At 45.0% G+C, this 144,179-nt stretch overlaps 1 protein-coding gene across 2 annotated transcripts; it reads left to right on the forward strand.

Moving 5' to 3' along the window:
* The first annotated feature begins 15,353 nt into the window (after nucleotides 1-15,353).
* Nucleotides 15,354-111,639, forward strand: VEZF1 (vascular endothelial zinc finger 1). Of its 2 annotated transcripts, none has more exons than XM_077295337.1 (7): nucleotides 15,354-15,975; nucleotides 71,635-72,356; nucleotides 84,113-84,176; nucleotides 99,109-99,295; nucleotides 106,427-106,477; nucleotides 108,899-108,952; nucleotides 109,114-111,639. In XM_077295337.1, exons 1-7 carry the CDS (start codon nucleotides 15,943-15,945, stop codon nucleotides 109,542-109,544), a joined length of 1,542 nt encoding a protein of 513 aa, XP_077151452.1. In that variant the 5' UTR covers nucleotides 15,354-15,942; the 3' UTR covers nucleotides 109,545-111,639. The 2 variants fall into 2 exon arrangements, with proteins under 2 accessions (XP_077151452.1, XP_077151451.1); XM_077295336.1 differs by lacking the exon at nucleotides 15,354-15,975 and adding an exon at nucleotides 42,835-42,939.
* The last annotated feature ends 32,540 nt before the right edge of the window (nucleotides 111,640-144,179 follow it).

Here is a 144,179-nt window from a genome sequence, read left to right on the forward strand (position 1 = left end):
CTCTCCACTCCAGACCGAGATAACAACGCACAAGACAGAAGCTATAATCGGCGTCTCCCAATGAACAGGAGAACTATTTAAAGGCCATGGGAATGGCCCAGCTTCCAATCCGAGGACTAGGCAAATTAACCCCGGAACAGCCAGACAAAATCCAGCAGACGCCAATGAGCAAATAGTGGTCAAAAGCGGAATTACCGCTGTCTGTCGGACGACCTGCTCTGAACAGTGTCCGACATGACACACCTGCATCAAATTAGATCTGCTTGTTAGTCTGCATCTAAAAAGGAGTGATCACACCTTGGAGAGCTGTTGCAGCAAGTGGACTGACATGAATCATGGCTCCAACATGAGAGATGTCAATTGAAACAAAGGAGAGGATTATCAAACTCTTAAAAGAGGGTAAATCATCACACAATGTTGCAAAAGATGTTGGTTGCTCACAGTCAGCTGTGTCTAAAATACAAACAACATGAGAAGGTTGTTAAAGGCAAACATACTGGAAGACCAAGGAAGGCATCAAAGCGTCAAGACTGGAAACTTAAAGCAATATGTCTCCAGAACAGGAAGTGCACAACAAAACAAATGAGGAATGAATGGGTGGAAACTGGAGTCAACGTCTGTGACCGAACTGTAATAAACCGCCTAAAGGAAATGGGATTTACATGCAGAAAAGCTTAACGAAAGCCATCATTAACACCTAAACAGAAAAAAAACAAGGTTACAATGGGCTAAGGAAAAGCAATGGTGGACTGTGGATGACTGGATTAAAGTCATAATCAGCGATGAATCGCGAATCTGCATTTGGCAAAGTGATTATGCTGGAACTTTTGTTTGGTGCCGTTCCAATGAAATTTATAAAGATGACTGCCTAAAGAGAACATGCAAATTTCCACAGTCGTTGATGATATGGGGCTGCAAGGCAGGTAAAGGCACTGGGGAGATGGCTCTCATTACATCTTCAATAAATGCACAAGTTTATGTTGATATTTTGGACACTTTTCTTATCCCATCAATTGAAAGGATGTTTGGGGATGATGAAATTATTTTTCAAGATGATAATGAATCCTGCCATAGAGCAAAAACTGTGAAAACATTCCTTGAAAAAAAGACACATAAGGTCAATGTCATGGCCTGCAAATAGTCCAGATCTCAACCCAATTAAAAATCTTTGTTGGAATTTGAAGAAAATGGTCCATGACAAGGCTCCAACCTGCAAAGCTGATCTGGCAACAGCAACCAGAGAAAGTTGGAGCCAGATTGATGAGAAGTACTGTTTGGCACTGATTAAGTCCATGCCTCAGAGACTGCAAGCTGTTATAAAAGCCAGAGGTGGTGCAACAAAATACTAGTGATGTTTTGGAGTGTTTTTTTGTTTGTTTATTTTTTATGATTCCACAATTATTTCCTCAGAATTTAGTGACTCCATAATTTTTCCCTATGCTTGGTTAAAAAAGGTAACCATTACTGACTACCACATTTTTTGTTCTTGATTTCTTTTAGTGTTTCTTAAAGCCAGAAAGTTGCCATTTGAAATGACTTTAGTTTTGTACCATGTCTGTGATCTGCTTTTTTTCTACAAAGCTAAACAACTAAATGAACATCCTCCAAGGCTGTTGATTCCATAATTTTTGCCAGGGGTTTTATAATAACCAACATCCTCCAGCCATGCGGCATAAGCTTGCTCTGACAATGAATGCTAGGCAGTGCCTAGTTTATATAGGAGATGGGAGTGGTTAACAGTGTACAACTGAGAGCCTAAACGCTCCAGGAGCTCTCAACAGAGCAGGTTAACCCCCGCACTGCCAAAACAAATTTACATAGTTTAATAAGAAGGTGAAGTTCTTCTAATCAGTGCAGAAGTAGGAGAAATCAGACGCTGTGGTTTTCTTGCTCCTCTCTGTTGCGGTAAACCCGTGACACCATGTGCATAGAACCACAAGTACCAGTGGTTGCTATGGACAATAGCTGAGGCCCCCTGCAGTATGAAGGGCATTCTGGTGTATTGAAAACATCCATCAGGTATCAAGAAGTCTGGCTTCTCCTTGGCACTCTGGGATATGGGATCTGCCAGTAGCCCTTCGTCAGGTTAAGGGTTGCAATATACCTCACGGGTCCAAGTCTCTCAATGAGTTCATCAATGCGGGCATCAGATACGCGTCAAAACTGGACACCTCAATCAGCCTGCAGTAGTTTCAAAACCGCCACTCACCTTCGGGCTTCAGCACAAGGACGATGAGACTTGACCATCCACTTTTTGACTCCTCTTTCAGGCTGAGGTCTAGCATTCTCTTCATCTCGTTTGATATTACCTCACCACGTGCTTTTGGAATTCTATAGGGCTTAAGGTTCACCCTTATATACTGCTCTGTTAAACCATCATGCTCCACCACCTAAGTATGCCCTGGCAACTCTGAGAACAGATCACGGTTCTGCTGCAGTTCTCGACACTGTGGTGTCTGGACCGGTGATAGTCTCTACAATTGTGACAGCCTCCACTTTGGTTTCAGAACGGGCTCCCAGGAAAGGAGATTCCAGCGATAAATCTTGCCACACCTGAGCAAGTTAACGTGTTGTACTTGTTGCGGCTTCCTTTGACCTGGCTGGTGTACCTCATAATTAACCTTGTTCAGTTTTTCCACCATCTTTATTGGGCCTTGCCATTTGGCTAGGAACTTGCTCTCAACTGTGGGGATAAGCACCAGCACGATTAGTGAACGTGGTAGGCCGCTCTGAACAAATGTGTTTTGAGCGAGCGCCTAAAACTATGCAAATTGTGGATGGTCCTAATATCTTGGGGTAGAGCATTCCAGAGGATTGGCACAGCACGGGAGAAGTCTTGGATTTGGGAGGTACGGATTAGTGCAGAGGTTAGTCGAAAGTCATTTGCAGAGCGCAGCGGTCGGTTAGGCCGATAGACAGAAATGAGGGAGGAGATGTAAGGGGGTGCCGCACTGTGGAGAGCTTTGTGGGTGAGAACAAGTACTTTGAATTGTATCCTGTAATGAATGGGCAGCCAGTGTAACGACTGGCGAAGAGCGGACGTGTCCGAGTAATGATTAGAAAGATGGACGACCCTGGCTGCTGCATTAAGGATGGACTGGAGAGGGGAAAGTTGAGTGAGGGGGAGGCCAATTAATAGAGCGTTACAGTAGTCCAGGCGGGAGTGGATCAGGGCGACAGTGAGGGTTTTTGTTGTTTCCATGGTGAGATAAGGGCGGATTCTAGAGGTTTTCTTTAGGTGTAAGCGGCACGAGCGGGCAAGAGATTGTATATGGGAGGTGAGGGAGAGATCGGAGTCAAACATAACACCCAGACAGAGCCCCTGCTGCTGGGGTGTTATTATGGTGCCACCCATGGAGAGGGAAATGTCAGATTTAGGAGGTTAGTAGATGGCGGGAGCAGAAGAAGTTCAGTTTTGGAGAGTTTGAGTTTAAGATAGAGAGCGGACATGATGTTGGAGACTGCAGACAGTCTGGCGTTCTGTAGTACAGCAGGGGTAAGGTCAGGGAATGTTGTGTAAAGTGTGTGTCATCAGCATAAAGATGGTACTGAAAGCCAAATCTGCTGATGGTCAGTCCAATTGGGGCTGTGTAGGGGGTGTTTGGGGCTGTGTAAAGGGAGAAAAGAAGGGGGCCAAGGACTGAGCCCTGAGGTACCCCGACAGTGACAGGAAGAGATGAAGTGGAGACAGAGAACAGAACACTGAAGGAGCGGTCAGAAAGATAGGAAGAGAACCAGGAGAGAGCAGTGTCCTTAATGCCTAGTGACTGGAGCCTAGAGAGTAGGAGGGTGGTCAACAGTGTGGAAAGCTGCAGAAAGGTCGAGAAGAATGAGCAGAGAGTGGTCACCGTTACGTTTTGCTGTCAGAAGGTCATTGGTCACTTTGATGAGTGCAGTTTCTGTCGAATGTAGGGGGCAGAAACCGGACTGTGGTAAGGCGGGAGTATATCAGGCGCTTCAAGAGTTTAGAGATGAAGGGGAGATTGGAGACTGGTCTGTAGTTGTTTGTGCAAGATGGGTTGAGAGCGGGTTTCTTTAATAATGGAGTAATTATAGAGTGTTTGAAGGAGGAGGGGAAAATGCCAGAGGAGAGGGAGAGATTAAAGATTGTAGTTAGGCGAGTTGTGACGACTGGATAGAGAGACTAGAGAAGGTGTGAGGGAATGGGGTCGATGGTGCATGTAGTCGGACGAGAAGAGGAGAGGAGCCTGGAGACTTCTTCTCCTGTGATGGGATCGAATGTGGAGAATGAGCCAGGGGAAATGCAGGGACGGATGGGAGTCACTGAACTTGGTGATTGGGAGTGGATTTCCTGACGGATATTGTCTATTTTCTCTATAAAGTGGGAGGCCAGGTCATCAGTAACAAATGTCTGTGATAGGGGCTTGTGCTTTTGGCCTGAGGAGTGAGTGAAAAGTGTCAAAAAGTTTCTTGGGGCTTGTCGGATAGTGAGATCAGGGTGGTGAAGTAGGTCTGTTTGGCGAGGTGAAGGGCAGAGTTATAGGTCCTTAACATAAATTTGAAGTGTATGAAGTCTTCTGGTGTGCGTGTTTTCCTCCATAAGCGTTCAGCACACCTAGAGCATCGCTGGAGAAATCGGGTTTGCGATGTGAGTCAGGGCTGTTTCACTGTGTTTGGAGGTTCTGAGGGTGAGGGGAGATACTTGGTCAAGGGTGCTTCTAAGAGTGTTATTGAAGTGATGTACAGCCAGATCAGGACAGGAAAAAGAAGAGATTGGGGACAATGATGAGTGTAGGGAGTCTGAAAGTGTATGAGGGTTAATGGCTTGTAGATTTCTGAATGTATGGTAGGTAAGAGTGTGCTGGGGTGGGTGAGGATTTGTGAGTGTGAAGGATCATCATTGGCGATGTCTAGGAACCATTGCGGATGTCGACCATACAGGAGCTCGAATGGAGAGAAGCCAGTCAAAGCTTGAGGAACTTTGAAAGAGGAGAGCAAAAATGGAAGCAGATAGTCCCAGTCTCAACTGTCCTTCTCAATGACCGTCTTGAGCATGGCCTTTAAGGTCTTATTGAAAAGTTCTACTAGACTGTCTGTCTGCAGATGGTAGACTGAGGTTCGCTGCTGGGCAATCTGGATTACCTTACACAGCTCCTTCATCACCTTGCTCATGAAGGGGGTTCCTTGGTCCATCAAGATTTCCTTTGGTAGGCCTATCCTAGCAAAAATATTGACAAGTTTCCCAGGCTATAGACTTGGCAGAAGAGTTTCTTAGTGGTACTGATTCAGGGTACCCGGTCGCATAGTCCATTAGCACAAGAATGTATTGATGCCCCCGTGCAGACTTAACTAAGGGACCTACTAGGTCAATGGCAATTCTCTCAAATGGGACCTCTATCACAAGTAACGAGACTAGGGGACTTTGAAAGTGAGAAGAGGGAGCGGTTGTCTGGCAGGTGGGGCAGGACCTACAATAATTTAGAATCTTCTGGTTACATCCCGGCCAATAGAACTTCCACATTATGCTCTTCTGAGTTTTCTTTACACCCAGGTGCCCCCCCAAAACATGTGAATGGGCTATGCCTAAAACCCTCCTCCGGCAGGGTCCTGGAACCAACAGTTGCTCCACTATCTCAACTCCCTTCAGTTTTGTCACCAGATATAACTCCCCATTAACTGCAAAGTGTGGGAACCTGGTGTCTGCGCCAGGCTCTTGAGCAACCCCGTTACAGATAGTAACATTGTCAACCGCCCTCTTTAAGGTAAAGGCCCTAATTCTAGCAGTCCCAAAGTTATTTTCAGACACTTCTAACTAAGGCAGGTTGGACTTCTCGGTTACCATCTCATCCTCTTCTCCAGCAAAGACACACAGGGGAAACCTCCTCCATCATGGATTTAGATGGTATTTCTTCCCGATTGATCTGGATTCTGTTCGAGACACTCGGTACAGCCCCCCTTTGCCACAAGTCCCCAAATAAGGAAAAATCTCGCCCCAATCTGACTAGATGTATCAAATGCTTTAGTACTCCGAACTTATAGGACTTGGTACTGAAGTCAATTCCCATGTTCCGCATTCTGTTCCCATGGTCACTCTGGACACAGGGTAGTCCTTAGCATCTCTGTGTATGCAGCGAACAGCCACAAACTTGTCAGGAATCAAATGGTGTGGAAGTGTAACATAGATCGGGGTCACCAGACTTCCAGAGTCCAAAAATCCAATTACCAGTACCCCATTAACTGACACGGTACATGTCAGTGGCTCCTATAGTCTACACTACAGGCCTGATAGGCGTAATAGGAACAACTCAGGCCTACGCTGCAGTCCATTAGTTCAGGGGACATGACACCGGGCAGCTACGTGTCCAGGATTGTGACATCTCCAACAGACCATGTCCTTAACAACAGCCTTTGGAGGACCCTCAGCAGGATTGGGAAGCCTTCCGTTTGTGGCTCTAGACCCCGTCTGTGGTGAGTCTGCTCCATTTCGGTATTCCAGTATGGGGAAGTGACAATGTCCAGTTTCCCAAGGCATTTCTCGTTAACCTGGCACCTCTCTACTAGGCTAAGCAGGTCGTTCGTGATCCGAGGGTCGCCCTGAGTAACCCAGGTCTATATTGGCCTGGTAAGGGAGTGGATAAATCTGTCCATCACCACACGCTCAACCATCTGGGCAGAAGTGGAAGATTCTGGCCGCAACCACTTTTGGATTAGATGTTACAAGTCAAACATCTGCGAGCGAGAGGATTTGTCGCCAGAATATGCCCAGTGGTGGACTCGTTGGGCTGTAACGGACATAGTAACTCCCAGGTATGCCAAGATTTCTGTCTTTAACTTGGCTTTTTCCTTGGCATCCTATAGTGCTAAGTCATAATAGACTTTTTGGGGTTTGCCCATCAAATATGGTGCCAGCACCTCCGCCCACTGCTCTGGCGGATGTTTCTCCCAATCAGCCACCCTCTTGAAAAACATGAGAAAAGTCTCCGCATCATCTCCAGGGGTCATCTTCTGCATGGCCCATCTTACTGCTTTCCAGACGTGGGAGTCATCAGCTGGACTTGGGGGAGGGGCGTTCGACATGCACTGAATCGCACTAGCCAGAAGCTGCATCTGTTGCCGCTGCTCCTGCTGTAGCAGTAGCTTGCTCATCTCCTGCTGCTGCGACTAGACCAGGTGTTTGATTATGTTTTCCATGCCGCTGGACGGCTCTTGCTGGATGGCGGCCTTCACCCAGGAAATATAACGTTCTTTGTAGCAGCTATACGTGTTTCTGGAACGTTGCCCACATTTGAAATACCAACTGTGACAAATTGGCTCACTCAGCTGCTCTCAGAGGTAGACACAGGATCACTGCTTGGGGTTAACCCCTTCCCGACCTGTGACACAGCGTATGCGTCATGAAAGCCGGTGCCAATCCGACCTGTGACGCATATGCTGTGTCACAGAATGATCGCGTCCCTGCAGATCGGGTGAAAGGGTTAACTCCAATTTCACCCGACCTACAGGGACAGAGGGAGTGGTACTTCAGCCCAGGGGGTAGCCCTCGTGGCTACGATCGCTCTGATTGGCTGTTGAAAGTGAAACAGCCAATCAGAGCCATTTGTAATATTTCACCTATGAAAAGTGGTGAAATATTACAATCCAGCCATGGCCAATGCTGCAATATCATCGGCCATGGCTGGAAACCCTGATGTGCCCCCCGCCACCGATCTCCTCCCCAGTCCTCCGTTCTGTCCTGTACTCCCTTCCGTCCGCTCCCCCATCCTCCTGTCCGCTCCCCCCGTGCTCCGATATCCCCCTCATACTTACCGAGCCTCCCGGTGTCCGTCCGTCTTCTCCATGGGCGCCGCCATCTTCCAAAATGGCGGGCCCATGCGCAGTGCGCCCGCCGAATCTGCCAGCCGGCAGATTCGTTCCAGGTACATTTTGATCACTGTGATAAAACTTATCACCCCCATAGGTAGGGACAATAATAAAATAAAGAATGTTTTTTTTCTGCACTAGGGTTAGGGCTAGGGTTAGCATTAGGGTTAGAACTAGGGTTAGGGCTAGGGTTAGAATTAGGGTTAGAATTAGGCTATGTGCACACGGTGCGGATTTGGCCGCTGCGGATTCGTAGCAGTTTTCCATCAGGTTTACAGTACCATGTAAACCTATGGAAAACTAAATCCGCTGTGCCCATGGTGGTTTACCCCCACATATGGTGTATCAGTGTACTCAGGACAAACTGGGCAACAACTATTGGGGTCCAATTTCTCCTGTTACCCTTGTGAAAATAAAAAATTGCTTGCTAAACATCATTTTTGAGGAAAGAAAAATGATTTTTTATTTTCACGGCTCTGCGTTGCAAACTTCTGTGAAGCACTTGGGGGTTCAAAGTGCTCACCACATATCTAGATAAGTTCCTTGGGGGGTCTAGTTTCCAAAATAGGGTCACTTGTGGGGGGTTTCTACTGTTTAGGCACATCAGGGGCTCTGCAAACGCAACGTGACGCCCGCAGACCATTCCATCAAAGTCTGCATTTCAAAAGTCACTACTTCCCTTCCGAGCCCCAACGTGTGCTCAAACAGTGGTTTACCCCCACATATGGGGTATCAGTGTACTCAGGACAAACTGGGCAACAACTATTGGGGTCTAATTTTTCCTGTTACCCTTGTGAAAATAAAAAATTGCGGGCTAAAAAATAATTGTTGAGGAAAGAAAAATGATTTTTTATTTTCACAGCTCTGCGTTATAAACTTCTATGAAGCACTTGGGGGTTTAAAGTGGTCACCGCACATCTAAATTAGTTCCATGGGAGGTCTAGTTTCCAAAATGGGGTCACATGTGGGGGAGCTCCAATGTTTAGGCACACAGGGGCTCTCCCAAACGCGACATGGTGTCCACTAACGATTGGAGCTAATTTTTCATTCAAAAAGTCAAATGGCGCTCCTTCCCTTCCGAGCCCTGCCGTGTGCCCAAACAGTGGTTTACCCCCACATGTGAGGTATCAGCGCACTCAGGAGAAATTGCCCAATAAATGTTAGGATCCATTTTATCCTGTTGCGAATGTGGAAATGAACAAATTGAGGCTAAAAGAAATTTTTTGTGAAAAAAAAGTACTTTTTCATTTTTACGGATCAATTTGTGAAGCACCTGGGGGTTCAAAGTGCTCACCATGCATCTAGATAAGTTCCTTGGGGGGGTCTAGTTTCCAAAATGGGGTCACATGTGGATGAGCTCCAATGTTTAGGCACACAGAGGCTCTCCAAACGCGACATGGTGTCCGCTAACGATTGGAGCTAATTTTTCATTCAAAAGTAAAATGGCGCTCCTTCCCTTCCGAGCCTTGCCGTGTGCACAAACAGTGGTTTGTTACCACATATGAGGTATCGGGGTACTCAGGAGCAATTGCCCAACACATTTTAGGATCCATTTTATCCTGTTGCCCATGTGAAAATGAAAAAATTGAGGATAAAATAAATTTTTTTTGAAAAAAAAGTATTTTTTCATTTTTACGGATCAATTTGTGAAGCACCTGGGGGTTCAAAGTGCTCACTATGCATCTAGATAAGCTCCTTAGAGGATCTAGTTTCCAAAATGGGGTCACTTGTGGGGGAGCTCCAATGTTTAGGCATACAGGGGCTCTCCAAACGCGACATGGTGTCCGCTAAAGATTGGAGCCAATTTTTCATTGAAAAAGTCAAATGTCGCTCCTTCCCTTCCGAGTCCTGTCGTGCACCCAAACAGTGGTTCCCCCCAATATGGGGTATCGGCGTACTCAGGAAAAATTGTACAATAACTTTTGGGGTCCAGTTTCTCTTTTTACCCTTGGGAAAATAAAAAAATTGTTGCTTAAAGATCATTTTTGTGACTAAAAAGTTAAATGTTCATTTTTTCCTTCCATGTTGCTTCTGCTGCTGTGAAGCACCTGAAGGGTTAATAAACTTTTTGAATGTGGTTTTGAGCACCTTGAAGGGTGCAGTTTTTAGAATGGTGTCACTTTTGGGTATTTTCAGCCATATAGACCCCTCAAACTGACTTCAAATGTGAGGTGGTCCCTAAAAAAATGGTTTTGTAAATTCTGTTGTAAAAATGAGAAATCACTGGTCAAATTTTAACCCTTATAACTTCCTAGCAAAAAAAAATTTTGTTTCCAAAATTGTGCTGATGTAAAGTAGACATGTGGGTAATGTTATTTATTAACTATTTTGTGTCACATAACTCTCTTGTTTAACAGAATAAAAATTCAAAATTTGAAAATTGCAACATTTTCACCAAATTTGCATTTTTTTCACAAACAAACGCAAAAATTATCGACCTAAATATACCACTAACATGAAGCCCAATATGTCACGAAAAAACAGTCTCAGAACTGCTAGGATCCGTTGAAGCGTTCCTGAGTTATTACCTCATAAAGGGACACTGGTCAGAATTGCAAAAAAACGGCCAGGTCATTAAGGTCAAAATAGGCTGGGTCATGAAGGGGTTAATGTTCAGCTGGTTTAACAAAATACAACATAAATCAGTGCAGGATTTTACAAAATAAACATGGCCTTTTTGGCATAATGGCAAGGCAAAAGAAAACTTAGAGCACAGTCCATCTGCATGTGGGATTCGCTGGCAGGGACACAGTAAACCTCAGCTTCCACTGGAGCTACCAACTGGAGACCTTGTTGTCTCTAAAACCATAACAGAAAAAAACCCTCAGTAGCTGAACATTTAAATTCGCCAACCACACTCTTGGGGAGGAGATATGGGGAGTGGACATCCCTTCCATCTCTTACAGCCACTCACAAAAAAAAAACCAATCCTGTCATGGCTGATTAACCCCTCAGCACATAAAATGCTGGAAATAAACTTCTGGGTTTCATCATGGAAGATGACAATCTTCGTGACACTTATCTCCCCTCATATAAATTGCCAGTGACCCTGTCACAATATATTTATATATTATGAGGTCACTGCCAGACACATAGTTGATGGGAGGTATGTATCACGGAGACAGTTGTCCTCTGTGGTGTACACCTGGAAAATACTCTAGTGCACATAGTACTAAGAGGCAGGGGCGTAACTACCGCGGTCGCAGGGGTCGCCAGTGCGACTGGGCCCGGCAGGTCAGGGGCCCGGGCCCGGCAGGTCAGAGGCACCCAACACCATGTTGCAGTGCAGGAGATTCCTCCTGCACGGCAACAGTCCGAGGCGTATCTAGGGGGAGGGGGCAGCCGGGGCACGTGAGAGACAGGAAGCAGCTCCAGTCATCACGGTGAGACAGCTTCTCCTGCTCTGCAGCCCCGGGACAGAAGGCTCTGCAGGGGGGAGGTGCGGGACAGAGCCGCAGTCAGGAGAAGCTGCAGCCGATTTACATCAGCCACCCCTGTAACAGAGAGGAGATTGTGAGTTGTGTATATGAGCTGGTATCTGGTGTGTGTGTGATATCTGTAGTGTGTGTGTGATAGCTGTAGTGTGTGTGATATCTGTAGTGTGTGTGTGATATCTAGTGTGTGTGATATCTGTAGTGTGTGTGTGTGTATGTGTGATATCTGTAGTGTGTGTGATATCTGTAGTGTGTGTGTGTGATATCTGTAGTGTGTGTGTGTGATATCTGTAGTGTGTGTGTGTGTGTGTGTGTGTGAGGCAGGGACGTAATTACCACAGTCGCAGCGGTCGCCGCTGCAAGCGGCTCTGGCAGGTCAGGGGCCCGTGTGTCCCCTTGAGCCTGTCTCCCTTGTCCCCTTATGCTTGTGTCCCTTGTCCCCGTGTGCCAGTCTCCCTTGCCCATTAGTCCGTGTCCCCATGTGCCTGTCCCCTTTGTCCCCTTGTGCTTGTGTCAGTCTCCCTTGCCCACTAGTCACTGTGTGTCAGTCTCCCTTTCACACTTGTCCGTGTCCCCTTGTGCTTGTATCCCTTGTCCACTAGTCCCCGTGTGCCCCTTGTGTCAGTCTCCCTTTCTCACTTGTCCCCGTGTGCCCCTTGTGTCAGGCTCCCTTGCCCACTAGTCCCCTTGTGTCTGTCTCCCTTGCCCACTAGTCCCCTTGTAACCTTCTCTCCTGCCTCCTAGCCCCCATGTGTCCCCTTGTGCCTGTCTTCCTTGCTCCCTAGCCCCCATATGTTACCCTTGTGCCTGTCTCCCCTAGCCCCCTTGTGCCCTCTCCCCTAGCCCCCTTGTGCCCTCTCCCCTGCCCCCTCGTCACCATTTGCTTGTCTTTCTCACTGCCCCTGTATGGAGGGGCTACATTATACTATGAGGGGGGCTGCGTTGTATTCTATGGGGGTTACATTGAGTTGTATGGCAGGGCTGCAGGGGGGGGGGGGGGCCCATTTGGAATTTCGCACCGGGGCCCATAACTTTGTAGTTACGCCACTGCTAAGAGGATTGTTTTGTGCATGTGGGCTAGGGTTAAGGGCAGTCTGAGAGATGGGTGGGTCAGGCTGCCCACATATCCCACCCCTGGTGTGGTTCACACTGCAAAATGGAGTCTGTTTGACACATGGTCTGTATGTGGAAGTAAAAAGACCTCCTGTGTGATGTCTCCAAACTGAGTCAGTATATTTGAATCTATCTAGCCTGTGTGTCCTGGACTGTCTCTAAAGTGATTTTGTTAGAACTGTTTATTTTGTTTTGCCTTCACTGAAAGGCCATGTATTTTCTTTTGCTTGTGGCATGGTTTATGAGTCACCAATAAACCAGGCTGGCCATTTTAATGGAATCGGTTCCTGTGGTACCTCAAAACCATCAAAAAACCTTTAAACATTAACAATTTTGTTACATATATTTAAAAATGGAAAATATTCCAAGACACGCAAAAAAACCAACAAAGATAGAACAATGACCAATTAAAAGATGCCATAGGTAGCCCTGTCTTCTGGGTCTACTTCCACCACAGAGTAGCAGGCAGTCAGCTTTCTCCACACACAGGGACTAGGCACTAGCAGGCAGTCAGCTTCCTCCACACACAGGGACGAGGAACTAGCAGGCAGTCAGCCAGCTTCCACCACACAGGAACTAGCAGGCAGTCAGCTTCCTCAGCACACAGGGACTAGGCACTAGCAGGCAGTCAGCTTCTTTCGCACACAGGGACTAGCAGGCAGTCAGCTTCCTCCACACCCAGGGACAAGGAACTAAAATGCAGTCAGCACTCACCACACACACAGGGACTAGCAGGCAGTCAGCTTCTTTCGCACACAGGGACTAGCAGGCAGTCAGCTTCCTCCACACACACAGGGACTAGCAGGCAGTCAGCTTCCTCCACACACACAGGGACTAGCAGGCAGTCAGCTTCCTCCACACACAGGGACTAGCAGGCAGTTAGCTTCCTCCGCACACAGGGACTATCAGTCAGCTTCCTCCATACACAGTGACTAGCAGGCAGTCAGCTTCCTCCACACACAGGGACTAGCAGGCAGTCAGCTTCCTCCACACACAGGGACTAGCAGGCAGTCAGCTTCCTTCGCACACAGGGACTATCAGTCAGCTTCCTCCATACACAGTGACTAGCAGGCAGTCAGCTTTCTCCACACACAGGGACTAGCAGGCAGTCAGCTTTCTCCACACACAGGGACTAGCAGGAAGTCAGCATCCTCCGCACACAGTGACTAGCAGGCAGTCAGCTTCCTCCATACACAGGGACTGGCAGTCAGCTTCCTTCGCACACAGGGACTAGCAGGCAGTCAGCATCCACCACACACAGGGACTAGCAGGCATTCTGCTTCCTTCGCACACAGGGACTAGCAGGCAGTCAGCTTCCACCACACACAGGGACTAGCAGGCAGTCAGCTTCCTCCATACACAGGGACTGGCAGTCAGCTTCCTTCGCACACAGGGACTAGCAGGCAGTCAGCATCCACCACACACAGGGACTAGCAGGCAGTCAGCTTCCTCCGCACACAGGGATTAGCAGGCAGTCAGCTTCCTTTGCACACAAGGACTAGCAGGCAGTCAGCTTCCTTTGCACACAAGGACTAGCAGGCAGTCAGCTTCCACCACACACAGGGACTAGCAGGCAGTCAGCTTCCTCCATACACAGGGACTGGCAGTCAGCTTCCTTCGCACACAGGGACTAGCAGGCAGTCAGCATCCACCACACACAGGGACTAGCAGGCAGTCAGCTTCCTCCGCACACAGTGACTAGCAGGCAGTCAGCTTCCTCCACACACAGGGACTAGCAGGCAGTCAGCTTCCTTTGCACACAAGGACTAGCAGGCAGTCAGCTTCCACCACACACAGGGACTAGCAGGCAGTCAGCTTCCTCCATACACAGGGACTGGCAGTCAGCTTCCTTCGCACACAGGGACTAGCAGGCAGTCAGCATCCACCACACACAGGGACTAGCAGGCAGTCAGCTTCCTCCGCACACAGTGACTAGCAGGCAGTCAGCTTCCTCCACACACAGGGACTAGCAGGCAGTCAGCTTCCTTTGCACACAAGGACTAGCAGGCAGTCAGCTTCCTCCGCACACAGGGACTAGCAGGCAGTCAGCTTCCTCCGCACACAGGGACTAGCAGGCAGTCAGCTTCCACCACACACAGGGACTAGCAGGCAGTCAGCTTCCTCCACACACAGGGACTAGCAGGCAGTCAGCTTCCTTCGCACACAGGGACTAGCAGGCAGTCAGCATCCACCACACACAGGGACTAGCAGGCAGTCAGCTTCCTCCGCACACAGTGACTAGCAGGCAGTCAGCTTCCTCCACACACAGGGACTAGCAGGCAGTCAGCTTCCTCCACACACAGGGACTAGCAGGCAGTCAGCATCCACCACACACAGGGACTAGCAGGCAGTCAGCTTCCTCCGCACACAGTGACTAGCAGGCAGTCAGCTTCCTCCACACACAGGGACTAGCAGGCAGTCAGCATCCACCACACACAGGGACTAGCAGGCAGTCAGCTTCCTCCGCACACAGTGACTAGCAGGCAGTCAGCTTCCTCCACACACAGGGACTAGCAGGCAGTCAGCTTCCTTTGCACACAAGGACTAGCAGGCAGTCAGCATCCACCACACACAGGGACTAGCAGGCAGTCAGCTTCCTCCGCACACAGGGACTGGCAGGCAGTCAGCTTCCTCCGCACACAAGGACTGGCAGGCAGTCAGCTTCCTCCACACACAGGGACTAGCAGGCAGTCAGCATCCACCACACACAGGGACTAGCAGGCAGTCAGCTTCCTTCGCACACAGGGACTAGCAGGCAGTCAGCATCCACCACACACAGGGACTAGCAGGCAGTCAGCTTCCTCCGCACACAGGGACTAGCAGGCAGTCAGCTTCCTCCGCACACAGGGACTAGCAGGCAGTCAGCTTCCTCCACACACACGTCTCGTAGCTTCCTTCTCACTTTCTCTTCCAGTCATTAACATAACCCGCAGCCGGCTCGGGGTGAGAGAATCTGCCCGCAGGGCACGACATGTCGGGTGGGAGGAGGAGAAGGCGGGGAACACATTAAGACAATAGGCGTCTAGAAAATGGCAGCCTATTAATAGCGCGGGAGAGCCGGGCGCAGACTTGTGGCTTTGTCTCGGAGGTTGCAGCTGTGCGTGAGGTAACTCCGCGGCCGCCTCACCGGCCACTCCAGGGGCTTCCTCCTCCGCCAGCGCGCAGGAGGACGAGGCCCGCGACTCATTAGCGCGGATTATTGCGCGCACGTATTATTAGCAGCTCGTCTCCTGTCGCTTGTCTCGTACTCGACGTCCACGGAGGCGGGAGGAGCAGGGGAGATGTGAAGACATGGTTTCCACCCACAACCCCCCTCGCCGGTCACCAATGACAGAGGGTGCAGAAGCCGCACTATCCCGCTGCCCATTCCCCCTCCTCCTTCCGAATGGTCTCTCCCAGAGGTTACCGGAAGTTGTGCGGCGCTGCCATGTTTTTAGCTGCTTTGTTGTAGGTTTCATGTAGGATCCTGCGCTTTTTTTTTTTTCTTTTTTTTTTCTCCTTGCTTTTTTTTTTGTCCCCCTTGTTGTACGAGAGGCGCTCTCCTCCTCCCTCCTCCTTCCTCCCCGGGATCGCCATGGAGGCCAACTGGACGGCTTTCTTGTTCCAGGTAAGGGCTATCTCCCGTCTTTATCTGTGCCCGGGACAAGCGGCAGAAGGGCAGCCGTGACCTCCCCCTCCCTAGCAGTAAGGCAGCCGCCTCCCTCCTCTCCCCTCCCCGGGAAGCGGGGACACCCGGGAGCAAACATCCCCCTCCTTCACCTCCTCCTCCCTCCACATCCTCCTCCTTTCCCGGCCGCGCAGCTCCAGCAGAGCCGCACACATAGCGCAGGAGCCGGGCTGTGCCACCCCACAGCCACCCGGGCTGTGCCACCCGGGCTGTGCTCCTGCTCCCAGGACCCGCTGCTCCCCTCCGGGAAGGCTCCGCTCACCCCATCGGGCCCGGGCGGTAGCGATGTGACGCCGTCTGCTATGGCGGAGCTTGCGCTGTCATTGCCGAGACCCCGGGCTGTCCCGCCCCTCCCCCACCGCACCGGATTATGGCGGGCTGCGGCGGCTATTTTCTGCCTCACTTTTCCCTCTCCCTTGGATGTTACGGGGAGGCGGGATCTCCAGCCTGAGGTAATAGCGGTCCGCTTCTTCCTGCGCCCGTTATCACCTCGGGATTTCTCTGAGTCTAGAGCGGTAGAAGCCATGAAGTATGGAGTCTGGCTGTACTCTGTAGGAAGCGGCCGGGAGCCGAGTGTGAGGCGACCAAATGGCCACCGTGACCCCACAGAGGGCAGTGAGTGGCGCCCGGGGCTCCGGAATGACATGGAGCTTTACTCCTGCACCCAAAGGAGAAAAGTTGGTGGAATGTTTCCCCTGTGCTCCCCCGCCGGCACACACTGTCCGCCACACACGTAAAGCATGACTGACATAAGTGGGCGCCATTCCCCCAGCCGTCCCGTCAATCCGAGTGCGGTGTGGAGAAGGCGGACATCACGGAGCAATGATGGTCAATTGAGCTTAAGATGGTTTTTTTCTCTGCCCCTGGACCAAATGTCTGCCTGACGAAAAAATCTGTTTTAGTTTTTTGAACCGTATAGATGAGGCCGAAGTTGGTTTCTTATTCGTCCAGTTTCTTCAGCTATTTTTTTCTTAAGTTTTTCTTTATAGGTTTAGCAACAAAAATTAATCATCACAATAATAACACACAAAGCAGCGAGGTGCCCTGATGTGAATACACTTAACAGCCCAGTCATTTAACCCCTTAAAAATATCAGTTACTTATTCAAATCTGTGAAAATCGGCTTTGCCCACTTTGATGCCAATTCTGGTGCCCAAAACCCATTTGGGCCTGTCTGGAGGGACCTGTGTTTGATGCATGGCATCACTATCTGTGTATTCTTACAGGAAAGAAATATATCTTGGTACCGTGTTAGCCAGTAGATGGAAAAATATTTAGAACTAGCTGAAGAGCCCGGCGTTTCCTGGGCATAGTAAATATCTGTGGTTAGTTATAGCACCTCACTTCTCTCATTTTCCCATCACGCCTCTCATTTTCCCCCTCACGCCATACATGTTTGTCATCTCCCTTATATATAGTATACACCTGTATGTCATCTCCTCCTGTATATACTATATACCTGTAGGTCATCTCCTCCTGTATATACTATATACCTGTAGGTCATCTCCTCCTGTATTAGACCTCGTTCACAAGTCATTTGGTCAGTATTTTTACCTCAGTATTTGTAAGCTAAATTGGCAGCCTGATAAATCCCCAGCCAACAGTAAGCCCACCCCCTGGCAGTATATATTAGCTCACACATACATATAATAGACAGGTCATGTGACTGACAGCTGCCGTATTTCCTATATGGTACATTTGTTGCTCTTGTAGTTTGTCTGCTTATTAATCAGATTTTTATTTTTGAAGGATAATACCAGACTTGTGTGTGTTTTAGGGCGAGTTTCGTGTGTCAAGTTGTGTGTGTTGAGTTGCGTGTGGCGACATGCATGTAGCGACTTTTGTGAGAAGTTTTGTGTGGCGACATGCGTGTAGCAACTTTTTGTGTGTCGAGTTGCGTGTGACAGGTTAGTGTAGCAAGTTGTGTGCAGCAAGATGTGCGCATGGCGAGTTTGGCGCGTGGCGAGTTTTATGTGGTGCCTTTTGAGTATGTGCAAGTTTTGTGTGAGGCAACTTTTGCATGTGTTGCAACTTTTGTGCATGTGGCAATTTTTCCACGTGTGCAAGTTTTGCGTGTGGCGAGTTTTCCATGAGGTGAGTTTTGCACGTGTGGCGAGTTTTGCATGTGGAGAGTTTTGCGCGTGGTGAGTTTTGAGCGGCAACTTTTGTGTTTCGACTTTTATGTGGCGAGGTTGGTGTATGTGTGGTGAAATGTGCGCTGAGGGTGGTATATGTGTTCGAGCACGTGGTAGTGTGTGGCGCATTTTGTGTGTGTGTTCATATCCCCGTGGTGGTGTGGTGATTATCCCATGTCGGGGCCCCACCTTAGCAACTGTACAGTATATACTCTTTGGCGCCATCGCTCTCATTCTTTAAGTCCCCCTTGTTCACATCTGGCAGCTGTTAATTTGCCTCCAACACTTTTCCTTTCATTTTTTCCCCATTATGTAGATAGGGGCAAAATTGTTTGGTGAATTGGAAAGCGCGGGGTTAAAATTTCACCTCACAACATAGCTTTGACGCTCTCGGGGTCCAGACGTGTGACTGTGCAAAATTTTGTGGCTGTAGCTGCGACGGTTCAGATGCAAATCCCGGATATATATATATATATATACATACATACATACATACATACATACATACATACATACATACATACATACATACATACATACATACATACATACATACATACATACATACATACATATTAGATTGAGAGACAATACAATGTGGCAATAAATTTTTGTCTCCCAAATCATAATATTATGGACCTGAAATTACGTGTTAGAAGGTATCTTCAAATCTGAGAGACAAAAGAGTCTGGGAATAAAAACTGATGAGCTTTGAGAGTCTCACTGCAGGAATGAATGTGTCGCATGGATTTATGTCTTTACATCAACCAAGGAACTTGCCCCTCAGACCATGTGGGGTCATCACAACAGAACCAACCCCAATCAGAGGACAATAAAACATTCCTTATCTAAGAACTGGTCCAATATTTATGGACATAACTGTTTATCACTCATGGTAATTCTGCTTCATGTCACCTGTCTTATCCATGGTTTTTCCTTTGTGTTTTTTTTTTTTTCTGTGCTATGTTGTGCATAAAAATGTGATTCTTCAGAATTTCTTTTAGTCTTTGCCTGATGAAGAGACCTGTGTAGTCTCGAAAGCTTGCAATTTGTTAACATCTTTTCAGTTAGCCATTAAAAGGTGTCAACCACTGAGGACTCTCAATTCTAAATATTTGTGTATTCTTAGGCCATGTGCACACGCTGCGGATTCCATTGCAGAATTTTCTGCAGCGGTTTTGATAAATCCGCAGTGCAAAACCGCTGCGGTTTTTACTGCGGATTTATCGCAGTTTTTATTGCGGTTTCCGCTGCGTTTTTTCACCTGCAGTTTCCTATTGGAGCAGGTGAAAAACCACTGCGGATTCCGCACAAAGAATTTCCGCGTTTTTTTCCGCAGCATGTGCACTGCGGATTTCATTTCCCATAGCATTACATGGTACTGTAAATGCATCTGAAACCGCTACGGATCCACAGCTGCGGATCCGCAGCAAAATCCGCAGCATGTGCACATACCCTTAGTGTGAGATCAGTGGCCCAAAGTCATTTAACCCCTTAAAACATCAGTTACTTATTCAAATGGCCAAAATCGACTGCCCACTTTGATGCCAATCCTGATGCCCAAAACCCATTTGGGCAGGCTAAATGGACTTGGGCTTCATGCAGGACATCACTATATGTATTCTTAGTGTGGCATAAAATCATTTAACCCCTTAAAGGGATCCTGTCAAAGTCGTTTCAAACTAAAAGAGCCACCTTGTGCAGCAGTAATGCTGCATTCTGACAAGGTTGCTCTTTTAGTTCTGGGTGCTGTAACTAGAGAAATAATCAGTTTTGTAATTTGTCCTACATACCTTTTCTTCAGTCAAGAAGGCAGGCCTTTCCCCCCGCTGCAGATGCCACACAGCCGTCACTCAAATCTTCTTGGCGGTGCCGGGCGCCGCCTCCTCACCGCTGTTTTGAAAATAACTGGCGCCTGCGCTCTTTTTTTTTTTTTTTTTTTTTTTTTTTTCCTGCCTGGTGCAGGCACAGTGAGCGCTGCCCGTCTTTCCTCATATGCAGTCTCGGTGACTGCGCCTGTGCGGCCTCCCTGCTTGTGAATCCCAGCCCCGTAATGTGACTTATGATTTATTCACATTGCGGGGCTGGGATTCACAAGCAGGGTGGCCGCACAGGTGCAGTCACCGAGACTGCGTATGAGGAAAGACTGCCAGCGCTCACTGCACCTGCACCAGGCAGGAAAAAAGAGCGCAGGAGCCGGCTATTTTCACAACAGCGCTGAGGAGGCGGCACCCGGCTCCAAGAAGATTTGAGTGACGGCTGTGTGGCGTCTGCAGCAGGGGGGGAAAGGCCTGCCTTCAGGACTGAAGAAAAGGTATTTAGGACAAATTACAAAACTGATTAATTCTCTAGTTACAGCACCCAGAACTAAAAGAGCCACCTTGTGAGAAGCAGCGTTACTGCTGCACAAGGTGGCTCTTTTAGTTTGAAACGACTGGGGGGGTGTGACAGGTTCCCTTTAAAACATGTTACTTATTCAAATGGCCAAATTCGACTGTCTGCACACTTTGATGCCAGTTCTGATTCCCAAAACCCATTTGGGCCAGACTGGAGAGATCTGGGTGTGATGTGGGGCTTCCTGTTCTATATGTCTGCACTGTGATATCAGTGCCCCAAAGTTATTTAACCCTTTCATTTTTGCCCTTCGGTGCCCATTTTTGTGCCAGTTTTATCATTTTTGTAGCGGATTTTAAGTGTATTCACTTCAGGGCACCTCGTTGTATTGTGTTATTATTGTGATGCTTATTTTATGTTAAACGTATAAAAAAAAAATTGGCAACTAAGAAACCAACTTCTGCCGCCTACCATATAGCATCTGATTTTTAGATGCCTTGCAGTCTTTAACCCCCTTCACCCCTGGGCCTGTTTTCACCTTCATGACCAGGCCAAATTTTACAATTCTGACCATGTATGTGGTAATGCTGGAACGCTTCCAACAGAGCCTACTGATTCTGAGGCTTTTGTTTGACATATTTTTAGATATGACTTGCTTTTATTTGTGATAATATCAGAAAAAACTTTATTTTTATGCCCAGGGCTATGGAGTTGGTAAGCCAAACCTCCGACTCATTTCCCAGACTCCAACCCCACAGCACTGGTCACTACTGAGCATGTGCATAAAGTTCAGCAAAGATTCATCTCAACTAAAAGCTGAGATCCTTGGATCAGGAACATAACAGACATTAATTTATAATATAGTTTAGGAGTCGCTCCATTTTATACAGACTCCACAGTCCTGGTTAGGTCACACAAAATAGTTAGTAAAATAAAATTTCCCACATGTCTAGATTACAGCAGCGCAACTTTTAAAACATAAAAAAAGGAAGTTAGAAGGGTTAAAAGTTGACCAACGATTTGTAAAACAATTAGGATGTTTTAGGAACCACATCACATTTGAATTGACTGAGGGGCCCATATGACAGAAAATAACCGTAAGTTACCATTCTATAAACTGCCCCCCCCATCCCCCCAATCGATTTGAAAATGTCACCCGCCTGCGCAGTAGCAGCTATTGGTGTCTAGCTGCGATCAGATGATTGCTGCTGCACATGCCCGGCGGTGCCATTTTACTGGAGAAGAAAAAAATTATTCCTCCTCCAAGATGGCGCTGCCCGCGCAGCAGCGGCTCACTGGAATCGTGTTATTAAGCATTACAGAATGCTGTAGATAAGCCCCTGATGGCAGTGGCCGCAGTTTATAGGGCCAAAATGAGGTGACAGATTCCCTTTAAAATACATCCACCGGTGTGTCTCTAACTCAGATGTTGCCAAAAAACAGAAGAAATCAGAAGCTTCTAAACACATGACATCATCACATGGGCAGTCCGGAATTGTTTAAAGGCATAGTAATCTTGGTGTGTGTAAACTTTTGACTTTTCAGTAAGTAATAAAAATGCCAGAAAACATTCTCTCTCTCTCATTATTCTGTCATTTCACAAATATTAATTATGGTAATCCTAGTTGACCTAAAATGGGAAAGGTTTATTCTGATTTCATGTCAGATATTGAGAAAAACTTGCGTATGTGTCTCTTTTTAATATAGTGTATGTAAACTTCTGGTTTGTTGTACTTAATTTCTCACACCATGTTGGTGTGCTCTCACAAAGGACATCTATTGCCAAAACACCAACTCTAGATGTATAGAATTAGATGAGAAATCCAAGTTAAACCATATTTCGGCTGGAGTGCTGAGTGCCTTAACCCCCCCCCCCCCCCCCCCCCCTTTTTTTTTTTTTTTTTTTCTTTTTTTGCTGCCTAACGCCATTTGGATATTTGATACCATCCTTTGGGGCCCATACAAAATTGTTGACTTGAAAAATACCCTGCTGTATTTGAGTTAATCATTTTATTAACTCGCCCATAGTCTGATGGCTGGAACTGCTTCTGTTGGTGTGGCAGTGATGATGTTGCTACTTGTAACGGCTTTTTTAGATGTGTCTGGCAGGAGCGCAAGCGAATTTGTAATAAGAATTGTAAAGAACCCTCAGCAGTAAAGGTACCGTCACACTCAGCGACGCTGCAGCTATATAGACAACGAGCCGATCGCTGCAGCGTCGCTGTTTAGGTCGCTGGGGAGCTGTCACACAGACAGCTCTCTCCAGCGACCAACGATCAGGGGAACGACTTCGGCATCGTTGAAACTGGCTTCAACGATGCCGAAGTCCCCCTGCAGCACCCGGGTAACCAGGGTAAATATTGGGTTACTAAGTGCAGGGCCGCGCTTAGTAACCCGATATTTACCCTGGTTACCATTGTAAAAGTAAAAAAAAAAAACCAGTACATACTCACCTTCTGATGTCTGTCACGTCCCCCGGCGTCCACAGGGTTTACGCGCTGCTGCTCAGAGCTTCCTGCACTGAATGTGTCAGCGCCGGCAGTAGCAGAGCACAGCGGTGACGTCACCGCTGTGCTCTGCTTTACTGCCGGCGCTGACAGTCAGTGCAGGAAGCTCTCGGCAGCAGCGCGTAACCCTGTGGACGCCGGGGGACGTGACAGACATCAGAAGGTGAGTATGTACTGTTTGTTTTTGTTTGTTTTTTTACTTTTACAATGGTAACCAGGGTAAATATCGGGTTACTAAGCGCGGCCCTGCACTTAGTAACCCGATGTTTACCCTGGTTACAAGTGAACACATCGCTGTATCGGCGTCACACACGCCGATGCAGCGGGTGATCAAGCGACAAAATAAAGTTCTGGACTTCTAGCTCCGACCAGCGATATCACAGCGGGATCCAGATCGCTGCTGCGTGTCAAACACAATGAGATCGCTAACCAGGACGCTGCAACGTCACGGATCGTCGTCGTTCTCGCTGCAAAGTCGCTTAGTGTGAAGGTACCTTAAGTCGTAGTAAACACTGCAGGTCGCCTCACAGTGGGAAATTCATTGTTGCTCATGCTACATCTACAGAACTCGAGCAGTAGTAGGACATCTTTAGGCATTAGAGACATGGGGCATGCGGCAGAGGCATCACATAACAGGCATGGGTAACCGTCAAAATGCAGCTGCTGGCCCAAGTACTGCGGTCGCATATAATTTGCCTAGGGACTGGAGAAAAGGTAATCTCGGGTTGTAAACAACCTATGTGCCTTTACCCGTTAACGACCGCCGATACGCCTTTTAACGGCAGCAGTTAATTAACGGCGCTGTGGAAAAAGTGAATAGCGCCCCCCAGAGTCGGATTTTCTCTGGGGTCTCGGTTACCGGGGGTAGCCGAGACCCCAGAGAACATGATTCGGGTTTTTTGTTTTTTTTTTACCGACCCCCGGGTTGCAATCACAGGTAATTAACCGCGATTTCCCATTTAATTTCTCTGTCCTCCGATGTGATCGCACATTAGAGGACAGAGAAACGGGGTCCCCGATCGCCCCCCGATACTCGCCTGTCTCCCCCAGTGCTCCTCGTGGCTCCTGATGGGCGCTGCCATCTTGTTCCTGCCAAAAAATGGCGGGCGCAGTGCGCCCGCCGGCCGGCACCCGGGAGATCTTTGGGGTCTCGGCTGCCGGGGGTAGCCGAGACCCCAAAGAACATGATCGGGGTCGGTTTTTACCGACCCCTGTTTTGCGATCGCCGGTAATTAACTGTTTACCGGCGACCGCAAAAAAAAAAGCGATGTGTAATTCTCTGTCCTCTGATGTGATCGCACATCAGAGGACAGAGAAATAGCGGGATTTGGAAACCCTGTTATCCTTACCGGTGTCCCTGGGTCCTTCTGCGTTCCCTCCCGCCCGCTGGCTTCTTCATCCGGAAAGAAAATGGCGGGCGCAGTGCACCCGCCGTGATCTGCCGGCCGGCAGCTAGAGGAGTTGGGGCTAAAATTAGGGTTGGGGCTAAAATTAGGGTTAGGGTTGGGGCTAAATTTAGGGTTACAGTTAGGGTTGGGGCTAAAGTTAGGGCTAGGGTTGCGGCTAAAGTTAGGGTTGGGAATAGGGTTAGGGTTGGGATTAGGGTTGAGATTAGGATTATGGATCGGGTTGGGATTAGGGTTAGAGGTGTGTTGGGGTTAGGGTTGGAGTTAGAATTGGGGGTTTCCACTGTTTAGGTACATCAGGGGGTCTCCAAACGCCACAGCCAATTTTGCGCTCAAAAAGTCAAATGGTGCTCCCTCCCTTCTGAGCCAGATCTGTCGTGCGCCCAAACAGTGGTTTACCCCCGCATATGGGGCATCAGCGTACTCGGGATAAATTGGACAACTTTTGGGGTCCAATTTCTCCTGTTATCCTTGTGAAAATAAAAAAAACTTGGGGGCTAAAAAATCTTTATTGTTGAAAAAAATATATATATATTTTCACAACTCTGCATTATAAACTTCTGTGAAGCACTTGGGCATTCAAAGTTCTCACCACACATCTAGATAAGTTCCTTGGGGGGTCTAGTTTCCAAAATGGGGTCACTTGTGGGGGGGTTCTACTGTTTAGGTACATCAGAGGCTCTGCAAACGCAACATAACGCCCGCAGACCATTCTATCAAAGTCTGCATTCCAAAACGGCACTCCTTCCCTTCCGAGCTCTGCCATGCGCCCAAACAGTGGTCCCCCCCACACATGGGGTATCAGTGTACTCAGCATAAATTGCACAATACATTTTGGGGTCCAATTTCTCCTGTTACCCTTGTGAAAGTAAAAATTTGGGGGTGAAAAGATCATTTTTGTGGAAAAAATGATTTTTTTATTTTCATGGCTCTACATTATAAACTTCTGTGAAGCAGTTGGGGGTTCATAGTGCTCACCACACATCTAGATAAGCTCTTTGGGGGGTCTAGTTTTCAAAATGGGGTCACTTGTGGGGGGTTTCTACTGTTTAGGTACATCAGGAGCTCTGCAAATGCAACATGACGCCCGCAGACTATCCCATCAAAGTCTGCATTCCAAGCGGCGCTCCTTCCCTTCCGAGCCCCGATGGGTGCCCAAACAGTGCCCCTCCCCCACATATGCGGTATCAGCGTACTCAGGACAAACTGGTCAACAGATTTTGTGGTCCAATGTCTCCTTTTACCCTTGAGAAAATAAAAAATTGCAGGCAAAAAAATCATTTTTGAGGGGGAAAAAAAAAAGGATTTTTTTATTTTCACTGCTCTACTTTATACATTTCTGTGAAGCACTTGGGGGTTAAAAGTGCTCACCACACATCTAGATAAGTTCCTTAAGTGGTCTAGTTTCCAAAATGGGGTCACTTGTGGGGGGTTTCTACTGTTTAGGCACATCAGGGGCTCTCCAAACGCGACATGGTGTCCGATCTCAATTCCAGCCAATTCTACATTGAAAAAGTAAAACGGTGCTCCTTCTCTTCCAAGCTCTGCAGTGCGCCCAAACAGTGGTTTACCCCCACATATGGGGTATCAACGTACTCAGGAGAAATTGCACAACAACTTTTATAGTCTAATTTCTCCTGTTACCCTTGTGAAAATAAGAATTTGTGGGCGAAAAGATCATTTTTGTGTAAACAAATGTGATTTTTTTATTTTCACGGCTCTACTTTATAAACTTTTGTGAAGCACTTGGGGGCTCAAAGTGCTCATCACACATCTAGATAAGTTCCTTAAGGGGTCTAGTTTCCAAAATGTTGTCACTTGTGGAGCGTTTCCACTGTTTAAGCACATCAGGGGCTCTCCAAACGCGACAAGCCGTCCGATCTCAATTCCAGCCAATTCTACATTGAAAAAGTAAAACGGCACTCCTTCTCTTCCAAGCTCTGCGGTGCGCCCAAACAGTAGTTTACCCCCACATATTGGGTATCGGCGTATTCAGGAGAAATTGCACAACAAAATTTATGGTTAAATTTCTGTTTTTACACTTGTGAAAAAAAAAAAATGGTTCTGAAGTAAAATGTTTGCAAAAAAAAGTTAAATGTTCATTTTTTTCCTTCCACATTGTTTCAGTTCCTGTGAAGCACGTGAAGGGTTAATAAACTTCTTGACTGGTTTTGAGCACCTTGAGGGGTGCAGTTTTTAGAATGGTGTCACACTTGGTTATTTTCTATCCTATAGACCCCTCAAAATGACTTCAAATGTGATGTGGTCCCTAAAAAAAAAAAAAAAAAAAAAGGTGTAAAAATGAGAAATTGCTGGTTAACTTTTAACCCTTATAACTCCCTAATATAAAAAAAAAATTTGTTTCCAAAATTGTGCTGATGTAAAGTAGACACGTGGGAAATGTTATTTATTAACTATTTTTTGTGACATATCTCTCTGATTTAAGAGCATAAAAATACAAGGTTAAATTTTCTCCATATTTCCATTTTTTTCATAAATAATTGCAAGTAATATCGAAGAAATGTTACCACTAACTTGAAGTATAATATGTCACGAAAAAACAATCTCAGAATCCGCATGATCTGATCAAGTGTTCCAGAGTTATAACCTCATAAAGTGACAGTGGTCAGAATTGTAAAAATTGGCTTGGTCATTAAGTAACAAATTGGCTCTGTCACTAAGGGGTTAAGGTCCCCTCCCTGTTAGGATATGTGCACATGTTGTGGACTTGGCTGGGGATGTGGCCCTGCGGATCCGCAGCAGTTTTCCATGCGTTGTACAGTACCATGTAAGCCTATGGAAAACCAAATCCACAGTACACATGCTGCGGAAAATTCCGCAGAGAAACACTGCGGTTTATTTTCCGCAGCATGTCAGTTCTTTGTGTGGATTCTGCAGCGTTTTACACTTGGGGTATGTTTCCACGTTCAGGAAACGCTGCGTGTTTAATGCTGCATTGAGCTGCAGCGTCAAACACGCAGCGTCCAGATGTTACAGCATAGTGGAGGGGATTTCATGAAATCCCGTCTCCACTATGCATTAAAAGACGCATGCGGCACACCCGCGGAAACGGACATGAGGCGCGTCTTTTAACCCCTTTCTGACATCTGCCGTACTATCCCGTCGAGGTGGGGTGGGCCCGTATGACCACCGACGGGATAGTACGTCATATGCGATCGGCTGCGCTCACGGGGGGAGCGCGGCCGATCGCGGCCGGGTGTCAGCTGCCTATCGCAGCTGACATCCGGCACTATGTGCCAGGAGCGGTCACGGACCGCCCCCGGCACACCGCGATCAAACATGATCGCGGTGTACCGGCGGTACAGGGAAGCATCGCGCAGGGAGGGGGCTCCCTGCGGGCTTCCCTGAGACGATCGGTACAAGGGAATGTACTCACCTTGTACCGAGCGTCTTCTCCCTGCAGGCCCCGGATCCAAAATGGCCGCGGGGCTGCATCCGGGTCCTGCAGGGAGTACTTCCGGGTCAGGGTCCGGAGCCGGCTGCAGAGCAGCCTGCTCCGATGAAAGTAAGATCGCCCATCTGACAGAGTGCTGTGCAAACTGTCAGATGGGCGATCTGTGATGTCCCCCCCTGGAACAAAGTAAAAAAAGTAAAAAACTAATTTCCACAAGTGTAAAAAAAAAAATTCCTAAATAAAGAGAAAAAAAAAAAAATGATTCCCATAAATACATTTCTTTATCTAAAAAAACAAAAATAACAATAAAAGTACACATATTTAGTATCGCCGCGTCCGTAATGACCCAACCTATAAAACTGTCCCACACCCCTTCAGTGAACACCGTAAGAAAAAAAAAAAACGAACCAAAAAACAACGCTTTATTATCATACCGCCGAACAAAAAGTGGAATAACATGCGATCAAAAAGACAGATATAAATAACCATGGTACCACTGAAAACGTCATCTTGTCCTGCAAAAAAAGAGCCGCCATACAGCATCATAAGCAAAAAAATAAAAAAGTTATAGTCCTCAGAATAAAGCGATGCCAAAATAATTATTTTTTCTATAAAATAGCTTTTATCGCATAAAAGCGCCAAAACATAAAAAAATGATATAGATGAGATATCGCTGTAATCGTACTGACCCGAAGAATAAAACTGCTTTATCAATTTTACCAAACGTGGAACGGTATAAACGCCTCCCCCCAAAAAAATTCATGAATAGCTGGTTTTTGGTCATTCTGCCTCACAAAAATCGAAATAAAAAGTGATCAAAAACTGTCACGTGTCCGAAAATGTTACCAATAAAAACGTTAACTCGTCCCGCAAAAAACAAGACCTCACATGACTCTGTGGACCAAAATATGGAAAAATTATAGGTCTCAAAATGTGGAGACGCAAAAAATATTTTTTGCAATAAAAAGCGTCTTTCAGTGTGTGACGGCTGCCAATCATAAAAATCCGCTAAAAAACCCGCTATAAAAGTAAATCAAACCCCCCTTCATCACCCCCTTAGTTAGCGAAAAATAAAAAAAAATTAAAAAATGTATTTATTTCCATTTTCCCATTAGGGTTAGGGCTAGGGCTAGGGTCGGGGCTAAAGTTAGGGTTAGGGCTAAAGTTAGGGTTAGGGTTTGGATTACATTTACGGTTGGGATTAGAGTTAGGGGTGGGTTAGGGGTGTGGTTAGGGTTACCGTTGGGATTAGGGTTAGGGGTGTGTTTGGATTAGGGTTTCAGGTAGAATTGGGGGGTTTCCACTGTTTAGGCACATCAGGGGCTCTCCAAACGTGACATGGCGTCCGATCTCAATTCCAGCCAATTCTTTGTTGAAAAAGTAAAACGGTGCTCCTTCCCTTCCGAGCTCTCCCGTGCGCCCAAACAGGGGTTTACCCCAACATATGTGGTATCAGAGTACTCGGGACAAATTGGACAACAACTTTTGGGGTCGAAGTTCTCTTGTTATCCTTGGGAAAATAAAAATTTGGGGGGCTAAAAATCATTTTTGTGGGAAAAAAAAAGGATTTATTTTCACGGCTCTGCGTTGTAAACTGTAGTGAAACACTTGGGGGTTCAAAGTTCTCACATCACATCTAGATAAGTTCCTTGGGAGGTCTAGTTTCCAATATGGGGTCACTTGTGGGGGGGTTTGTACTGTTTGGGTACATCAGGGGCTCTGCAAATGCAACGTGACGCCTGCAGACCAATCCATCTAAGTCTGCATTCCAAATGGCGCTCCTTCCCTTCCGAGCTCTGCCAGGTGCCCAAAGAGTGGTTCCCCCCCCACATATGGGGTATCAGCGTACTCAGGACAAATTGGACAACAACTTTAAGGGTCCAATTTATCCTGTTACCCTTGTAAAAATACAAAACTGGGGGCTAAAAAATAATTTTTGTGAAAAAAAAAAAAAAAAAAGAATTTTTATTTTCGCGGCTCTGCGTTATAAACTGTAGTGAAACACTTGGGGGTTCAAAGCTCTCAAAACACATCTAGATAAGTTTCTTAGGGGGTCTACTTTCCAAAATGGTGTCACTTGTGGGGGGTTTCAATGTTTAGGCACATGAGGGGCTCTCCAAACCCAACATGGCGTCCCATCTCAATTCCAGACAATTTTGCATTGAAAAGTAAAATGGCGCTCCTTCCCTTCCGAGCTCTGCTATGCGCCCAAACAGTGGTTTACCCCCACATATGGGGTATCGTTGTACTCAAGACAAATTGCACAACAACTTTTGTGGTCTAATTTCTTCTCTTACCCTTGGAAAAATAAAAAATTGGGGGCAAAAAGATCACTTTTGTGAAAAAATATGATTTTTTATTTTTATGGCTCTGCATTATAAACTTCTGTGAAGCACTTGGTGGATCAAAGTGCTCACCACACATCTAGATAAGTTCCTTAGGGGGTCTACTTTCCAAAATGGTGTCACTTGTGGGGGGTTTCAATGTTTAGGCACATCAGGGGCTCTCCAAACGCAACATGGCATCCCATCTCAATCCCAGTCAATTTTGCATTGAAAAGTCAAATGGCGCTCCTTTCCTTCCGAGCTCTGCCATGCGCCCAAACAATGGTTTACACCCACATATTGGGTATCAGCGTACTCAGGACAAATTGGACAACAACTTTTGGGGTCCATTTTCTCCTGTTACCCTTGGTAAAATAAAACAAATTGGAGCTGAAATAAATTTTGTGTGAAAAAAAGTTAAATGTTCATTTTTATTTAAACATTCCAAAAATTCCTGTGAAACACCTGAAGGATTAATAAACTTCTTGAATGTGGTTTTGAGCACCTTGAGGGGTGCAGTTTTTAGAATGGTTGGTTATTTTCTATCATATTGACCCCTCAAAATGACTTCAAATGAGATGTGGTCCCTAAAAAAAAAAATGGTGTTGTAAAAATGAGAAATTTCTGGTCAACTTTTAACCCTTTTAACTCCCTAACAAAAAAAAAATTTGTTTCCAAAATTCTGCTAATGTAAAGTAGACATGTGGGGAATGTTACTTATTAAGTATTTTGCGTGACATATCTCTGTGATTTAAGGGCATAAAAATTCAAAGTTGGAAAATTGCGAAATTTTCGCCAAATTTCCGTTTTTTTCACAAATAAACGCAAGTTATATCGAATAAATTTTACCACTAACATGAAGTACAATATATCACGAGAAAACAAGGTCAGAATCGCCAAGATCCGTTGAAGAGTTCCAGAGTTATAACCTCATAAAGGGACAGTGGTCAGAGTTGTAAAAATTGGCCTGGTCATTATCGTGCAAACCACCCTTGGGGGTGAAGGGGTTAAGGACGCAGCATGTCCTTGCATTGCTGAAACAACGCAGGTTACCTGCCAGTGACCTCAGGTGCAGATTTGGTCAGGATTTTACCTGCATAAAATTCTGACCAAATCCTGATGCAATCCTGAACGTGGACACATACCCTTATTCATTAGTAGGAATCCACAGGTAAAACGCAGGGCATTTTAACTGAAGAATCCGCGTGGAAAAATCCGCAATGTGTGCACATACCCTTATACGTGATCAGAGCCCTAATAATGTCATTTCAGAGTTGCATAGACGTGATACAGCTGTACCAAACTGTCATGAAAGGCATTTACATTACAATTAGCCTGTGTCAGGAGCTTTTTCTGAGCTTGCAATTGTGCACATAGGTTAAATTTGCATTAATATGTTTTAAAATAGAAATGAGATGAAGTAGAGTATTATAATACAGTACACAATTTCCTGGAGTCAAGTGAATCTGGTACAAGGGGACCCTTTTTTTTTTTTTTTTTTAACCCCTTCAGGAACAAGTCACACTGTAGGTTAACCCCTTCATGACCCAGCCTATTTTGGCCTTAATGACCTTGCCGTTTTTTGCAATTCTGACCAGTGTCCCTTTATGAGGTAATAACTCAGGAACGCTTCAACGGATCCTAGCGATTCTGAGATTGTTTTTTCGTGACATATTGGGCTTCATGTTAGTGGTAAATTTAGGTCGATAATTTCTGAGTTTATTTGTGAAAAAAACGGAAATTTGGCGAAAATTTTGAAAATTTCGCAATTTTCACATTTTGAATTTTTATTCTGTTAAACCAGAGAGTTATGTGACACAAAATAGTTAATAAATAACATTTCCCACATGTCTACTTTACATCAGCACAATTTTGGAAACAAATTTTTTTTTTGCTAGGAAGTTATAAGGGTTAAAATTTGACCAGTGATTTCTCATTTTTACAACAAAATTTACAAAACCATTTTTTTTAGGGACCACCTCACATTTGAAGTCAGTTTGAGGGTTCTATATGGCTGAAAATACCCCAAAGTGACACCATTCTAAAAACTGCACCCCTCAAGGTGCTCAAAACCACATTCAAGAAGTTTATTAACCCTTCAGGTGTTTCACAGCAGCAGAAGCAACATGGAAGGAAAAAATGAACATTTAACTTTTTAGTCACAAAAATGATCTTTTAGCAACAATTTTTTTATTTTCCCAAGGGTAAAAGGAAAAACTGGACCACGAACGATGTTGTCCAATTTGTCCTGAGTACGCTGATACCTCATATGTGGGGGTAAACCACTGTTTGGGCATACGGCAGGGCTTGGAAGGAAAGGAGCGCCATTTGACTTTTTGAATGAAAAATTGGCTCCAATCTTTAGCTGACACCATGTCGCGTTTGGAGAGCCCCCGTGTGCCTAAACATTGGAGCTCCCCCACAAGTGACCCCATTTTGGAAACTAGACCCCCCAAGGAACTTATCTAGAAGCATAGTGAGCACTTTAAACCCCCAGGTGCTTCACAAATTGATCCGTAAAAATTAAACAGTACTTTTTTTTCACAAAAAAATTATTTTAGCCTCAATTTTTTCATTTTCACATGGGCAACAGGATAAAATGGATCCTAAAATTTGTTGGACAATTTCTCCTGAGTACACTGATACCTCACATGTGGGGGTAAACCACTGTTTGGGCACATGGTAAGGCTCGGAAGGGAAGGAGCGCCATTTGACTTTTTGAATGAAAAATGATCTCCATCGCTAGCAGAGACCATGTCACGTTTGGAGAGCCCCCGTGTGCCTAAACATTGGAGCGCTCCCACAAGTGACCCCATTTTGGAAAGTAGACCCCCCAAGGAACTTATCTAGAAGCATAGTGAGCACTTTAAACTCTCAGGTGCTTCACAAATTGATCCGTAAAAATTAAAAAGTACTTTTTTTTCACACAAAATTTCTTTTAGCCTCAATTTTTTCATTTTCACATGGGCAACAGGATAAAATGGATCCTAAAATTTGTTGGGCAATTTCTGCTGAGTATGTTGATACCTCATATGTGGGGGTAAACCACTGTTTGGGTGCACGGCAAGGCTCGGAAGGGGAGGCGTGCCATTTGACTTTTTGAATGGAAAATTAGCTCCAATCGTTAGCGAACACCATGTCGCGTTTGGAGAGCCCCTGTGTGCCTAAACATTGGAGCTCCCTAACAAGTGACCCCATTTTGGAAACTAGACCTCCCAAGGAACTAATCTAGATGTGTGGTGAGCACTTTGAACCCCCAAGTGCTTCGCAGAAGTTTATAACGCAGAGCCGTGAAAATAATAAATGTGTTTCCTTTCCTCAAAAATATTTTTTTAGCCCAGAATTTTTTATTTTTGCAAGGGTAACAGGAGAAATTGGACCCCAAAAGTTGTTGTCCAGTTTCTCCTGAGTACGCTGATACCCCATATGTGGGGGTAAACCACTGTTTGGGCACATGCCGGGGCTCGGAAGGGAAGTAGTGACGTTTTGGAATGCAGACTTTGATGGAATGGTCTGCTGGCGTCACGTTGCATTTGCAGAGCCCCTGATGTGCCTAAACAGTAGAAACACCCCACAAGTGACCCCATTTTGGAAACTAGACCCCCCAAGGAACTTATCTAGATGTGTGATGAGCACATTCAACCCTCAAGTGCTTCACAGAAGTTTACAACGCAGAGCCGTGAAAATAAAAAATCATTTTTCTTTCCTCAAAAAAGATGTTTTAGCAAGCAATTTTTTATTTTCACAAGGGTAACAGGAGAAATTGGGCCCCAATGTTTGTTGCCCAGTTTGTTGTGAGTACAGTGATACCCCATATGTGGGGGTAAACCACTGTTTGGGCGCACGTCAGGGCTCGGAAGGGAAGTAGTGACATTTGAAATGCAGACTTTGATGGAATGGTCTGCGGGCGTCACGTTGCATTTGCAGAGCCCCTGATGTGCCTAAACAGTAGAAACACCCCACAAGTGACCCCATTTTGGAAACTAGACCCCCCAAGGAACTTATCTAGATGTGTGATGAGCACATTCAACCCCCAAGTGCTTCACAGAAGTTTACAACGCAGAGCCGTGAAAATAAAAAATCATTTTTCTTTCCTCAAAAAAGATGTTTTAGCAAGCAATTTTTTATTTTCACAAGGGTAACAGGAGAAATTGGGCCCCAATGTTTGTTGCCCAGTTTGTTGTGAGTACAGTGATACCCCATATGTGGGGGTAAACCACTGTTTGGGCGCACGTCAGGGCTCGGAAGGGAAGTAGTGACATTTGAAATGCAGACTTTGATGGAATGGTCTGCGGGCGTCACGTTGCATTTGCAGAGCCCCTGATGTGCCTAAACAGTAGAAACACCCCACAAGTGACCCCATTTTGGAAACTAGACCCCCCAAGGAACTTATCTAGATGTGTGATGAGCACATTCAACCCCCAAGTGCTTCACAGAAGTTTACAACGCAGAGCCGTGAAAATAAAAAATAATTCTTCTTTCCTCAAAAATTATGTCTTAGCAAGTAATTTTTTATTTTTGCAAGGGTAACAGGAGAAATTGGACCCCAACAGTTGTTGCCCAGTTTGTCCTGAGTACGCTGGTACCCCAAATGTGGGGGTAAACCACTGTTTGGGCACACGTCGGGGCTTGGAAGGGAGGGAGCACCATTTGACTTTTTGAATGCAAGATTGGCTGGAATCAATGGTGGCGCCATGTTGCGTTTGGAGACCCCTGATGTGCCCTAACAGTGGAAACCCCTCATTTCTAACTTCAACACTAACCCCAACACACCCCTAATCCTAATCCCAACTGTAGCCATAACCCTAATCCCAACCCTAACCCCAACACACCCCTAACCACAACCCTAACCCCAACACACCCGTAACCCTAATTCCAACCCTAGCCCTAATTCCAACCCTAACCCTAAGGGTATGTGCCCACGTAGCGGATTCGTGTGAGATTTTTCCGCACGACTTTTGAAAAATCTGCAAGTAAAAGGCACTGCGTTTTACCTGCGGATTTACAGCAGATTTCCAGTGTTTTTTTGTGCGGATTTCACCTGCGGATTCCTATTGAGGAACAGGTGTAAAACGCTGCAGAATCCGCACAAAGAATTGACATGCTGTGGAAAATACAACGCAGCGTTTCTGCACGGAATTTTCCGCACCATGGGCACAGCGGATTTGGTTTTCCATAGGTGTACACGGTACTGTAAACCTGATGGAAAACTGCTACGAATTCGCAGCGGCCAATCCGCGGCCGATCCGCTGCGGATCCGCGGCCGATCCGCTGCGGATCCGCGGCCGATCCGCTGCGGATCCGCTGCCAAATCCGCACATGCCATAACCCTAACCCTACCCGTAACCCTAACCCTAGTTCTAACCCTAACCCTAGTTCTAACCCTAACCACAGTGGGAAAAAAAAAAATATATTTTCTTTATTTTATTATTGTCCCTATCTATGGGGGTGATAAAGGGGGGGGGTTTATTTATTATTTTTTTTATTTTGATCGCTGTGGTAGAACCTACCACAGCGATCAAAATGTACCTGTAAGGAATCTGCCGGCCGGCGGGCGTACTGAGCATGCGCCCGCCATTTTGGAAGATGGCGGCGCCCAGCGAGGAGACGGCCGGACACCGGGAGGATCGGTAAGTATGAAGGGGTGGTGGGGGGGTGGATCTGAGCACAGGGGGGGTGATCGGAGGACGGGGGGAGCGGACAGCAGGACGGGGGAGCGGGCAGGAGCACGGGGCAGCGGAGCACAGGACGGAGGGGACCGGACCCCATAACGGAGCGGTGGGGGGGCGATCGGTGGGGTGGGGGGTGGTCACTTCAGGTTTTCCAGCCATGGCCGATGATATTGCAGCATCGGCCATGGCTGGATTGTAATATTTCACCTGTTTTTTAGGTGAAATATTACAAATCGCTCTGATTGGCAGTTTCACTTTCAACAGCCAATCAGAGCGATCGTAGCCACGGGGGGGTGAAGCCACCCCCCCTGGGCTGAAGCACCACTCCCCCTCTCCCTGCAGATCGGGTAAAATAGGAGTTAACCCCTTCACCCGATCTGCAGGGACGCGATCATTCCATGACGCCACATAGGCGTCATGGGTTGGATTGGCACGGGTTTTCATGACGCCTATGTGGCGTCATGGGTCGGGAAAGGGTTAAAGATCGGGCCTTGTTTTTTTTTTTTTTTTTTTTTAAATCTGACCAGTAGCACTTAGTGGTAATAACTCTGAAATGGTTCAATGGATACTAGTGATTGAGGTTGGTTGTTCGTAACATATTGTACTTCATGATGGTGGTAAAATTTCTTCAGCATGACTTGAGTTTTTGTGGGAAAAAAATTTGTAAAATTTTGCAATTTTCAAACTTTGCATTTTCATGCCCTTTAATCACAGAGATATGCCACACAAAACGGTTAACAAATGTCTACCTTACATCAGCACAGTTTTGGAACATTTTTTTTCTTATTAGGAAGTTATAAAGGTGACCAGTGATTTCCCCCCCCCCCCCCCCCTTCCCTTTTTTTTCAACAAAATATACAAAACCAGTTTTTTAGGGACCACATCACATTTGAAGTCACTTTGAGGGGTCTATATGATCGAAGATACCCAAAAGTGACACCATTCTTAAAACTGCACCACCAAGGTGCTGAAAACCACATTAAAGAAGTTTATCCTTCAGGTGATGCACAGGATTTTTTTTTTTTTTTTTTAATTCACCTTTTTTCACAAAATTAATTTGAGATCCAATTTTTTAATTTGACAGGGGTAACAGGAAAAATGGACACCAAAATTTCTTGGGTATTTTCTCCTGAGTATGCCGATACCCCATCTGAGGGAGAAAACCACTGTTTGGGCGCCCAACAGAGCTTGGAAGGGAAGGAGCGCCATTTGACTTTTTGAATGCAAAATTTGCTGGAACAATTGGTGTATGCCATGTCTGGTTTGGAGAGCCTCTGATTTGCCTAAACAGTGAAAATCCCCCACAAGTGACATGGTTTTGGAAACTAGATCCCTCAGGAAACTGAACTAGATGTGTGGTGAGCACATTGAACCCTCAGGTGCTTCACAGAAGTTTATAATGTTGAGCCATAGAAATAAAAATAATAACATTTTCCCCACAAATGTTTTCAGCACAAACTATTACATTTTCAGAAAGGTAACGGGAGAAATTGCACCATACAATTTGTTGTGCAATGTCTCTGGAGTACGCAGTTTCCCCATATGAGGAAGAAAACTACTGTTTGGGCGCACTTCAGGGCTCAGACTTCCTGGAATCATTAGCGGTCGTCATGTCCTATTTGGAGAGCCCCTGATGTGCCTAAACAGTGTAAACCCCCCACAAGTGACCCCATTTTGGAAACTAGACCCTTCAAGGAATGTATTTAGATGCATGGTGAGCACCTTGAACCCCCAGGTGCTTCACAGAAGTTTATAACGTTGAGCTGTGAAAATAATAAAGTGACATTTTCCTCACAAAAATGTTTTAGCCCCATGTTTTTAATTGTTTTAAGGGCTAATGGGAATTTTTTTTAATTTTTTTACAACAAACTGAGGTTCATTTTTCCTGAGTGCGCTAATACCCTGCATGTAATCGGAAAATATTTTTCAGGCACAGTGCAAAGCTCAGAAGGCAAGGAGCGCCAGATTTTACTGTTATGATTTCAGGTGCCATGACCCACTGGGAGAGTCCATGTACCAGAACAACAGAACCCCCCCCAGAAGTGACCCCAATTTACATACTACATCTCAATGAATTAATCTAGGGGTGCACTGATAATAATAATAATTTTATTTATATAGCGCCAACATATTCCGCAGCGCTTTACAACTTATAGAGGGGACTTGTACAGACAATAGACATTACAGCATAACAGAAATCACAGTTCAAAACAGATACTAGGAGGAATGAGGGCCCTGCTCGCAAGCTTACAAACTATGAGGAAAAGGGGAGACACGAGAGGTGGATCCTATTGACACCACGAATGTGTCACAGAATTTTATACCATTGAGCAGTGAAGAAAAATTAACTACATTTTTACCATCAAAATCTTGTTTTAGCCCCAGATTTTACGTTTTCACACAAGTGGGTAAAAATGGCACCAAAATTTGTCCCACAATTTTTACTGAGCGTGGCAATACCCCATATGTGGCTATACAGTACTACTCAGGAGGAATGGAGCGCTATTTGCCTCATGGAGTGCAGATTTTCCTAGACGAGTTTACAGTCTATGTACAGAGCCCCTAATTGCTTGATGAGCAAAATCCCACCTTAAGTGACCCCATTTTGGAAATTATACCCCTTTGGGAATTTATCTACAGGTGTAGTGCTGATTTTGACTCCATGAGTATTTTCCGGAAACAAGCAGCAATGAATGTTGCCAAGTGAGAATTGCAAACTGCCGCTGTAGTGACCAGTACGTTGCACTCACCAGTATGTTATTCCCAGCCCGTGCACCTGTAAGTTAGGCGGGCTCTCATCGCTTCAGAAATGCCAAACGTGGATGCTGTTTGTGGTTTAGGCACATTGTGGGGCTCAGAAAGGGAGGGCATTTGGATTTGGGAGCACAGAATTTGCTAAATTTCTTTTGGAGGGTTAAGGAGCCATTTCGCTTTTCCAGAGCTTTTGTGCTGCCAGTAATGTGGGAGCCCCCTATATTTCCATTAACAGATGATGGACCTGAGTGAGGGTTTGCTTTTTTTGTGGATTGAGTTGAAGCTTTTATTTGGAACATTTTACATAACATTTGGGATCACATTTATCCGGCGCACTACGCTGAGCAGTTTAAGGTTTCCATCTAAATCTCTGACGTGATTCAGATAAAGCCCAGAGGGATCCATTTACTATGAGGCAACATGGTTACTCTGGACTCCGTCTGGCCTCCGTGCAGTGGTGTCCTCTTACAGAAGTGCCCAAAACTGACCGACAGCACTTTTATGCAGAGATTTACACGGAAACACCGGTGTAAGCACTCTGCACAGCGCACAGGATAAATGTGCGCCGAGCCTTACAGTGATCTTTGGGAGGCAGAATTAAAAAATCAACAGTAAGTAAAGAATTGATTTTAGTTTAATTCTTTTACACCGTTCCTTGTGCGGTATAAGTGATTAGGCGACTTTATTCTTCGGGTTGGTGCAATTACAGCGATACAAGATTTATATATTTTTTTTGTTTGGCTGCTGATACACACTAAAAGACTCTTTATTACAAAAAATAGTTTTTGCATCACCATATTGTGAGATAACATTTTTCCATATTTTGGCCCACAGAGTCATGTGAGGGCTTGTTTTTTGCCAGACGAGTTGATGATATTGGCACCATTTTTGGGTATGTCACATTTTTTTATTGCTTTCTATTCCGATTTCTGAGGCAGAATAACCAAAAACCAGCAATTGAGGAATTTTTTTTTTGGGGGGGGGTGGGAGGTTAAGCCTTTACATGTGGTAAAAGTTATTTGGCAATTTTATTCCTTGGGTCAGTACGATTACAGTGATACCCTATTTATATAGGTTTTTTTTATGTTTTGGCGCTTCTACACCATAATAGAAAAAATAATTTTTGGATCGATTTATTCTGAGAGCTATAACTTTTTTTATTTTTCTACTGATGGAGGTATATGGTGGCTTGTTTTTTTGTGGCACAAGATGACCGTTTCAGTCGTACAATGCTTATTTATATCCGTCTTTTTTTATTGCGTTTTATTCCACTTTTTCGTCAGCGGTATGATGATAAAGCGTTGTGTTTTGCCTTGTTTTGTTTTTTTTTTAATGGTGTTCACTAAAGGGGTTAACTACTAGTGGGACAGTTTTATTGGTCGGGTCATTGCACGATACCAAATACTTTTATTGAGATATATAATAATTTTTTTTTCTCATACAAATATTTATTTATAGATACAATATATTTTTCTATTTTGATTTTTAGAATCTGGACCACTTAAGGAATGTGTCTAGATATGTGGTGAGCAGGCCTGTGGAGTCTGTAAGCCAAACCTCCAACTCCCTCATACATGGGTCATGTTTAAGTGATACATTTACTGTAGTAAAATGGTAACATCAGGCTTTTCATCAACATTATAATACAATAATCAAGCTATTTAGATAGAATATAAAATAATTTTATTGGAGTACAACTTTAGAACAGAAGCATTAGTAAATTGTAAATATGCAATACACTATGCAGTAAGTGGGGGGGGGAAACCTTTTCAACTAAAAACGTACTGCATAACATTTGCGCAGTCTATGAATTTGTTCTGAGAAATAATATCACCTCTGTCAGATCCTCCTCCAAAGATGACCTCAAATCTTACCTAATTGTTTTAGGCTAGAGAACAACCTCTCTACACTAACTTGATTTGGTTGCAAAGCGGGAACCACATGGGCAACATCTCTAATATTTTCAGGGTAGAAAGGAATTGCCTCGTGTACAGTCAGTTTTGATGAACGGTTGAACTCTTCTACTTTGCGAGCAAGTGAAAAATCTTGCTGAACTATGGTCAATCTGTTTGCTATGGGAGTAAAATCTTTTACCCTGCGGCAGCACTTTGCCTGCGCCATGTCCAAATACTTATCAAAATTAAACTCCTCATCTAATGAGACTGAAGATGCAGTAGCAGTGGCAAGACCCAAGTCTTCTTGCTCTTGGCATTCCTGTATCTCACTAATACTAACTGATAGCTTCTTTTCCTTTAGTAAGCTGTTTGATCATCCAGCAATATACAATGACTCGGGTCCACATAAACAGCTGCCAGAAGAATTTTATTTTCTAATAGCAGTGTCACTCTCTGTTTCATTGAAGCAGCAATGCCGTCTGTGCTTAAACCTCCTATTTGGGACAAGCAAAACAGCAACTTCTTCCGCTCCTTTATGAAAATATTGGGAGGTAAATCCTCAGCTTCTAATTTTTTAGTCACTGTAAATGGGTGATGAAGCAATTCCTTCAATTCAGCCACCTGTGTCCACTGACCTTCATGTAGTGTTACCTGAGGGTTGGCCCTATCTACGAGGAAGGGTTTCAGCTCAAGCAATCACTCAATCATTAAATAGCTGCTGCCCCACCGAGTGGCTTGATCCACAATTGCCCCTTTTCCAGCACGTCTCTTCAAGATGGAATCAAACCCATTTCCTCACTTTGCCAATCAGACTTCCAGCATGTCCCTCTTACAGACTATCATTGCCAGCTGCAGCGTGTTCACAACACGGCGCATATGACGAATATGAGAAAGCTCTGAAGCAGTTTTCTACAAGATGATCTAATTGTAAAGTATTTTGCTGTTTATTATATCTTATGTTTTGGCGCTTTTACACAAAAACTATTTTGTAGAAAAAATAATTTTTGTATCGCTCTATTCTGAGCTATAACTTTTTTTTTTACTCTGAAGCTGTATAACTGCTTGTTTTTTGGGGGACAAGATGACTTTTTCAGTGGTACCATTTTTATTTACCTTTATCTTTTTTTTTATCACATTTTATTGCACTTTTGTTCGGCGGTATTATGATAAAGAATGCAAAAAAACCTGCATACATTATGCATCCTATTTTTAGAATGCATTCTGAATTTTTTGTGCACATGCTACGTTTTTTTCCGCGTCGGAATCGCATTCCGGAAAAAAACGCAGCATGTTCATTCTTTGTGCGGAATCGCGGGGATTCCGTACACATAAGAATGCATTGATCCGCTTACTTCCCGCATGGGGCTATGCCCACCATGCGGGAAGTAGGCTGATCATGTGCGGATGGTACCCAGAGTGGAGGAGAGGAGCCTTTCCTCCAGGCCCTGAGTACCATGTAATTGTTTAAAAAAAAAAATTAAAATTAAAAATCATGATATTCTCACCTTCCGACGTCCCCCTGGCAGGCTTCCCGCTCCTCGCGATGGTCCGGTCCCAGTAATGCATTGCAAAAATGACCTGTGGTGACGTAGCGCTCTCGCGAGACTGTACGTCATCTGGGGTCATGCCACAAAGCATTACTGGAAACGGAGCATCGCGAGGAGCGGGAAGCCTGCCGGGGGGACGTCGGAAGGTGAGAATATCATGATTTTTTATTATTTTTATCACTCTGTCTTTTACTATTGATGCTGCGTAGGCAGCATCAATAGTAAAAAGTTGGTCACACTGTCAATCAGTTTTCCAAGCGATGCCAAAGATCGCTTGCAAAACGCTAGCATTCTGCAAGCTAATTACGCTTGCAAAACGCTAGTGTTTAGCTGGAAAACGCATGCCAATTCCGCATGCGATATACCCGCGGTAGGAGTTGCAGAATTGCCGGGGAAATTTCCGCAGCAATTCTGCAACTTGTGCACTTAGGCTATGTGCACACGTTGCGGTTTTTACCGCGGAACCTCAGCGATTTTGATGCTGCGGGTCCGCAGCAGTTTCCATTGCGTTTACAGTTACATGTAAACCTATGGAAACTGCAATCCGCTGTCACTTCTTTTGTGCAGAATCGCGGCGATTCTGCACACATAGGAAAGCATTGATCCGCTTACTTCCCGCATGGGGCTATGCCCACGATGCGGGAAGTAAGCGGATCATGTGCAGATGGTACCCGGGGTTCTCCAGGCCCTGGGAACCATATTTGTGTAAAAAAAAAAAAAAAAGAATTAAAATAAAAAATGATATATTCACCTCTCAGCGCTGCACGCGGCCGTCCGGTCGCAGGGTTGCTGTGCGAGCAGGACCTGCGATGACGTCGCGGCCACATGACCGTGACGTCACAAAGGTCCTTCTCGCACAGCATCTTTGGAACTGGACCGCCGCGTGCAGCGCCGAGGAGATCGGGACGTCAGAGGGTGAGTATATAACCATTTTTTAATTATTTTTAACATTACAATTGATGCTGGATATTGCTGCATATGCAGCATCAATAGTAGGAGTAAACCTGCAGCGGAAACCACAAGACAAACCGCGATAAATCTGCAGGGATAACCGCAGCGGTTTTGCCCTGCAGATTTATCAAATCAACTGCGGGAGAACCCGCAGAGGACCCTCCCTACATGTGCACATAGCCTTAGCCTTACAATGTTCACTGAAGTGGTTAACTAGTGGGACCGTTTTATAGAGCAGGTAGTTCCGGATGCAGCGCTAACAAATGTGTACTATTTATTTGTTTACATAAATGTATTTATTAGATTAATACTTTTTTTTTTTTACTGTTTTTTAGGCTACTTTCACACTAGCGTTAACTGCATTACGTCTCAAAACGTCTTTTTTCCGAAAAAACGCATCCAGCAAAAGTTTTTGCTGGATGCGTTTTTTCCCCATAGACTTGTATTGGCGACGTATTGCGACGGATTGACATACGTCGTGTACGTTTTACGACGGATGCGTCGAAATTTGGCGATACGTCGTCGGCAAAAAACGTTGCTTGTAGCGTTTTTTGTCTCCGCCTAAAAAACGTGTCGCGACGCATCCTGCGGCATGCGTCGTTGGCTACAATGGAAGCCTATGAGCGACGGATGCGTCGGGACACGTCGTACGACGCAATGCAGCGCTGCAATACGTTTTTTTACACTGAGCATGCTCAGAAGCTGGATTTTGTTGCCAAATGGCCAGACACCCCCAAATCTATATAAACCTGGCCTGGGCCTTCAACCCCACATATATGGCCACGTATATACGTGGCACTTAAATACGTGATACGTGGCACTGAAATACGTGGCACTGAAATACGTGGCACTTATATACGTGGCACGTATTTAAGTGCCACGTATTTAAGTGCCACGTATATAAGTGCCACGTATTTAAGTGCCACGTATTTCAGTGCCACGTATTTCAGTGCCACGTATTTCAGTGCCACGTATTTAAGTGCCACGTATATAAGTGCCACGTATATAAGTGCCACGTATATAAGTGCCACGTATATAAGTGCCACGTATTTCAGTGCCACGTATTTCAGTGCCACGATTTAAGTGCCACGTATTTAAGTGCCACGTATATAAGTGCCACGTATTTAAGTGCCACGTATTTAAGTGCAATCCTCACAAGAACACCTTCCATCGCTGCCACAAAACTAAAACCCTCAAAGATGGGCTGTAAAAACAGTAATTATATAGTTTTCCATATTTTCCAGTAGCCAATCAAATTTGGGAGCCTCCCATTTTAAAAACGGATCCGTCGTAAAAACGGATGCAACGGATGGTAAAAACGGATGCAACGTATGCAACGCATCCAGTATTTTCGACGGAAACGTTTAGCGGATTTGCGACGGATCCGTCGAAATGCTGGATGCGTGGCATACGTTTGTCACCGTTTTTCACTTTTTTGACGCATCCGTTTTTTCGGCAAAAAAACGGATTTGCGACGTAATGCAGTTAACGCTAGTGTGAAACTAGCCTTACTGTTTTACATTGTCCCAGGATGGGACATCACTGAACAGTGACAAATCGCCGATGTGATACTCTGCAATGTTTCTGCACTGCAGAGCATCAGAGCAGCGTCTTGACAGGAAGGGGAGGAGGCGTGTCAGCTCCTGCTCTGAGCAGGCGCTCACAGGCCACCTTCTTTGATGGACACCGTGGCCATCTTGCAACCAGGGGTCACCATGGAGACCATTAGCACAACGCGATTACATTGTGTTATGCTGCTGGACGCACACAGGGAGCCTACTGATATTTAGGTTATCATTTCTAAAAGGAACCTGTCATGTCCCAAAATGCTATTAACCTGCAGATCAGGAGTTAATGTGTAGGTTAATATAGTTCTAAAATTGTGTGGCCGCTGCACTGAAAGCTAGGTCCCCTGAGGAAATTAATTTTATTCCTCCCAGCAGCCTTCGGTCACTGCTCTCTGTACATAGTGAGCTGCAGCTGTAACCACACACTGACTGATAGCCAGCTCAGCGGTGCATAAGTTGAGCACTAAGGCTAGTTTCACATTTGCGTTTAAAACGCAAACGCAGGTGGTGAAAAAACGCATGTAAACGCGTGCAAACGCTGCGTTTTTTTAGACGCATGCGTTTTCTCATGCGGTAAAAAAACGCGGCGTTTTGACGCGTTTACATGCGTTTTTCCTGCGTTTGCGGTTTTGAAACGCATGCTGAGAAGTGTGTGACAGCTGCAAAATCATCTAGAAAACCCACTATAAATAGAAATAGCTAGGATTAGGGTTAGGATCCCTAGGGTTAGGGGTAGGGTTAGGGTTAGGATCCCTAGGGTTAGGGGTAGGGTTAGGATCTCTAGGGGTAGGGTTAGGGTTTGGATCCCTATATCACCTTGATGGTTAGAGTTAGGGTTAGGGTTTGGATCCCTTTATCACCTTGATGGTGGGGGGTGGCTTATCAGTGTGTATTCTTGTTTTTTTCTATGGAAACGCATGCGCTTAAAACACAACCAAACGCATGTGCTTAACCCCTTCATGACCCAGCCTATTTTGGCCTTAATGACCTTGCCGTTTTTTGCAATTCTGACCAGTGTCCCTTTATGAGGTAATAACTCAGGAACGCTTCAACGGATCCTAGCGATTCTGAGATTGTTTTTTCGTGACATATTGGGCTTCATGTTAGTGGTAAATTTAGGTCGATAATTTCTGAGTTTATTTGTGAAAAAAACGGAAATTTGGCGAAAATTTTGAAAATTTCGCAATTTTCACATTTTGAATTTTTATTCTGTTAAACCAGAGAGTTATGTGACACAAAATAGTTAATAAATAACATTTCCCACATGTCTACTTTACATCAGCACAATTTTGGAAACAAATTTTTTTTTTGCTAGGAAGTTATAAGGGTTAAAATTTGACCAGTGATTTCTCATTTTTACAACAAAATTTACAAAACCATTTTTTTTAGGGACCACCTCACATTTGAAGTCAGTTTGAGGGTTCTATATGGCTGAAAATACCCCAAAGTGACACCATTCTAAAAACTGCACCCCTCAAGGTGCTCAAAACCACATTCAAGAAGTTTATTAACCCTTCAGGTGTTTCACAGCAGCAGAAGCAACATGGAAGGAAAAAATGAACATTTAACTTTTTAGTCACAAAAATGATCTTTTAGCAACAATTTTTTTATTTTCCCAAGGGTAAAAGGAAAAACTGGACCACGAACGATGTTGTCCAATTTGTCCTGAGTACGCTGATACCTCATATGTGGGGGTAAACCACTGTTTGGGCATACGGCAGGGCTTGGAAGGAAAGGAGCGCCATTTGACTTTTTGAATGAAAAATTGGCTCCAATCTTTAGCTGACACCATGTCGCGTTTGGAGAGCCCCCGTGTGCCTAAACATTGGAGCTCCCCCACAAGTGACCCCATTTTGGAAACTAGACCCCCCAAGGAACTTATCTAGAAGCATAGTGAGCACTTTAAACCCCCAGGTGCTTCACAAATTGATCTGTAAAAATTAAACAGTACTTTTTTTTCACAAAAAAATTATTTTAGCCTCAATTTTTTCATTTTCACATGGGCAACAGGATAAAATGGATCCTAAAATTTGTTGGACAATTTCTCCTGAGTACACTGATACCTCACATGTGGGGGTAAACCACTGTTTGGGCACATGGTAAGGCTCGGAAGGGAAGGAGCGCCATTTGACTTTTTGAATGAAAACTGATCTCCATCGCTAGCAGAGACCATGTCACGTTTGGAGAGCCCCCGTGTGCCTAAACATTGGAGCGCTCCCACAAGTGACCCCATTTTGGAAAGTAGACCCCCCAAGGAACTTATCTAGAAGCATAGTGAGCACTTTAAACTCTCAGGTGCTTCACAAATTGATCCGTAAAAATTAAAAAGTACTTTTTTTTCACACAAAATTTCTTTTAGCCTCAATTTTTTCATTTTCACATGGGCAACAGGATAAAATGGATCCTAAAATTTGTTGGGCAATTTCTGCTGAGTATGTTGATACCTCATATGTGGGGGTAAACCACTGTTTGGGTGCACGGCAAGGCTCGGAAGGGGAGGCGTGCCATTTGACTTTTTGAATGGAAAATTAGCTCCAATCGTTAGCGAACACCATGTCGCGTTTGGAGAGCCCCTGTGTGCCTAAACATTGGAGCTCCCCTACACGTGACCCCATTTTGGAAACTAGACCCCCCAAGGAACTTATCTAGATGCATAGTGAGCACTTATAACCCCCAGGTGCTTCACAGAAGTTTATAACGCAGAGCCGTGAAAATAAAAAAATAATTTTTCTTTCCTCAAAAATGAGTTTTAGCCCAGGATTTTTTAATTTTCCAAGGGTAATGGGAGAAATTGGACCCCAAATGTTGTTGTCCAGTTTGTCCTGAGTACGATGATACCCCATATGTGGGGGTAAACCACTGTTTGGGCACACGGCAGGGCTCGGAAGGGAAGGCACGCCATTTGGCTTTTTGAATGGAAAATTAGCTCCAATCATTAGCGGACACCATGTCACGTTTGGAGAGCCCCTGTGTGCCTAAACATTGGAGCTCCCTAACAAGTGACCCCATTTTGGAAACTAGACCTCCCAAGGAACTAATCTAGATGTGTGGTGAGCACTTTGAACCCCCAAGTGCTTCGCAGAAGTTTATAACGCAGAGCCGTGAAAATAATAAATGTGTTTCCTTTCCTCAAAAATATTTTTTTAGCCCAGAATTTTTTATTTTTGCAAGGGTAACAGGAGAAATTGGACCCCAAAAGTTGTTGTCCAGTTTGTCCTGAGTACGCTGGTACCCCATATGTGGGGGTAAACCACTGTTTGGGCACATGCCGGGGCTCGGAAGGGAAGTAGTGACGTTTTGGAATGCAGACTTTGATGGAATGCTCTGCGGGCGTCACGTTGCATTTGCAGAGCCCCTGATGTGCCTAAACAGTAGAAACACCCCACAAGTGACCCCATTTTGGAAACTAGACCCCCCAAGGAACTTATCTAGATGTGTGATGAGCACATTCAACCCTCAAGTGCTTCACAGAAGTTTACAACGCAGAGCCGTGAAAATAAAAAATCATTTTTCTTTCCTCAAAAAAGATGTTTTAGCAAGCAATTTTTTATTTTCACAAGGGTAACAGGAGAAATTGGGCCCCAATGTTTGTTGCCCAGTTTGTTGTGAGTACAGTGATACCCCATATGTGGGGGTAAACCACTGTTTGGGCACACGTCAGGGCTCGGAAGGGAAGTAGTGACATTTGAAATGCAGACTTTGATGGAATGGTCTGCGGGCGTCATGTTGCATTTGCAGAGCCCCTGATGTGCCTAAACAGTAGAAACACCCCACAAGTGACCCCATTTTGGAAACTAGACCCCCCAAGGAACTTATCTAGATGTGTGATGAGCACATTCAACCCCCAAGTGCTTCACAGAAGTTTACAACGCAGAGCCGTGAAAATAAAAAATCATTTTTCTTTCCTCAAAAAAGATGTTTTAGCAAGCAATTTTTTATTTTCACAAGGGTAACAGGAGAAATTGGGCCCCAATGTTTGTTGCCCAGTTTGTTGTGAGTACAGTGATACCCCATATGTGGGGGTAAACCACTGTTTGGGCACACGTCAGGGCTCGGAAGGGAAGTAGTGACATTTGAAATGCAGACTTTGATGGAATGGTCTGCGGGCGTCACGTTGCATTTGCAGAGCCCCTGATGTGCCTAAACAGTAGAAACACCCCACAAGTGACCCCATTTTGGAAACTAGACCCCCCAAGGAACTTATCTAGATGTGTGATGAGCACGTTCAACCTCCAAGTGCTTCACAGAAGTTTACAACGCAGAGCCGTGAAAATAAAAAATAATTCTTCTTTCCTCAAAAATTATGTCTTAGCAAGTAATTTTTTTATTTTTGCAAGGGTAACAGGAGAAATTGGACCCCAACAGTTGTTGCCCAGTTTGTCCTGAGTACGCTGGTACCCCAAATGTGGGGGTAAACCACTGTTTGGGCACACGTCGGGGCTTGGAAGGGAGGGAGCACCATTTGACTTTTTGAATGCAAGATTGGCTGGAATCAATGGTGGCGCCATGTTGCGTTTGGAGACCCCTGATGTGCCCTAACAGTGGAAACCCCTCATTTCTAACTTCAACACTAACCCCAACACACCCCTAATCCTAATCCCAACTGTAGCCATAACCCTAATCCCAACCCTAACCCCAACACACCCCTAACCACAACCCTAACCTCAACACACCCGTAACCCTAATTCCAACCCTAGCCCTAATTCCAACCCTAACCCTAAGGGTATGTGCCCACGTAGCGGATTCGTGTGAGATTTTTCCGCACGACTTTTGAAAAATCTGCAAGTAAAAGGCACTGCGTTTTACCTGCGGATTTACAGCAGATTTCCAGTGTTTTTTTGTGCGGATTTCACCTGCGGATTCCTATTGAGGAACAGGTGTAAAACGCTGCGGAATCCGCACAAAGAATTGACATGCTGTGGAAAATACAACGCAGCGTTTCTGCACGGAATTTTCCGCACCATGGGCACAGCGGATTTGGTTTTCCATAGGTGTACACGGTACTGTAAACCTGATGGAAAACTGCTACGAATTCGCAGCGGCCAATCCGCGGCCGATCCGCTGCGGATCCGCGGCTGATCCGCTGCGGATCCGCGGCCGATCCGCTGCGGATCCGCCGCCGATCCGCTGCGGATCCGCGGCCGATCCGCTGCGGATCCGCGGCCGATCCGCTGCGGATCCGCTGCCAAATCCGCACATGCCATAACCCTAACCCTACCCGTAACCCTAACCCTAGTTCTAACCCTAACCCTAGTTCTAACCCTAACCACAGTGGGGAAAAAAAAAAAAAAAAATTTCTTTATTTTATTATTGTCCCTATCTATGGGGGTGATAAAGGGGGGGGTTTATTTATTATTTTTTTTATTTTGATCGCTGTGGTAGAACCTACCACAGCGATCAAAATGTACCTGTAAGGAATCTGCCGGCCGGCGGGCGTACTGAGCATGCGCCCGCCATTTTGGAAGATGGCGGCGCCCAGCGAGGAGACGGCCGGACACCGGGAGGATCGGTAAGTATGAAGGGGTGGTGGGGGGGTGGATCTGAGCACAGGGGGGGTGATCGGAGGACGGGGGGAGCGGACAGCAGGACGGGGGAGCGGGCAGGAGCACGGGGCAGCGGAGCACAGGACGGAGGGGACCGGACCCCATAACGGAGCGGTGGGGGGGCGATCGGTGGGGTGGGGGGTGGTCACTTCAGGTTTTCCAGCCATGGCCGATGATATTGCAGCATCGGCCATGGCTGGATTGTAATATTTCACCTGTTTTTTAGGTGAAATATTACAAATCGCTCTGATTGGCAGTTTCACTTTCAACAGCCAATCAGAGCGATCGTAGCCACGGGGGGGTGAAGCCACCCCCCCCTGGGCTGAAGTACCACTCCCCCTCTCCCTGCAGATCGGGTAAAATAGGAGTTAACCCCTTCACCCGATCTGCAGGGACGCGATCATTCCATGACGCCACATAGGCGTCATGGGTCGGATTGGCACGGGTTTTCATGACGCCTATGTGGCGTCATGGGTCGGGAAGGGGTTAAAAACGCATGCGTTTACATAGACAGCAATATTTTTTTTTTTGCGGCAAAAAAACGCATGCGTTTTTTTGCCGCAAAAAAAGCCTCTAGAAATTACTACATGTTGCATTTCTGCAACAAAACGCAATCATAGAAAAGACGCATGCGTCGTCAAACGCGGCAAAACGCATACAAAAAAGGCATGCGTTTTTAATGTTAAATATAGGGAAAAAAACCGCATGCGTTTTTTTGCGCTAAAACGCAGCGGCAAAAAACGCAAATGTGAAACCAGGTGGGGAAAATAAGTATTTGATACAATGATGATATTGCAAGTTTCCCCTCCTGCAAAGAAAGGGGAGATCTGTAAAGAGAGAGGTCCAAAATCATACAATACATGACCTTATCCATATTCCCTTCAATACTGTGCAGTCGCCCTGTCATTTTTTGCAGAAAAGCACCCCTCACCCCAAAGTATGAGGTTTCCCCCACCATGCTTCACAGTTGGGACAGTGTTCTTGGGGTTGTACTTGTCCTCCTTCCTCCAAACACGGCGAGTGGGGTTGATACCAAATAGTTCTATTTTGATCTCATCTGATCACATGACCTGCTCCCATGCCTCATCTAGATCCTGAAGATGGTCATTAACAGACTTCATACGGGCCTGGACATGTGCTGGTGTAGGAAGGGGGATCTTGCAATCCTACAGGATTTTAATCCATGACCGAGGAAGATTGACGGTCATTTTGTGTTTCTGCCTTTTTCTGATAATTGTGCCAGTAGTTGTCTTCTCACCAAGCTGAACACATTCTAGTACCCAATAACACCAGAGATACTGAAGAGATCCATAATATTAAAAATTAATGAAAGTTTATTAGCGATTTTTATTATAAAATACAAAAACACAATATTAAAATAACAGAGTGCCTCACAGGGGAGAGCCCCAAAACTATTGGATAATCCTTCTATATTATTTCAAAACACTCTTTTTCAGTGATTGCTTTGTATCTCTTTTCATACTGCACCCACACACACAAATGATACACCATTTGAAAGGTAAACTTGCCCCCTTCAGCAAGAAAATAGCCAAACAAACATCCACGATGTTATCACAAAATACATTTTAAACATTAATTTTCATAAAACTGCAGTAATTAAAAATGATCTACAGGTGGCACCTCACTACCCCAAAGCATACTAATACAAAGCTGAAACAAATCCTAACATTTGCCTTGGGGGCTTTCCAGCTTGCCGAACTCCTTGCCCAGCCGATTTCAGGCAGGTACATATAAAATATTTGCTACATATGTGGAAGTAGAATAAAAGTAAAACTTTACCTGTTTAACCCCTTAAGCCCCAAGTGTGGTTTGCACGGTAATGACCGGACCAATTTTTACAATTCTGACCACTGTCCCTCTATGAGGTTATAACTCTGGAACGCTTCAACGGATCCTGGTGATTCTGACATTGTTTTCTCGTGACATATTGGGCTTCATGATTGTGGTAACATTTCTTTGATATTACCTGCGTTTATTTGTGAAAAAAAAGGACATTTGGCAAAAATTTTGAAAATTTCGCAATTTTCCAACTTTGAATTTTTATGCTCTTAAATCACAGAGATATGTCACACAAAATACTTAATAAGTAACATTTCCCACATGTCAGCTTTACATCAGCACAATTTTGGGACCAAAATTTTTTTTGTCTGGGAGTTATAAGGGTTAAAAGTTGACCAGCAATTTCTCATTTTTACAACACCATTTTTTTTAGGGACCACATCACATTTGAAGTCAGTTTGAGGGGTCTATATGATAGAAAATAACCAAGTGTGACACCATTCTAAAAACTGCACCCCTCAAGGTGCTCAAAACCACATTCAAGAAGTTTATTAACCCTTCAGGTGTTTCACAGAAATTTTTGGAATTTAAAAAAAAATAAATGAATATTTAACTTTTTTTCACACAAAATTAACTTCAGCTCCAATTTGTTTTATTTTACCAAGGGTAACAGGAGAAAATAGACCCCAAAAGTTGTTGTACAATTTGTCCTGAGTATGCCGATACCCCATATTTGGGGTTAAACCACTGTTTGGGCGCATGGCAGAGCTCAGAAGGGAAGGAGCGTCATTTAACTTTTCAATGCAAAATTGACTGGAATTGAGATGGGACGCTGTGATGAGGGAGCAGCCGCCATCTTGGACACGGGGCATACTAACAGAGATTGGCTTGACTCCATTTTGTCCCATATCAGAATTCACCTGGTCACACATCTGCAGGGATGAGCACTCCTGGCCCCCCCACCTTTTCCCCTACCTGAATTAAGACCTTTTAGTATGGTAATGGACTAGGCCAGTGTAGCAGGCAGATAGCACTTCAAAGCTTGAGTGAGGAAGCCACACCAGCAGGGGGCATGGAGGTGCCTGGGGGCTCAAAGCATGCATGTCAGGTAGCTACAGGAGGATGAGTCTGTTGTTGTCCCAGCCAAACAGTCTCGAACATGAAATCATGAATTATGGACGCATCGTCCGAGGTACAGGCTCATAAAAAATATCCTCATCGCCCTGAAGGAATTGCGCATCTGACAGTGCAACTCTCGGGTCAGTGAGAGTTCTGGAACCTGAGATATAGAGATCAGCCTCCCACAGCGACCGAATGGGTCCAGGTTTGATCCCTGTACAACCGGCAGAACAAATCACATGCGCTGGTACCGCCCGTGTACTGATCCGATCATCCTGAGAGAAGTCAATCCATTTAGTAGATATTGGGAACAGATTTTTCAGGGAAGCTGAGGGGTGGAGATTGGTAACCCACCCAGATACAGGGGGGAGGGACACTGAAGGTTTAAGAGCTGAGGACACTTGGAGAGTGTGACACAACCGAAGAAGATGATGAAATAAGGAAGAGGGCATATGCCAGCCAGAGGGGAGCAAGCACATGCTTTTTTGGGGGCTGCCCGGCAACTAAGCCTTGTGCCTATGGAACGCAGAGCTCCCCGCCCTCCACAAGTGACCTTCAACCTGGTAAATTGACCTCCAGCTTTATACCTCTAAGCTTGTACTATTATTGTTATATTTTACTCTGACTGTAAGTCTTGATATATTTTTACTGTATATTTCTTGTAATTACCTAGTGCGCCCTTAAGGCAATTAAATCATAAACTAATTTTGGGTTGATCCTTTTATTCTGATTGTGAATCTTAGAATACCCAGCGTGGGTAACGAGGCAGACTCCCCGGCAGCCATTTGCTCTAGGTGCAGTTCCCTTATTGACCTGAGACAAAGGGGGCGCCGGAGAGCTGTGCCTGTGTAGTGACGTCACGGATTGGTGACTTGGGAGGAACCGGGTCTCCTTCACATTGGTGGCAGCGTATAATAAGTTGTGTGCAAGGTCAGGGTTACAGCTGTGTCAGTAACAAGAGGTTCCAAAGATGGCGGATGGCACCAGGAGCGCGGTGAGGGCGCAGGCCAGTGCTATGGTCTATGAGGAGGTGGTGGTGAACGGTACCGTTCAAGGCGAGGGGGAGCTCAGCCAGGACTCCCCAAGGAGCCAGCCACCCGTGCTTAGTCCTGAAAGGGACTACCCACCACCTACCCGCCCCAGCTTGTTCACATCAGCGGCCCTTGTTGCAGCGGCAGTGGCACGTCTCGAGGCGGGTAATGAAGACGCCTATGTGAAACTCATGGCGGCTGCGGAGAAAGCAGCCAAGGCAGAGCGTGCAGAACGCCGTGAAGCAGCGGTGCGGGCAGAGAAAGCTGCAGAGCTAGCAGCGGCAGAGAGCAGCGGTGCGCCGACACCGACTGGAGATGGCTCAACACGGGCTCCCGCTGGACGCTCCAGCACCACCAGAGTCCAGGGCTTCCAAAGTCCGGGCCGAGGACTTCCCTCTGCTTGAGAAGGATGGAGACCTGGATTCCTTCCTGCTGGCCTTTGAAAGGACCTGCCTCCAACACCGTCTGGCCCCGGATCAGTGGGCAAGATACCTGACCCCCCGTTTGAGGGGTAAGTCCCTGGAAATTTTGGGGGACTTACCTGCCGGGGCGGAGCAGGACTACAGCAGCATCAAGCTGGCCCTGATACAGCGCTACAACCTCACCCCGGAGTCCTACCGCAAGAAGTTCCGGAGCGTGCAACGTGCCAAAAGTACACCTGGACCGACCACATGCGGGCGTCGCTGAGAGCAGCAGAGCACTGGACCTCGGGTCTAGCGCTCACCACCCACCAGGAGGTCCAGGAACTGTTCGTCACGGAGCAGTTCTTGTGGAACTTCCCAGAGGACCTCCAGCTGTTCCTCCGTGATTGGAAACCGAAGGGGGCTTCTGCTACAGCCGCCCTGGCAGACGAGTATGCCAATAACAGGGCGCCTGAGCCGAAGAATCCTGCCAGCAGCACCTGCAGAGGGGGGTAAGCCCAATCCTGTCCGTTTCCCCAGCCCCTAGAGTGCAGAAACCAGACATTGTCATCACTGCAATCAGCCGGGACACTTCAAGGCTGCGTGTCCCCAGCGTCATAAGGCCTCATCCCTGTCCCAGCAACAGTCCACTGTTTTATGTGTGGGAGGGGGTGGTGGGAGGTCCCTGGACAATTACCATCCTGTCACCATCGGCTGCTCAGCGGTCATAGGACTGCGGGACACAGGCGCTGAACGAACCCTGGTACGTCCTGAGGTGGTGTCCCCTGAAGCCTTGGTGCCGGGAAAACCCTTTCCGTCTCCGGAATTGGAGGCATGGAACCGGTGCTGCCTGTTGCCAAGGTGTTTTTGGACTGGGGCGCCGGGAGGGGAATGAGGGAGGTGGGAGTAACGCCAAATATTCCTGCCAATGTTTTACTTGGGACCGATCTGGGGCGGCTAGTGTCTCAGTATGTGGCCACTGAACCCCCATGTTTGGCTCCCCAAGAATGTCATGACTCTACTGTGAATGCCGATGTTGATGTGTTGAATGTGCCTCCAACAGTGGAGGAGGGAGTGAAACCTGATGGTAATCCATGCACTGACACCCCACACACAGGGCTCACCGTGAGGACTGGTGGAGAGACTGTAGGGGAGAGCTCAGAGGTGGAGGGAGGGGCTGCTATGGGCATTGTAGGGCCCCTAAGTGAATCCAGCCTGTTGAGTCTAGGGCCCCTGCAGGAAGAGGAACAGGCCATGGGGGAGGGGGTGTCCCGGGAGAGGAGCCACCAGGTAAGACCCCAGGGCAGGAGTTTCCCACACCCGGGATGTCAGGAGGGCAGGGAAGTCTGCCTGACCTGGCGACTTGGTCAGGAGCCGAGGGGAAGCAGGCGCTACCCGTGGGCACAGCGGTCGTGGCTGCTGTCACCAGGAGTGGGAGCGCCGGAGCCCAAGGAGCCTCGCAGAGGTCCACGGCTTCCCCCTCTCCGACCAAGTGGCTGACGAGTCAGACAGCGGCCAGGAGACATCCCAGGGAGCTGACAGCGGATGTGGCAGTGTTGTCCATTCTCGCCACATCAAGTCAGTGATTTCAGGCAGCGTTGGAAGCTGACGCTAGCCTGAAAGCTCTCAAGGAGCAGGCGGCACAGCCTCCCAGGGAGTCAGACCACGAGCGGATCATCTGGGACTAGGGACGGCTGTACCGGGTAACGGTCCAGCAGGGTTCACCGGAGGTGTGGCCCAGGGACCGACAATTAGTGGTACCCTATCCGTTCAGGGCGGAATTGTTGCGGATAGCACACGAGATTCCCATGGCCGGACACCTAGGGATCGTTAAAACCAAGGCCAGGCAAGCGCAGCATTTCTACTTGCCTGGAATGAGGACTGAGGTAATTGCCTACTGCCGTTCGTGTGACACCTGTCAGAGGGTGGGGAAGGCGGGGTGGCACCCCAAAGCCTCACTGGTAACTCTGCCCATCATTAAAGAGCCTTTCTTGAGGGTGGCTGTGGATCTCCGGCGCCGGAGAGCTGTGCCTGTGTAGTGACGTCACGGATTGGTGACGTGGGAGGAACCGGGTTTCCTTCACAAACGCCATGTTGCATTTGGAGAGCCACTGATGTGCCTAAACATTGAAACATTGATGAATCCAGCAGGAATGTAATAAAATCAGTGAATTTATTTCTTCATTTTTTTTAAAAAAAAAAGGAAAAAGTTATATCCTATGGTACACAGCTGGTTTAAGCTGAAGTTGATTGTTTCACTGGAGGCACTCCCAATTTGCTGCAGCAGGATTGTAGTGAAAGAAAAAAGAAAAGGCAAAAAAAGAAAAAAAAATGCTTTTGTCTCACATATTACCATATACATGTTTTACATATTAAAAACAGACATAAATAGGTGTATAATTGGACATGTAGAATGAGTAAGAGAATCTTAAAGAAAGCAGACTTAGATGGATTGGTCTGCAGGCGTCACGTTGCATTTGCAGAGCCCCTGATGTACCTAAACAGTAGAAACCCCCCACAAGTGACCCCATATTATAAACTAGACTCCCCAAGGAACTTATCTAGATGTGTGGTGAGCACTTTGAACGCCCAAGTGCTTCACAGAAGTTTATAACGCAGAGCCGTGAAAATAAAAAATCTTTTTTTTCCCACAAAAATGTTTTTTTAGCCCCCCAAACTTTTATTTTCCCAAGGGTAACAAGAGAAATTGGACTCCAAAAGTTGTCCAATTTGTCCTGAGTACGCTGATACCCCATATGTTGGGGTAAACCCCTGTTTGGGTGCATGGGAGAGCTTGGAAGGGAAAGAGCACTGTTTTACTTTTTCAACGCAAAATTGGCTGGAATTGAGATCGGACGTCATGTCGTGTTTGGAGAGCCCTGATGTGCCTAAACAGTGGAAACCCCCAATTGTAACTGAAACCCTAACCCAAAACACACCTCTAACCCCAACACACCCCTAAGGCTACGTTCACATTCGCGTTCTGCGCCGCAGCGTCGGGCGCTGCAGCGTCGCCGCATGCGTCATGCGCCCCTATATTTAACATGGGGGCACATGGACATGCGTTGCACTTGCGTTTTGTGACGCATGCGTCACTGTGGTGCATGCGTCAGGGCGCAGAGGACGCAGCAAGTTGCAGTTTTTTCTGCGCCCAAAACCATGCAAAAGTGGACGCATGCGTCACAAAACGCTGCGTTGTGCATGGGTTTACATTTGCGTTGTGCGTTGCGTCGCCGACGCTGCGGCGCACAACGCAAATGTGAACGTAGCCTAAGCCTAATCCCAACCCTAACCACACCCCTATCTCCAACACACCCCTAGCCCTAATCCATAACCACACCCCTAACCCTAATCCCAACCGTAAATGTAATCCAAGCCCTAACCCTAACTTTAGCCCAAACCCCAACCCTAGCCCTAACCCTAGTGGGAAAATGGAAATAAATACATTTTTTTTATTTTATTATTTTTCCCTAACTAAGGGGGTCATGAAGGGGGGTTTGATTTACTTTTATAGCGTGTTTTTTAGCGGATTTTTATGATTGGCAGCTGTCACACACTAAAAGACTTTTTATTGCAAAAAATATTTTTTGCGTCTCCACATTTTGAGAGCTATAATTTTTCCATGTTTTGGTCCACAGAGTCATGTGAGGTCTTGTTTTTTGCGGGACGAGATTACTTTTTTATTGGTACCATTAATGGGCTCATGACATTTTTTGATCGCCTTTTATTCCTATTTTTGTGAGGCAGAATGACCAAAAACCAGCTATTCATGAATTTCTTTTGTGGGGGGCGTTTATACCGTTCCATGTTTGGTAAAATTGATAAAGCAGTTTTATTCTTCGGGTCAGTACGATTACAGCGATACCACATTTTTTTATGTTTTGGCGCTTTTATGCGATAAAAACTATTTTATAGAAAAAATAATTATTTCTCTATCCCCATGATGGCACCACGGAGAGAGGGGTCCGCCCCCAGGGACAGGAAACCTACAGGTGAAAAAGGGCGTACCTCTCTCCCGCATCAGTTGGTTTCCTGTCCCTGACGGGGAACCTACAGCACGTACCTGAAGGATTCTTCGTGGATTCCAGGGGCTGGTGCAGTCGACTTTCTAACAGGGGGCGCCCTGTTACGGCTGGATCAAGCGGTTTTTTTCCCCTTTTTTCTCCCTTTCCTGAAGCACCACCACAGAGGTCGGCGGGCCTCATGGGTGAGTGGGGGAAGGCAGTGAAAGGATCAAGTCTGCCTTCCTCGGAAAAAAAAAAAAAAAAGGGGGTATGAAAGAGCAGGTGACGGCGGTCACCGAAGGACTCTGCATAGTAATATGGAGGTAGCGGCGGCTATCCTTCCATAAAAGCCCAAGTAAGTACGGGGGCTGTGTCTGGGAGGAAATTTAGACGGGCAGTTAAGTATATCACCGACTACGATACACTCCCTACAGTGGTGGGCGGACCCGATAAATTTTACCAAGGGGGTTCCTTGGGCACTGCCGACAGAAAAAATCCTAACGACGGATGCGAGCCCCTGGGGGTGGGGGGCTCATGTAGACGGTCAGGTAGCACAAGGAAACTGGAGCAAAAATCAAGAGCTAACCTCATCAAACATGAAAGAACTGCTAGCGGTAAAACTCGCTCTAACACACTTTCTAAAACTCCTCCGCTCCCACCACGTAAAAGTCTTCTCAGACAATCAGGTAGTGGTGGCATACCTAAACCACCAAGGGGGTACCAGGTCGCAAACACTGATGGAACAAACACGATCCATCTTTTACATTGCAGAACACAATCTGAAGTCCCTAACAGCCCTTTACATAAAGGGTTCAGAAAACCAGACCGCAGACTTCCTCAGCAGAACACGCTTGAAACAGGGGGAGTGGGAGCTGAAACAGTCGGTGTTCAACCAAATAGTGAAGCGTTGGGGAGAGCCAGAAATAGACCTATTCGCGGACTATCAGAACCAGAAAGTGAGAAAGTTCTGCTCAATGGATCCCCGGGGAGGGCCAGTAGCTCTGGACGCTCTTACAGTCCCCTGGAACTATCGTCTCTCCTACGCGTTCCCTCCAATATCCCTCATTCCCCTAGTCTTGAGGAAAATTCGGGAGGAGGGGGCAACAGTGATAATAATAGCTCCATTCTGGCCTCGCAGAATATGGTTTTCTTGGCTGAGAAAGATGTCCATAGACAGGCCGTGGGTTCTACCAGACACGCAAAATCTGTTATCCCAGGGCCCAGTGTGTCACCCCAGTGTAAAAAGCCTACATATGACAGCTTGGCTTTTGAAAGGAAGCTATTAAGCAACAAAGGGTTTTCATCCAATCTGGTGTCCACATTACTACAGAGTAGGAAACTTGTAACCACCAAAATATATGGCAAAGTGTGGAAAAAATTCATGTCTGTATCGGGGGATGACCCAGGGGGGGAAATCCCAATAGATAAAATTCTCGAGTTCCTGCAAAAGGGTTTGGAAAAAGGGCTAGCTACAAGTACTCTAAAGGTTCAGGTAGCAGCCTTGGGAGCGCTGTATAATTATGATCTAGCCAGAAACCGATGGATCGTGAGATTCATCAAAGCCGCGGGTAGATCAAGACCTGTTCCTTTGCATAATGCCCCTCCATGGGATCTAAACCTTGTTCTAAATGCACTAACCAAATCCCCTTTTGAACCCCTGGCAGACGCACCCCTAAAGATTCTATCTTTAAAAACAACACTCCTAGTGGCCCTAACCTCAGCCCGTCGCGTTAGTGACATACAAGCATTGTCCGCGTGTCCTCCCTTCACTCAAATTCTCGAGGACAGAGTCATTCTAAAAACAGACCCGGCTTACCTCCCAAAAATCGCATCACAATTTCACAGGACACAAGAGATCTCCCTGCCCTCATTCTGTCCCAACCCCAAGAATGAGGGAGAAAAGACACTACATACCCTTGATGTTAGAAGGTGCCTACTCCAATACTTGTCAGCCACTAGGGAGTGCAGGAAGGATAGGGCTCTGTTTGTCTGCTTCCAGGGTCCGCGGAAGGGACAGAAAGCGTCAAAAGCTACGCTAGCGAGGTGGATAAGAGATGCCATCGCCCTATCCTACTCATCCAGCGGGGCGGCCATCCCGGAGAATATAAAAGCGCACTCGACCAGAGCAGTGGCATCATCCTGGGCGGAAAGAGCTGGCGCTTCAATACAACAGATATGTAGAGCGGCCACTTGGTCTTCCCAGTCTACATTTTTCAAACACTACCGCTTAGACTTGACCTCCTCTGATCTCACCTTTGGTCGAAGGGTTCTAGAGGCAGTGGTCCCTCCCTAAAAAATTACAATCTATGCAAATCTCTCCGTGGTGCCATCATGGGGATAGAGAAAATTGTAGTTACTTACCGATAACGGTATTTCTCTGATCCCATGATGGCACCCGTATATTCCCTCCCTTTTCACACACAGGTGTGCACACTATAATGTATAGTTAGTTACCTTTAGTCACGGTGCATCTGTTAAGTTAAAATTGTTAAGCTCAATTTGTGTAAATATTAGGTTGCAGCTGAAGTTCTGTGTAAGGCTCTGTTAACCAACTGATGCGGGAGAGAGGTACGCCCTTTTTCACCTGTAGGTTTCCTGTCCCTGGGGGCGGACCCCTCTCTACGTGGTGCCATCATGGGATCAGAGAAATACCGTTATCGGTAAGTAACTACAATTTTTTGCATCGCTTTATTCTGAGGACTATAACTTTTTTATTTTTTTGCTTATGATGCTGCATGGTGGCTCGTTTTTTACGTGACAAGATGACGTTTTCAGCGGTACCATGGTTATTTATATCCGTCTTTTTTGATCGCGTGTTATTCCACTTTTTGTTCGGCGGTATGATATAGCGTTGTTTTTTGCCTCGGTTTTTTATTTTTATTTTTTTTACGGTGTTCACTGAAGGGGTTAACTAGTGGGACAGTTTTTTTATAGGACAGGTCGTTACGGACGTGGCGATACTAAATATGTGTACTTTTTTTTTTTTTTATTTAGATAATGTATTTATGGGAACAATATATATTTTTTCTGTATTTAGGAATTATTTTGTTTTTGTTTTTTACACATCTAAATATTATTTTTTTTTACATTATCACATTGCCTCGGGGGGGGCATCCCTATATAGTGACAGATCGCTGATCTGACACTTTGCAGTGCACTGTGTCATATCAGCAATCTGACATGCACTGCTCCAGGCTTACAGGTGCCTGCTCTGAGCAGGTGCTTGTAAGCCACCTCCCTGCAGGACTCGGAAGTAGCCCTGCGGCCATTTTGGATCCGGGGCCTGCAGGGAGGAGACGCTCGGTACAAGGTCAGCACATCGCCTTGTACCGAGGGTCTCGGGGAAGCCCGCAGAGAGCCCCCTCCCTGCGCGATGCTTCCCTATGCCCCCGGAACGCTGCGATCATGTTTGATCGCATTGTTTCGGGGGTTAATGTGCGAGCAGCGGTCCGTGACCGCTCGTGGCACATAGTGCCGGATGTCAGCTGCGATAGCTGACACCCGGCCGCGATCGGCCAGGCTCACGGTTATATGCATATGACTTACTATCCCGTCACTGGGAATTAAGTCCCAGGTCACCTCGACGGGATAGTACGTCATATGGGATTAAGACTTCAGCTTTAAAACTGAAGATATAAATAAATGCAGCCTAAAAGGGACCGGACAGGTTCTGAACAGGTTCAGATTTTCCGTATTATTGGACAGTCATTGAAAAGTCTATCTTCCTTCTAAGGTTGCAGCTTATTGGTGACCTGGAGTCACCTTTGGTTCCAAGTAAAAAAAAAACTGCAGCGTTGACATAACTCAGACTGTACATTGTTTCCCGATGGGAGAGATTGGTGGAAACAACCTTGCAAAAATTGGAAAAAAAAAAATAAAAAATCCAACCGTAGGGGGAAAAAAAGGTTAAATAAAATGCAGTTATTACTTTTTAAAAAGGGATACTCCCAATTATTATACATTGTTGTAAATGCGCTCGGTTATGGTGTCAATTCTCCATCATTTTTACTGTCCAAGGGGCACTGCTGTACAGGGAGCTGCTCCGTTCACATATATAGGGCTGCGTTGCCCTTCATTACACTGCAGATAGATGGCAGTGCTTCTGTGGAGGGGAAAAAAAATGCTGCTGCCCCTGTTTTGCAAGGTCCTGACAATCAGACCCCTTCTGATCAGTAAGTAAAATAACATTATGTGTAATGTTGGGGGATCTCCTTTAGGCTGGAGTCACACACAACTTATAAAAAAAATAGGTCCGTTTTACACCGACGAGAATCGCAGAAATGTTCCCTGAACAGTGATCCGTATGTCATCCGTGTGCAGTGCGAGGATGCGATTTTCTCACATGTAAGCATCCGTGTGCCATCCGTATGGCGAGTTTTTCTCGCCGGCTTTCAAAATGGACATATAATGGATCCATGGGCTCAAATATTCGTGAAAACATATACCGTATATACTCGAGTATAAGCCGAGATTTTCATCCCCAAAAAATGGGCTGAAAGTGCCCCTCTTGGCTTATACTCGAGTCATGGAAGGCAGGGGGGTCGGCGGGTGAGGGGGAGCGTCGCCTGTCAAATACTCACCTGCTCCCAGCGCTCCTGACGCGGTCCCTGCATGTCCCACAGTCTTCGGGCACGGCAGCTTCTTCCCCTGTTCAGCGGTCACTGGTACCGCTCATTAAGTTATGAATATGGACTCCACTCCCATAAGGGTGGAGCCGCATACTCATGAATGTAATGAGCGGTGCCACGTGACCGCTCACTACAGGAAGAAGCTGCCGCTCCCGGAGACGTGGGACATGCAGGGACCGCGCCGGGAGCAGGTGAGTATTTCACATTCACCTTTCCACGTTCCACCGCCGCCTCGTCTTCCGCGTCCTCTGCAGTGACTGTTGAGGTCAAAGGGCGCGATGACGTATTAGTGTGCGCGCCGCCCTCTGCCTGAACAGTTAGTGCAGAGAGACGGGACGCTGAGGAGCAGCGACGAGAGGTGAGTATGTCATTTTTTTTTTTATTTTTTTTTTTAGTGTAGCACTAGCAGCATTACATGTGGCACAATGCTATATGGAGTGTCTATGGGGCCATAAAGAACTGCATGGAGCATTATATGGGGCATATATGGGGCCATAACTGCATGGAGCATTATATGGGGCATCTATGGGGCCATAACTGCATGGAGCATTATATGGAGCATCTATGGGGACATAAAGAACTGCATGGAGCATCTATGGGGCCATAACTGCATGGAGACTGATACCTAGCCCCGACCTATTCAAGCGCGCTTTAAAAACCCATCTCTTCAAACAAGCCTACCACATCAACTACTCAGTAAACTAACTTTGCCCTGTTCCCTCCTTCCAAATATTGCTCTGAATCTGCACCCTACTATTCATCTGTCTCCACACCCTCCATACACATGATAACTGCACTTGTTACTTGACTACTGCACTTAAACACACGGGCTGATGACCGGATCATGCAGCTTTGTATGAAAATCCCTATTTATTATAATTGCCAGACCTGAAATAACAAGCACTTTTAACCTATTGTGTCCCCCCCATTTCCTTGTAGATTGTAAGCTTGCGAGCAGGGACCTCACTCCTAATGTCACTGTTTAAATTGTCTTAACTCGTACCGAATTTGTTTGTACATGTCCCCGCTTAATTGTAAAGTGCTGCGGAATATGTTGGCGCTATATAAATAAAAATATATTATAAATATATACATAAAAATTATTATTATTATGGAGCATTATATGGGGCATCTATGGGGTCATAAAGAACTGCATGGAGCATTATATGGGGCATCTATGGGGACATAAATAATAAATAATTTGTCAGGAAAAAGGGCTCGGCCTAATAGAAAATAAGTTTCGAGTAATAAATCTTATGCCAAAATGTGCAGTCTCATTATCCAATACAAAGCCCCCTCAGCAAGTAACCCAACAATATGACATGAAACAAATAATACTGCCAATATATACCTAAGGGTAAAGATATCTCCACAGCCAATGGCTTATGCCCAACAGTGGGGAAATATATATAAGATGGGACACAAAATCAAATTATAGTATACCTCAAATTACAGCAGAGTGGACTCCCCACACCCCGACGAGCGTTTCGCCGCTGACTTCTTCCGGGGGCTTCCCCACACCCCCGAAGGGTGAAAACGTAGCAGCTGCCATCTGAACACTACAGCTAACAACTTGCTGCATCTGCCATTATCAGTGTTGGCATTGACCATGGTCGTTTAACCCCTTAGATGCTGCTTGTCAATACATCAGGTTCCAAGTTAAGCAAATTGTCATGCATGAAGATTATGCAAAAGCTATTTTTCTTTGATTTTCCTAAATTATCGATGCAAATGAGTCCGTATAATGTTCAAATTATCAACCATTAAAGTAGAGATCAAATTTTATTTAACAATAAGGTTTTTTTTTTTTTTACAAACTTAAAAATACTCAAAATGCACTGTTTAAAATTATGCACAACTCAACTTACAAACGTTTTATAAGATCTAAAGAATTGAAGATGGTCATTTGTTGAATTTGCAGCATTACAAGGTCACATTTAGTGAAATCAAAAGCTTTTTCAATTTAAAATACCTTAACAGGCTGAGTTACATGTTAACATAGAACCCCTTCTTTGATATCACCTTCACAATTCTTGCATCCGCTGGACCTGAGTTTTTGTATAGTTTCTGCTTGAATTTCTTTGAAGGGTGTCAGAATAGCCTCCCAGAGCTGCTGGTTTGATGTGAACTGCCTCCCACAGTCAAAGATGTTTGCTTGATGATACTCCAAAGGTTCTCTATAGGGTTGAGGTCAGGGGAAGAAGATGGCCACACCATGAGTTTATCTCCTTTTTATGCCCATAGCAGCCATTGACTCTGAGGTATTCTTTGCTGCATCAGATTGTGCATTGTTATGCAGGAAGATGAGTTTGCAACAGATGGCATGGTTTTTCTTTATGTACCATGGAAGAAAGGGCACAGTCAGAAACTCAATATACTTTGTCGAGGTCATTTTCACACTATAAGGGACCCTTAAGTGACCTACCAGCTCTTTTCCCATGATTCCGACCCAAAACAAGACTGCCAACTCCTTGCTGATGTCGTAGCCGTGTTGGGACATGGTGGCCATCCACTACTCCATCCATCTGGACCATCCAGAGTTGCACGGCACTCATAAGTAAACGACTGTTTTTAAGTTAGTCCTCATATGTCTGGGCCCACTACAACCATTTCTCCTTGTGAGCACTGTTTAGGGGTGGCCAAATAGTAGGTTTATACACACCTTCAAGCCACTGGAGGACCCTACACCTTGAGTTTGCGGGAATCTAGAGGCACCAGAAGGTTCAAAAACATGTTTGATGCTTTTAATGGTATTTTACCCGCTGCTTTCTGACATCTGATGAATTTTTCTTTCAAAAACCTTACTCATTATTCTTTTATCTGCACCACGAACCCGTCTGTGCTCTGTATCAGCCACAAATCGTTTCATAGTACAATGATCACGCTTGAAATATAGTTTTCTTGAAATATGTAATGTTTTAATTTTTAAAGCATTAAAGTATTTGACTCTTGTTGGCAGCAGAGAGGTCCATCTAAAGTAGTTTTCCTCTAATTGGGCTCACCTGGTAAATTAATTCTCACGTGGTTGAGCTTGATTTCAGTGATCCAAAGCACTCTGGGACACAATAACATTTATGTTTAGATATTATTTACTAGATGGTGGCCCGATTCTAACGTATCGGGTATTCTAGAATATGTAGGTAGTATATAGCACAGGCTACGTGCTATATTGCACAGTGACGTAGTATATAACAGAGCTACGTAGTATGTAACACAGCGTACGTAGTATATAGCAGAGCTACGTAGTATATAACATAGCCACGTAGTGTATTGCACAGCTACGTAGTGTATTGCACAGGCACATAGTATATAGCAGAGCCATGTATATTGTAGAGCCACGTAGTATATTGCACAGGCACGTAGTATATTGGTCAGCCACGTAGTATATAGCAGAGCCACGTAGTATATTGTAGAGGCACGTAGTTTATTGCATAGCTACGTAGTATATTGCACAGCTTCGTAGTATATAACAGAACCGACACAGCCACATAGTATATTGCACAGCCACGTAGTATATTGCACAGCCACGTAGTATATTGCACAGCCACGTAGTATATTGCACAGTCACGTTGTATATTGCACAGTCATGTTGTATATTGCCCAGCTACATAGTATATAGCACAGAGATGTAGTATATAACAGAGCCCAGGCAGTTTGTAACACAGCCCACGTAGTATATAGCAATGTGGGCACTATATGCGTGGTTAACCCCTTCCCAACCTTTGACGCCACGTAGGCGTCATGAAAGTCGGTGCCAATCCAACCCATGACGCCTATGTGGCGTCATGGAATGATCGCGTCCCTGCAGATTGGGTGAAAGGGTTAACTCCAATTTCACCCGATCTGCAGGGACAGGGGGAGTGGTACTTCAGCCCAGGGGGGGTGGCTTCACCCCGCCGTGGCTACGATCGTTCTGATTGGCTGTTGAAAGTGAAACAGCCAATCAGAGCGATTTGTAATATTTCACTATGAAAACTGGTGAAATATTACAATCCAGCCATGGCCGATGCTGCAATATCATCGGCCATGGCTGGAAAACCTAATCTGTCCCCCCCCCACACCCACTGATCTCCTCCCCAGTCCTCCGTTATGTGGTCCGCCCCCCTAGGTCGTCCTGCCCGCTCCCCCGTCGTCCTGTCCGCTCCCCCCGTGCTCCGATGCCACCCCCCCGTGCTCAGATTCCCCCCCTATGCTCAGATCACCCCCCCCCCCCCCCCCTCATACTTACCGAGCCTCCGGGCGTCCGTCCGTCGGTCTTCTCCATGGGCGCCGCCATCTTCCAAAATGGCGGGTGCATGCGCAGTGCGCCCGCCGAATCTGCCGTCTGGCAGATTCGTCCCAGGTATATTTTGATCACTGCGATATAACCTATCACAGTGATCAAAATAAAAAAAATAGTAAATGACCCCCCCCTTTATCACCCCCATAGGTAGGGACAATAATAAAAAAAAGAAAATATTTTTTTTTCTTTTTCCACTAGGGTCAGGGTTAGAACTAGGGGTAGGGGTAGGGTTAGGGCATGTGCACACAGTGGGGATTTGGTCGCGGATCCGCAGCGGATTGGTCGCGGATCCGCAGCGGATTGGCCGCGGATCCGCAGCGGATTGGCCGCGGATCCGCAACGGATTGGCCGCTGCGAATTCGTAGCAGTTTTCCATCAGGTTTACAGTACCATGTACACCTATGGAAAACCAAATCCGCTGTGCCCATGGTGCGGAAAATACCGTGCGGAAACGCTGTGTTGTATTTTCCGCAGCATGTCAATTTTGTGCGGATTCTGCAGCGTTTTACACCTGTTGCTCAATAGGAATCTGCAGGTGAAATCCACACAAAAAAACACTGGAAATCCGCAGGTAAAATGCAGTGCCTTTTACCTGCGGATTTTTCAAAAATGGTGCGGAAAAATCTCACGAATCCGCAACGTGGGCACATAGCCTTAGGGTTAGGGTTGGAATTAGGGCTAGGGTTGGAAATAGGGTTAAGATTAGGCTTGTGGTTAGGGTTACGGATAGGGTTAGGGGTGTGTTGGGGTTACAGTTGTGGTTAGGGTTGGGATTAGGGTTGGGATTAGGGTTAGGGTTAGGGTTGGGAATAGGGTTACTGGTGTGTTGGGGTTAGGGTTGTGGTTAGGGGTGTGTTGGGGTTAGGGTTGTGATTAGGGGTGTGTTGGGGTTAGGGTTGTGATTAGGGTTATGGCTACAGTTGGGATTAGGGTTAGGGGTGTGTTGGCGTTAGTGTTGAAGTTAGAATTGAGGGGTTTCCACTGTTTAGGCACATCAGGGGTCTCCAAGCGCAACATGGCGCCACCATTGATTCCAGCCAATCTTGCGTTCAAAAAGTCAAATGGTGCTCCCTCCCTTCCAAGCCCCGACGTGCACCCAAACAGTGGTTTACCCCCACATATGGGGTACCAGCGTACTCAGGACAAACTGGGCAACAACTATTGGGGTCCAATTTCTCCTGTTACCCTTGTGAAAATAAAAAATTGCTTGCTAAGTCTACGTTCACATTAGCGTTCGGCGCCGCAGCGTCGCCGCATGCGTCATGCGCCCCTATATTTAACATGGGGGCGCATGGACATGCGTTGTGCTGCGTTGTGCGACGCATGCGTTTTTTTGGCCGCAAGCGTTGGGCGCAGAGAACGCAGCAAGTTGCATTTTTTTTGCGTCCAACTTTTGGCGAAAAAGGACGCATGCGTCGCAAAATGCAGCGTTTTAGCGTGCGTTTTGTTGCTTTTTTGTTTGCGTTGTGCATTGCGTCGCCGACGCAGCGGCGCACAACGCAAATGTGAACGTAGCCTAAAACATCTTTTTTGAGGAAAAAAAAATGATTTTTTATTTTCACGGCTCTGCGTTGTAAACTTCTGTGAAGCACTTGGGGGGTTGAACGTGCTCACCACACATCTAGATAAGTTCCTTGGGGGTCTAGTTTCCAAAATGGGGTCACTTGTGGGGGGTTTCTACTGTTTAGGCACATCAGGGGCTCTGCAAACGTAACATGATGCCCGCAGACCATTCCATCAAAGTCTGCATTCTAAATCGTCACTACTTCCCTTCCGAGCCCCGGCATGTGCCCAAACAGTGGTTTACCCCCACATATGGGGTATCAGCGTACTTAGGAGAAACTGGACAACAACTTTTGGGGTCAAATTTCTCCTGTTACCCTTGGGAAAATTAAAAAATTCTGGGTTAAAAAAATATTTTTGAGGAAAGAAAATACATTTATTATTTTCACGGCTCTGCGTTATAAACTTCTGAGAAGCACTTGGGGGTTCAAAGTGCTCACCACACATCTAGATTAGTTCCTTGGGAGGTCTAGTTTCCAAAATGGGGTCACTTGTAGGGGAGCTCCAATGTTTAGGCACACAGGGGCTCTCCAAACACGACATGGTGTCCGCTAACGATTGGAGCTAATTTTCCATTCAAAAAGTCAAATGGCGCTCCTTCCCTTCCGAGCCTTACCATGTGCCCAAACAGTGGTTTACCCCCACATGTGAGGTATCGGTGTACTGAGGAGAAATTGCCCAACAAATTTTAGGATCCATTTTATCCTGTTGCCCATGTGAAAATGAAAAAATTGAGGCTAAAATAATTTTTTTGCGAAAAAAAAAGTACTTTTTCATTTTTACGGATTAATTTGTGAAGCACCTGGGGGTTTAAAGTGCTCACTATGCTTCTAGATAAGTTCCTTGGGGGGTCTAGTTTCCAAAATGGGGTCACTTGTGGGGGAGCTCCAATGTTTAGGCACACGGGGGCTCTCCAAACGCGACATGGTTTCCGCTAAAGATTGGAGCCAATTTTTCATTCAAAAAGTCAAATGGCGCTCCTTCCCTTCCGAGCCCTGCCGTTCACCCAAACAGTGGTTTACCCTCACATATGAGGTATCAGCGTACTCAGGACAAATTGGACAACAAAGTTCGTGGTCCAGTTTCTCCTTTTACCCTTGGGAAAATAAAAAAATTGTTGCTAAAAGATCATTTTTGTGACTAAAAAGTTAAATGTTAATTTTTTCCTTCCATGTTGCTTCTGCTGCTGTGAAACACCTGAAGGGTTAATAAACTTCTTGAATGTGGTTTTGAGCACCTTGAGGGGTGCAGTTTTTAGAATGGTGTCACTTTTGGGTATTTTCAGCCATATAGAACCCTCAAACTGACTTCAAATGTGAGGTGGTCCCTAAAAAAAATGGTTTTGTAAATTTTGTTGTAAAAATGAGAAATCACTGGTCAAATTTTAACCCTTATAACTTCCTAGCAAAAAAAAAATTTGTTTCCAAAATTGTGCTGATGTAAAGTAGACATGTGGGAAATGTTATTTATTAACTATTTTGTGTCACATAACTCTCTGGTTTAACAGAATAAAAATTAAAAATGTGAAAATTGCAAAATTTTCAAAATTTTCGCCAAATTTCCGTTTTTTTCACAAATAAACTCAGAAATTATCGACCTAAATTTACCACTAACATGAAGCCCAATGTGTCACGAAAAAACAATCTCAGAATCGCTAGGATCTGTTGAAGCGTTCCTGAGTTATTACCTCATAAAGGGACACTGGTCAGAATTGCAAAAAATGGCCAGGTCATTAAGGTCAAAATAGGCTGGGTCATGAAGGGGTTAAAAAAGACTTCACCTTCCGAATGCCCCTTGAAGTCCTGGCGCCTGTGTGCGGTGCACGCGGCAACTCCCGGTCCCAGTGTTGGTATGAGCGCAAGGACCTGTGATGATGTTGCGGTCACATGGACCGTGACGTCATGGCGGTTCCTTCTCGCATAACATCCTTGGCACCAGAACCTGCCGCTTGCACTGCCGAGGACAGCGTGCGACGTCGGAAGTGAGAATAACCTTTTTTTTTTTTTTTTGTTATTATTATTTGTAACATTAGATCTTTTTACTATTGATGCTGCATATGCAGCATCAATAGTAAAAAGTTGGTCACACAGGGTTAATAGCAGCGTTAACGGAGTGCGTTACACCACGGCATAACGTGGTCCTTTAATGCTGCCATTAACCCTGTGTGAGGGCTGACTGGAGGGGATTATGGAGCGGGCACTGACTGCGAGGAGGAAGGAGCGGCCATTTTGCCGCTGGACTGTGGCCGTCGCTGATTGGTCGTGGCTTTTTTTTCCCACGACCAATCAGCGACTTGGGATTTCCGTTACAGACAGAAAGACGGAAGGGACCCTTAGACAATTATATAGTAGATTTGATAAAACAAAAAACTACATATTTTTGACACCAATCCGATTTGCTAAATAATTTGAATGTGTATTAATATATTTATTTAATTATTTTACTCACTTCTATAGCGCATTACAGACATTATCAGCATTGTCCCCATTGGGGCTCACAATCTATATTCCCTGTCAGTATGTCTTTGGAATGTGGGAGGAAACCCACACAAACTCGAAGAACATACAAACTCCTTGCAGATGTTGTCCTTGGTGGATTTGAACCCAGCATATATAATATATATTAGTTAATTCTTCTGTCAATTTATGCCGATGACTATATTCTATTAAAACTACTTAGTAATACTTGTTTTTGTGTTCCTTTTTTCCTATTTGTTTTAGGCTCATGAAGCTTCACACCACCATCATCATCATCATCACCATCACCAACAGCAGGTTGCTCAAAATAGCTTGCTACCACTTTTGGGAGCTCCAGTTGAACCTCCTGATCAAAAGCCTATGCTACCTATACCAATAACACAGAAACCTCAGCCTTCATCAGAACCTATAAAAGATACGGTTGTAATAAAGAAAGAAAAACCCAAAACTTCCTTTATTTGTACATATTGCAGCAAAGCCTTTAGGGACAGTTACCATTTAAGACGCCATGAATCCTGCCACACAGGAATTAAGCTGGTGTCACGGCCAAAGAAAACACAGACTACTCCGGTCGTGCCGCTTATATCTACTATTGCCGGAGACAATAGCAGAACATCTTTGGTTTCAACAATTGCAGGCATACTGTCGACTGTTACAACATCATCTTCAACTACAATTCCTAGTGCCAGCACAAGCATCCCCACTATGCCTGTCACTCAGCCGGTGAAGAAGCCAAGCAAACCTGTTAAGAAAAACCATGCATGTGAAATGTGTGGGAAGGCTTTCAGGGATGTTTATCATCTAAATAGACACAAGTTGTCCCATTCAGACGAGAAACCTTTCGAGTGCCCAGTTTGCAATCAGCGTTTCAAAAGAAAGGACCGAATGACCTACCACGTGAGATCTCATGAAGGAGGGATTACCAAGCCCTACACATGTAGTGTTTGTGGGAAAGGGTTTTCAAGGTATGTCCACACATGTAGTTAACTTTTCTACGAATTAAGGAAATTGTAAGTTATGTACTGTATATGTGCGGTGCATAGAAGCGGCTCAGGAGCGGGGCCTGCAGCATACCCAGCAAATACCAGCTGGATTATACTATGTGAAGGCGCATAGTGTAGCTGTATAGTCTATGAGCATGGAGGGAAAATGTGACTGTCACAGATAAGCTGTAAAGAAGCCAGCATAGATCTCGGGGAGTCACCCAGGTAGAGCACAAACCATGGAGTAAGCCCTCATACAAAACATCAGACTTGGTAAGGGGGCTGGCTTGCTATGAGAAAGCCACACCCCCTGATCTGTTTTGGCATTGAAGGAGGAATCTTCAGGCAACTGCCTTGTATTAAAAAGTTAGTAGCAGACTATGGTGCCTGACCTGTGATGTGGCGTCCCAGAATGGAGGGTCATAGTGAATAGTTCTGAATAGCGGATTCTGTGACAATTGAAAGCAACTATGGATGTGAGTTTTATCGTTTTGGAAGCGGTGTTGAGAATACATTTTTGTCTCTCCTGAGCACCCCTTTAAAGCGAAGCTGTCACCAGGTTTGGCCAATATGGGGTAGAGCCACCACCTTTCAGGCCTAATATACAGCATTCTATAATTCTGTATATCTGCCCCCAACCTGACCTGGAAGAGAAGAAAAAAGCTTTTATTATACTGCTTGTGGGGCAGTTTGGTCCGAGGGGTATCGATGTTCTTGGTCTGACACAGCCCTCCTTCTTACTTTGTGTGGATGATGCATCCTTGCATCATCCACACAGTCTTCCTGGCATCGCGCTCTTGTGCAGGTGTAATTCTCTGCCCTGTTGAAGGCAGAGCAAAGTACTGCAGTACGCAGGTGCCTGGAAAGGTCAAAGGGTTGAGAAGTATGCCTGCGCAGGAGCGCAATGCCGGGATGACTGTGTGGATGACGTAAGGACGCGTCATTCATACGAAGCAAGAAGTAGGGCGGGCAGTGATCATCTGAAGATGAAAGGCACCAGACCAAGAACATCGACACCCTTTGGACTAGACCAACCCTGCAGGTGAGTATAATAAAAGGTCTTTTTCTTTTCCAGGTCGGGTTGGGAGCAAATATACAGCATTATACAATGCTGTATATTATGCCTGAAAGGTGGTGGCCGTATCTCATCTGGCAAACCTATTGACAGTTTCTTCACCTAGAACTTTTTTGTTGTATCTTGATAACTAAAGTTATGCTAGTTTAGTTGTTATGCTAGTGTAGTTATGCTAGTTTACTTGTACAGCCAAAAATTGTGCTGTAGTCCCCAACTTGAATAAGATTTCCACCAAGGCGCTCGACCCTTGAATTAATTTGGTGCCTTTCTTAACTGGCATGCGCCCCTGCCAGAAATTAACTCCAGTCAGGGACCAGAGTACACATTCCTGAAGTAAGATACTCCTCTGCAGTGGCATAACCTTTCATGAATTTTACAGGCGAACTAATGAGAAAAATCTATTGTTGCCGAGTGCCGGCAGACATTTTCTTCTGGGAAGATGAAGTGGAAGGCCAGGGGACTGAGCCGGTGGGTCCGGGGATGCCAGATTTACTGGGGGGGGGGGGTCGCTCAGGGGACCCCATTTCTCTCTCCTCTGGTTTGCTAGATCATATCAGTGGAGAGAGAACTGAATTGGGAAATCTGACTTCTTGTTTTTGCGATCGCAGTTATTCAGTGAATAATGGCGAGATCTCACAACACCGGGGATGGTAAAACCCGACCCGAATCATGTTCTCCAGGGTCTAAGCTATGCCCGGTAGCCGAGACCTCGGAGACTTCCCGACGCTGGGGGGCGCTATACCCTTATTTCTCAGCGCTGTTAACAAGCGGCGCTGAGGAATAAGTCCCATTAACTGCTGCTGTTAAAAGATGTATCGGCGGTCTTTAAGGGGTTAAATAAAATGTTCTTGTGCTGATAAAATCTTATAAATGTGCCCCCTGCTGCGTACTGTGTAATGGCTGTGTCTGACCGTGCAAGATCATGGTCTGATCGTACCACAGCTCCTGGGTAGGGGAGGAGGCAACAGAGGGTTCAGACATTATAGCAGAGGATCGCAAATGATTTGTAAGATTCTCAGCACAGGAACATTTTATTTAACTCCTTTCTGACATTGGGCGGATTATCACATCATCGCAATCGCCGCCGGGTGTCAGCTGATTTTGACAGCTGACACAAGGCACTAAGTGCCAGGAGTGGCCCCCCACCGCTCCCGACACGTTAATCCTCTAAATGCTGCAAACTTCAGCACAAACCATATGGGCACGAATCTCACGCGTTTCTGGAGACTAAGCTCCCTTAATCATGGTCATGATTAAGGGTACTGTCACACTCTGCAACTTTCCAACGATCACGACCAGCGATACGACCTGGCCGTGATCGTTGGAAAGTCGTTGTGTGGTCGCTGGGGAGCTGTCACACAGACAGCTCTCCAGCCCCCAACGATGCCGAAGGCCCCAGGTAACCAGGGTAAACATCGGGTTACTAAGCGCAGGGCCGCGCTTAGTAACCCGATGTTTACCCTGGTTACAAGCGAACGCATCGTTGGATCGGTGTCACACACACCGATCCAACGATGACAGCGGGAGATCCAGCGACGAAAGAAAGTTCCAAACGATCTGCTACGACGTACGATTCTCAGCAGGGTCCCTGATCGCTGCTGCGTGTCAGACACTGCGATATCGTATGGATATCGCTGGAACGTCACGGATCGTACCGTCGTAGCGACAAAAGTGCCACTGTGAGACGGTACCCTAAGGGAGCTTAGTCTCCAGAAACGCGTTGAGATTCGTACCCATATGGTTTGTGCTGAAGTTTGTATCCTCCATGTTTAAGTTTGTGAATAAAGAAAACTTTCACGGATTCGATGAAGCTGGACATTTTCTTCTTTTGGATTCTACATGCCTGGACTTCGGGTCCATGCTCCCGAAATTCAGCTTATGCATCACGGGTTTATATTCCTTCTCTTCAAAGCTAGGAAAGTTGCTTGATCATGCACAGTGCATGATCAGTAACTTTCTCTGTGAGTGCAGAGCTACAGCATCCCCATGCTATACAAGCGAGCCACCTGCAAAAGATGATAGTCCCATAGTGGGACAAAGTAAACAAAAAAATAAATAAATAAATTGTAAAAATATAAAAAAAAATCAAGATATTGTATGTATAAATAAATATTTGTATAGAAAAAAAAATATAAACAATAAAAGTACACATATTTGGTAACGCCACGTCCGCAATGACCCACCTATAAAACTGTCTCACTAGTTAACCTCCTTAGTGAACACTATAAAAAAAAAAAAAAAATGCTTTATCATTTTGTCATCATACCGCCGAACAAAAAGTGGAATAACACGCAATCAAAAAGAAGGATATAAATAAACGTGGTACCGCTGAAAACTTCATCTTGTCCCTCAAAAAATGAGCCGCCATACAGCTCCATCAGCGGAAATATAAAAAAGTTATAGCTCTCAGAATAAAATTATGCAAAAAATTAATTTTTCTATAAAAATAATAGTTTTTATTGTGTAAAAGCGCCAATACATAAAAAAAAATATAAATGTGGAATTTCTGTAATCGTATTGAAACGAAGAATAAAACTGCTTTATCAATTACCGTATTTTTCCGACTATAAGACGCACTTTTTCCCCAAAAAAATTGTGAGGAAAATGGGGGGTGCGTCTTATAGTTGGAGCGTAGGCTTACCGGCATTGTGGCGGTGACAGAGGTGCGGGGATGATGTGGCGCGGTGACCGGTATGTCGCGAGCAGGGTCCCGTCCACATTTGAGGTGAATCCGCGGCCCGGTATTGAAGGAGAGCAGCAGAGCAGCAGAGCTGGGTGAGGTACGGTTTTCCCGGTGGCGGCGGCCATCTTCCTGAGGCCGCGTGTGCGCAGATTGAGTTTTCTGCTTCCTGGGGATTCAGGAAAATGGCTGCGGGAGGCCACGCGTGCGCAGATGGAGATCGCGCCGGCCATTTTCCTGAAGCCGAGTTCGCATATTGAGATCTCTGCTTCAGGAAAATGGCCGCCGCGATCTCCATCTGCGCACGCGCGGCCTCCCGCGGCCATTTTCCTGAAGCCCTGGGAAGCAGAGTACTGAATCTGCGCATGCGCGGCCTCAGAAATATGGCCGCCACCACCGGGAAAACCATAACTCACCCAGCTCTGCTGCTCTCCTTCAATACCGGGCTGCGGATTCACCTCAAATGTGGACGGGACCCTGCTCACGCCATACCGGTCACCACGCCACATCATCCCCGCACCTCTGTCGCCGCCACAATGCCGGTAAGCCCGCCACCACCGGGAAAACCGTGACTCACCCAGCTCTGCTGCTCTCCTTCAATACTGCCGTGGCGTCACCTCAAATGTGGAAGGGACCCTGGCCGCCGCCACCTGAGGAAGTGACCGCACATCTGCCACCGCCACAGCACTGCCGCAACCTCCCCATGGACACCAGGCCATGGCGTCGCCCACCTAAGCAGGATGGGAACCTGCTCAGGTGCACTCCGTTCCGCCCACCGCACTTCAGCATCACCTCACCTCTGCCACCACCATGCCTCCTGTGACCCTGCTCTGCCACTGCCTGTCCTCAGGTAAGAGATCTTATATTCGGACAATAAGACGGACCCCCATCTTATAAAAAATCTTTTTTTCTGCAATTTTCACCCCAAATTTGGGGTGCGTCTTATGGTCCGGTGCGTCTTATAGTCCGAAAAATACGGTATACCACACACAGAATGGAATAAATCCCCACCACCCCAAAAAAAATCCTGAATTGCTGTTTTTTGTTCATTCTGCCTCCCAAAAATTGGAATAGAAAGTGATCAAAAAAATAAAATCGGCAGCTCGTCCCGTAAAAAAAAAATACAAGCTCTCACATGACTCTCTGGGCCAAAATATAGAAAAATTATAACTCTCAAAATGTGGTGATGCAAAAAAGTTTTTTTGCAATAAAAAGCATCTCTTAGTGTGTTACAGCAGCCAAGCATAAAAACACTATATAAATCTGGTATTGCTATAATCACACTGACCCGAAGAATAAAGTTGCTTAATCACTTATGCCACATGAGGAACGGCTTAAAAAATTAAATAAAAATGAAAACAATTATTCACCTGCTGTTTTTTTTTTTTTATATATATTTTTTTTATTCTGCCTTTCAAAGATCGCAGTAAGGCACATTTATCCTGCTCTCTGCACAGGGGTTTCCGTGTAAATCTCTGAAATATGTGATTCAGACAGAACCTCTGGTGGAAGATTCCCTATAATGAGTATGACCTGTGATCCTGAGGTGTCCGTCTTTTTAGGATTGCATAAAAGTGCCGTCGGCCACAGTTTTGTGCACTTCTGAAAAGTAGGACACCGCTGAACAGAGGCCAGACGGAGTAAAGAGTAAGGCTACTTTCACACTAGCGTCGTGCACTGCACGTCGCAATGCGTCGTTGTGGATAAAGTGGCAACGTTGTCTGCAGGATGCGGTTTTTTCTCCATAGACTTTTATTAGCGACACAGTGCCACACGTCGCAACCGTCGTGCGACGGTTGCGTCGTGTTTTGGTGCACCACCTCCACAAAAAAAGTTACATGTAATGTTTTTTGTGCGTCGGGACCACCATTTTCGACCGCGCATGCGTGGCCGAAACTCCACCCCCCCTCCTCCCCGGACCTCACAATGAAGCAGCGGAAGCGTCTTAAGGCCATGTTCACACAGTGCGTTTTTTACTGCAGAACCGCAGCGGTTTTGCCGCTGCGGTTCCGCAGCTGTTTTCCATGCAGGGTACATTACAATGTACCCCTATGGAAAACAGGAACCACTGTGCACACGGTCCTGAATTTCCCTTAAAAAGCCGCGATGAATCGGTGCGGGAAAAAAGAAGGAGCATGTCACTTCTTTGCCCGAAACTGCAGCGGTTCTGCACCCATAGACCTCCATTGTGAGGTCAAACCCGCAGTAAAACCCGCAGATCAAAAATATATCTGCGGGTTTTATTGCGGTTTGTGGTGCAGAACCGCTGCAGCCGGAAGTGCGGGGAAGCGGCCGGAAGTGCGTGGGCGGAAGTGCTTGGGCGGAGAGACATGGAGGCATACCGTCGCATGGGGGTCGTGTCGGCCGTTTGATTGAATTGGTATGTGTGTGTGTGTGTGTGTGTGTATGTCTGTGTGTGTGTCTGTGTGTGTGTGTGTGTGTGTGTGTGTGTGTGTGTGTCCCCATGCGACGCTAGTGCCACCATTGTGCTAAGTCGCCGTATGGGACTACGACTCCCATCCGGTATTAGGATGGGAGAGTTGTCCCTGTGTCCGGCGACTTAGCACAGTTGTAAAGTTACACCAAACACCTACACACAATACACATACATGACACACAGTACAGTACATACAACACATAACACAGAGTATATACTCACCAACAGCACACTTGTAGGCGAAGCCCTCGATCCTCCAGGAAAAAATCACAAAATAAAAAATCAAATTCATACTCCCTGTCCGCAGAATCCATAAAACGAGTGTCCCACGCCGATCCCCTGCTCTCCGGCGATACACTGCCAGGAGCGAAGCTCCTAGCAGTGTATCGCGTACTGTTCCGGAGTTCAATGACTCCGGCGTCTCGGTTAACGGCAGTACAGCTGCGTTGAACTTTCCCACGCAGCACTGCCGTTAAGCGAGAGTGCCGGGGTCAATGACCGCCGGTAAACTCGCTCGCGCATGCGCAGTGACACACCGACAGGAACTATGGCTCCTGTCAGTGTGTTGCTGCAGCCGTGGAGAGCAGACATGTCTCTGGATGTGTCTGTTCTCCATGGAAAATCTTCGTGGGATACGTGGCACTTAAATACGTGGCAATTAAATACGTGACACGTGGCACTTATACGTGATACGTGTCACTTAAATACGTGATACGTGTCACTTAAATATGTGGCACGTGGCACTGAAATACGTGATACGTGGCACTGAAATACGTGGCACTTAAATACGTGGCACGTGGCACTTAAATACGTGATACGTGGCACTGAAATACGTGGCACTTAAATACATGGCACTTAAATACGTGGCACTGAAATATGTGGCACGTGGCACTGAAATACGTGATACGTGGCACTGAAATACGTGGCACTTAAATACGTGGCACTTAAATACGTGGCACTTAAATACGTGGCACTGAAATACGTGGCACTTAAATACATGGCACTTAAATACGTGGCACGTGGCACTTAAATACGTGGCACGTGGCACTGAAATACGTGGCACTGAAATACGTGGCACTGAAATACGTGGCACTGAAATACGTGGCACTGAAATACGTGGCACTGAAATACGTGGCACTGAAATACGTGGCACTGAAATACGTGATACGTGGCACTTAAATACGTGGCACTTAGGCTATGTTCACATTTGCGTTGTGCGCCGCAGCGTCGGCGCCGCAACACACAACGCAAACAAAAACGCAGCAAAACGCATGCACAACGCTGCGTTTTGCGCCGCATGCGTCCTTTTTTTGATTGATTTTGGACGCAGCAAAAATGCAACTTGCTGCGTCCTCTGCGCCCGGATGCGTGCGCTGCAGTGACGCATGCGGCGCAAAACGCAAGTGCGACACATGTCCATGCGCCCCCATGTTAAATATAGGGGCGCATGACGCATAGCTGGATAGAGCTGGATCCGCGGGCTGTGATCTGGCCTACGCTCCGCACTCTGCGGAGCGCTGTCATTCAAAACACGTCCACTCATTTTGGTGTTTAGTCCCAAAATGGAGGATGGAAGAAGAAAAGGGTTGGACAAGGAAATGACATCATTTCTTTTTTTTTTTTCCCCCACTGCAGTTAAAGCTTTATTTGTGTCAAACACAGACAATCTGCAGAGAAAACTGCATAAAAAACCGCACTAAAAACCACATCAAAAACGCATCAAAAACGCGCCAAAAACGCACCACAAACGCACCTGCGTTTTCTGCCAAGAGCTGCGGTTTTTGTCCTGAAAAAAAAAGGATTGAAATCAGGATCGTGTGAACATACCCTAAAACTGCTTCCGCTGCCAACGTCGGGCATTTTCTTCACAGTATGCGTCGGTACGTTGGGCCGACGCAGCGCGACGGCCCCGTACCGACGCTAGTGTGAAAGTAGCCTCACTCTGCTGCCTCATTATAGTGAATGTATCCATCCGGGGGTTTCATCCGAATCACATCACATAGAGATTTAGATGGAAACCTGTAAAGGGACGAGTTTCCACCTAAAAATAACTAAAACTTATAGATACCAAAGGAGGAACTCTCCTTACTCCTCTATTGAGGTCCGATATTCACTATTAACGCCGAACTTGACAATTAATAATAATCCACTTAATATGCCTCAACGTTAACTTTTTCCTTATATTATATACTAACTGAGACAAAGTAGTGTAACAATAAATGATATGTACTACACACACACACACAAGTCTTCAGTCTATAACAAACATATATATTTATACCCAAGCTGGCGAATATATATATATATATATATATATATATATATATATATATATATATATATACTCACACACACACAAATATACGGATACTACAACTCTAATACAGTAATATCACTACAGTATACAGTAATATCACTACAGTATACAGTGATATCACAACCATATCACACAGTAAAAACCCATAATTAACTGCCCAAATTACCCAAATCACACATTCAATATCAGCCCTCCCATCTATAGCTTACTATCGCTAATGAGGAGTACAGGGCCTAGTAAGAAAAGGGGATACAGAGTATACTTAAGCCACCATGTAAGTCCATCCTCGTCCCAGCAAGCAAGAGAGGCAAAACAGAGCAGATCCACATGCTCTTGTCCCTTTTATGTGTCCAGCTAAAAGAGGTGTGTCCAGCCCCAGGTGTGTTGTGAATGAGGTCATAAGTCTATTGTCACTGGCAAAGGTATATCCCCTCAATATCCTGTCTTACCAGCTCATGGCAGACCTACTTTTCAATACAGCAGGCTAGAGGAGGGGCTTTGCTCCTCCATGTGGGGGTGTATATACACAAAACATGTAATTAAACAAATCTCAATATAAATATATACATTTTGGGGCACTTCCCTTCTACAACTTTGGTGGTAAAAATCTAGTTTTTTTTTTTTTTTTTTTCTTCACTGCTCAATGGTATAAAATTCTGTGACATACCCGTGGTGTCAATATTACTACTGCACCCCTAGATGAATTCATTGCGTAGAGTAGTTTGTAAAATGAGTTCACATATAGGGGGTTTCTGTCATTCTGGCACCTCTGGCTCTGCCAATGTGACATGGCACCTCCAACCATTCCAGCAAAAGCTGCACTGTAATGTGGTGCCTTTTCCCATCTGAGCTTTGCACTGTGACTGAAAGTAGTATTCCGGAAAAGAGCAAGACAAAGATCATGCCCACATGGCGCCTTACCCACACTTTGCTTCCCTACTTCACATAGATCCTCTCTATGGCTTTGGACTGTGGGTATGATGGGGGTTTTTTCATGGGATTGAGGCTTTTGGGCTCTTGTACGATCTAGCTCTCCCTCTCCCTTCCCCCCCCTCGCAGGTCCTATGCGCACCATTATTTAGCCGTTTATTCATGTGCATTTCATCTTTGGTGCGTTTTTTATCGGGTATATCTAATATAATAATATCTTTACCGGATATATTCTCCTCTTTGTTTTTGCCATATGACTAGGGTCCTGACATTGTTGAAGTTTTTCTGCACATAAACTATGCACCTTATTTTGGGGATGTATGGTATTGCAATATGAACACCATATTATTGAGTGGTCATTTACCTTTGCATTTTGTCTGTACAGCTAGATCATTGTGATCACTTTATTGTGGGAATCATATGTTTTGTGGGTTGTCACTTTCCTTATTTTAGGATTTGACAAATATTCAAATATAGGCATGTTGTTTTGCATGTTTGCAATTTTTAAGTGTTTTTAATTGTTTCTGTGTTGTCATTCTTTGTGTGCACGTATATGTAGTTTTTGAGGTTCATTGCCAATAAAAATTATTTTGATATTGATATATGTTTGGAGGTGTTCCTATTCATGTGGGCATGATCTTTCTCTTGCTCTTTTCCTCATGCTTAATCACAAGCCCACAGTGAACCTTTCTTTTTTCCTGATATATTTTGCGGTGCCCTCCATTGATTTATTCATTTCGAAAGTAGTATTCCCACACACATGGGGTATCACCGTACCGTAAGGAGAAATTGCAAATTGTATGGTGCAATTTCTCCTGTTACCCTTATGAAAATGTAAAATTTGGGGCCAAAATAATGTTTTTGTGGGGAAAATGTGATTTTATTATATTCACAGCTAAATACATTCCTTTAGGGGTCTAGGTTGTAGGGGGTTTACACAGTTTAGGCACATCAGGGGTTCTCCAAATGGGACACGACTAATGCTAATGATTCTAGGAACTTTTACTTTCAAAAAATCAAATGACGCTGCTCAATCAAATCAATGTTGGGGCGGACTATGGTCGTTTAACCCCTTAGATGCTGCCGTCAGTAGTGACTACTCAACAGTTACTAAATGGTTAACGCCTTAATGGCCACCAATATGTGTTTTTACTGACCTGAGATATAAGCAAATGGCATCTTCATACAGGTGACAGTCCTGCAGCTGTCGGCTGTACACTATAGCTGACAACTTGCTGTACCAGCCACAATCAGTGTTTGGCACCGACCACAGACGTTTAACCCCCATAGATGCTGCTGTCAATATTGACCATGGTATCTAAATGGTTAACAGAGTGCGTGGGCTTTCTCTTTAGCCATATCGGCACCCTGAGATTATGATTGTATGGTCCTGATGTTTGTCATGACAGTTCACTGTCAAATAACGGCCTTAGAGCCTGCCATACATGGTGATCTGTTCACTGTAGAACAGTGTAGAAATGTTAGCAACATTTAGGTGGTAAAAATATTTTTTGTTCATTCATGTCACTTTGCATTAATTGCTGAAATGCACCTGATTTGTTCATAAACTACCTGACAGTGGTTTTTAAATATGTTGAGGGATGCTGATTTTAGATGGTATCACTTTTGAGGTTTTTCCAGTGTATATATAACCCCCCAAATCACTTCAAACCTAAATAGTGGGTGAGTGAGCCTGCCCCATACTCAGCAGGTGATAGCTGCGTGTTATGGCTGTGGAATGCCGCTGTTCAATTCTCACACTGCTTGTGGCCAAGTTTCAGAGGTGACTGTGATTTTTGCTATATGCTGCTATACTATACCATTGTTGTATAGAAAACTAGTGTTAAGACGATCACTGCTTCAAAAAAATAGCTATATTACACTGCAGTGCTGTATTCGTCCATCTCGGGCCATCCCTTAGAGAATCCTGGAGACTGAGGAGTACATGTCTGATCATTACTCCATTCTGATAGGCCTCTGCCAGCTCTGTTCTCTGGATTAGTGGGTGTCCCAAATTCACAGACCCACCAAAAAAGTTTGCTGCTTATCCTAGGGATCATTGTGAACTTCTAAAGATTGTTTGATTGTGTGCTAGTCTTAGTCCTGCACTTTTTTTTCAGAATATTGCAATGCCTTTAAGTACCTTAAACAGCTATATATTAAGCACCCTGGAAAATATTTATTTTATGCTATTATATAGTTGTGGTTTTCTTGCTATGTTTCTAAGGAGTTTCATATTATATATGTATATGTATCTTTTTATTTTTATTCATATTGATTATATTTTTTTTCCTGACAGACCAGACCATTTAAGCTGTCATGTGAAGCATGTTCATTCTACGGAAAGACCCTTCAAATGCCAAGTAAGAGTATATGATATGTAATTTCATTTTCCTATAACGGGGCCAGTTGAGAAACGTAGGACTGTTGTGAAGGGCCAAACCAATAGGTTGAACTTAAGTATGCTCAAAATTGTATCACTTTTAGGGTATGTTCACACGATCCTGATTTCAATCCTTTTTTTTCAGGACAAAAACCGCAGCTCTTGGCAGAAAACGCAGGTGCGTTTTTGGTGCGTTTTTGATGCGGTTTTTGATGCGGTTTTTAGTGCGGTTTTTTATGCAGTTTTCTCTGCAGATTGTCTGTGTTTGACACAAATAATGCTTTAACTGCAGTGGGGGAAAAAAAAAAAGAAATGATGTCATTTCCTTGTCCAACCCTTTTCTTCTTCCATCCTCCATTTTGGGACTAAACACCAAAATGAGTGGACGTGTTTTGAATGACAGCGCTCCGCAGATTGCTGAGCGTAGGCCGCGGATCCAGCTCTATCCAGCTATGCGTCATGCGCCCCTATATTTAACATGGGGGCGCATGGACATGCGTCGCACTTGCGTTTTGCGCCGCATGCGTCACTGCAGCGCACGCATCCGGGCGCAGAGGACGCAGCAAGTTGCATTTTTGCTGCGTCCAAAATCAATCAAAAAAGGACGCATGCGGCGCAAAACGCAGCTTTGTGCATGCGTTTTGCTGCGTTTTTGTTTGCGTTGTGTGTTGCGGCTGCGGCGCACAACGCAAATGTGAACATAGCCTAAGTGCCACGTATTTAAGTGACACGCATCACGTATTTCAGTGCCACGTATTTCAGTGCCACGTATTTCAGTGCCACGTGCCACGTATTTCAGTACCACGTATTTCAGTGCCACGTATTTCAGTGCCACGTATTTCAGTGCCACGTATTTCAGTGCCACGTATTTCAGTGCCACGTATTTCAGTGCCACGTATTTCAGTACCACGTATTTCAGTGCCACGTATTTCAGTACCACGTATTTCAGTGCCACGTATTTCAGTACCACGTATTTCAGTGCCACGTATTTCAGTGCCACGTGCCACGTATTTCAGTGCCACGTATTTCAGTGCCACGTATTTCAGTGCCACGTATTTCAGTGCCACGTATTTCAGTGCCACGTATTTCAGTGCCACGTATTTCAGTGCCACGTGCCACGTATTTCAGTGCCACGTATTTAAGTGCCACGTATTTAAGTGCCACGTGCCACGTATTTAAGTGCCACGTATCACGTATTTAAGTGCCACGTATTTCAGTGCCACGTATCACGTATTTCAGTGCCACGTGCCACGTATTTAAGTGCCACGTGCCACGTATTTAAGTGCCACGTATTTCAGTGCCACGTATCACGTATTTCAGTGCCACGTGCCACATATTTAAGTTACACGTATCACGTATTTAAGTGACACGTATCACGTATAAGTGCCACGTGTCACGTATTTAATTGCCACGTATTTAAGTGCCACGTATCCCACGAAGATTTTCCATGGAGAACAGACACATCCAGAGACATGTCTGCTCTCCACGGCTGCAGCAACACACTGACAGGAGCCATAGTTCCTGTCGGTGTGTCACTGCGCATGCGCGAGCGAGTTTACCGGCGGTCATTGACCCCGGCACTCTCGCTTAACGGCAGTGCTGCGTGGGAAAGTTCAACGCAGCTGTACTGCCGTTAACCGAGACGCCGGAGTCATTGAACTCCGGAACAGTACGCGATACACTGCTAGGAGCTTCGCTCCTGGCAGTGTATCGCCGGAGAGCAGCCGATCGGCGTGGGACACTCGTTTTATGGATTCTGCGGACAGGGAGTATGAATTTGATTTTTTATTTTGGGATTTTTTCCTGGAGGATCGAGGGCTTCGCCTACAAGTGTGCTGTTGGTGAGTATATACTCTGTGTTATGTGTTGTATGTACTGTACTGTGTGTCATGTATGTGTATTGTGTGTAGGTGTTTTGTGTAACTTTACAATTGTGCTAAGTCGCCGGACACAGGGACAACTCTCCCATCCTAATACCGGATGGGAGTAGTAGTCCCATACGGCGACTTAGCACAATGGTGGCACTAGCGTCGCATGGGGACACGCACACACGCACGCACGCACGCACACACACACACACACACACACACACACACACACACACACACAGACACACACACATACCAAATCAATCAAACGGCCGACACGATCCCCATGCGACGGTATGCCTCCATGTCTCTCCGCCCAAGCACTTCCGCCCACGCACTTCCGGCCGCTTCCCCGCACTTCCGGCTGCAGCGGTTCGGCACCACAAACCGCAATAAAACCCGCAGATATATTTTTGATCTGCGGGTTTTACTGCGGGTTTGACCTCACAATGGAGGTCTATGGGTGCAGAACCGCTGCAGTTTCGGGCAAAGAAGTGACATGCTCCTTCTTTTTTCCCGCACCGATTCATCGCGGCTTTTTAAGGGAAATTCAGGACCGTGTGCACAGTGGTTCCTGTTTTCCATAGGGGTACATTGTAATGTACCCTGCATGGAAAACAGCTGCGGAACCGCAGCGGCAAAACCGCTGCGGTTCTGCAGTAAAAAACGCACTGTGTGAACATGGCCTTAATAAGTTTTATTGTAACAGGGTAGGGACAGCACAGGACCAGATAGATGTGGCCCATGGGCCACAGTTTGCCCAGGACTGTCCCATAATGTTTTGCAGAAATAAATATATTTTGACTATTTTACAGACTTTGGCCTGATTTATCATTTCTGTTTCTCCAGTTTTGTGGAGTAATTCTTTCCTTTTCAGTGGAGCTTTCAATTTGGCAAATTTTTCAACTTTTGTCAGATTTAGTGACTTTTGGAGTTAAAAGTTGCAAAAACTGGTTACAGAGAGAAAAAATTATTGTGACAAATTCATGAATTGCATGCACTATTTTGAAGAATTTAGCGAATATGAAAAATAAGTGATTTAAATAAATTGCAAATCGTCAATCAGACCCTTTAAACATTTTTTTTTTTTCTTTTAGAAATCCGATCAATTTTATTAAGAAAATTAAGCAATAACATTTTTACAAAATGATCAGTAGAACAAAGAGATTTTCAGTATTACATGGTATCAATATATAAATTCTTGTTATACATAAAAAGCAATAAAGTTGTCATGTTTTTCCAAGCATACGATTGTTCCATTCAAACAAATATAATCCTCCACCCCCCAATAACACTCCAGAAAAATCTATATTCATACTATTTTTATTTATTTTTTATACGATGTATATACTTTAGACAGAGGCATAGGTAGGGTTTTGGCTCAGAGGGGAAGCGAAACTTCTGAGTGGGCCCCTAACCAGGTAACCTTGATTACAGTTGGGTGACACACCCTAATAGTGGAGGAGAACCACAGCAGATGACCACGCTATTACTAAAAAAAGGTGGTAGATACCAGTCCTACAGAACATATAAGTGATCACAGCACAGTTACAGTAAGTGACTTACCTCTGATGTTCTTTCGGATGGAGTCGTTCTCTTTTCACGTCTTTTCCATCTGGCCCAGACCGACATAACAACTTCTTCCAGCCGCAACTCGGCTGCAGAGATTCCAACAAAGGCACATTTCACGATTCATATTTTCAGCACTGTCCCCAATGGAACTATTCCCAACCTTAAACTGCTCATCCCCCAATACTGAGCTGCTGCTGCTATATGTGTCCCTATTACTGCACCTGCTGTGCGGTTCTCTGTACCCTCTAAATTCTAAAGCAACTCTCTAGAATATAGTAATGCCGGGTACAAGTGCCCTAGAAAACACTGCCCATATTTTGTCCCCTAAAAAGTAATAATGCCCTGCGTGCTCCTTTGCCAGTCTCAGTAATCTGAGTTCCCCTATAACAATAAGTGCCCACTTTACATTTAATAATGTCCCAAGTCTCTCACCTGTACAGCTCGCCTATACACAGTATGATGCTCTCTTATACACAACATAATTCCCCCCCCACTGTATATATATATACTGACCCTTATTATCCCCCAAACTGTTTAATGGTTCCAACACTGTATGATGGCCACATCAATGTAATCTCCACACTGAATGATGGCCCCCTAGATAGCCTCCATATAGCATAATACACCATATAGTCCTCAATATAGTATAATGCACTCCCCATAGGCAGACTCTATATAGTATAATGTACTCTCCATAGGCAGACTTTATACTGTAATGCACTTCCCATAGGAAGACTATATAGTATAATGTAGCCCCCCCATAGGCAGCCTCTATAGTGTAATGCAGCCCCATAGGCAGCCTCCATTGCATATTGCATCCCCATAGGCAGCCTGTATATGGAAGGCTGTAAATCTGTCCCCAATCCCCTTTCCAAGGCATAAAAATGACCTCTCATTATACTCACCAACGGCGCTCACCAAGACATAGCTGGTCTTGACTTAAGATCGCCATCCTCCATTACTGCTTCATCTGGATGACACATCCTACGTCATCCACACAGTGTCACCCATTGTGCTCCTGTGCAGGCGCACTTCTCTCTGGGCTGCTGAAAGCAGAGCTAAGTACTGTAGTGCGTATGGGAATGCATGATGTAGGACGCATCTTCCACACGAAGTGGGACAGCGATCACAAGAAAAGGGTAGGCGCCGGATCATGACTAGAGACGCCCAGACCGCGCCATCCGTGAGTATAATAAAAGATCTTTTTTGTGCCTTGCATAGAGGATTGGGGACATATAGAGAGCATTCTAGAACACTGTATGTGAGGGTGTACAGATGCTGGCCGGACCTTATATGGGGACAGCCTGGTGACAGGCTCCCTTTCATCTGTAAGGCTACGTTCACATTTGCGTTGTGCGCCGCAGCGTCGGCGCCGCAGCGCACAACGCAAACAAAAACGCGGCAAAACGCACGCTAAAACGCTGCGTTTTGCGCCGCATGCGTCCTTTTTGGCCGAAAGTTGGACGCAAAAAAAATGCAACTTGATGCTTTTCTTGCGTCCAACGCTTGCGGCCATGCGGCGCAAAACGCAGCACAACGCATGTCTATGCGCCCCCATGTTAAATATAGGGGCGCATGACGCATGCGGCGACGCTGCGGCGCCCGACGCTGCGGCGCTGACCGCAAATGTGAACGTAGCCTTAGACCTGTAGCCACTGTCTTTTAGCCACATGTAAAAGCCATCCTGCAAGATGCCAGACGCTCGCAAACTTAAGAAAATAATCATTCTCCTTCTCGTAAGCTAATCAGCAGCGTCCAGTCAGATGAGTGTCTATGGTCCCTGCTCAGTGCCTCCTCTGACCCCACAATTGCCATCCTCCTGCCTTTACTGACGTGGCTGACGTCTCCTATGTCATCCAGTCTGTTCCCTCCTGTGCAGGTGCGAGAGCTGGACAGACAGTGGATGACATAGTAGAAGTCAGCCATGTCAATCACGGCAGGAGAGACGGTGAATCAGACCCATAGTGGGCAACTGTAGACCACATAACCCCTATTTCCGGGGAGCTGGCTCAGCCCCTCTTTCTCTTTACTAGTGCTCTATTGGCCATTTAGATATTTCAGATTACAGATTATATAGTTTTACAAGGTTACAGGACTAACTTCTAACATAAACATCAGCTAAAATATAAAATTTATGAAGATACTTTTAAAATGTCCAAACAAAAACTCCACTGAAAGCAACTGTGAAAAATGTGAAAATAGATAAATATTATACTTTGAGTCCGTACCACAGCCAATACAATCATTGATCCTGAGTTACTGGTCTAACATGTGGCCATCTTGCCCACATGATTAATGCAATGGCCACTGCCAAAGAGGATCTCCATATTAATGTACAGTCATGGTCAAAAATGTTGAGAATGAGACAAATATAAATTTTTCCAAAGTCTACTGCTTCATTTTTTCTAATGGTAATTTGCATATACTCCTGAATGTCAGAGTGATCAGCTTAACAGCAATTACTGTACTTGCAAAGTCAATATTTGCCCAGAAAATGAACTTTAACCCCCAAAACACATTTCAACATCATTGCAGTCCTGCCTTAAAAGGAGCAGCTAACATCGTTTTAGTGATTGATCCATTAACACAGGTGTGGGTGTTGATGAGGACAGGGCTGGCGATCAATCAGTCATGATTAAGTAAGAATGACATCACTGGACACTTTAAAAGGAGGCTGGTGCTTGGTATCATTGTTTCTCTTCAGTTAACCATGGTTACCTCTAAAGAAACACGTGCAGCCATCATTGCACTGCACAAAAATGGCCTAACAGGGAAGAGTATCGCAGCTACAAAGATTGCACCTCAGTCAACAATCTATCGCATCATCAAGAACTTCAAGGAGAGAGCTTCCATTGTTGTCAGAAAGGCTCCAGGGTGCCCAAGAAAGACCAGCAAGCGCCAGGACCGTATCTTAAAACTGTTTCAGCTGCGGGATCGGACTACCAGCAGTGCCGAGCTTGCTCAGGAATGGCAGCAGGCTGGTGTGAGTGCTTCTGCACGCACTGTGAGGCGGAGACTCTTTGAGCAAGGCCTGGTTTCAAGGAGGGCAGCAAAGAAGCCACTTCTCTCCAGAAAAAAGATCAGGGACTGACTGATATTCTGCAAAAGGTACAGGGAGTGGACTGCTGAGGACTGGGGCAAAGTCATTTTCTCTGATGAATCCCCTTTTCGATTGTTTGGGACATCTGGAAAACGGCTTATTCGGAGAAGAAGAGGTGAGCGCTACCACCAGTCTTGTCTCATGCCAACTGTAAAGCATCCTGAAACCATTCATGTATGGGGTTGCTTCTCAGCCAAGGGAATCGGCTCACTCACAGTCTTGCCTAAAAACACAGCCATGAATAAAGAATGGTACCAGAATGTCCTCCAAGAGCAACTTCTCCCAACCGTCCAAGAGCAGTTTGGCGCCCAATAATGCCTTTTCCAGCATGATGGAGCACCTTGCCATAAAGCAAAGGTGATAACTAAATGGCTCATGGAACAAAACAGAGATTTTGGGTCCATGGCCTGGAAACTCCCCAGATCTTAATCCCATTGAGAACTTGTGGTCAATCATCAAGAGACGGGTGGACAAACAAAAACCAACAAATTCTGGCAAAATGCAAGCATTGATTATGCAAGAATGGACTGCTATCAGTCAGGATTTGGTCCAGAAGTTGATTGAGAGCATGCCAGGGAGAATTGCAGAGGTCTTGAAGAAGAAGGGTCAACACTGCAAATATTGACTTGCTGCATTAACTCATTCTAACTGTCAATATAACCTAATTGGTACTCATAATATGATTGCAATTATATTTCTGTATGTGATATAAACATCAGACAAACACTAATAAAAACCAGAGGGCAGCAGGTCATGTGAAAATATAATTTTGGTGTCATTCTCAAAACTTTTGGCCATGACTGTAGGCCAGTTACTGGACGAATATATAAAACATAATGCACCAGATGGGGCTTGCATGATAGGCAAAATCTATAAAACTGAAAAGCAACATGTTTTCTTGAACTTATATGCCTATACACGGATCAGATATATCTTTTTATGCTTTGATCTGCCTACATATAATAATTGTCATTTGCCAAGATACTTGTCAATCCACATGTCAGTCTTTAATTTTTATCATGTCAGGCAAGAAACTTTCCAAGAACTAGTATGTGTATATTCAGTCCTACAGATATGATATATTTTTGTGCTATTGTAAACGCATGAAATAAAAATGTGCCAAGACACTTATTGATCACATGTCAGTTTTCAGTTTCTGTCCAGATTGCAGGATAAATAAGACATACAAGGTTAAGAACCTTCATTGCTTTATATACTGTGCCTATATGTATATATTCAAACCAACAGATTAGACATAGCACATGGTAAATAACATGTGATACTCCTCATTCCACATGCTGTGTCCAGTGTGTCCTCTGGTCCTGGGTGCTATCGGGCTCCTCCCAGGCAGAAGCAGACGAGTGCAGACAGTGAGCTGAGCTCACAGTCAGAGGCAGAGCCTGCTGCGTCCCGGCTGCTGTTGGAGCTGATGACTTCTCTGCAGCAGGGAGCTTTGAAGCAGAGCGCACTCAGCCAGGATTGGGTGAGTGACTTCCCTTCCCCCTCTCCTCCACAGACTGCAGAAGAGCGGTCACATGACTCACTCCCTGCACTCTAATTGGAGGCCTGTCATTCCTGCTCTCTTGACTCCCTGTGATCGCGTTTGTACTGTGCATGTTACTTTAGATACATGCGCAGTGCAAATGCAGGGGAAATAAAAGATAATTATTGACCGGAGGCAGGGGCCCCTTAGGGGACGGGGCCCCTAACGCTGGCCCTGACAGTAGCGTAGCTCCGGGTGGGCCCCCTCAGCGCAGAGCTCAGGGCATACCCCGCCCCCCCGGTAGCTACGCTACTGACTTTATTCTTATTGGCAGCACATCTCCTCGTACAAACAAGGGATGCTGTTTGAGGACAGAGCGATCGTATTAACTAGAAATGGCAGAATCAGTTAGCAGAACTTTGGTCCTTCAGCCAGATCAGTAATCTGTGATCCCTGGACAAGAGCCTATGGCATTCCTGGCTCTTCGTTTGTTCGCCAAGGTGGTGCAATGTCATCATTGCGGTATGAATGATGGGGCCAGGTGAACAGAATTATTGGTGGAAATGGATCCATTCCGTAAGTGATGCAGATGGACTCCATTGTTAATATTATGTGGTCCTTCTTGGTTGTGCAATGTGACAGGTTTTAGAACAGAAAGATTCACGTTTCACTTTTCCTTCTGTTCTAAAAATGTACATGACAGAACCCAGACCGACCCCATAAATAATTTCATCCATCTGCTTCTCTATTTTCATTAGTTATGCAATGGATCATCATGGACATAACTTTTGTTTATTCCTAAAAATGGAACAGACAAATGGAATATCCGAATGCAGATGTGAACTTTACTAAATAATGTTTTGACAAATTGATGCTTTGATTCCCATCCCTTTTTTCAGATTTAACGTATAGTTAAAGGGTGGTCCACTACTTGGACAACCATATCTTAAATACTACCTTGTCCAAAGTAAAATGAAAAACCCCTTACACACGCCTCCCACATCTGCCCAGGTCTCCTTAGGCTCGCGTGACATTGTTATGCCATGTGAGCCCTGCATACATTCAGCCAATGGGCAGCCATGCAGCTTCACATGTCAGAAGTTAGCGCCCGCTTATTGGCTGCAGGGCTCACGTGGCATAACAATGTCCTTCAAGCCTCTGTTGATCCACCGCCGGTATGGCAGGTGCATATAAAGTGTTTTTATTTTACATTGGCGAGTGTTCATGGGACAACCCCCTTTAAATATTGCAAAGTACATTTTAATCAATAGGTCTTGGAATAATGAAGTTAATATAAAGACAGAACAGCAGGGGCTCGCAGCTGCTGTTTTCATATGAACATTTTGGTTTTTTACACATCCAGTTATGGAACTTGTTAGTTTAAGATCTGTTAATTAAAATGTAATTTGTTTGTGGGACAATCCCTTTAGGACATTATTTATGTTGGAAATGAGCATTACTGTTTGGAATAAAAGACTTTCAAGTTTGTGACACAATGATGCTGGAATATAACAGTACAGATTTAGTTTCAGAAACCCAAAAAAATGTCTTTTGGAAAAATAATCTTAACTCCATTAAAAGGGTTGTCACCTAGTAATGAAAATCTCCTGCTGATAAAGCAATAATTTTATCAAAACTACAGATGGGATCCCTGTTTGTACATTATGTGGCTCTCAGACTAGGTGGTTAAAACCTGGTGACAAATCCCTTTTAATAATTTTACTGCAACAGAACTTTTAGGGCTTATTTTTTGCGTCACAAGATATACTTAAAGGGAACCTATCACCCCCAGAATCGATGGTGAGGGAATCTCACCGTCATCAGGGGCTTATCTACAGAATTCTGTAATGCTGTAGATAAGCCCCCGATGTTACCTGAAAGAGGAGAAAAAGACGTTAGATTATACTCACCCAGGGGGCGGTCCTGCTGCGGTCCGGGTCCGATGGGTGTCTCAGGTCCAGTCCGGAGCCTCCCATCTTCATTCCATGACGTCCTCTTCTGGTCTCAACGCCGCGGCTGCGGCGCAGGTGTAGTTTGTCTGCCCTGTTGAGGGCAGAGCAAAGTACTGCAGTGCGCAAGCGCTGGGACAGGTCAGAGAGGCCCGCAGTGTTGGATGTTTTGGTCTCCCCGAGGTCATTCATCTGTTCCTTCATAGCCTTTCACCAGGCACTGCTCCTAATAGCCAGTTTCCTACTCCACACTGATGAGGGGCAAAACCCCCGAAACAGCTGTTTGTGGATGGATACCATGCTTGGCATAGGTGGTCTTCCTTTATTGGATATTCTCCTTTATTGGATGCTGCCCTTCCCGTGGTTGTTCCTTCCCGGAGAAAGGCCTGGCTATTCATTGCTTGCGTTGAGAAACACGTGATGGTGTCTCCGCAGCTTACTTTACATGCGTTTGCATATTTCCCATAATGGATGGGGGCAGTGTTCTGGATCACTGCGTTGAGAAACACGTGATGGTGTCTCCGCAGTGTTGGATGTTTTGGTCTCCCCGAGGTCATTCATCTGTTCCTTCGAGGTCAGAGAGGCCCGGCGACTGCGCACTGCAGTATTTTGCTCTGCCCTCAACAGGGCAGACAAACTACGCCTGCGCCGCAGCCGCGGCGTTGAGACCAGAAGAGAACGTCATGAAATGAAGATGGGAGGCTCCAGACCGGACCTGGAACACCCATCGGACCCGAACCGCCCCTGGGTGAGTATAATCTATCGTCTTTTTCTCCTCTTTCAGGTAACATCGGGGGCTTATCTACAGCATTCCAGAATGCTGTAGATAAGCCCCTGATGACGGTGAGCTTACCTCACCATCGATTTTGGGGGTGACCGGTTCCCTTTAATTTGTCCCATTTTTGGGTACATGTGACTTTTTGATCACTATTTTATGGAAGAAGTTGGCAAAACGTGCATTAGTATAGAGCGAAACCTGACACCCGCCTGCAGTTGCAGGAAATCACATGTGACAGCAGCGTGCAAGAGTGAAGGATAGATACTCTGCTTGCTGCAGAGTTTCATAATTGCGTTAAGAGCGGCACACCGGTAGACCGCTGCATGCTTGCGTGTTGGCGGTCGTCCAAGTTAATTTAGTTCTATACTGGAGTGAATATAACAACGATTATGACATCCTTTGCAGACTTACCAGTTTTCCCCATTTATAAAAATCATAAATTGACCATTTTCAATATCTGCACAGTTCTATTTAATTACCACACATACCTTATATGTGCAACATTCGCCGAGCCAAAACATTGTGCTGTGGATTGACCTTAATTATGAAAGTCACAAACTGAGTAGTGCCTGAATAACTGTCAGTTTTGCCTAATTTGCATGTGTATGTGGAGTCAATACAATGTACTTTCTACTGATTAGTTAACTATAAGGCTGAGGTCACATGAGCGCATAAATAATCTGTACCATTCTCATCTGGGAGAGTGGAAGAATTTTTCTCACTCCTCCGTGTGTAATCCGTATGCAATCTGTTTTTTTTTACTCCTCAGCTCTTATTCTTTTACAGGACCATTTAGAGTTTCCTATTTTACAAATTATAGAATTGCTATGTATCAGTACAGGAAAGATATATATCTTGGTACCGTGTTACTTGTATTAAAAGGTCGCTTCAAATCTCAGAGACAGAAGAATATCTATATATATTATTGTCTAAGGGGTACTTCCGTCTTTCTGTCCGCAACTTCCGTAACGGAAATCCAGCGTTGCTGATTGGTCTCGCCAGCTGCCTGTCATGGCTGCCGCGACCAATCAGCGACGGGCACAGTCCGATTAGTCCCTCCCTACTCCCCTGCAGTCAGTGCCCTGCGCCCGCATACTCCCCTCCAGTCACCACTCACACAGGGTTAATGCCAGCGGTAACGGACCGCGTTATGCCGCGGTGTGTAACGCACTCCGTTAACGCAGCTATTAACCCTGTGTGACCAACTTTTTTTACTATTGATGCTGCGTATGCAGCATCAATAGTAAAAAGATCTAATGTTACAAATCATAATAATAAAACAAAAAAGGTTATTCTCACCTTCCGACGTCGCACGCTGTCCTCGGCAGTGCAAGCGGCAGGTTCCGGTGCCAAGGATGCTATGCGAGAAAGACCTGCCATGACGTCATGTGACCGCGACGTCATCACAGGTCCTGCGCTCATACCAACCCTGGGACCGGAAGCTGCCGTGTGCACCGCACACAGGCGCCAGGACTTCAAGGGGCCTTCGGAAGGTGAGTATATGTTTATTTTTTATTTTAAGTCTTTTTAACCACGCATATAGTGCCCACATTGCTATATACTACGTGGGCTGTGTTACATACTGCGTGGGCTCTGTTATATGCTACATCTCTGTGCTATATACTATGTAGCTGAGCAATATACAATGTGACTGTGCAATATACAACGTGACTGTCCAATATAATACCTGGGTGTGCAATATACTACGTGCTCTGTGTTATATCCTACGTAGTTGTGCAATATACTATGTGGCTGTGTCAGTTCTGTTATATACTACGTCGACTGCAATATACTACGTGGCTCTGTTATATACTACTTGGCTGACCAATATACTACATACCTGTGCAATACACTACGTGGCTATGTTATATACTACGTGGCTGTGTTATATACTACGTATCTCTGCTATATACTACGTACGCTGTGTTACATACTACGTAGCTCTGTTATATACTACGTCACTGTGCAATATAGTTCGTAGCCTGTGCTATATACTACCTACAAATTCTAGAATACCCGATACGTTAGAATCGGGCCACCATCTAGTGGGAATATAAACTGATGATGACCTTTGACACTTAGTGCAGGAATGAATGTGTCTCATGGATTTATGTCTTTTTACATCAACTAAGGAATTTGCCTCTCAGACCATGTGGGGTCATCACAACAGAACCAGACCCCAATCAGAGGACAATAAAACATTCCTTATCTAAGAACTGGTCCAATATTCATGGACATAACTGTTTATCACTCATGGTAATTCTGCTTCATGTTACCTGTCTTATCCATGTTTTTTCCTTCTGTGCTATGTTGTGCATAAATATGTGATTCTCCAGAATTTTTTTTTAGTCTTTGCCTGATGAAGAGTCCTGAGTAGTCTCGAAAGCTTGCAATTTGTTACCATCTTTTCAGTTAGCCATTAAAAGGTATCAACCACTGAGGACTCTCAATTCTAAATATTTATGTATCAGTAGAAACCTGGTGCCATATGGATTTGTGTGGCATACGATTTTTTTTTTCACACCCATCCAATTTCGGACTCAAAAACGCAGCATGTTGCAAATTTTTACTCACGGCGAATACAACTGAGAAAAAAATCCGCAGATCTGCACTGCCTCATTCAAGAACATTGGTCTGTGTGCAATACCTTATTTTATCGTATTGCACTCGCCTGACTTGTACACTCGTGTGAGCGAACCCTAACAGTGATTTTATTGAGAATCACTATCACTTTTTAGAAAGATATAGTGTTCTCATTCACATAGATACTACAGTTATCTCATAGCACATAATTACAATTCTGTAAAATTATAAGCTTCAGAGGCAGATTGTCAGGCAGGTCTGTGTCCGGCCCATAGATCTTAACAGCTCATTTACATATTAGGAAAAACGAGGATTTCTCTAGAGTACAACATCGGAGATCAAGGTATCATTTTTTATTCAGTTTTCTATGACCTACATGCCCATATGGCCGACAAGTGAGTTGATGCTACTGACCGATTCCCTTTAAAGGGAACCTGTCAGCAGGATTGGGCACAGTAACCTTCAGTGTCAGGTTGGCGCTGTTATACGAATTAAAATGATACCTGGGTGCTAAAATCCGTCTCATGGTTGTTGTTTAATCCTTATTTTCAGTTTTGAGTTAATGATATGCTCGTGCTCTGGGGTGGCCTGTGGGGGGGGGGGGGGTCTTCATGTGATGCTCTGCTTAGATATTCATAATGCAGACTGCTTACAGGTCACTGATCCCTCACTGACCTGCCCCATAATTAACTTTTTTTTTTAATATCCGTATAACCTCAACCATAATAATTATATGCACATTATGCATGCAATCATACTGCAGTGCAGGTGCCACAGCCAACACAGGCCTGCAGACGTTTTTTTTCTCATATATATTCAAGATTGTTGGAAGACCATTTCCGGTGACTACCTCTTGAAGCTCATCAAGAAAATGCCAAGAGTGTGCAAAGCAGTCATCAAAGTAAAAGGTGGCTACTTTGAAGTACCTAGAATATAAGACATATTTTCAGTTGTTTCACACTTTTTTAAGTATATAATTCCACATGTGTTAATTTATAGTTTTGATGCCTTCGGTGTGAATTTACAAATTTCATAGTCATGAAAATACAGAAAAATCTTTAAATGAGAAGGTGTGTCCAAACTTTTGGTCTGTACTGTGTGTATATAGATATTATATATATTATATATTATAATATTCAGTATGTAAAACGGGACAGGTCACTGAGGGATCAGTCAGAAGACCTGTCAGAATCCATTAATATGAATAGCTAAGCAGAGCACCACATGAAGACCCCCCCCACAGGCCGCCCTGGAGCGTGAGAATATCATTAACTCAAAACTGAAAATAAAGATTAAACGACAACCACAAGACGGATTTCATCAACCAAGGTATCATTTTATACAGTATAACGGCGCCAACCTGACATTGTCTGTAGGTTACTGTGCACAATCCTGCTGACAGGTTCCATTTAACCATCAGAGCCACTAAATTCAACAAAGAACATTAATTGGGTCAGCAATAATTTGTATTTAAATGAGTCTGTGTCCTAGCCAATAATGTCGTTTTTTTTTGTTTTTTTTTACAGATTTTCTTGCCCTCTTTTATTTTTCTCACCAACACATTCTGTTTTTGTTCTAGACATGTACGGCTGCCTTTGCCACAAAAGACAGGCTGAGAACACACATGGTGCGCCACGAAGGAAAGGTTTCATGTAATGTATGCGGCAAGCTTCTTAGTCCAGCCTACATCACCAGTCACCTAAAGACACATGGCCAAAGTCAAAGTATTAACTGTAATACTTGTAAGCAAGGAAAAAAGTTCCAAGGTAAAGAATTTTCTTATTTTTCAAACCATTGGATATAATAAATTTGTAATAATTGGGTTTGCTTTGTAACCGTTCATTCTGCTATGTCACCTTATTTAGTGTAAGAGGGCTGACATCAAAGGGAAGGCAGCAAACTATACCTCATTCCAAATTATTATTCAAATGCAATTTTTTTCTCTCATTTTCCTAAACAGTCTATTCAATTGAGTCACTATAATGTTCAAATCGTCAACCTTTAAGAGTATAAATCACATTTTATTGCACAAACTTCCCAGTGATAACCGTATTTTTTTTCAAAACTGAAAAAATCAAAACGCACTGTTCCAAATTTTTATGCGTAACAGTTTCCAAACATTTCAAAGGTTGAAAGAACCTATATAAAGAACTGAAAATGGTCATTTGTTGAATTTGCAGCATTAATAGGTCACATTTACTGAAATCAAAAGCTTTTTCAATCAAAAATATCTTAAGAGGCCAAGTTACATGTTAACATTGGACCTCTTCTTTGGTAATTACCATTACAGTTCTTGCATAAGTTTTTGTAGAGTTTCTGCTTGAATTTCTTTGCAGGATATCAGAATAGCCTCCCAGAGCTGCTGGTTTGATGTAACTGCCTCCCACCCTCATAGATCTTTAGCTCGAGGATGCTTCAAAGGTTCTCAATAAGGTTGAGTTGGGAGGGGGGGGGATGCTGGCCACACCGTGAGTTTTTCTCCTTTTACACCCATAGCAGCCAATGACTCGGTGTAAATTTTTTTTTTTTTTTTTTTTTTTTTTTACATCTACTGATAAATCTTTTCATTTTATTTCACCTAAGCGTTTCTTCAAAATGTTTCTTTTTTCTCTTTAGTTTTTTATACTAAATAGTACCCTTTACACAAGCCCCACACAACAAAGTCTCCGACACTGATTCAAGCAGTGAGGAAGATCCCACATTACTCTGTTCCTCCTCCTCCTCCTCATCTAGTGAGGAGCAACCCCCAGCAAGGCACCCTAGGACTAAGGCAACCCCCTTCAGCAACTATTCCATATGGACTCCACCCCCCCAGAAATTATCAGCCTGTTACTTTGGATTTAAGCAGCAGCTCAGGAATCCAATTTGATGTTACAGGCCTCACTGAAATTGACTTTTTCAAATTCTTTTTCAGCGAGGAAATAATAAATCTTATGGTAGACCCAGACAAATTTGTATACCCACCAATTCTTCACTCAAAATCCAACGTCATCATTTGCCAGATGGACCACTGTAAATGCAGCAGAAATGACAGTTTGGGGAATTGTGCTGCATATGGGCATAATCAGAAAACCAGAGCTTTGGCACAACTGGAGTACTGATGTACTCTACAGCACACCAGTGTTCCTTATGGCCATGACAAGGACACGATTTGCAGCGATCCAAAAATTTTTGCATTGTAGTGATAATGCACCGTGTCCTCCCTGAGACAATCTGAACTTTGATCCTTTATATAAAGTTTGGCCAGTGGTTGAACACTTCAGCAGAAAATGTTCTGAGACATGCAATCCCCAAAGGGACATCACTATAGATGAATCTCTGGTTCATTTTAAAGGGAGGCTAAAATTCTGACAATACCTGTCCAGCAAGAGGGCCAGGTACGGAATTAAACTGTGTGAGATTACCTCCGGGCACATCTACAGATTTGGCGTCTACGAAGGGAAGGACACCCAGATTTACCGCCTTGATGTCCCCCTGTCCTGGGGGTAAAGGTACCGTCACACTAAACGATATCGCTAGCGATCCGTGACGTTGCAGCGTCCTCGCTAGCGATATCGTTTAGTTTGACACGCAGCAGCGATCAGGATCCTGCTGTGATGTCGCTGGTCGCTGAATAAAGTCCAGAACTTTATTTGGTCGTCCGATCGCCGTGTATCGTTGTGTTTGACACCAAAAGCAACGATACCAGCGATGTTTTACACTGGTAACCAGGGTAAACATCGGGTTACTAAGCGCAGGGCCGTGCTTAGTAACCCGATGTTTACCCTGGTTACCAGCGTAAAAGTAAAAAAAACAAACAGTACATGCTCACCTGCGCGTCTCCCAGCGTCTGCTTCCTGCTCTGACTGAGATCCGGCCCTAAAGTGAAAGTGAAAGCACAGCGGTGACGTCACCGCTGTGCTGTTAGGGCCGGAGCTCAGTCAGTGTCAGGAAGCAGACGCTGGGGGACGCGCAGGTGAGCATGTACTGTTTGTTTTTTTTACTTTTACGCTGGTAACCAGGGTAAACATCGGGTTACTAAGCGCGGCCCTGCGCTTAGCAACCCGATGTTTACCCTGGTTACCCGGGGACCTCGGCATCGTTGGTCGCTGGAGAGCGGTCTGTGTGACAGCTCTCCAGCGATCAAACAGCGACGCTGCAGCGATCGGCATCGTTGTCGCTATCGCTGCAGCGTCGCTTAATGTGACGGTACCTTTAGTGAGAAAATTGTGTGGGAATTGCTTCACCCACTGCTGGATAAGGGTTATCTCTACATAGATAAGTTTTACACCAGCGTCCCACTCTTCAAGACCCTCTCTGAGGTAAGGTTGCATGCAACACCGTGTGTAAAAAAACAAAACAAAAAACCAGGGAAGCCACCCTAAGCCGCTAATTGGGCAACTGCTGAGAAAGGACGACAGCTGAGCCCAATGCAGCGACAACATACGCATGGTCAATTTTAAGGACAATAGGGATGTCCTTACCTTGACCACTTTATACTGTGACAACAGGTCCCTTGTCACTGAGATACCACTGCACAAGTCCCAAAGCCAGATTGTATCTTGGATTATAATAAGTAAATAGTGGGTGTAGATCTCTCAGATCAGGTCCTCAAAACCATACAAGTACTATGCGAAAAGCTAAAGTATGGTACAAAAAAATCGGCTGTGCACATTGTACAGATGGCACTATACAATGCATTTGGGCTGTTCCGATATGCAGGCAATACGGGGACCTTCCTTTAGTTTCAGGATGTAGTTATCAAGGCCTGAACGTTTGGCACTCAGGAAGGTGAGGTTACCAGTACTTCTGAAACTAATGGTGCCTGTATCGTACCAGGTCAACATTTTCCAGCAGAGGTTCCCCAAACAGCAAAGAAGGGAAGATCACAAAAATGGTGCATAGTGTGCTCCAAGAGGGAAATCCAAAAAGACACAATTTACCATTGTGAAACCTGGCCTCTGCATTAAGGATTGTTTCTAGCGTACCACACGTCCACAAATTAATAAAATTAGTTTATACCCTGTTGACACAACACACACTTATAATCTGATGTACCTCACACAACTTGCACATACCACCACATTATAAACTCGTACACCAGTAAAACCAAAAGCATTATTATCGTTACTATACCTATGCCTCTAGATAATTCCTTAAGGGGTGTAGATTCACTTGGTGCGGTCACTTGTTTCCATTGTTTAGGAATATTAGGGGCTCTCGAAATGTGACACTCCTTCCTTGCCATGTGCCCAAACAGTTTTCCGCCATATATGGGGCATTGTTTAGGCACATCAGGGGCTCTCCAAACACAACATGGCGTCCGCTCTCTATTCCAGCCAATTTTGAGTTCAAAAAGTCAAACTGTGTTCCTTGCCTTTCAAGCTCTGCCTTGCACATTAACAGTGGTTTTCTCACATGTAGGGGTATCGGCATACTCAGGAGAAATTGCGCAACAAATTTTGAGGTCCATTATCTTCTGGTCCATTTTCTCCTGTTACCCTTGTGAAAATAATAAAAATGGGTCTAAAGTAAAAAATTTTGTGATAAAAAGTAAAATATTAATTTTTCCTTCCACATTGTTTGAGTTCCTATAAAGCACCTGAAGGGTTAATAAACTTCTCGAATGTGGTTTTGAGCACCTTGGGTTGGGGGGTGGGGCAGTTTTTAGAATGGTGTCACTTTTGGGTACTTTCTGTCATATATGCCCCTTAAAGTCACTTCAAAGGTGATGTGCTCCATAAAATAAAAAAAAATATTTTGTAAATTTTGTTGGAAAATTGAGAAATCACTTGTGAACTTTTAACGTTTCTAACAAAAAAATGATGTTTCAAAAATTGTGCTAATGTAAAGTAGGCATGTGGGAAATGTTGCTTATTAACCCCTTCCCGCCCTGTGACACAGCGCATGCGTCATGAAAGTCAGTGCCAATCTGACCTGTGACGCATATGCTGCGTCAGAATGATCACGTTCCTGAAATCGGGTGAAAGGATTAACTGAAATTTCACCCGACCTGCAGGGACAGGGGGAGTGGTACTTCAGCCCAGGGGAGTGGCTTTGCCCCCACGTGGCTACGATTGCTCTGATTCGCTGTTTCACTTTTAACAGCCAATCAGGGCAATTTGTAATATTTCACCTATGAAACTTGGTGAAATATTACAATCCAGCCATGGCCGATGCTGCAATATCATCAGCCACGGCTGGAGACCCCGATCTGCCCCCGCCACCGAATGACAGCGGTGATCTACCGCCGCCGTCAGTCTTTTTTCTCCCCTCCGTCCTGTCCTCCGCTGCTCTCCTCCGCCCCCCCTTTGAAGTCCGATCCCACCCCCTATACTTAACGAGTCCCGCTGTCCCTCCGTCTTCTCCTATGGGCGACGCCATCTTCCAAATGGCAGGCGCATGCGCAGTGCGCCTGCCGAATCTGCCGGCCGGTAGATTCATTCCAGGTACATTTTGATCACTGTGATAGGTTCTATCACAGTGATCTGAATAAAAGAAATAGTATATAACCCCCCCCCCCCCCATCACCCCCATAGGTAGGGAACATAATAAAATATATTTATCTTTTTTTTTTCCACTAGGGTTAGGGTTAGAGTTAGGGTTAGAGTTAGGGTTAGAATTAAGCTATGTGCACACGGTGCAGATTTGGCTGAGGATCCGCCGCAGATTGGCCGCTGTGGATTCGTAGCAGTTTTCCATCACGTTTACAGTACTATGTAAACCTATGGAAAACCAAATCCGCTGTGCCCATCGTGCGGAAAATACCGCTCGGTATTTTCCGCAGCATGTCAATTCTTTGTGTGGATTCCGCAGCGTTTTACACCTGTTCCTGTGTAGGAATCCACAGGTGAAATCCGCTCAAAAAACACTGGAAATCCACAGTAAATCCGCAGGTAAAACGCAGTGCGTTTTACCTGCGGATTTTTCAAAAACGGTGCTGAAAAATCCACACACAAATCCTCAACGTGGGCACATAGCCTTAGCCTTAGGGTTAGGGATGGAATTAGGGTTAAGATTAGGGTTAGGGGTGTGATGGGGTTAGGGTTAAGCTTGTGGTTAGGGTTATGGTTAGGGTTGGGATTAGGGTTAGGGGTGTGTTGGCGTTAGGGTTGTGGTTAGGGGTGTGTTGGGGTTAGGATTGTGATTAGGGTCATGGTTAGAGTTGGGGTTAGGGGTGTGTTGGAGTTAGAATTGAGGGGTTTCCACTGTTTAGGCACATCAGGGGGTCTCCAAACGCGACATGGCGCCACCATTGATTCCAGCCAATCTTGCGTTCAAAAAGTCAAATGGTGCTCCTTCCCTTCCAAGCCCTGACGTGTGCCAAAACAGTGGTTTACCCCCACATATGGGGTATCAGGGTACTCAGGACAAACTGGACAACAACTTTAGGGGTTCAATTTCTCCTGTTATCCTTGTGAAAATAAAAAATTGTGGGCTAAAAAAATCTTTTTTTTTTTTTAGGAAAAAAATGATTTATTATTTTCACGGCTCTGCGTTCTAAACTTCTGTGAAGCACTTGGGGGTTCAAAGTGCTCACCACACATCTAGATTAGTTCCTTGGAGGTCTAGTTTCCAAAATGGGGTCACTTGTGGGGGAGCTCCAATGTTTAGGCACACAGGGGCTCTCCAAATGCGACATGGTGTCTGCTAACGATTGGAGCTAATTTTCATTTAAAAAGTCAAATGGCGCTCCTTCCCTTCCGAGCCTTGCTGTGTGCCCAAACAGAGGTTCCCCCCACATATGGGGTATCGGCGTACTCAGGACAAATTGGACAACAACCTTCGGGGTCCAGTTTCTCCTTTTACCCTTGGGAAAATAAAAAAAATTGTTGCTTGAAAGATCATTTTTGGGACTAAAAAGTTGTGTTCATTTTTTTCCTTCCATGTTGCTTCTGCTGCTGTGAAACACCTGAAGGGTTAATAAACTTCTTGAATGTGGTTTTGAGCACCTCGAGGGGTGCAGTTTTTAGAATGGTGTCACTTTTGGGTATTTTCAGCCATATAGACCCCTCAAACTGACTTCAAATGTGAGGTGGTCCCTAAAAGAAAATGGTTTTGTAAATTTTGTTGTAAAAATGAGAAATCGCTGGTCAAATTTTAACCCTTATAACTTCCTAGCAAAAAAAAATTTGTTTCCAAAATTGTGCTGTTGTAAAGTAGACATGTGGGAAATGTTATTTATTAACTATTTTGTGTCACATAACTATCTGGTTTAACAGAATAAAAATTCAAAATTTTAAAATTGCGAAATTTTCACCAAATTTCAATTTTTATTTTTTTTTTACAAATAAACGCAAAAATTATCGACCTAAATTTACCACTAACATGAAGCCCAATATGTCATGAAAAAAACATTCTCTGAATTGCTAGGTTCCGTTGAAGCATTCCTGAGTTATTACCTCATAAAGGGACACTGGTCAGAATTGCAAAAAATGGCCAGGTCATTAAGGTCAAAATAGGCTGGGTCATGAAGGCGTTAACCATTTTGTGTAACATAACCTCTGGTCTACGGGCATAAAAATGAAATTTGCAAAATTGTCACCAAATTTCCGATATTTTCACAAATGATAAACGCAAAAAATGTCAAATTTTACCAATATCAAAGTATTACGAGAAAACAGTCTCAGAACCATTGGGATACATAGAAGTGTTCAAGAGTTATTACCTCATAAAGTGACACTGTTCAGACATGAAAAAATTGGCTTGTTCATGAAGGTAAAAACAGGTTTTGGAGTGAAGGGGCTAAAGTCACCATAACCATGTATCTCTCATTTTGATGTCTTTAATTTCTCTGTTTTCAGAATTGAAACTAATTAAATGCCAGATTAATAATGTGGAGTTGCCTTTTATGTTACAAAAATTGCTATTGTGGTCTCTTCTCAAGATGTAATCTAATGTTTTTGTCCTTTTTCCAGGACAACTTCATGAACTTCAGACTCCACTTCATTGTAGAATCAAATATGAAGGTATTTCAAAGTTTACATTTAAATCACATTGCACGTACTATAGTGCAAATACACTAACTTTTATTTATGTGTTTAACTTGGTTTAATAGACTTGTAGAGAAGGTTCTTTTAAAGGGAACCTGTCACCAGGTTTGGCCGATGAGAGATGCGGCCACTGCCTTTCAGGGCTTATATACCGCATTCTATAATGCTGTCTATCTGCCCCCAACCCGACCTGGAAGAGAAGAAAATACGTTTTATCATACTCGCCTGCAGGGCAGTCCGGTCCGAGGGGTGTCGCTCTTCTTGGTCCGGTGCCTGCCATCTTCTTGCAATGCTGCCCTCCTCCTTGGTCAGAGAGGCCCGGCACCTGTGCACTGCAGGATTTTGCTCAGCCTTCAACAGGGCAGATAAGTATGCCTGCGCAGGAGCGTGATGCCAAGCAGACTGTGTGGATGATGCAGGGACGCGTCATCCACACAAACCAAGCAGGAGGATGGCATCGCAAGAAGATGGGAACATGGCCCATGGCAACCTGTCTTAAAAAGAAAAAAAAAACTACAGTAGATTCAGTGGTTGTTCACTCCATAGTTTTAGCCTACCTAGCTATATAGTTCAAGAGGCAGTACCTAACTGATCAGCATGACTATGTATCCAACGTATAGCACTAAGGGGTTAAATTGTGTATCAGTGAAAGCTAGGCCAACATTAATGTTTATTCAGTTATGCATTTGTGTCAGTCACTTGTATCATATGCAAATTTGCTGCTGCAGTCAGCAGTTCTAAGTGTTCTAGTCCTATTTCATCTTATTATCATTCGGTCTGACTTACTAACGTCATCCATCGTCAATGGGTAGGGTACCATAATTTATTTCAGCATTAGGTTATACAAGATAATTAAGTGACTGACTCAAGTTCATAATTGAACAAACCATTACCATTGGTCAGATTTTAAGGTTTCAGTATATATGGAAATAATATGTATAAAATAAATATTAAATTTAAGTGTGCATCAATAATATTGACCTAATAAATGAATTGTTTCTTCAGCAGTCAGTTGTTTAAAGTGCTATAATACATTATATATCTGTCTCTCGTCGGCTTGTAATGCTTGACCTGATTTTTCTTTAATGTGGTAACATTTTTGTTGCAAGTTCTAGAAACCATGTAAGGCTAAGGTCACGACGTATAAAAAAAATTGCTTGTGTTGCATCCAGAAAACGCAGATGTGCTTTTTGTTTTTTCTCATTTGCCATCCGTGTGCAATATGTTTTTATAAATTAGCCATTATTAAAAAATTACAAGACTCAATAGAGTCTTTAAACCTTCACGACTGATGACAAATCTTTACATAATCGACCTTGTCCCCTGCTTTTGATGCGGGCTTTGGCGCTGAGCCCACATCTTTCCCCACACTTATTGGATGATTTAACCAGTTAACTGACAGCGGCATTTAACGTGCGCTGGCCAGAAGCAAGTTACCAGTCCTGCCCATCGGCACTCCTGTCACGTGACCGTTGGGCACCGATGGGTTGTCATGACAATCGGGGGTCTGCAGAAGTCCCCTGTGCCTGTCATCACAATACTCCTGTGAATGCCAGCCCATTGCCGGTGTTCATAGATTGTGATTTCTGCTACACATAGAAATATATACGTCAGATCAAGCTTCAAAAAAAAGCCCTCGCCCATCCCCAGATCCTGAAAAATGGATATGCTACGGCTCTAGGAAAATGGCGACAAACGTAAAAACGTTTAAAATTCGTATGAACATTTGTATTCTATCACCACTTAAAAAAATAAATAAATATCCTATACATGTTCTGCGTACATGTACTGACCTAAAGAATTATATGGACAGGTCAATTTTACCATATAATGAACATTATATGCAACATTTATATTGCACTTTTTTTTTTTTTTTGCAATTTCACCACAGTTGGAATTTTTCCCCATTTTCCAGCACTCTTTATGGTAAAATCAGTGGTGTCATTTAGAAGTACAACTCTTCCAGCAAAAAACAAACCCTCATATGGCCATGTTGACAGAAAAATAAAAGTTTTGGCTCTTTCAAGAAAGGCAAGAGAAAACGGATAATAGCCTGGGGTTGAAGGGATTAGAGAATTGCAATGTATCTGCAAAGGTCAGATGCTATACTGTGGCTCTGTATGGAATCCATTATTTGTGCACCCATATACTTGGATGGGTGAGTCTAATCCGACACATAAGACGTTAGAATATGCTGCAAAAATCACTCCTCTGCATTGCCCAGGTGAATAACATTGGACTGACTTTTGTCGGTTTTATCACAGACATCACTCTGACTGAAAATAGTCATGTGAACATGGCCCAACACTGAGATAATGTGTGACAGACTTCAGTAGATCATTTCAATTTGTGTTACATTATGTTGGGACGTTAATATTACATTTCCTCTTGTTTCAGCTCCAGACCCTCTCTTTTGTGCTGTGGATCAGAATCATAGGACCTTTTCAATAGGTGATTTTATGTCCTCATACCAGTATATAAATATATTTCAAAGGGCCATTTGCTTTCTTAAAATAGAATGTACTATATATAGCAGTAGTCAGAACTAGTTGTTTCCTTAATTTTCTTTTCTGAATTCTGTGGATGACCCATTTCTTATTTTCTTAATGCAGATACAAGCAATATGTGCCAAACTTCGACTGCACCTCAGACGTCTGTAACGCTTACTTCTCCCTTCAATATTACATCCTCCATGGCAGCATCAGGAACCCTGACTAACCCAGTAACTGTGGCAGCAGCCATGAGTATGAGAAGTCCAGTCAATGTCTCCAGTCCTGTTAACATCCCTTCACCCATGAATTTGGGGCATCCAGTGACCATAACAACACCAATCTCAATGACTTCACCTTTGTCTTTGACATCACAAGTTAATTTGCCTACGTCCGTTACTGCTCCTGTTAATATAGCACACCCAGTCACTATTACAAGCCCTATGAATCTCCCAACACCAATGACTTTAGCTGCTCCATTAAATATAGCAATGAGACCAGTGGAAAGTATGTCATTCTTATCCCAAGCTCTACCTTCTACATCACCGTGGTAAAGGAAAAATGGATTTATACATGAATTTACAACAGTATTATGGAGTTGTTTTGTACTGCTCTGCAAGCAACTTGTTTCTGATATAAGAAGGAGATACAATTTCATTGGTAATTTTTAGTATTTGGGAATTGTTTGTCCTGGACCACATCTATTAAAGGAGGAGAGGGATAAACCATAACCGAAGACTGAACATAGGCTAGGAGACTGTTTATAACAGATTTAATGAAATTGTATTAGTATTTTACATGATTTGTTAATGATTTTAATAACACTAGCAAGGTATTTTATTTTCGTCATTTGTATGCCAATTAATTGGATACATTTTACTTTTTTAAATCACCTTTTTTTGTGAAGTTCGTTTAAGGCATCCTTCATGCTTTTTAACTGTTAATATACAAAGTAAATGAAATCTGTAGGTTGCACAATAAAATGTCTTTACATGAATCTGTATTCAACAGTGATGAATCAAGTTTGCAAACAGTATTCCATAGGAAGGTATAATTCCCTATACCGGGCTGGAAAGCACATAAAAATCTGATTTTATCACACATTGTGCAATTGAATACTAATGCCCGGGATTTTATGGAAAAAAATTCCAAGAAGCTTGTCCCTTTGCTTCCTGAATCCTCAGCATTTGGAATGTAAATATACCGTATTTAACCTGAATGGAGTATTTGATTTGATCAAGAATTCGGGCAGAGAACAGCAGAATGGAGGCAACTTGAAAAGATGTCTGGGAGGAGTATGGAAAAAAATGGAATGGTGTGCTTCCTTTCCGATGCTGGAGGTTACATCCTATTCCTCCAGGAATGTTCTCGTCTGAAGCAATACTGCCTTGCCTAGTTGATTCAAATGAATGCCATTCTAGCAGTAAACGGCACATAAACCAGCATGAAACAAACAAATGGAATGCCTTTAAAAAAAAACAAAGCTGAAAAGAAAATCTATACCGGGTCTGGAAGCACAAGAACTGAATGTGTTATTCTTTGCCCATTTGGATTGCTGATGGGTCAGAAAGTTAACAAGGAACTGCTGTCTTCTATTAAAATTGTAAACAGTTTGTTTACTAACCACTAACGGTAGTGATTCCAACAAGACAAGCCAAGATTATATCAAGATATATGTATGGTTTTTGTTTTGTTATTTTCCTTTTTTTTTTTCCTCTCTTCCTTTATGGAATTTTTTAAGTGTGTGCTGTAGAAATCTGTGTTCAATGTGTAAATATGTTAGCATTTTTTTATATTCAGATCCTTGTTCTTGCTAGTATTCTTTTAGCGACAGTGGGATGATGCCTATTCTGGTCTGTCCCCAATAGCACTTGCTTTTTGGTCAGATAACACACTTCAAGGCTACCCCATTAATTACTCAGCTATATATTTTTTTTATTTTATTCCTCATCCAAAATGTTGCCTGTACTGTAGTAAACCAAAAGAATACAAGATTTCTGCTTTTAGAGCATTAATATGTGAACTGAATTTTTATTTTCATTATAGATATGCATTAAATTCTTAAATTGCTCTAGATACTAGCAAACACATTTTATAAGCAATGTGTTGCAGACTGTTTCAGCCGTTCAGTTTAGCGATACTAAAAAAAAATAAAAATAAAAAATAAAAAAACCTCTACATTTACTTTTTTATCAGATTGAGAGTAATTTTTATTTATACATTTCAACCTGTTTTCTGCTGAATGAATAGTTTTATTCTAGCAGATAATGGGATCAATCGATTAAATAGATCAAGTATTGTAAAAATAAAGGCCTATTCAGCCATTGCAGTAGAAAAATGGCATGCTTTAAAAAGAGGACACTTCTCATATGAGAAGACTGGATTGAGAAATGCACACCGTGTAGGGGCTTGATATATACAATAAACAGAATTCAGTGTAAAAATATTTTATAACTGATCTTTTGTATTGTAGGACAAACTGTACATCTTTTGTATATACAAAAGCTTCGGTACTTTCTGTTTAGCAGAAAGCAGCCACATTCCTACACTTTTAATGTATATGTTTGTTATATTGTCCATGTAAACACATGCCCCATGTTTGTGCCTTTTTAATTAGTATGTCTCAATAAACAAAATGTAGAGAGTTTTCTTTGGTTATCTTCATGGTAATGGATTCTTCATTGAAAATACATTGAAGTACAAACAGTGATAAACTTGAATTAACAATATTCATTTTGGTCAAAGGTATAGATTATCAGCTCGTTGGCAGACCAGATTGCAGCTGCTGCCAATAGAAGTTCATGTAAAAGGCAGGAGGGAGAGACCTAAACAAAACTAAAATGCAAATTATACTTTTACTAAGTTTTTTTTTCTCACGTTAGTTTTGCATTCACAACACTGTTTTTTTTTTACTGTTTTATGATTCTATCTATGAAAAGCATCTTTGCTGCAAGTATTTTAATCCTAAATAGCCAAGTTGAACGAAGAAAAGATGGGGCCTGCAAGGTGTAATACTGGTGATAAATGCAGATACAATACCAATAGTTTCATACTAGTTGGCCAGTGCGAAATTCTCGCACACTGGTTGTCGGGGGCACAGGCAATTTCAGGAAAATCAAGCTGGTCAAATGTAAAAATCTCTCCATACGGACGTCCCACGGATGCTTACATGCGAGAAAATCGCATCCTCACACTGCAGACGTATGACATACGGATCACTGTTCAGGGAACATTTCTGCGATTCTCGTCTGTGTAAAACGGACCGTTATATATATATATATATATATATATATATATATATATATATATATATATATATATATATATATATATATATACACATTGTGTGTGACTCCAGCATAAAGGAGATCCCCCAACATTAAAGTTAATGGTATTTTACTTACTGATCAGAAGGGGTCTGATTGTCAGGACCTTGCAAAAGAACAGGGGCAGCAGCATTTTTTCCCCTCCACAGCATAACTGCATCTATCTGCAGTGTAGGGAAGTGCAACACAGCCCTATGTATGTGAACGGAGCAGCTCCCTGTACAGCAGTGATAGTAAAAATGATGAAGGAGAATTGACCCCATAACTGAGCATATTTACACCATTGTATAATAATTGGGAAAAACAGTAATATCTGCAGATTATTTTACACTTTTTTTTTTTTTTTTTTCATGGTTGGATTTTTTTTTTCTTCAATTTTTGCAAGGTTGTTTCCACCAATCTCTCCCATCGGGAAACAATGTGCAGTCTGTTATGTCAACGCTGCAGTTTTTTTACTTGGAACCAGAGATGACTCCAGGTCACCAATAAGCTGCAACCTTAGAAGAAAGATAGACTTTTCAATGACTGTCCAGTAATACGGAAAATCTGATGGTTCAGAACTAGTGATGAGCGAATATAGTCGTTACTCGAGATTTCTCGAGCACGCTCGGGTGTCCTCCAAGAATTTTTTAGTGCTCGGAGATTTAGTTTTTCTTGCCACAGCTGAATGATTTACATCTGTTAGCCAGCATAAGTACATGTGGGGATTCCCTAGCAACCAGGCAAACCCCACATGTACTTATGCTGACTAACAGATGTAAATCATTCAGCTGCGGCAAGAAAAACTAAATCTCCAAGCACTAAAAAATACTCGGAGGACATCCGAGCGTGCTCGAGAAATCTCGAGTAACCAGTATATTCGCTCATCACTATTCAGAACCTGTCTGGTCCCTTTTAGGCTGCATTCATTTATATCTTCAGTTTTAAAGCTGAAGTCTTAAACAGGTAAAGTTTTACTTTTATTCTACTTCCACATGTAGCAAATATTTTATATGTACCTGCCTGAAATCAGCTGGGCAAAGAGTTCGGCAAGCTGCAAAGCCCCCAAGGCAAATGTTAGGATTTGTTTCAGCTTTGTATTAGTATGCTTTGGGGTAGTGTGGTGCCACCTGCAGGTCATTTTTCCATACTGCAGTTTTATGAAAATTAATGTTTAAAATGTATTTTGTGATAACATCATGGATGTGTGGTTTGTTTGGCTATTTTCTTGCTGAAGGGGCAAGTTTACCTTTTAAAAGGTGTATCATTTGTGTGTGTTGGTACAATATGAACGGAGATACAAAGTATTCACCGAAAAAGAGTGTTTTGAAATAATATAGAAGGATATATAATATATATTTTTCCACGCTGTAAATATCTGAGTATACATGCCAACAATTAGACATGAAAGATTAAAAAACTAATCAATTCAAACAATAGGACCGAAGGCTCTACTCACAAGAACTTAAGGTGCACTTATCCCCCTAAATGCGGTGATCGATATCGATAGCAACATTTAGGAGAGGGAGGGGACGCCCCCATGACATCATCGCAAAGGCCCGATCGTTACATGGCAACCTGAGGTCATCATGATGATCTCTAGGTCTGCCAGGTCCAAGAGCCTGTTTAGACCATGCCAGGAGCATGGTCGAAAAGGCATTTTGTCAGTAGAGCACTGACAGGTATTGTGCATTGCAATGTTGGTGCATTGTTATGCGTTATACCAGCGCGCTGAATAATAAAACCTAAAGGCCTATAGAGGGAGTAAGTAAAAAAAAGTGTATTTTTTTTTTTTAACCCCTTTCTGCCATCGGACGTACTATCCCGTCCATGTGACCTGGGACTTGATTCCCATGGACGGGATAGTATATCATACGCCGCGCTCATGGATCGGTATCAGCTGATTATCACAGCTGACACCCGGCACTATGTGCCAGGAGTGGTCACTGACTGCTCCCATCACGTTAGCCCCTGGAACACTGCGATCAAACAAGATCGCAGCGTTCCGGTGGCATAGGGAAGCATCGCGCAGGGAGGGGGCTCCCTGCGTGTTTCCCTGAGACCCTCAGAACAACGCGATGTGATCGCGTTGCTCCAAGGGTCTCCTGTCACGGGGAGACTAGGTGAGTGAGAGCTAAAAACCCGGGCCCCTGCAGTTTCCCTCAGACTAAGGAAATCCTGACTGACCCTCTACTTGAAGTTTACACTGATGGTGTGCATGTCCAGGCCTCGAACCTCACCCTGACTCCTGTTTTAACCCTAGGCTGATACCTGCGCCCTCCACCCAGTGATGAGGTAATATTCCAATACCCACAGTTAGCACAGACAAGGATAAAGGAAAATATACACCACGCCGCAGTCACTCAGGAATACACTATAAATGTGCAGGGCAAAATAAATACAAATATAGGAAGGAGTAAATAAGACAGAGGAAAATACACCACCAGCAACGAATCTCCAACAACCAGCTCTCCACTCCAGACCGAGATAACAACGCACAAGACAGAAGCTATAATCGGCGACGCCCAATGAACAGGAGAACTATTTAAAGGCCATGGGAATGGCCCAGCTTCCAATCCGAGGATTAGGTAAATTAACCCTGGAACAGCTAGATAAAATCTAGCAGACGCCAACGAGCAAATAGTGGTCAAAAGCGGAATTACCGCTGTCTGTCGGACGACCTGGTCTGAACAGCGTCCGACATGACAGTACCCCGCCTTCTACGAGGGACCCCAGGGCCCTCACGGCTTATAGGACCCGGCTTGTCTGGATGGCGACGATGAAAAAACCTGACCAGCCGATCCGCATGAATGTCCGAGGCTGGTACCCAGGACCTCTCCTCAGGCCCATAACCACGCCAGTGTACCAAGTACTGTAAAGTGCGACGCACTACACGAGAGTCAACCACCTTGGAGACTTCAAACTCCAAATTACCATCCACCAAGACTGGAGGTGGCATAGGCGCTGCGTCCACAGAACCCACCACCTTCTTTAGAAGAGACCTGTGGAACACATTGTGTATCTTATACACCGTATGGGGCTCCAATCGGTACGCTACTGGGTTAATGATGGCGGTGACCCTAAATGGACCAATAAACCGTGGACCCAATTTAAGGGACGGTATTTTGAGTCTTATGTTTTTGTGGATAACCACACCCAGTCATCCACACTCAGGTCCGGACCTGGCACACGCCTACTGTCAGCCACACGCTTGTAACTAGCACCCACACTCAACAGGCGCTGCTTAACTCTTCTCCAGACTGATGACAATTGTGTCCCCAACTGGTCCTCCTCCGCTGGAAGAGCCCCTCTGACTCAAGGTACAAAATTGAGGATGTAGCCCGTAAACACAAAAAAACGGAGACTCCCCAGACGACTCCTGGCGGTGATTATTGATGGCAAAGTCAGCCAAAGGAAGAAACGTAGACCACTCTTCCTGGTTATCAGAGACAAAACAGCGTAAGTACTGTTCCAAATTTTGGTTCATACGCTCAGTCTGACCATTTGACTGAGGATGAAATGCCGAAGACTGAGACCCCCTATCAGACACGATGTCAGACGGAACCCCATGAAGTCTGACCACCTCCTGCACAAATACCTGAGCCAGAGTCTTAGCGTTAGGCAACGAAGGCAAAGACACAAAGTGCGACATTTTAGAAAACCGATCAACAATCACCAAGATGACCGTGTTCCCAGCTGAGGAGGGCAAATCAGTGATGAAATCCATGGAGATTTCCGTCCAAGGCTTACTAGGTACCTCAAGAGGAAGTAGTGTGCCAACAGGACGGGAGCGGGGCGTCTTAGCCCTAGCGCACGTGGTACAAGCTGACACGTATGAGACCACGTCCTGTCGGATCTTGGTCCACCAAAACCGACATGACACCAACTCCAAGGTACCTCTAACCCCTGGGTGTCCAGCCAGGACAGCATCATGATGCTCCGCTAAAACCTTTAGGCGGAGCTGAAGCGGTACAAAAGATTTGTTGACGGGAAGCTCAGATGGTACCTCCTCCTGAGCCTCAGCAATCTCAGCCTCTACCTCGGTAGTGAGAGCCGAAACCACAACACCCTTTTGGAGGATGGGTACTGGATCCTCCCGAGGTTCTCCCCCCGGAAAACACCTGGACAGAGCATCCGCCTTAGTGCTTTTAGACCCTGGTCTGTAAGTGACCACAAAATTTAACCGCGTGAAAAACAATGCCCAGCAAGCTTGCCTGGGGGACAGACGCTTGGCTGACTCCAAATACAGCAGATTCTTATGATCGGTAATAACAGTAACCTGATGTACCGACCCCTCCAAGAAGTGTCGCCATTCCTCAAAGGCCAACTTAATTGCCAACAACTCCCTGTTGCCGATATCGTAGTTACGTTCGGCGGACGACAGTTTCTTGGAGAAATAGGCGCACGGACGTAAACCACTCAAAGATGAGCCTTGAAATAGTACCGCCCCCACACCAACCTCAGACGCATCGACTTCCACAACAAAGGGTTTAGATACGTCTGGCTGCACAAGAATGGGGGCTGAAACAAAACTGTTCTTAAGAAATTCAAATGCGCGCACAGCAGCCTCAGGCCAAACGGAGAAATTGGTACCCTTTTTAGTCATGTCAGTTAGCGGTTTAGCAATGATGGAAAAATCCTTGATAAATTTCCTATAGTAATTAGAAAACCCAAGGAACCGCTGAAGTGCTTTCAGGTTATCAGGACGTTCCCAATGCAGCACCGCCTGCACCTTAGCGGCGTCCATTTTAAACCCAGAAGCAGACACAATATAACCCAAGAAAGGCAACTCTTGAACAGAAAATACACATTTCTCAAGTTTAGCATACAGCTTATTCTCTCTGAGAAGCTGTTACAGCTGCCTGACATGATCTAAATGAGCATCACGGTCGCAAGAATATATGAGAATGTCATCTAGATACACGATAATGAATTTCCCCAAAACATGCGAGAACACATCATTGATGAAATGTTGGAACACTGCAGGTGCGTTAGTCAACCCAAACGGCATCACCAAATTTTCAAAATGACCCTCAGGGGTATTAAAAGCCATCTTCCACTCATCACCTTGACGGACTCTTATGAGGTTGTACGCCCCCCTGAGGTCAAGCTTGGTAAACCACTTAGCACCTGCCACCTGGTTGAACAAATCTGGTATCGGAGGCATAGGGTATGGATCACGAACCGTAATCTGATTCAACTCCCTGAAATCCAAACACAGGCGTAATCCGCCATCTTTCTTCTTCACGAAGAAGAACCCTGCTGCCACCGGCGAGGATGACGGCCTGATGTGCCCTTTGCTCAAGCTTTCAGCAATGTAATCTTTTAACGCTTGTCTCTCCAGACCGGAGATGTTAAACAACCTTTCTTTAGGCAATTTGGCCCCTGGTTTAAACCTGATAGAACAGTCATAAGGACGATGTGGCGGCAACTCTGAACAACCCTTCTCAGAGAACACATCCACAAAATCCAGAAGTGACTCCGGAACGCTTGAAGTCATCACAGCCACACATGTGGCCAGGCAATTCTCCTGGCAGAACTTGCTCCACCGAATTATGTCCTGAGTTTTCCAGTCAATTACCGGGTTGTGCATAGACAACCAAGGAAAACCCAAAACCACCTGAGCAGGGAGATTCCTGAGCACCTTACATGTAACCCGCTCGGAATGTAGAACTCCTATGTGGAGTTTCACCTCAGCCACAAATTCAGTTATCTCCCCCTGAGAGAGAGGAGCAGCATTGATGGTGACCACGCGGATAGGATGAGACAGTTTTTCAATCCTAAAACCTGCTGTGCGCGCAAATTCCTCATCAATGAGATTTGTGGCTGAACCACTATCCACAAAAACAGTAATTGGCAGCTCACTGCCAGCAATAAAAACCTTAGCAGGGAGCATGCATTGAGAAACCACCATGGAGGATATGCATAAGCTCAGATTGGTCTCCTCCACACCCTCTGAGCTTAGAAGTTTTCCGCCGTTGCGTTTTTCTTAGACAGCAGAGGACAGATGTTAATAAAATGACCAGTTTTACCACAGTAAAAACAGGCTCCCTGCTTCCTGAGCTCAGGGGCTTGACGCCTGACATGTGACACCCCTGCGATTTGCATAGGTTCCGTGGGCTCACCTGCAGCAACCTCACGTGAACCTAAACCTTCTCCCACAGGCGGCGTCTCATGCTCCCCCTGACGCAAACGATCAATGCGGACAACCAGACTCATGGCGGAATCTAGAGAAGCAGGAGTCTCGTACATCAGAAGGGCTTTTTTAACCCTTCCAGAAATTCCATGTATAAACTGACTCCGCAATGCTGGATCATTCCATTGTGTATCGATCGCCCAGCGACGAAATTCAGAACAGTAATCCTCTGCAACTCGCTCCCCCTGGCGAATAGTGCGTATCTTAGATTCTGCTAGAGCCATTCTGTCAGGTTCATCGTAGATTTTCCCAAGAGAAGAAAAAAACTCTCCACAGAGTCAAATGCAACAGAATCAGATGGCAAAGAAAACGCCCATGCTTGGGGATCCCCGCTTAACAATGACAACACCAGACCCACACGCTGAGCCTCATTACCCGAGGAGATCGGGCGCATGCGGAAATATAGTTTGCAAGCTTCACGAAAAGAAACAAATTTACTGCGTTCCCCAGTAAATCTTTCAGGCAAAGGAAATTTAGGCTCAGCAACTCTTCCTGTCGCTCCAGCCTGCACATTAGATACTGCTAGTCCCTGTTGCTGCTCTGCCCCCCTCAACTCAGTGACCTGTAGGGACAGCGCCTCCAACTGGCGGGTTATGGAAGTCATGGGATCCATGACCAAAAAAAAAAAAAAGAACCCCCCTTTTTTTTTTTTTTTTTTGTTGGGCCGATTATAATGTCACGGGGAGACTAGGTGAGCGAGAGCTAAAAACCCGGGCCCCTGCAGTTTCCCTCAGACTAGGGAAATCCTGACTGACCCTCTACCTGAAGTTTACACTGATGGTGTGCATGTCCAGGCCTCGAACCTCACCCTGACTCCTGTTTTAACCCTAGGCTGATACCTCCGCCCTCCACCCAGTGATGAGGTAATATTCCAATACCCACAGTTAGCACAGACAAGGATAAAGGAAAATATACACCACGCCGCAGTCACTCAGGAATACACTATCAATGTGCAGGGCAAAATAAATACAAATATAGGAAGGAGTAAATAAGACAGAGGAAAATACACCACCAGCAACGAATCTCCAACAACCAGCTCTCCACTCCAGACCGAGATAACAACGCACAAGACAGAAGCTATAATCGGCGACGCCCAATGAACAGGAGAACTATTTAAAGGCCATGGGAATGGCCCAGCTTCCAATCCGAGGATTAGGTAAATTAACCCCGGAACAGCTAGATAAAATCTAGCAGACGCCAACGAGCAAATAGTGGTCAAAAGCGGAATTACCGCTGTCTGTCGGATGACCTGGTCTGAACAGCGTCCGACAGGACATCTCCCTGCAGGCGCCCGGATCCAAGATGGCCGCGGGGTCCTGCTGGGAGGTGGCTTGTCAGTGCCTGCTGAGAGCAGGCACCGGCAAGCCTCCTGCACTGCCTGTCAGATCGCTGATCTGACACAGTGCTCTGCAAAGTGTCAGATCAGCGATCTGACACTATATAGTGATGTCCCACCCTGGGACAATGTAAAAAAATAAAATTAACATGTAAAAATTTTTTAAAAGAATTCCTAAATTAAGAAAAATATATTTTTCCAAAAAAATACATTATGTAAATAAAAAACCAGTACAAATACACATTTAGTATCGCCGCGTCCGTAAAGACCTGACCTATAAAACTGTCCCACTAGTTAACCCCTTCAATGAACACCATAAAAAAAAGCGGCAAAAAACAATGCTTTATTATCATACTTCCGAACAAAGAGTGGAATAACACACGATCAAAAAGACGGATATAAATAACCATGGTACCACTGAAAACGTCATCTTGTCTCTCAAAAAAGAGCCGTCATACAGTGTCATCAGCAAAAAAATACAAGTTATAGCCCTCAGAATAAAATGATGCAAAAAGAATTACTTTTTATATAAAATAGTTTTTTTTTGTATAAAAGCGCCAAAACAGTAAAAAAATTATATAAATGAGGTATCGCTGTAATCGTACTAACCCGAAGAATAAAACTTTTATCAATTTTACCACATGTGGAACGGTATTAACGCCTCCGCAAAAGAAATTCCTGAAAATAGTACCAATAAAAACGTCAACTCATCCCGCAAAAAAACAAGACCTTACATGACTCTGTGGGCCAAAATATGGAAAAATTATAGCTCTCAAAATGTGGTGATGCAAACACTATTTTTTGCAATAAAAAGTGTCTTTTAGTGTGTGACAGCTGCCAAACAAAACCCTCTATAAAAACCCGCTATAAATAGTTAATCAAATCCCCTTTCATTACCCCTTAGTTAGGGAAAAATAATAAAATAAAAAAAATGTTTTTCTATTTTCCCATTCGGGTTAGGGCTAAAGTTAAGGTTGGGGCTAACGTTAGGGTTTGGGCTAAAGTTAAGGTTGGGGCTAGAGATGGGGTTAGGGTTTGGATTACATTTATTTTTTGGGATTAGGATTAGGGGTGTGTCAGGGTTAAAGGTGTGGTTAGGGCTATGGTTGGGATTAGGATTAGGGGCCTGTTAGGGTTAGGAGTGTGGTTAGGGTTGGTATTAGGGTTAGAGGTGTGTTGGGGTTAGGGTTGGAGTTAGAATTGGGGGGTTTCCACACTGTTTAGGCACATCAGGGGCTCTCCAAACGCGACATGGCATCCGATTTCAATTCCAGCCAATACTGCGGTGAAAAAGTAAAATAGTGCTCCTTCCCTTCTGAGCTCTCCCGTGCACCCAAACAGTGGTTTACCCCCACATATGGGGTATCAGCGTACTCAGAACAAATTGGACAACAACTTTTGGTGTCCAATTTCTCCTGTTACCCTTAGGAAAATAAAAATTTGAGGGCTAAAAACTCATTTTTGTGGGGAAAAATTATTTTATTTTCACGGCTCAGCGTTATAAACTTTAGTGAAACATTGGGGGTTCAAAGTTCTCACAACACAGATAAGTTCCCTGGGGGTCTAGTTTCCAATATGGGGTCACTTATGGGGGGTTTCTACTGTTTAGGTATATCATGGGCTCTGCAAACGCAACATGACGCCTGCAGACCATTCCATCTAAGTCTGCATTCCAAAACGGCTGTCAGATCTTTTGGAACTCCTAAAGTGAACCCGAAGAACCACGACAACGAACCTCCCAAGGGTGAGCTGGCCTGGTGGTCCACCCCAAATACAGAGTGTTAGGGGCAGGCCCGAGGGAGACTATTGCCGCAGAAGCTGATACCCGGGGACAGGAAGTCGGAGCGGAAAAGACGCAGAACTGGCTATAACAGAGACAGGACTGACTAGCAATGACTGAGACTAAGAATAGGCAGGTTATGGCGGACACCCAGACAGACTGGATATGGCAGAAACACAGGACAGGCAGGCTATGGCGAATGCCCAGGACAGACTGGATATGGCGGAGACACAGGACAGACTGGCAATGACTGAGACACAGAATGGGCAGGATAGGGCGGACGCCCAGGACAGACGATATGGCGGAAACAGGACAGGCAGGGTATGGTGGAAACACAGGACAGAGCAAGGCACAGAGGGACCTGGGTCAAATGAGGACAAATGACAATCAGGCATGGAGCAGAGGAAGGAGTAACCTTAAATAGACCAAGTGCTGCAGAACTTCCGGGTCAAGATCCTCCAGAATCATGGAGTGGAAGAACAGAGTGTCTGCAGACCAGAGAGAGGAACTGCGCAGTGAGAGGCGCACACCCGACGAGAGCCAGGGACCGGCGGCGAGTTAGAAGAGACCAGAAGGCGCGCGCACACTGCTGGAGCGCGCCGTTACGGGTAAGTATGTCAGCACAGAGTGAGTGGCGGCAGGTGGCGATGTGACAGGACTCCTCCCCTTACACCCCCACCTTCTAAGACCGGAAAGAAATTTGGCCAAAATCTGAGGAGCCTGTATGTTTTCACAGGGTTCCCAAGACCTCTCCTCTGAACCAAAACCCTTCCAATCGACCAAAAAGAAAGTCTTGCCTCTAGACTTTTTCATGGCAAGAATACCTCTAACTTCAAAGACATCTTGAGCGGAAACTGGCAGAGGTGATTGACCAGGAGAAGCATGGAATTGATTGAAAATGACAGGTTTCAAAAGGGAGACATGAAAAGAATTGGGTATGTGAAGGAGGTAGTTTCAGTTTGTAGACAACATCGTTGATACGAGCTAAAACCTCAAATGGACCAATGTACTGTGGACCTAATTTATACAAAGGAATCTTAAGACAGATGAACCTGGACGACAAGCACACTTTATCTCCAGGCTGGTATAACGGAGGGTCCAGGTGTCTTTTGTAGGCATGTCTCTTAATCCTGTTCTGTGCCTGTTCTAACGCAACTTTGGTTTCCTGCCAAACCCTGGAGAACACCTCGGACAGAAGATCGGCCACCGGCACACCCGAGGCAGGAAGTACAGGCAGAGGGACACCAGGATGTTGCCCATAAACGATGAAGTAGGGTGATTTGGTAGAAGAGTCATTAATGTTGTTATTTTACTCAAACTCAGCCCAAGGATGCAAATCAGACCAATAGTGATGGACATTGGAAAAATGACGGAGATAGTTCATTAGAATCTGGTTTGTGCGCTCCGCTTGTCCATTAGTTTGAGGATGGTAGGCTGAGGAGAAATCCAGTTACATTTATCAGTTTGCAAAGAGCTCGCCAGAACCGAGAGGTAAATTGAACTCCTCTATCAGAAACTATGTGAAGAGGAAAGCCGTGAATCCGAAAAATATGAGCAATGAAGATTCTTGCCAATTCAGGAGCAGAAGGTAATCCAGGAAAAGAGACAAAATGAGCCATCTTGGATAATCGATCCACTACTACAAAAATGACCGTATGACCAGAAGACCGAGGCAGATCAGTAATAAAATCCACAGCAATGTGTTGCCAAGGGACCGAGGGAACAGGCAGCAGATGCAGAAGACCGGAGGGCAGATGTCTAGGAACCTTGTTCTTTGCAAAGGAAGGACAGGATACCACAAAACTTCGGACATCTTGTAGAAGGGACGGCCACCATTAATAGCGCGAGATAAGAGAGAGTGTTTTCTTGAATCCCACATGGCCTGCCAGCTTAGAGGCATGACCCCAGTGTAAAACTCGACTCCTCTTGTTCTCCTGCACAAAGGTTTTACCCGGAGGTAAGAAAGTCATGCTGATAGGAGCTACAGGAATGATCTTGCTGGGATCCACGATGTGTGAAGGTTCCTCCACAACGTCGGTTATGAGAAAGGATCTGGACAAAGCATCAGCTTTGCAATTCTTATTACCAGGATGAAAATATAGCTCAAAGTCAAAACGGGCAAAGAATAAAGACCACCTGGCTTGGCCAGGATTAAGTCTTTGCGCAGAGCGGATATATTCCAGATTTTTGTGGTCAGTGTAGATTTTGATAGGATGAACAGCCCCCTCCAACAAATACCGCCACTCTTCTAGCGCCAATTTAATGGCCAATAGTTCCTTGTCGCCAATGGCATAATTCCTCTGAGACAGAAAACATCCTGGAAAAGAAACCGCAAGCAGCCAATTGTCCAGAAGAAGATCTCTGGGAAAGAACTGCACCAGCACCTATGGCAGAGGCATCTACTGTTGTGAATTCTGCTCTTGGGTTCCCTCCGGTGGTTGTTGATAGTAATGCAGTTGTCCCTGGGTTGCAATCCTGGGCAGGTGTCCCTGCTGATTGCAGCTCTGACTGGGATATTTAGGTGTGCAGGATTCATTAGCCCTTGCCAGTTGTCCATTGTTCTTGGAGGTTTTGCATCTCTGTCTGGTTCCTCCTGCCCTGCTGCCAAATCAGCTAAGATAAGTGTCTGGTTTTGTTTCTGCAGCACACATGCTGTGTGCTTTACAATTCAGTACTATTCAATGTTTTTTCTTGTCCAGCTTAGACTGTTTGGATATTTCAGTCAAGTTGGATTCTCAGGAGATGCAGATATACATTCCATGTCTTTAGTTAGATGGTGGAATTCTTGTATTATCTGCTGTGGATATTTTTAGGGTTTTAATACTGACCGCTTAGTATTCTGTCCTATCCTTTCCTATTTAGCTAGCGTGGCCTCTTTTGCTAAATCCTGATTTCTGCCTGCGATCCTCAGGATTGGGCATTTTCCCTGGAATCTGGGAATCCGGCCTTGCTTAATGTAGACACCTTTTTTCAGGCTTTAGGATTATTATATGATGAACCAAATTCTGTGGATCAAGCGGAGAAGACCTTGTTGGTCCTGTCTCAGGGTCAAGAAGCGGCAGAATTGTATTGTCAGAAATTTAGAAAATGGTCTGTGTTGACTAAATGGAATGATGATACTTTGGCGGCAATTTTCCGAAAGGGCCTTTCTGAATCCGTTAAAGATGTGATGCAGTGTGATAGTATTCTGTCTAGAACGGAACAACAGGAATTCAGACGTCAGAATAGGTTGTGTTTTTATTGTGGCGATGCTTCTCATGTCATTTCAGTCTGCCCTAAGCGTACAAAGAGGATCGCTAGTTCATTTTCCATCAGTACTGTACAACCTAAATTTTTATTATCTGTGTCCTTGATCTGCTCATTGTCATCATTTTCTGTCATGGCGTTTGTGGATTCAGGCGCCGCCTTGAATTTAATGGACTTTGAGTTTGCCAGGCATTGTGGTTTTCCCTTGCAGTCTTTGCAGAACCCTATTCCTTTAAGGGGGATTGATGCTACACCTTTGGCTAAAAATAAGCCCCAGTTCTGGACACAGGTGACCATGTGCATGGAGCCAGCCCATCAGGAAGATTGTCGATTTCTGGTGTTGCATAATTTACATGATGCTATCGTGCTGGGTTTTCCGTGGTTGCAGGCACATAATCCTGTGTTGGATTGGAAGTCTATGTCTGTGACTAGTTGGGGATGTCAGGGGGTTCATAATGACGTTCCTTTGATGTCAATCTCCTCTTCTTCCACTTCTGAAATTCCAGAGTTTTTGTCTGATTTTCAGGATGTATTCGATGAGCCCAAGTCCAGTTCCCTTCCACCGCATAGGGACTGTGATTGTGCGATTGACTTGATTCCAGGCTGCAAGTTTCCTAAGGGCCGACTTTTCAACCTGTCTGTGCCTGAACATACCGCCATGCGGAGTTATGTTAAGGAGTCTTTGGAGAAAGGACATATTCGGCCATCTTCTTCACCGTTGGGAGCGGGATTTTTTTTTGTTGCTAAGAAGGATGGCTCCTTGAGACCCTGTATTGATTATCGCCTCTTGAATATCACGGTCAAGTTTCAATACCCTTTACCTCTGCTTTCCGATTTGTTTGCTAGTATTAAGGGGGCTAGTTGGTTTACGAAGATTGACCTTCGGGGGGCATATAATCTTGTTCGTATTAAGCAGGGTGATGAATGGAAAACTGCGTTTAATACGCCCGAAGGCCATTTTGAATACCTTGTGATGCCATTCGGGCTCTCTAATGCTCCATCTGTTTTTCAGTCCTTCATGCACGATATCTTCCGGACTTATCTTGATAAATTCATGATTGTATATTTGGATGACATTTTAATTTTCTCCGATGATTGGGAGTCTCATGTGAAACAGGTCAGGACGGTATTTCAGATCCTTCGTGATAATGCTTTATTTGTGAAAGGGTCTAAGTGTCTCTTTGGAGTGCAGAAGGTTTCTTTTTTGGGCTTCATTTTTTCTCCCTCATCTATAGAGATGGATCCGGTTAAGGTTCAGGCCATTCATGATTGGATTCAACCCACATCTGTGAAGAGCCTTCAGAAATTTTTGGGCTTTGCTAATTTTTATTGCCGTTTCATTGCTAACTTCTCCAGTGTGGTTAAACCCTTGACCGATTTGACGAAGAAAGGCGCTGATGTGACGAATTGGTCCTCTGCGGCTGTCTCTGCCTTTCAGGAGCTTAAACGCCGATTTACTTCTGCCCCGGTGTTGCGTCAACCGGATGTTTCACTTCCGTTTCAGGTTGAGGTTGACGCTTCTGAGATTGAGGCAGGGGCCGTTTTGTCTCAGAGGGATCCTGTTGGTTCCTTGATGAAACCGTGTGCCTTCTTTTCCCGTAAGTTTTCGCCCGCTGAACGCAATTATGATGTCGGCAATCGGGAGTTGTTGGCTATGAAGTGGGCATTTGAGGAGTGGCGACATTGGCTCGAGGGAGCTAAGCACCGTATTGTGGTCTTGACCGATCATAAAAATCTGATTTAACTCGAGTCTGCCAGGCAGCTGAATCCTAGACAGGCTCGATGGTCCTTGTTTTTTTCCCGTTTTGATTTCGTGGTCTCGTATCTTCCGGGTTCTAAGAATATTAAGGCTGATGCCCTCTCTAGGAGTTTTTTGCCTGATTCTCCTGAGGTCCTTGAACCGGTCGGCATTCTGAAAGAAGGGGTGGTCCTTTCTGCGATTTCCCCTGATTTACGACGGGTTCTTCAGGAATTTCAGGCTGACAAACCTGACCGCTGTCCAGTGGGGAAACTGTTTGTTCCTGATAGATGGACTAGTAGAGTGATTTCTGAGGTTCATTGTTCTGTGTTGGCTGGCCATCCTGGTATTTTTGGTACCAGAGATTTGGTTGGTAGGTCCTTTTGGTGGCCTTCTTTGTCACGTGATGTGCGTTCTTTTGTGCAGTCCTGTGGGACTTGTGCGCGGGCCAAGCCTTGTTGTTCCCGAGCTAGTGGATTGCTTTTGCCTTTGCCGGTCCCTGAGAGGCCCTGGACGCATATTTCTATGGATTTTATTTCTGATCTTCCGGTTTCCCAGAAGATGTCTGTCATCTGGGTTGTTTGTGACCGGTTCTCTAAGATGGTCCATTTGGTGCCTTTGCCTAAATTGCCTTCCTCTTCTGATTTGGTTCCATTGTTTTTTCAGCATGTGGTTCGTTTGCATGGTATTCCGGAGAATATTGTGTCCGACAGAGGTTCCCAGTTTGTTTCTCGGTTTTGGCGGGCCTTTTGTGCTAAGCTGGGCATTGATTTGTCTTTTTCTTCCGCATTCCATCCTCAAACAAATGGCCAGACCGAGCGAACTAATCAGACTTTAGAAACTTATCTGAGATGCTTTGTGTCTGCTGATCAGGATGATTGGGTGGCTTTCTTGCCATTGGCCTAGTTTGCCCTTAATAATCGGGCTAGTTTGGCTACCTTGGTTTCGCCCTTCTTTTGTAATTTTGGTTTTCATCCTCGTTTTTCTTCGGGGCAGGTTGAGCCTTCTGACTGCCCTGGTGTGGATTCTGTGGTTGACAGGTTGCAGCAGATTTGGGCTCATGTGGTGGACAATTTGGTATTGTCTCAGGAGGAGGCTCAACGTTTTGCTAACCGTCGTCGGTGTGTTGGTTCCCGGCTTCGGGTTGGGGATCTGGTCTGGTTGTCTTCCCGTCATGTTCCTATGAAGGTTTCTTCCCCTATGTTTAAGCCTCGCTTTATTGGTCCTTATAGGATCTCTGAGATTATTAATCCGGTGTCTTTTCGATTGGCCCTTCCGGCTTCTTTTGCTATCCATAATGTCTTCCATAGATCTTTATTGCGGAAATATGTGTTGCCCGTTGTTCCCTCTGTTGATCCTCCGGCCCCTGTGTTGGTTGATGGGGAGTTGGAGTATGTGGTTGAGAAGATTTTGGATTCTCGCTTTTCGAGGTGGAGGCTTCAGTACCTTGTCAAATGGAAGGGTTATGGCCAGGAGGATAATTCTTGGGTTTTTGCCTCTGATGTCCATGCTGCTGATTTGGTTCATGCTTTTCATCTGGCTCGTCCTGATCAGCCTGGGGGCTCTGATGAGGGTTCGGTGACCCCTCTTCAAGGGGGGGGGTACTGTTGTGAATTCTGCTCTTGGGTTCCCTCCGGTGGTCGTTGATAGTAATGCAGTTGTCCCTGGGTTGCAATCCTGGGCAGGTGTCCCTGCTGATTGCAGCTCTGACTGGGATATTTAGGTGTGCAGGATTCATTAGCCCTTGCCAGTTGTCCATTGTTCTTGGAGGTTTTGCATCTCTGTCTGGTTCCTCCTGCCCTGCTGCAAAATCAGCTAAGATAAGTGTCTGGTTTTGTTTCTGCAGCACACATGCTGTGTGCTTTACAATTCAGTACTATTCAATGTTTTTTCTTGTCCAGCTTAGACTGTGTTTGGATATTTCAGTCAAGTTGGATTCTCAGGAGATGCAGATATACATTCCATGTCTTTAGTTAGATGGTGGAATTTTTGTATTATCTGCTGTGGATATTTTTAGGGTTTTAATACTGACCGCTTAGTATTCTGTCCTATCCTTTCCTATTTAGCTAGCGTGGCCTCTTTTGCTAAATCCTGATTTCTGCCTGCGTGTGTCTTTCCTCTAATACTCACAGTCAATATTTGTGGGGGCTGCCTATCCTTTGGGGTTCTGCTCTGAGGCAAGATAGAATTCCCATTACCATCTATAGGGGTATTTAGTCCTCCGGCTGTGTCGAGGTGTCTAGGATGTGTTAGGTACACCCCACGGCTACTTCTAGTTGCGGTGACAGTTTAGGGTTTGCGGTCAGTACAGGTTCCACCTACTCCTGAGAAAGTCTCATGCGGCTCCAAGGTCACCGGATCATAACAATCTACCTGAAGAACGAAAGGCTTGTTGATCTCTGGATGACAAAGCACGGGAGCCGAGGAAAAGGCTTGTTTCAAGGACCGAAAAGGACCAGACGTGAGGGTTGGACCCTTTGCTAGTCAAGGCGGAAATGGAAGCAGCCAGAGTGGAGAAATATGGGATAAACTGCCGGTAGTAGTTATCGAAGCCAAGGAAGCATTGAATTGCCTTAATCCCCGGGGACGTGGCCAATCAAGCACAGCAGACACTTTATCTGGATCCATTCGCAAGCCTGAGTCAGAAATAATATAACCAAGAAAAGGTAACAAAGATTGCTCAAAGATGCACTTATCCAGTTTGGCATAAAGATGGTTCTCCCTAAGTTGAGACAAGACTTGGTGGACGTCTCTTCTGTGGGAAGCAAGATCCGAGGAAAACAAAAGAATGTCGTCCAAGTATGCCACCACACAGGAGTAGAGTAGGTCCCGGAAAACATCATTCACAAACTCCTGGAACACTGCATTAGTGTTACACAAACCGAAGGGCATGACTAAATACTCATAATGGCCGTCTTGGGTGTTAAAGGCAGTCTTCCACTCGTCTCCTGAACGAATACGGATTAGGTTGTACGCTCCGCGAAGATCCAATTTCGTGACGATACGAGCTTCCCTAAGGCGGTCAAACAACCCCGGAAAAAGCGGTAGCGAATACTTGTTCTTAATCGTGAGATTGTTAAGACCTCGGTAGTCAATACATCCTTCTCCTTGACGAAGAAAACACCTGTACCTGCAGGAGAGGAGGACTTGCAAATAAAGCCTCTAGCTAAATTCTCCCAGACATATTCGGACATATCTTGCGTCTCGGTGGGAGACAACGGGTAAATTCGGCCTCTGGGTGGAGGAGAACCCGGAACAAGATAGATTGGGCAGTCATATGGACGATGTGGTGACAAGATCTCTGCTTTTTTTTATTGAAGACATCCTGGAAGGACCAATAGCTGGAAGGTAGATTGGGGGACACCGGATTTGGACGAGAAGAATTCCTCGGCAAAACCGGCTGCAGACAGTGGCTCTGGCAAAAGTCCCCAACGCAGAATATCACCAGACCGCCAGTCAAGATAAGGTATGTGAGTCCTCAACCAAGGAAGTCCAAGCAGAATTGTGTGGGACAACGAAGGCAGCACATAAAAGACTATCTTCTCCCGATGCAAGATTTCTATTTGAAGTTCCAGTTCTTCGGTCACCAAAGTAACGGACTCCCGCAAGGGCTGACCGTCGACCGACGCAATCTGCTGAGGAGTCTCCAGGGATCTGACCGGAATCCGTAGTCTCCTAACTGCCTCGAGTTGGATGAAATTCCCGGCCACCCCAGAATCTATATAAGCTAAATCAGAAAAACGTTTAGAACCCAGATGCAAAAGAACAGAAAGAGTCAGAGGTGGAGAGGATTCAGGAACACCTAGGGAGACCTCTCTTACCCGTCCTAAGTAGAGGCGTTTCCTGGCCCCAAAGGACAGGAACTCAGAAGATGAGCAGCACTGCCAAAATAGAAAGAGACCTTGAGCCAGTCTCTCCTTCCGCCGCTGTTCCGCCGGTTTGAGACGATCCACCTGCATAGGCTCTGGGACAGAAGCGACAGAAGTCGTCACAGGACGCGGACGGGAAGGACTCAGAGTAGCCGAAGGAAGACGAGGAACTCTCTTCTCTCTAGCGGATTCTCGGGTATGCTCTTGGAAACGTAAGTCTATGCGGGTTGCCAGGGATATAAGATCTTCCAAGGAAATCGGAGTATCCCGACCTGCCAATTCGTCCTTAAGTCGAGACGAGAGCCCTCGCCAAAAGGCTCCCACCAATGCCTCATTGTCCCATCCTAATTCAGACGAAAGTGCGAAACCGAATGGCATATTGACCCACAGAAAGAGCTCCCTGGTGAAGGTTAAAAAGAGACTCGGTGGTAGAGGCCAAAGGACCTGGTTCGTTGAATACTTTACGAAAAGCATCTAAAAAGATGTATAGTTGAGAGACAAGAGGGTCATCTCGCTCCCAGAGGGGGTTTTCCCAAGCTAAAGCCTCTCCCTCTAAGTGGGAAATCACAAAGGCCACCTTTGCTCAGTCAGTAGGGTACTGCATAGGGAGCAACTCAAAATGGAGTTGGCACTGGTTCAGAAACCCTCTACATAATTTAGGATCCCCACTGTAATGAGGTGGTTTAGCCAGGCGAGGCGGTGGGTGAGGGGCCGAGGACAGAGAAAACGAGCAGGAGACTGGAGGGCACAAAGACGATCATCCACGGATGCCATGAAATTAAGGATGTGGGCTTGAGTGTCACGCTGCTGAGCAAGCTCCTGTTGGAGACCTGCCAGCTGCAGAGCACTCCCAGGGTCGGAGGCCTGCAGAAACGAGACTCCATGGATTTCAAGAAGGACATGATCCTAGACTGATTCTCCCGGAGGTACAGTAGTTCTTTTTGGGTAGGAGTCGGGGTACCAGCGGGGTCCATGGCCTGATTGTACTGTCAGATCTTTTGGAACTCCTAAAGTGAACCCGCAGAACCACGACAACGAACCTCCCAAAGGTGAGCTGGCCTGGTGGACCACCCCCAATACAGGGAGTGTTAGGGGCAGGCCCGAGGGAGACTATTGCCGCAGAAGCTGATTCCCGGGGACAGGAAGTAGGAGCAGAAAAAACGCAGAACTGGCTATAACGAAGACACAGGACAGACTAGCAATGACTGAGACTAAGAATAGGCAGGATATGGCGGACGCTCAGGACAGACTGGATATGGTGGAAACACCGGACAGGCAGGGTATGGCAGAAACAGGACAGGCAGGGTATGGCGGAAACACAGGACAGGCAGGGTATGGTGGAAACACAGGACAGAGCAAGGCACAGAGGGACCTAGGTCAAATGAGGACAAATGACAATCAGGCATGAAGCAGAGGAAGGAGTTACCTTAAATAGACCGAGTGCTGCAGAACTTCCGGGTCAAGATCCTCCAGAATCATAGAGTGGAAGAACGGAGCGTCTGCAGACCAGAGAGCGGAAGTGCGCGTGCGCAGAGAGAGGCGCGTATGCGCATCCGACGAGAGCCAGGGACCGACGGCGTGTCAGGAGAAGAGACCGGAAGGCGCGCGCACACCGCTGGAGCGCGCCGGGACAGGTAAGTATGTCGGTGCGCAGAGTGAGTGGCAGGAGAGGCGGCAGGTGGCGCCATGACAACGGCGCTCCTTCCCTTCCGATCTCTGCCATGCGCCCAAACAGTGGTTCCCCCCACATATGGGGTATCAGCGTACTCAGGACAAATTGCACAACAACTTTTGGTGTCCAATTTCTCCTGTTACCCTTGGGAAAATACAAAATTGGGGGCTAAAAGATCATTTTTGTGAAAAAAAAAAATTTCATTTTCACGGCTCTACATTATAAACTTCTGTGAAGCACTTGGGGGTTCAAAGTGCTCACCACACATCTAGATAAGTTCCTTAGGGGGTCTACTTTACAAAATAGTGTAACTTGTGGGGGATTTCAATGTTTAGGCACATCAGGGGCTCTCCAAACAAGACATGGTGTCCCATCTCAATTCCAGCCAATTTTGCATTGAAAAGTCAAATGGCGCTTCTTCCCTTCTGAGCTCGGCCATGCGCCCAAACAGTGGTTTACCCACACATATGGGGTATCGGCATACTCAGGACAAGTTTCACAGCAACGTTTGGGGTCCAATTTCTCCTGTTACCCTTGAGAAAAAAAAATTGGGGTTGAAAAATCATTTTTGTGAAAAAATAAGATTTTTTATATTTACGGCTCTACATTATAAACTTCTGTGAAGCACTTGGGGGTTCAGAGTGCTCACCACACATCTAGATAAGTTCCTTAGGAGGTCTACTTTCCAAAATAGTGTAACTTGTGGGGGATTTCAATGTTTAGGCACATCAGGGGCTCTCCAAATGAGACATGTTGTCCCATCTCAATTCCTGCCAATTTTGCATTGAAATTCTTCCCTTCTGAGCTCTGCCATGCGCCCAAACAGTGGTTTACCTGCACATATGGGTTATCGGCGTACTCAGGACAAATTGTACAACTTTTGGGGCCCAATTTCTCCTGTTACCCTTGTTAAAATAAAACAAATTGGATCAGAAGTAATTTTTTTGTGAAAAAAAGTTAAATGTTAATTTTCTTTAACCCCTTCACCCCCAAGGGTGGTTTGCACGTTAATGACCAGGCCAATTTTTACAATTCTGACCACTGTCCCTTTATGAGGTTATAACTCTGGAACGCTTCAATGGATCCCGGTGATTCTGACACTGTTTTCTCGTGACATATTGTACTTCATGATAGTGGTAAAAATTCTTTGATATTACCTGCGTTTATTTGTGAAAAAAACGGAAATTTGGTGAAAAATTTGAAAATTTCGCAATTTTCCAACTTTGAATTTTTATGCAATTAAATCACAGAGATATGTCACACAAAATACTTAAAGGGAACCGATCACCCCGTTTTTTAAAGATTAGATAAAAATAGTGTGAAATAGGGGCAGAGCTGGGCTTTACATTAGTGCCTTTTTGGTGCCTTTACACCCCCGTTAGGCTGCCGAAATACCTTTGTGAAGTGGCCGTTTTCTGCTGTCACTCAAGTTGGTCAGGTCGGATGGGCGTGGTCACAGCGCTGTTTCTCCCCCAGATCAGGCTCATCATTACGTTGGTGGCGTAGTGGTGTGCGCATGTCCAAAGCGAAGATCCACTGCTCAGGAGATTCAAAACAGCGCGGTCTTCGCTATTCGCCGTTTACCGGTGGGCGCGGCCATCTTTCCTGTGGCCGCGCGTGCGCAGATGGAGAGCTCTGCTGCCCGGGGCTTCAGGAAAATGGCCGCCGCGATCTCCATCTGCGCACGCGCGGAATCCCGCGGAGGGAGTTATAAGGGTTAAAAGTTGACCAGCAATTTCTCATTTTTACAACACCATTTTTTTTAGGGACCACATCTCATTTGAAGTCACTTTGAGGGGTCTATATGATAGAAAATACCCAAGTGTGACACCATTCTAAAAACTGCACCCCTCAAGGTGCTCAAAACCACATTCAAGAAGTTTATTAACCCTTCAGGTGTTTCACAGGAATTTTTGGAATGTTTAAATAAAAATGAACATTTAACTTTTTTTCACACAAAATTTACTTCAGCTCCAATTTGTTTTATTTTACCAAGGGTAACAAGAGAAAATGGACCCCAAAAGATGTTGTACAATTTGTCCTGAATACGCTGATACCCCATATGTGGGGGTAAACCATTGTTTGGGCGCATGACAGAGCTCGGAAGCGAAGGAGCACCATTTGACTTTTCAATGCAAAATTGACAGGAATTGAGATGGGACGCCATGTTGCGTTTGGAGAGCCCCTGATGTGCCTAAACATTGAAACCCCCCACAAGTGACACCATTTTGGAAAGTAGACCCCCTAAGGAGCTTATCTAGAGGTGTGGTGAGCACTTTGACTCACCAAGTGCTTCACAGAAGTTTATAATGCAGAACCGTAAAAATAAAAAATCATATTTTTTCACAAAAATTATCTTTTCGCCCCCAATTTTTTATTTTCCCAAGGGTAAGAAGAAATTGGACCCCAAAAGTTGTTGTACAATTTGTCCTGAGTACGCTGATACCCCATATGTTGGGGTAAACCACTGTTTGGGCGCATGGGAGAGCTCGGAAGGGAAGGAGCGCCGTTTGACTTTTCACTGCAAAATTGACAGGAATTGAGATGGGACGCCATGCTGCGTTTGAAGAGCCACTAATGTGCCTAAACATTGAAACCCCCCACAAGTGACACCATTTTGGAAAGTAGACCCCCTAAGGAAATTATCTAGAGGTATGGTGAGCACTTTGACCCACCAAGTGCTTCACAGAAGTTTATAATGCAGAGCCGTAAAAATAAAACAAAAATTTTTTCCCACAAAAATTATTTTTTAGCCCCCAGTTTTGTATTTTCCCGAGGGTAACAGGAGAAATTGGACCCCAAAAGTTGTTGTCCAATTTGTCCTGAGTACGCAGATACCCCATATGTGGGGGGGGAACCACTGTTTGGGCGCATGGGAGGGCTCGGAAGGGATGGAGCGCCATTTGGAATGCAGACTTAGATGGAATGGTCTGCAGGCGTCACATTACGTTTGCAGAGCCCCTAATGTACCTAAGTAAAAAAAACCACAAGTGACACCATTTTGGAAAGTAGACCCCCTAAGGAACTCATCTAGTTGTGTTGTGAGAGTTTTGAACTCTCAAGTGTTTCACTACAGTTTATAACGCAGAGCCGTGCAAATAAAAAATATTTTTTTTTTCCACAAAAATTATTTTTAGCCCCCAGTTTTGTATTTTCCCAAGGGTAACAGGAGAAATTGTACCCCAAAAGTTGTTCTCCAATGTGTTCCAAGTACGCTGATAGCCCATATGTTGGGGTAAACCCCTTTTTGGGCGCATGGGAGAGCTCGGAAGGGAAGGAGAACTGTTTTACTTTTTCAACGCAGAATTGGCTGAAATTGAGATCGGACGCCATGTCGCGTTTGGAGAGCCCCTGATGTGCCTAAACAGTGGAAACCCCCCAATTATAACTGAAACCCTAATCCAAACACACCCCTAACCCTAATCCCAACGGTAACCCTAACCACACCTCTAACCCAGACACACCCCTAACCCTAATCCCAACCCTATTCCCAACCGTAAATGTAATCCAAACCCTAACCCTAACTTTAGCCCCAACCCTAACTGTAGCCTTAACCCTAGCCCCAACCCTAGCCCCAACCCTAACCCTAGCCCTAACCTTAACCCTAGCCCTAACCCTAGCCCTAACCTTAGCCCTAACCCTAACCCTAGCCCTAACGGGAAAATGGAAATAAATACATTTTTTAAATTTTTGAATTTTTCCCTAATTAAGCGGGTGATGAAGGGGGGTTTGATTTACTTTTATAGCGGCTTTTTTAGCGGATTTTTATGATTGGCAGCCGTCACACACTGAAAGACGCTTTTTATTGCAAAAAATATTTTTTGCGTTACCACATTTTGAGAGCTAAAATTTTTCCATATTTGAGTCCATAGAGTCATGTGAGGTCTTATTTTTCGCGGGACGAGTTGCCGTTTTTATTGGTAACATGTTCGGGCACGGGAGATTTTTTGATCGCTTTTTATTCCGATTTTTGTGAGGCAGAATGACCAAAAACCAGCTATTCATGAATTTCTTTTGGGGGAGGCGTTTATACCGTTCCGTGTTTAGTAAAATTGATAAAGCAGTTTTATTCTTCGGGTCAGTACGATTACAGCGATACCTCATTTATATCTTTTTTTTATGTTTTGGCGCTTTTATACGATAAAAACAATTGTATAGAAAAAATAATTATTTTGGCATCGCTTTATTCTGAGGACTATAACTTTTTTATTTTTTCGCTGATGATGCTGTATGGCAGCTCGTTTTTTGCGGGACAAGATGACGTTTTCATCGGTACCATGGTTACTTATATCCGTCTTTTTGATCGCGTGTTATTCCACTTTTTGTTTGGCTGTATGAGAATAAAGCGTTGTTTTTTGCCTCTTTTTTTTTTTTTTTTTTTACAGTGTTCACTGAAGGGGTTAACTAGTGATACAGTTTTATAGGTGGGGTCGTTACGGACGCGGCGATACTAAATATATGTACTTTTATTGTTTGATTTTTTTTTTATTTAGATAAAGAAATGTATTTATGGGAATAATATATTTTTTTTCTTTATTTAGGATTTTTTTTTTCTTTTTTTTTTTTACACATGTGGGAATTTTTTTTAAAACTTTTTTACTTTGTCCCGGGGGGGACATCACAGATCGATGATCTGACAGTTTGCACAGCACTCTGTCAGATCACCGATCTGACATACAGCCGTGCAGGCACTGCAAGCTTACCAGCGCCTGCATGGCACCCGGAAGTAATCCCTGCAGGACCCGGATGCAGCACCGCAGCCATTTTGGATCCGGGGCCTGCAGGGATAGGAGGTAAGAGACCCTCGCAGCAACGCGATCACATCGCGTTGCTCTGGGGGTCTCAGGGAAGCCCGCAGGGAGCCCCCTCCCTGCGCGATGCTTCCCTGTACCGCCGGCACACTGCGATCATGTTTGATCGCGGTGTGCCGGGGGTTAATGTGCCGGGGGCGGTCGGTGACCACTCCTGGCAGATAGTGCCGGATGTCAGCTGCGATAGGCAGCTGACACCCGGCCGCGATCGGCCGCGCTCCCCCCGTGAGCGCGGCCGATCGTGCTGGATGTACTATTCCGTCATTGGGAATTAGGGCCCACCCCACATGGACGGAATAGTACGTCCAATGGCAGAAAGGGGTTAAACATTCCAAAAGTTCCTGTGAAACACCTGAAGGGTTAATAAACTTCTTGAATGTGGTTTTGAGCACCTTGAGGGGTGCAGTTTTTACACTTGGGTATTTTCTATCATATAGACCCCTCAAAGTGACTTCAAATGTGATGTGGTCCCTAAAAAAAAATGGTGTTGTAAAAATGAGAAATTGCTGGTCAACTTTTAACCCTTATAACTCCCTAACAAAAAAAAAAATTGTTCCAAAATTGTGCTGATGTAAAGTAGACATGTGGGAAATGTTACTTATTAAGTATTTTGTGTGACATATCTCTGTGATTTAAGGGCATGAAAATTCAAATTTGGAAAATTGCTAAATTTTCGCCAAATTTCAGTTTTTTACACAAATAAACTCAAGTAATGTCAAGGAAATTTTACCACTAACATGAAGTACGATATGTCCCTAGAAAATAATGTGAGAATCCCCGGGATCCATTGAAGTGTTCCAGATTTATAACCTCATAAAGAGACAGTGGTCAGAATTGTAAAAATTGGCCCGGTCATTAACATGTAAACCACCCTTGGGGGTAAAGGGGTTAAAAACTTGGGGCTAAAACAACATTTTAGTGGTAAAAATGTAATTTTTTCTTCACCGCCCAATGGCATAAAATTCAGTGAGGCACATGTGGTGATAATATGCTCACTGCACCCCTAGACAGGTACGGACTGGGACTGAAATTCAGCCCTGGCATTTAAAATCACACAGGCCCATGCCGTCTCCGCCCCCGAGCATCAGATGTTGATATATTACTAATATTACCCAGGATTGAAGAAAGCAAGATTTACTACAAGGCAAATATTTCTAATGATACCCGTGGTCTGCTCGGATAAGTGACGGAGTCAGCGACTTTGTGCTCAGTCACAACTTTTAACAGTACGGGTGTCTTGAGAACACCAATTCTGTTAACAACATAGCAGATAATGCAGCCCACAACCAGACAGGCCCTTCTGGCATTTGCCAGATGGCCAGTCCGGCCCTGCCCCTACATGAATTCTTTGAGAAGTGTAGTTTGTAAAATGGGGTCACTTATTGAGGGGTTCTTCCAATGTGACATTGGACTTTCAAGCTATTCCAGCAAAATCTAAACTCCAGGTGTGGCTATGGTGAAGAAGCATCTTCGTGGGCTCTGCTAACCCTAGTGCCAAAAATCTGATATACCAGGGATAAATCCTGCTTCTCATGTCGAGGAAGAGAACCAAAGCCAGTATCCATTTTACCAGTTCACGACAAACTTCCGGTCACTCAAACTTGGGGCACCTCTTTCAGACCAAAAAATGGGGAATGGTGTCTTTGCACACTTCTGTAATGGTAACTGATCTTCCTGAGTTGCTGCAGATATGAGGCTCAACATCCAAAGCCCTGGGGGCAGGGAAAATGCTAACCGGGACTGACTTATCGAGACCTAAACCATAGGACAACCCGGGCCATGCCATAGGACAGCCCGGCCCATGCCTAAGCCACTGCTTAGGCAAAATGAAGACCGCGCTCACGGGATATATTTAAAATGGTTTATTTTAGCCTACGCGTTTCAAGAGCGTTCCTGCTCTCTTCCTCAGGGCATGTAATACAACACAATATGGAGTATATTTATAGAAAAGACAGGAAGGGGAGGGGCGACAATGCCCCTATATTATAGTACTTGAACTAGTTAAAAACATATATATATGGTAATACAAAGGCAATACACATTAATATCAATAACCTAAAACGAAAATTTATTAAAAAGACAAATAGAAACATGAAAAGATGAAAAAAATTATTAAAATAAATAAAAAATAAACTGGGAGCTGAGTATAAAAAGGCAGGGATCTCAGGTAGCACAACAAGTATTCGAACCGGGGACCCTTGTATGGTAATTCTATTATTTACGCTCCTCAAGTCATTGTGCCACCGGTTCCTGATAGGTTAGAGGATGTCTGCTATTACATTTAGCCCTTCAGGTTCAAGGGAATTCAAGGTGTATATCCAATAAATTTCTTTCCTATTAAGTGACTGTGTACGATTAGAAACATGTGCAGGAACGTGATCAATGGGGTGAACACGAAATAATAAAGGATTACAATTATGTGCGATATTGAAATGTCTAGAAAGACCATGTTTTAGATAACCTGTTTTAATATTGTGTCGGTGTGAGTTCATACGGAGGTGGAGTGGTTGTGTAGTCCTACCAACATATATCTTGTTGCAAGGACAAGTGATAATGTAAATAACAAAGGAAGTGGTGCAGGTGAAGACATGACTGATTGGAAAAGAATAAGGAAAGGAAGGATGTTTGAATCCTGTACTGGTATGGGCTATAATACCACAACATAGACATTTTTTGTGAAAACATTTAAAAATCCCTGGTTTTTGTGCAACAAATGATTTTTTTCTTTCATCAAGAAGTCTGCTGGGAGCCAATTTGTTTTTCAGGCTTGGTGCTCTCCTAAAAATAATTTTAGGATGTTGTGGCACCAGTTTACCAAGTATTTTATCCTCTCTTATTATATGCCATAATTCATTAATAGATTTTTTAATAAATTTGTGGTCAGTACTGAATGTGGTTAAAAAACTACAGGTGTATTCATCTAAATTAGCTGCAGTGTCACCTTTTTCTTTTTTTAATAACATTTCTTGATTAAAATTCTTAAAAACGTGTTCGATTGCTCTGTTTACCAACTCCCTGGGGTATTTTTGTGCTAAAAACTTATTTTTTAAAACCTCCGATTGATCCTTAAAATCACTATCAGAAGAACAATTTCTCCTAATACGCATGAACTGGCTTTTTGGAATATTACAAAGCCATTTATCAAGATGGTTGCTATTATAATGAACATAGCTATTACTATCTACTTTTTTAAAAAAGTTCTTTGTATGAATTTCACCATCCACAATAAAGAATATCACATCTAGATAATTGATAGCAGTTTTATTAAAAACGGAAGTAAAATCGAGACCCCAGGGGTTGTTTTTCAGCTCTGATATTAAAAATTCAGGAGGTTTAAAAGTTGTATCCCAAATAAAAACAAGGTCATCAATATAACGTCCATAAAAAACCATACAATCAGTAAAAGCACTATTATAAATAAAGGAATTCTCAAAATGACCCATAAATAAATTAGCATAAGTTGGTGCTACCCGAGATCCCATTGCTGCACCACGTGTCTGGTGGTACAGTTCACCCAAGAAAGTAAAATAATTATTTTTTAAAATAAAACTCATTCCCGACATTAAAAATTGTTTTTGTTTGTCCGATAATCTCGGATCTGTATCCATAAATAATTTCATACTTTCAAGTCCAATTTCGTGTTTGATATTTGTATATAATGAGCAAACATCAACTGTAACAAATACATAACTATCTTTCCATTTAATATTTCTGATACGTCTGATCACATGTGCAGAATCCTTAAAGGGCCACTGTCACCCCCCCCCCAGGCGTTATAAACTAAAAGAGCCACCTTGTGCAGCAGTAATGCTGCAGTCTAACAAGGTGGCTCTTTTAGTTTTTGATTAAGTTATTACCGCAATAAAACGTTTTAAAAATTGGCCAAACGTACCAGCGATTGTACCGGGAGGCGGTCCGAAGCGTCCTCTATGAATCTTCAAACTGCCGTCACTCTTCTCTTCAGGGCCGATGGTACCCGCCCCCTTCGCGTTGTTGCTTCAAATCCGGCGCCTGCGCTGTGCGTGCCTGCCTGGGGCCTGCGCAGTCTTCTTTGGCCGTCATCACTCACACGCAGGGTGCCTGACTGTGTCTGTGCGGGCAGTGCGGCCGCCCTGTTACTGAATCCCCGCCCCGCACTGTGTTATTCATTATGCACACTGCGGGGCTGGCATTCCTGGGCATGCGCACTGCACTGCGCTGTTCAGGCCCTCCCCCAGCTCGGACGTTCTCCCTTGTCTGACGTTGCCCCTGCTCCCCCGCCTTCCGGCATTATTTTCGGCTGCCAGATTCCAAAATCTGGTGAGGATTAGTGTATATGGCGGCAAGCTGCTGTGTGCTTTGTCTCTCTCTATGTGTTTGTATGTTTTAATGCAAATGCATATTTACACCAGCAGCAATGAAAATTAGGTACTTGTGTGGGTGGCCATAAATTACAAAGCACTGATGATCAATACTGTTTTTTTGGGGAGCATTATAGGTTTACATTGCGTTCGGGCAATACGTTTTGCGAATATAGCTAGCGTATTGCACCAGCGCAATGTCTTTAGCGGGATTGCTTTTGCCGATCCCGCTATCGCAGATCCACAATCTGCGCTAGCGAGGAACGGAGCTGGGACGCTGAAAGCAGCATCTGAGGTCCGACTGAAAATAACGGCACATCGCAAGGGCGTGCCTAAAAAATGGCATGCGCTAGCGATGCGATCCAGATCCTAAACACATTGCCGTCAATGGGTGCGCTAACGGACCCGTTGCATGGCGTAACTTGCGACAATCACGCCATGCAGCGTACTCCTTTAGCGTTAACCCATTAACGCTTAGTGAACCTATTCGTAACGCACTGAACATCACTAAAGGAGGAGGGGTCTGCATTATACCACATCAAAGAACAATAAACGTTGAGGGGTGACCATTATTACACCGTACTGCAGATCAATGCACGGTCAGGGGTCTGCATTATTATACCGCACTGATCATCAATAAACGATGAGGGGGATCATTATTATTCCGCACTATAGATCTATAAACGGTCATGGTGGAGCATTGAGTGGAGCACTTAAATACGTGGCACTGAAATACGTGGCACTGAAATACGTGGCACTGAAATACGTGGCACTGAAATACGTGGCACTGAAATACGTGACACGTGGCACTGAAATACGTGGCACGTGGCACTGAAATACGTGGCACGTGGCACTGAAATACGTGGCACTGAAATACGTGGCACTGAAATACGTGGCACGTGGCACTGAAATACGTGGCACGTGGCACTGAAATACGTGGCACGTGGCACTGAAATACGTGGCATTGAAATACGTGACACGTGGCACTGAAATACGTGGCACGTGGCACTGAAATACGTGGCACTGAAATACGTGGCATTGAAATACGTGACACGTGGCACTGAAATACGTGGCACGTGGCACTGAAATACGTGACACGTGGCACTGAAATACGTGGCACGTGGCACTGAAATACGTGGCATTGAAATACGTGACACGTGGCACTGAAATACGTGGCACGTGGCACTGAAATACGTGGCACGTGGCACTGAAATACGTGGCATTGAAATACGTGACACGTGGCACTGAAATACGTGGCACGTGGCACTGAAATACGTGGCACGTGGCACTGAAATACGTGGCATTGAAATACGTGACACGTGGCACTGAAATACGTGGCACGTGGCACTGAAATACGTGGCACTGAAATACGTGGCATTGAAATACGTGACACGTGGCACTGAAATACGTGGCACGTGGCACTGAAATACGTGACACGTGGCACTGAAATACGTGGCACGTGGCACTGAAATACGTGGCATTGAAATACGTGACACGTGGCACTGAAATACGTGACACGTGGCACTGAAATACGTGGCACGTGGCACTGAAATACGTGACACGTGGCACTGAAATACGTGGCACGTGGCACTGAAATACGTGGCATTGAAATACGTGACACGTGGCACTGAAATACGTGGCACTGAAATACGTGGCACGTGGCACTGAAATACGTGGCACTGAAATACGTGGCACGTGGCACTGACGTGGCACTCAGTGCCACGTATTTCAGTGCCACGTGTCACGTATTTCAGTGCCACGTGCCACGTATTTCAGTGCCACGTATTTCAGTGCCACGTGTCACGTATTTCAGTGCCACGTGCCACGTATTTCAGTGCCACGTGTCACGTATTTCAATGCCACGTATTTCAGTGCCACGTGTCACGTATTTCAGTGCCACGTGTCACGTATTTCAGTGCCACGTGCCACGTATTTCAGTGCCACGTGTCACGTATTTCAATGCCACGTATTTCAGTGCCACGTATTTCAGTGCCACGTGCCACGTATTTCAGTGCCACGTGTCACGTATTTCAATGCCACGTATTTCAGTGCCACGTGCCACGTATTTCAGTGCCACGTGCCACGTATTTCAGTGCCACGTATTTCAGTGCCACGTGCCACGTATTTCAGTGCCACGTGCCACGTATTTCAGTGCCACGTGTCACGTATTTCAGTGCCACGTATTTCAGTGCCACGTATTTCAGTGCCACGTATTTCAGTGCCACGTATTTCAGTGCCACGTATTTAAGTGCTCCACTCAATTCTCCACCATGACCGTTTATAGATCTATAGTGCGGAATAATAATGATCCCCCTCACCGTTTATTGATGATCAGTGCGGTATAATAATGCAGACCCCTGACCGTGCATTGATCTGCAGTACGGTGTAATAATGGTCACCCCTCAACGTTTATTGTTCTTTGATGTGGTATAATGCAGACCCCTCCTCCTTTAGTGATGTTCAGTGCGTTACGAATAGGTTCACTAAGCGTTAATGGGTTAACGCTAAAGGAGTACGCTGCATGGCGTGATTGTCGCAAGTTACGCCATGCAACGTGTCCGTTAGCGCACCCATTGACGGCAATGTGTTTAGGATCTGGATCGCATCGCTAGCGCATGCCATTTTTTAGGCACGCCCTTGCGATGTGCCGTTATTTTCAGTCGGACCTCAGATGCTGCTTTCAGCGTCCCAGCTCCGTTCCTCGCTAGCGCAGATTGTGGATCTGCGATAGCGGGATCGGCAAAAGCAATCCCGCTAAAGACATTGCGCTGGTGCAATACGCTAGCTATATTCGCAAAACGTATTGCCCGAACGCAATGTAAACCTATAATGCTCCCCAAAAAAACAGTATTGATCATCAGTGCTTTGTAATTTATGGCCACCCACACAAGTACCT

This window comes from Ranitomeya variabilis, chromosome 3 (assembly GCF_051348905.1).
Source record: "Ranitomeya variabilis isolate aRanVar5 chromosome 3, aRanVar5.hap1, whole genome shotgun sequence".
Taxonomy (NCBI): domain Eukaryota; kingdom Metazoa; phylum Chordata; class Amphibia; order Anura; family Dendrobatidae; genus Ranitomeya; species Ranitomeya variabilis.

Bases quoted from the DNA above. Each gene is read 5' to 3' on its own strand.
- VEZF1 (XM_077295336.1), top strand. From the start codon at position 42,850: ATGACCGTGACGTCACAAAGGTCCTTCTCGCACAGCATCTTTGGAACT. The intron at 42,940-71,634 runs GTGAGTATATAA...TATTTGTTTTAG, and splicing joins GGAGATCGGGACGTCAGAGG to GCTCATGAAGCTTCACACCA. The intron at 84,177-99,108 runs GTAAGAGTATAT...TTTTTGTTCTAG, and splicing joins AAAGACCCTTCAAATGCCAA to ACATGTACGGCTGCCTTTGC.